Genomic DNA, 144,179 nt, shown 5'->3' on the forward strand with positions numbered 1-144,179 from the left:
TCTTCCAGGACTCCGTTTTCCATGAATTCAATGATTTTTCGAATGTCTTGATTTATTTCTTCATTGTAAGCTTTCTCTGCCTCATGAACCTTCCTACGGATAGATTTCCTTCCCCTTTTTTTTCTTTCCTGAGGCTGGTTTCCCTCCTCTCCATTGTTTGCTTGCCAGGGTCGGCCCTTACCTCTTTGTTCACGTGCTTTCCTTCTTCCGTCTATTCTGCCTCGTTTAACATTTTTACTGCTCTGTCCTTTTCCAAAAGTCTCCCTCAGGAAACCCTTGTCTTGGTTAATCTCCATGTCTTCAGAGCTTTCGACCTCAATTTTGATTCTTCTCCGCTCAAATTGTCTGTCTCTGTAATCTTCCCACTCTAACTGAACTTCTTTATCCCAGCTCGTTGCCATCTTGACTCGTTTAAGACGTTGGTTTTGATTCCTCTGCCAGGTCTCTCCTTTCCTGGCCCCCTTCTTCAACTTCTTGTTGTCTTTCATCCTTCTCTTGTTCTGCCTTATAGTTTTGTCACCACCTTTCTGTTTATGATGTATTTGTCCTCCACTTCCTTTCTCCCTTATAACTTGTATGATGCTCTCTTCGGTGTTTTCCGAGATTTGTTTTGGATTGCGTACCTTCTGCTCTGAATTATCATTAATTACTATGGTCAGGGGGGTATGGCCGTCGTCCTTCTGTCCTATCTTTGCTGCCGAATACGCCTGCCTTATCTTTCCGCTCAGGAGCTTCACGGTTTTTTGATTACAATTATGTTGTTTCATGGGTATCGTTATCTATGAGTTGTCTTAAACTATCCCATCTTGTCATCACCATTTTGTTTGTCCAACTGTCATCCACTTTCCCCATTAATTCCTTGCTTCCCCAATTGGCCAAGAAATCCACAGGCTTATTTCCTTCTCGCATAACATGAGAGGTGATCTTGTATTCAATATCTTTCAATGTTTCTTCAATTTGTTGGACTAAGCTCGCTGTTCTCCAAATTTTGGCGACCTGCTCCCATTGTTTCCCTTGTATTAGTTTTTTAATGGTGTTTATAACCAGGGCTAAGCCGGCTTCGATCTCAAGCTTTCTATATCCATTCCTTATTGCAATTTTGAGGCCCTGATAAGCCGCCATGAATTCCGCTTCGTTATTACTCATAGTTCCTCCATGTTCTGCATAAATCCATTCTATATCTCCTTGACTGTCTCTAAAGATTCCTCCATATCCTGCTGGACCTGGATTCCCCTTTGCCGCTCCGTCAAAGTTGAGCTTGATAAACCCTTCCTGTGGCCTTCGGAAGACTGCAAGACTTTGGGCAACGATAGGTTGTTGTTGCTTTGTTTTTTGTTGAAAGACCATCCCTTGTTCCAAGTTCAACCTTCTTAGGATTTCTGCTTCTTCCTCAGAGGTTTTCCAATCTTCCTCTGTCCATACTTCTGCAAGGATTGATTCCCTGATTTGTCTCAGGGTCCTTTGCTAGACTTCTTCCGGATTTGATATTTTCCCTTGGAAAATTCTTCCATTTCTTTCTTTCCAAATATTCCACACATTGAATCCTACCACAATGTTCTAGGCTCTTCTCACCACCAAGCTTTTAAATTTTCCTTCTCCCCAATTACACAGAGTTTGTATGATATCTTGTGGATTTTGTTCGATTGTTGAAAAGAGATCTTTAGTCTTATCCCATTGGTATTGAGCTATTCTGCAACCATTTAGTAAATGTTCCTGGTCTTCTCCGTCTTGGTTGCAGAGACAACATCTTGATGGGCCTGAGAATCCTCTTTTTTGGATTTGGTCCCAGGTTAGTATACATTTCCTCCCTACCAACCACACGAGCATCTTTATCTTCAGCCACCATTTATTTTTCCAAAGTTTCCTCCATTTTTGCTCCTCTTCCCTCTGCTCTTGCTGGACTTTTATGTTATATGCTTCCTTAATAGTGAAAGTTCCTTTAGTTTCTTTTCCCCATCGTAGAATATCATTGCCTCCTCTGTTTTTTGTTTTCCTGGACTCTAATTCCCTACTAAACAAGATTTTTTGTTCCTCCGTTGCATTCCTGTTCCAATCTTCTATTGTTTTCCATTCTCTCCATTCTTCATTTTCTCTTCCTTCTATCCAATAATCTTTGACCAAGATGAGTTCTTTGTCAATCCCTATTCTGTAGATATCCTGCATTCCCTGTAGATTCACCATTTTCTCCCTTTGCTGCCATGCTTCTTCCCAAAATCTCGCAGTCTGGCCCCCTCTGATTTCCCAAAATATATTTCCATCTACTAATTCTCTGCTTTGATTAGTCAGATTCCATATATCTGATCCTCTTGGTATTTCTTGTTTCCTTAAAATTTCTTCAGGAGTTGATGGCATATTATATTTTGCTGTCCATATTTCTTTCCAAAGGTCCTTTCCTCCTTGCATCCATCTCCATCTTAGTTTTGCTGCTAGAACTTGATTTAGTACAAATGGGTCACTTAGACCTAGTCCGCCTTTTTCTTTTGGTTTAGTTAGGCTATCCCAGGAGCAGAGTGCCCATTTCTTTTGTTGCTTAGGCCCTCCCCATAGGAATTTTCTGTATATCTCTATCATCTTGTTGCATATCCATTTTTGTGCTACCATTACTGATAATGGATATATCAGGATCGCTTGAATGGTTGATTTGAGTAATACAACTCTTGCAGCAAGATTCAGAGTACGGAAAGACCAATTTTCAAGTCTTTTCATGATCTTTTCCATAATGGATCTCCAGTTTCCTATTTTTAGGCATGATGAGTCTAGCATGGTTCCTAAATACTTTGTTGGGAGCTCCCCTTTTCTGTAGCCCAAGGTCCTGGTTAAGTGATTTTTGATGGGTTCCACTGTATTAAAAAAGAATGTTCTTGATTTTTCATTATTTATCTCCATACCTGAACCTTTCATAAACACCTCTAAAATTCTCATTATCCTTCTCACCTCATTCAGGGATACTTTACAGTATATCATGATGTCGTCCACGAACTGTTGGTGAGTAACTATAGTATGATTGCCCCATAACCTCAGACCCTGGATTTTCCTTTCTCTTAATTCTTTTTTGAAATATCTACCTAATCCTTCTGCTGCTATTATGAAGAGAAAGGGGGATAGGGTATCCCCCTGTCGAAGACATCTTGAAGCATTAAAAGTAGCATATGGGGCTCCATTTAGCAAGATGGAAAAATTTGGCGTGGAGATCATACTTAAGACCCATTTCACCCATCTGTCACAGAATCCGAAGGCTTGAAGGATGGCTTCTAAATATCTCCAATTTAATATGTCATAGGCTTTTGACAGATCTAATTTAATTAGCATTCCTTTTTCCTTTTTCACTTTTAAGGTATGGATTACTTCCTGAGCCACCACTAATCCGTCCAAAATCTGTCTTCCTTCTACGAACCCAGTTTGTTTTGGGGATATTATGTTCGGGAGGATGGATTTCAGCCTCTAGGCCACCACTGATGCGGCCACTATCTTGTAGATAAAATTACATAAAGCTATAGGGCGGAAGCCTTCAGCTTGATCCGCTTGGGCAGTTTTAGGAATGAGGGTTAACAAGGTTGAGTTTATACCTAGCCATATTATTTGATGAATTTGACCTTCCTCCACCACTTCTAGGACTTCTTCAGCAAGGAAGTGCCATCCTGCTTGGTAGAATTCTACCGTATACCCATCTGGCCTAGGGGCTTTGTTCCTTTTCATATTCCTGACTGTTTCCTCCACTTCTTCCATAGTAATTTTCCTCATCAACGCCAAATTCTGTTCTCTGGTTACTAGTTTAGGGATCTCCTTGCTTATCTTCGTTATAGCCTCTGTTCTATTATCTTGAGTTTCATTTAGAAGATTTTTGAAATGATTAACCAGTACTTTTTCTATTTCGTCATGCTGGAGAACACGCTGACCTTCTTGGTTCTTAATGGAGAAAATTCTATTTCTTTGTCTATGCTGTATCATTGCTTTATGGAAGAACTTAGTATTCCTTTCTCCTTCTCTAAGCCACTGAACCCTTGACTTCTGTCTCCTTAAGATCTCTTCTTGTTTCCTTCTCTCTTCTAGTTGATTTATTATAATTCCTTCTTCCTTTATTCTATCTTCCTGTAAACCTTCTAACATATCCATCTGTTGCATCTCTTTCATTATTTGCTCTAGTCGTTGTTTCTCCTTCAGTATATTTCCAAATTCTTCTTTATTCCACTTTTTTATTTTGTCTCTCAACTGCTTTAATTTGAGTTGGAAGGTATGCATTTTATTTTTCCCTTTTTGTTCGCTCTTCTTCCACCATTCTTCAAGTTTCTCTATCAGCCCCTCATTTCTGAGCCAAAATGCTTCAAATCTAAATGGTTTGTTATTAGGTCTTTGTTTGAGATCTATTTCCATCTTAATCAGCCAGTGATCTGACCCTGCAACCAGTAGAATTGTGGCTTCTATGAAAAACATCTTTCATCATTATTTGCTCAGAAATTAAGAACCTGTCAAGTCGTGATGCAATTTGATTAGCTCGCCCTCTTTGGTTGTTCCAAGTATGATTTCCATTTATAGTTTGAATATCAATCAGTCCCTGCTCCCTTATCATATCTCCTAACTGTTCCATAGCTGTATCCATTCTCCTTAGACCTCCTCTTTTCTCCTCTAAGATTTTAATCAAATTTAAATCCCCTCCTACTATCCACGGTTTTTTTGGGATTAGATTCCTCATTTCTTTTAGATTTTGCAGAAAGTTTTCCCGTTCTCTTTGGGTATGGGGTTCGTAAACACCTGTTATAATAACCTCCTCTGTTGTTCCTATAATCTTTTCATTTCCTATTAGAATTCTTGGGAAACTTATCCAATTGTCTAATTGTATTTATTCAGGGTTCCAAATTATTACCAAACCCCCCGCACTCCCAATCGCATCCTGCCCCATCATTTCATATCTATTCTTGTTTCTATTCAAAATATCTCTCATTTTCTTTGTACTTATTTTTGTTGCTTGTACTATCATTATGCTAGGCTTATCTTTTTTCAGTCTGTCATTTAAATACCTCTGCTTGCCTCTACTGGTGAGGCCTCTTATGTTCCAGCTTGTGATGATCATCGCAAAAGTTTCGGAGGGGTTTGAAATACCTCTGAGAGAGGTATAACTCTTCCTGAATTAACTAACATTTCTCCAACTTCTTGAATTGTTTCACTCATTGTTCTTCTACCTCTTTTTCTACCTCCTTTACCAGTATTGCTCATTCCTAGATTTTGGGTTTCCTGCATCTCCATTTTCCCAACTCTTTTGTCTTCAGTTATTCCTTTTTTCTCTTTGTATCTTTGAAAGGCTTCTTTGTACATTTGTTTCTATTCCTCTGGAATAAATCTTTCATCGAGTGTCTTCCATTCCTGCAAAAGCTTCGTCATTACTTGTTCTTCTTCCTCGCCTTTTCTTTTCTGTGGGTCTATTTCCATTCTTCATTGATCCTCTTGGTTTTGTATTGGTTCCTCTATACCCTCTTGACCTTTATCTACTTGATCTGCCCCTTTATCCATGTTTTCCTTTATGACCTCCATTCCTTCTATTTCCTCATCTTCGTTCTCCTCTGTTTCCACTTCTTCGTCTTGTAATACTTGGAATTTGTTTTGGGATTCTATAATATGGATTCCTTTTTGTTTGTCCGGCTGTGTCTTGTTGTTCCCTCTTTTTTTCTTTCTCTGCACTTCTCTGAAGTTCTCATCCTCCTGTCCTAATTTCTTTGCCGTGTTTCGCCTTTCATTATCTGCTTCCTTTTCCTTTTCTGATAACATGATAGGGAATTCTCGGTATAGGTGTCCATACTCATGGCATCTTCTACAACGAAAGGGGATATGCTCGTAATCAATTGGTTGGTGCCAGATCTCATCGTGGTATTCCAACTTTATTGTATCTAGAAGTGGCTTTGTTATGTTCATATACACGCATATTCTTACGTATGTTGTATATCTACCCCTCTTTGTTGATTCTGCCACTTTCACAAAAGATCCTATTGCGTTCCCTATACCCTCAAGGATTTCTGGGTCCCAGAATTCTATTGGTAAGCCAAAGAGTCTGATCCATACTGGAGCTGCTAACATTCTTTCCTTATCTGGGTTGTAACAGTCTACCCACTATCTCATAAATAATCCAGCATTGTTCATGAAGTAGGGTCCTTCCTCAAAGATCCTTTCCTTGCCTTCTAGATTGGAGAATATGACTGTAAAGAAGCCCTTCGCCCCCAACTTTATTTCCACATGTCCTTTTGGTTTCCACCTTTGTTGGATCTATCTGAGAAGATCTTTCTCTGCTGGCCAATATCCTACAAATTTATAGATTAAAGCATAATCCTTCATATAACTTCTATACTTCTCTAATCTGTTATTAGGTATTACGAACCTAGGTTTGTTCGTTGCCCTCGGCAAACATTTGCTTGTTGCTCCCATTTTCCTTTGTGTTCCTGCTGCTGAAGTCTCTCCTTCGCTTGTTTTGTCTCCTTCCTTCTGCCGTTCCTTCCGCGCTTCTCCTGTTATCACTTCTTTGTAGGAGGGGATCTCTCCCATCCCCTGTGCCATTTCCATTACTTTCTTTCAGATCTTGAACTTCTTTTTACCCCCCAGGCTTCTGGTTTTTTTTACTTTTCTTACTCTAGTTTCTGTACTTCTGGTTCTCGTGCCCGTGTTCTGCCCTTGTGCGCTGCTCCAGCGTTCGGCGCCCCTTCTACCCTACCTTCGACAAAACCCTATACTACAAAACCCTCATCGCAGAGTCCAGCTGACCATTATTAAACATTAACTTTGAGTGATAGGAGACTTCCATAATTAATCATATTGTAGAGATTTCTGGATAACACTGCGTAATATGTGTGATCTATTGAATGTTTCAGATGGTGACTCCATCCATCATCAATCACCACAGAGAGCCTTCAGAGTAAACAAGTGTGAGAGAGCTTTCTAATAGGAAAATTTTTGGATGTTGGATTAAAAGTCAAATTTTAATTGAATAAATCATAATTGACCAATTACACTTTTTAGACAATTTGACCAACCAATAATAATAATTAAATCAAGAGTTGTTAATTCCGTAATAGTGAAAATAGAAATTAAAATTTTTTATTTAATTTTTATTATACAATTGAAAAAGAAATTATTTTATTCATATAAGATATAGATGCGAATTCAAAAGTAATTTTTTTTATTAATTATTAGATATTAATAATTATTTGAAAATTTATGGATTGAAAAATTACTAACAAACATAGCCAGATTAATGATAGAAATAATTATCTATATCTTTTTGTAAATCCTAAATAGATGAAGCATATAGGAATTCAATTATATTAGATAAGTTAGGAATGCTCTAAGAAGACCAAAAATTCCAGATAAAGGGAAGGATAAAAAGGGTTAAAAAGAGGAAACTTGATGGGGGAATGGAAATCAAGGTTGCGACAAGAGTCAATGGGTGAGATGGTGGACGACTAGTTTCCAGAAATGGTTGTGTTTGTAACCATCCTCACTATTAAAGTTATTAGGGTTCATCTCTATTTCGAGGGCCTCTCGAATAATACAAGAGTTGTAGAATGGTGTAGAGGAAATGGTTTTTGATTGGTTGAAACAACTCAAGTGCTTGGATTTATATGAGTGCTCTACGATGAAAAACATTGAAAGATGGTTATGGTTGGTGTCAGCAATGTGCTCCTTGAGGCAAGCTTTGAAAGGACAACCTGGTTGACCAATATAAGATTTACCGCAAAAAAATGGAGTTTTATAAACTCGTGATCCTAGTATGGGGGATGATATGTCTTTGGGTTATCGAAATAATTGTTTGAGGGTTTTGTGGGGACTAAATACATTTTTCATGATTTTCTTAGCCAAAATATTAGGAATAAGATCAGTGGTCCCTTTGATATAAGGGATGGTGACAAGGCCACAAGAGGAAGAGGAGTTCGAAGTTTTGGGTTTAGGGTAACAAGTACGTCTAAGAAATGAAGGGATTTGTTGGTTTCAATTTCCATAGTAAAATGGATATAATGGGAAATGATATTAAGATGGGAATTGAAGGAATCCGGTGTAGGACGACCGGGTTTCCAAATGACAAAGGTGTCATGCACAAACATGAACCAACGTTTGAGTTTGAGATGCCAAGAATTGAGACCTCGGGATTTAAAGTGTTCCATAAGATATTAGCCACTACAGGAGATATTAGCCACTAAAGGAGATGTTAGCCACTACAGATCACACATATTACACAGTGTTATCCAAGAATCTCTACAACATTAACTTTATTAGTATTACTATTACTAAACATTAACTTTATTTATATTATTATTAATAAAATATTTTTAAACCTTGAAAATGAGTGAAAAAGATTGAACTTGGTTGATTAAGGCTCACCTTGATTAGCTTTGGTCAATCGTTGTTGATTGTAAATCAATATGGTCAAGTTACACTAATTCATGATGAATATGAGTGAATAATGTTAAGTATTATCAACTATGGTAAACATAAAGTTGACCAACTTTGATCATGGTCAACTATTAATAATATATTCAATCATATAATACTAATAATGTAGTCAAACTTATATTAATAACTACTAATATTGTTATCCAAATTTATCAATATTAATAATAATGTTATAGTGTTAACCAAGTTTGATCATTGTTAAATATTAATATTATGTTTAATAATAATTATAATAAGGTAGATAAGCTTAGTATTAATATTATTACTATTATTCTTATTATTATGATTATTAGTTAATTTTATTAATATTAATAATTATTATTAAATATTATTAAATATTGATTATGACCAGCCAAGGATGATGTTAATTGACTAAGATTTACAATGTTTAACTTTGGTCAACTAACTATAATTGAATTTAGTCGAGTTACACTGATTGACAACTATGAGAAAACAAGGTTGAGTACTTCTAAATATGGTAAATAGAGGGTTCATTAAGTTTTATCACAGTCAACTATATAGATTGATTTCTACAAATATGTTTAACTAATGTAATTGACTATGTTCGATTATTAATATTAATCAATAAATTAATAGGTGATTATGCTTGAACGAAGTTGAAGACTATTGACTATCAAACATAGTCAAGCATTGTCAACCACATTAGTAAATGTGCTTGACTAATGTTGTAACATCGCATTGTGATGTTGGATAAAATGTAATGTAATATTAAATTGCAAAAAAAAAAATCATATTGCACTGTTGGAAAGATTTTTATACCATTACGACATGACAACATGTTTGATTGTTAGTATTGATCAATAATATTAATAGGTGATTATGTTTGACGAAAGTTGAGGAGTGTTAACTATCAAACATAGTAAAAAATACTTGAACATAGTCAACCACATTATTAAATATGTTTGACTAATTTCATTGTGTCACATTACAACGTTGGATAACTTGTAATGCAATGTAAGATTGTGATAACTTTTGTCAAAATGCAACCTTGTATAGATTTCTATACCATTCCACCACCATAACATGTTTTTCACAATCTGGGGTTGACTTTTTTTGTCACATTACATGTTCATGCCATTTGATTTGCAATATAGTCAATATTAATAATAATGTTATACGGTTGACCAAGTTTGATCATGGTCAACCTAAGTCAACTATGGTGATTTAGGTTGACCATGTTTGACCATATTACCCATTTTTATCCATGTCGAGCATTGGTTGAGCATGCTTTTCAATGGTTTATTATGGTGACTATGGTTGACGAAAGATAACCACGATTGCCCATGGTTAAACATGCGTAACCATGGTTCATGATTATCAACCATGCTAACTAGAGTCAACTATTGTTGACAATGGGTGACAATGGCAACCGTAGTTAACTATAGTCAAATAATAGTTAAATATAGTCAACAATGGGGACAATAGTTGACGATAGTTCACCATGGCTAGAATATGGTTGACCATGTGTGACTATTGTTAAACATCTCTAACTATGTTTTGACTACATGGTTAACAATTTTTTGGCTATCGTTGACCATGTTTTTCCATGTTCATCCTATTTAAATATCACATACGATGTTTTGAATATGAATGACTATGTTTAACAATTTTTTTATTAAGCTTGATCACAATTCATGATAGTTGTCTATGTTCACCATGTTTAAACATTGTTGGCTATGTTTTGACTAGGAATGACTATGGTTAACGATTGTATGATTATGGTTGATCATGATTGACTATGGTTGAACATGGTTTGATTATGATTTACCATTGTTTTACCATAGTTTGAATATATTCAGCCACAGTTGATTATGATTGACTATATATGCTTCAAGGATTCCACAACTATATGTGTTATAGTTTACCATGGTTTGAATATAGTTTGACTATGGTTGACCATATTTTGACTATGGATTCTTTGTAGTTGACAATGATTTGACTATGGTTACCATTGCAATGGTAGTTGTTAATGGTTAAGCATGGTGTTACTATGGTTAACCCTAGCCATCCACAATAGGCCTCCATGGTCAACCATGGAAATACACTATGGTTCAATATTGCTCACCTACACATGGACCATTATGCATGTCGTAAATATGATTCATCATGGTATTCATGTTGATTATTGTTGGCTATGATGCCCATGTTCACTATAGTTGACTACGTTAATAATAGTCAAGCATAGTTAACATATGTTAATGTATAGATTAATCTATAGTTAAGACATTATTAATGTATAGATTGATATATTATTAATGTGTCATTATTGTTACCTTAAACTCTTATTGATGTTATTTAAATGTTATTAATGTTATACTAATGTTCTAATAATTTTATATATATGTCTTACTATTATATTGATGTCATAATTAAATATAAATAATATATTAAGTATTAAATATTAATATATTAATTATGTATAAGTATTTTTTTCCTAAGGAAATTACCCATAATTTTATTAATCAGAAGAGATAGAGAAAAAATTATTTTGTATATGCTGTAAGCATTTTGGAAATACACCTTAGGGGATTAAGCTAAAAAGGCAAAAAAAGATTAGTAAAAATCTTACAATATAAAATATTCAAAGTAAAGTGTGAAAATATTCACCTAAATTCTTTCTTTTTCATTTCCTTTTCTGCACTTTCTACCATCCTTCAGGGTTTTGTTCAACAAGAACCATTTCCAGATCTCTATTTGTTTCATTTGGTGAAGGTTCTTTGTTTCAGTCTGAGCTCTTATAAACATGTTCTCTTTTTGTGTCCCCCATCCATCAAATTCCAAAATATCATCTAATTCAACAACCTTCTCAATTAGGGTTACATTTTCATATTAAGTTCTGACATCCTCTTCCCTTCATGGAACATATTGAGTATGAGAATCCACTTTTGTTTGATATTGATGGTTCTCCATGGTATTTTTTACTTCTTCATCTCAGAGGTGTGGGATTGACACCTGCCATCCTTTTGGCCTTTCGGTCCACGTCTTTTTATTTTTGGGGTTCTTTTTAGAATAAGGGAAAGTGTTTAACAAATGTTATATTTGGAAAACATATTCAACATGTAAATGCAAATTTCTTGTAATATAATACTTGGGATCACTAAAAAAAATTATGTTTCAATATAATATGGTCAAGTAGACTTTTTCTATGTTGAAAAAAAGCAACAAGAAATTCTCAATTTGATTTTGCCTTGATTAAATTGAGAAAATTTGATTTTCCACATCAATAGACAACTTGGATGATGTTAAATTTTGTGATATGTCTTGTTTCATCCATTTTACTCATTAAATTTGAGTGGTAGGAGTTAGAGTTCAATTCTACAGGTGTGATTGCTAATTTATAGAAATGAAGGAAAGTTATCTCAGGTTGTTTTTAGTTAAACTAGTTCCAAGTTTTGGAGGAACTATTGGAAGGTGAGTCAAGCAGTGGAATTTCATTCAAACTCAATGACCATCCATTTAACTAATCAATCAACCCAAAACAACTAGTACGTGCAAAAAAAATCAAGTTACCTAGTTGAGGTGGAGATTCTAAGGCAGTATAACATGACTCACATAGAATAGTCTTGAGTGTACATGTGGTGAATGTAGTCAAATGATCAACCTAAGGAATGGTGAAATTCAAGTAGATTATTTTTCTAAATAATAAGGGCTAAGTTTTCAAGGAACAACAAAATGAAATAGGAGCTTAAGTCGAGGAAAACTTTGATTGAGTCAGGGTCAGAGGCCTTCGGTGCGTAGAGAGATAAGTTGTGCATGTGCAATGTGAGCTCAGTTGAGAAAATAACTTGTAATACATCTCTATTAATTTGATGAATGCAAGATGGATTGGGGTTTTTAGCATATTTCTTTCCCTATATTAAAATACTTGTTGCATGTGTTTTATTTCTTCTTGCACATCTGAGATTTTTGTTTTAAATTGTGAATTAATGTTTGTAGAGCAGTAGTGTAGGTTTGTGTCTTGTGATTTTGACTAAAATTTCATGAGAAGTTGCAAATATACATATTTCTACAAGGTATCAGAGGAAGATTTACATTACAGAAAGAAATTCGAAGTTGTTTCATAGAGGTTCGAATTTGAAGATCAATATAGCAAGATTTCTTCAGATCTCAAAAGATGGCCTTCAATGGACTCGGTCTAGAGTATGCCTTGGAAAGAACCTCAAATTTTTTTGCATGGAAGGATCACATGGAGGCGACATTGGATGATAATGGATTGATAGGATGCATCAAGAAAATTGTTTCAAAACCTTAAGCATCTCATGCCCAAAACCTATCTTAGTGGAAGAAATATGTAGGAAAGGTGAGGAGAATAATGTTGGAGGGAGTCCAAGATCATATTGTCTTGAATATCCATGGAAGAGAAACTTTGTTCGTGATGTGGGAAGCACTGACATAATTTTTCGAGAATAATAGTGACCACAAGAAGCTAGCGCATAAGGATAAACTTTGAAGTATTAAGATGTAGAAGAATGACACAATTTCACAGTATTTGAGAACGTTTATTATTGTGTTGTGATGAAATTGGTGAGCTCAGTGTTAATGTCCTTGAAGAATACTTGGTAACCCTAGTCCTTTTTGGCCTTGCTAAGAGCTGGCTTAAATATCAAGATTCGGTGAATGGGAGGGAGAAACTACTGAGTTGGGAGCACTTATGGTCCAATTTGGTATAGGAGGAAATAATGTGGAATACTAGAGATGGGACTTCATCCAAGGGTAAGGATGAAGAAAAAAATTCATTGCATGGAAATGAAAATAAGAGAAAGGGGAAGAAATCACAATCCATACTAGAATACAGTGAAGGGGGAAAGAAGAAAGATTTGTCAAAAATTAAATGCTTCCATTTTCATGAATTGGGCATTATGCCATGAAGTGTCCACACATGAATAAACACAATAAGACCTCAAGAGGAGTAGTAGGTGAATATTTGTCTTCACAGTGTGAGATTTACTTTACCGTCATTGCATGCATGTTTAAGACATTGATGGGGAGCATGTAATACTTGGACTCAGGTGCATCGTTCAACATGGCAGGAAATCAAGATTTTTTCAGTGACCTCGAGGAGAAATATTTGTAGATTCACATCAAGAAGGGAAATGATATAAAGTATAACACAACTGGTATTGGTACAATCACCTTTCAAAGGGAGTCGAGCCCCCTCCTCAGGCTCAAGGACGTCATGTTCGTTCTGGGAATAAAGAAAAATATTTTCTCTATTGTAGTTTTCGAAGACCATGGTTATCATGTGACATTTAGCAAAGGAAAGGATTTCATTATACACATAGCCATGGGATAGGTGAAGAAAATTGAGATTAATGTGAAGAACCTATACAAGCTAAATGTGGAGGATTGTGCTGCATTGAACACAAAGGTGGGGAAGATGTAAAGTCACGATGTCGGTGAAATTTGGAATAGAAGACTTGGCCATTTACATCATGGTGCTTTGAAGATCATGCAATAGATAACCACATGCCTTCGCAAATGAGCACTTGAGCAGTAGGATGTACACAAAGGATGTACTTTGTGGAAGTTTACAAAATCGACATTGCATGATCAGGACAACAAAGAACATACAGTCCTTGAAAGGATCCAATCTATTGCCTGATGACCTTTCTCCATAGCCTCCACTACCGGGAACAAATATTTTTCCATTTTTATTGATGACTTCTCACAGAATTGATGGATCTTCTTCATGCGGAGGAAGGATGAGACATTCTCTAAGTTCGTCGAATTCAAGGCACTAGTTGAGAAAGAAATGAGAAAGAAGGTGAAGGCTCTCAAGACCGATAATGGAGGTGATTACGTGTTGAATGATTTTAAAATTTATGTGCAGAAGAAGGCATTTGAAGAAAGGTGCAGCACCCCACAACCCATAGCAAAATGGGGTGGTTGAGAGAAAGAGACATAGCATTGTGGGAGCAGCAAGTATTATGTTGCATGATTAAGGCCTACCTATGCATTTGTTGTCTAAGGCATGCAACACAATAATCTATTTGCATAATTCGAGTCCTCACTGAATTTTGGCATGATTACACTGGAGGAGGCCTTCTCTGGGAGAAATTTGGATGTCTCACACTTCAGGACTTTTGGGGCCTCTGTTTAATACCACGTCTCCAAAGAATCAAGGAAGAAGCTAGAGGCAACAACAAAATTGGGGGTATGTGTCAGTTACATCGAAAATCCCTGCAACTACTGTGTGCACTTACCATACCTCAAATGACAGTTGTGTGAAGGGATGAAAATTTGATGAAGACAAGGTGATGTGGTGCTCTCTTGAGAGGGAGATTCATATCCTAGAAAAGTGGATTTTTTAGCTCCAAAGGAGGAACCTCAAGAATTTGTGGAGTAGCCACCAGTTGAGGAGTAGAGAGAGGAGATAACCACTCAAGTAGAATCATCCATAGAAGGTAGGAAAAGGACTAGGGAAGCTGAGAGACTTGTGTGGGATGTGAGGGAGAATGTGGGTGCTCTTTTCATAGGAAGAGAAGGGCACGAGATTTTTATAATGGCTACATGGCTCTAGTAACTTAGATTTTAGAGGTTGATCCATCATATTTTGAGGAAGAAGTAGAGAAACATGTATGGGTTGATGCAATGTTGGAGGAATACCAATCCATTGTAAAGAAGATTGTTTGGGAAGTGGTCCCAAGGCTAGGAGACAAATTAGTTGTGGGTTCAGGATGGATCTTCAAGGTAAAGCATGCAGTAGACAAAAGCATAGAAAAGTATAAGGCCAGATTTATGGCCAAGAGGTACTCTCAAGTTTAGGGATTGACTATGAGGAGACATTCTCTCTGGTAGCAAGGTACGCATACATTAAATAAATTCTTTCTCTGGATGGATAGATGGGGTGGAATATCCACCATATGGATGTGAAAACAACATTCCTCAATGGAGTTATTGAGGAGGAAGTGTACACTGAGCAACCAAAAGGCTTTGATACTTTTGATCGGGAGTGTCATGTATCCAGACTTAAGCAAGCATTGTACAGACTCAAGCAAGCACCTCATGCTTGGTACACCATGATCGATAGTTATCTCACTAGTTTGGGCTTCACAAAACTAAAGCAAATGCAAACATCCACCATATCTTGTTAGAAGGTAAATTGTTCATTATTGTCTTATATGTTGATGACTTGTTTTTAACTGGTCATGAGAAACTAATCAAATATTGTAAGGAGGACCTTCCAAGAGAGTTTTAAATGAAGTACATGGGTCTCATGCACTACTTGCTTGGATTGGAAATATGGCAAGGTGATGGGGAACTATTGGTCTCTCAGGGAAAGTATGCCAACGATATACTTCATATGTTCCACATGAGTAGTTGCTAACCGATGAGAGGAAATATAATTCAAGGACCATGCGAGGTGATCTCAATGAGAGAGATAATTTTTCACTATCTGGTCACATTATGGATCCAACTCTAATATACTATGATAATCATAGTTACATCATGCTCTTCAAAAATCCTATTTTCCAATATCGATCCAAGAATATATATATTTGGTAGCACCATTTATGGGACTGTATGTAGAGGAAGATAATGTTGTTACAGTACCTGCCGATAGAGGAAAAATATAATGTTATTTTGAAAAGGCCTTTTCAAGAGGGAAGTTTGAGTTCCCCATATGTGGGATAGTGGTGGTTAATAATCGCTTTGTTGCTGATAGGGAGTGTTGAAAAAATGCAGCAAGAAATTCTCAATTTGATTTTCCCTCGATTAAATTGAGAAAATTTGAATTTCCATATCAATAGAGAAATTAGATGATGTTAGCTTTTGTGACATGTACTTTTTCATCTAGTTTACTAATTAAAATCAAGTTGGAGGAGTTAAATTTCAGTTCTGCATATGTGATTACTAATTTATAGCAATCAAGGTCAACTATCTCAAGTTGTTTTCAGTTAAACTAGTTCCAACTTTTGGAGGAACTAATGGAAGGCCAGTTAATCAATGTGACTTCAATCAAACTCAGTGATCATCTAGTTAACTGGTCAACCAACCTAAAATAGCTAGTGCATGCAGATAATTTGATTTACCCAATTGAGGTCGAGATTCCAAGGCAAGGTAACATCGGTTGTAGACTAGTATTGATTGTACAAGTGTTACATGTAGTCATATAACCAGCCTAAGTAATTGTACGATTGAATTAGAGGAATTTCATAAATAATAAGGGCTAATTCTACAAGGAACAAAGAAAGGAAATAAGAGCTCAAGATGAGGAAAAAATTAACTAAGTTTGAGTTAGAGGCCTTCAGTGAGCAGAGAGATAAGTTGTGCACTTGTAGGGTGATATCAATTGAGAAAAGAAATTATAATGCATCTCTATTCATTTGATTAATACAAGAAAATGTTGGGGTTTTTAGCAGATTTCTTTCCCTAAATAAAAATACTTGTTTCATGTGTGTTATTTCTTCTTGCATGTCTGATATTTTGTTCTAAATTGTGAATTAATGTTTGGAGAGCAATAGTGTAGGTTTGTTCCTTGCGATTTTGATTAAAAATTCATCAACAATTGTAATTCGACAACCCAATTTCTACATGCTAAGGTTTATCTCTACAAAAATTTTGGAAAACATAAATAAACCTTTCTCTCTTCTTTCAAGGTCTATCTTCTTGAATTTACCCAATATCATTTAGGACCCATTGGTACCAAAAACGGAGAGGGAGATTTGGAAGTCTCACACAAACTGATATTGTAGAGACCAGCATATTTGTGGGATCAAAATATTGGAACCATGGGGTAATGATGAACAAAAATCTACCCTATATCCATGCCCATCATTCCAAGCATTCTATAAATCTTTTTTGTTTATCAAATTTAATAATTAAGAATTTTTGGAGCATAAATAAATGTCATAGTTTGGAGTCTAAGAAGAAAAATCCCACTGGTGCAATGCTTTATATTTAGGCCAGAAGACATTATACCTACAATTAATATCCTTGAAATGGACAACAGAGAACAATGAATTAACCTCAGAAAGTTTAGCTTCCATGGCTAGTACTTGTTCCATTTGTTCAGCAATGTATGGGTCTAAGTTATTTTGAATTTTATTTGCAGGGGTAGAAGTCTTCCCGATCAGTGCATCTATGAAAGAGACAAAACCACTAGGAGCTCCATCCTGTAGTGCCAGGTTCAAGACTATGGTTGAATTCATTGAAATGTAGTAATCTTTTAACTTGCTAGAGTCCTGGAGAAATTTCCCTTTACATATAAGGCCTTAAAGATAAGAAAATGTCAAGCCTCCAAAATTTCTTTCTTTTATATAGTTTATTCCATATATTTCACCCATTTTTCCACTTATCTTCATACCACCATACCTATATCTTGATTTAAAATCCATCAAAGAGATACAAACACAGTAGTAAGGTAAAAACCAATTATTTTCACCAATATTATATATGGTTTTCTTTATGAAATTTATTTGATTAAGGACAAGCTACAAAATCTTGAGTTTCGTAGCTCCAATAATATTTCGTAGCTAAATCAAAGGTTATATAAGATACCACAAGCTATAACTCAACCAGTGAATATAAGAAGTTTCCAAATGATGTCAATATTGTGATCCACCTATCAACAAAAGGTGGATGTCCATGCATCAACCACAACACTAAAGTCAAACTCACGGTAAAAAGAATACCTAGCACATCTTTAGAAGGCATAATATCAAGTGAGTGAGGTTCAAGTCAAGCAAGAAAGATCTCGCTATTGAAAGAAGGAATAATATATTAAAGATGATGATGTGTTCCTTTGATAATTCATTTATCCAATAGTGAATCATGAAAAGGAAAAACTATGATAAGAATAAATTACTGATATATTTCTTTATGTAACTAGTTTTTAGCCAATAGACTCTCATAAATTTTTATTTGAATAATTTTTGAATTGGTTCAATTCGAAGAGAATAGATAGTCTTAATAGTTTACTTGAATTCCAGACTTATTATTATTTTGCAACCTATGTGTATGCGCTTCCAGTAATATAATCTCTATTATGGTTTTTTTAAAGTGTTGGTGGTTTATTCAAGTTCTTGATCTGAAATTTACAACTACTCGTGCATCTCAGGTGGCCCCCTGCGAAAGTAAGAGCTAGATTAGTTTAGTTTCATTAAGAATTCACTTCATTTGTAATGCTTTGGTTTGTTTAAATATTTGGATTTAATGCTCCATTTCTTTAGTTAGTTTCGATTTGTATTTGATAAACATATTTTCTTTGTTTTCAATCTTACATTCACTCTTCTTAGAAATAGATGTTAAGTTTTCATATGAATGAACTCTAATTGATGTACACACGTTCACATGTCTTAATTTTTTTCTCAAATAGTCCATTGTCATTTTCAATTTCTCTTAGAGTAGAATTTTTGTTTCCTTTCTATTAAAATAGGATTTTAGTGCTTTCCTAGAAACATCGTTTTATTGCTTTCTAGAATAGAATTGCTAATTTAATTTCATAGAATAAAATTTATGGTTTCTATAGAATAGATTTGTTTTCATGTTCATTAGAATAGAATTTAGAATAGGAATTTAGAAAGCTTTGAAGAGATTTCATTACATAGGATTAATTCAATAAAAGCACATTTATTTTCCTAGAGTAGAATTGTGATTTCAATTCAATAGGTAAGAATTCCATTGCTTTAGTTCCATTGGAAGTTTTCTCTTGCTTTAGAAAGTGTTGTGTGTACTGATTTTAAATATCATTTCATAGATATGAATTTATTTTATGCTTTGAAATTCTTTTCAAAATAGATTATATTTATTTTAAACCAAAATTTCATTCCCTAGCATATATAGTGCAAGTATTCTTCACAAGGTTACGAACCCTAGATTGACATTTAATGCAAGTAATTTAGGATACAATTATATTACCCAACATTTTTGTGCCATTATCATGGAAGCATACATAGGTAATAACTTTCTTATATTTTTTTATCTATACAACTCTACTGAGGAGGAGCGGTAAGGCAACTTCTAAGAACATATGCATCACAATTGTGGGGTTCTTCCTAAATAGAGTTGTTCCAATTGCACCTCATTATTGTTGCATAAGTAAAAACTCATATTAAAATCATTTAGGACACATGTATAGAATGATATTCTATGGGTAGATTTGTTAGAGTACATAGTTCAAACTCATCAACACCAACCACCCCCACTAGACCATGTGGTGCTATAACAGCCGCACCACCTTCCATATCATGCATTCCATCTTTTTCAGGTAGAACAAGATTTTCTAGTGTACACATATAAGAAATTATACCAAGAGAAGAAGCAAATCAATCTACATAAGCAATCACAAAAGAAACTATAGCTAAAGGAGTCGTTTTCATTTCCTCATTAGGTGAACAACCTATTGGAAAAGAATTAAAAGTATGTAGTGATGAAGGAGAAAGAGGAAGAAGAGGAAATTTTTACAAAACAACCATTAGAGGAATCAGAGGAAGACAATCAAGTTGAGGAACTTTACATAAGCTCTGAAGAATCAACAATGGAAGAAGGAGAAGGAGATATAAATGATGAAAGCATTGGAGGAGAGAGTCACTCATTATTTTTAAGAGGAAAAACAAAATAACATCGTTCATTAATATAAAGAGGAGTTTCATACAACTTGGGAGGAAAATTTTCATTGTTCAAATATCAAAATAGGTGTGAAAAGACTACTACATATGGCACAACAAAAAACCAAAATTAGCGGCAACGTTCTCTGTGCAAATTGCAGTCCATAAAATCTTAACAGACTTCGAGTACAAGGAAATAAAAGAACAATAGTGGATAATTATAAGAAGGTGAAAAAATCCATGAAAAAACATTCTAAGTTAAAGATTAAAGGAGCCCACATCACTTATAGAGCTATCGTGCAATATTTGAAAATGTCCTTTGAAAATAGAGGGAAATCCTACATTTGGACACGACTTCCACTGCCATGTTTTGTTTGTGGTACACATGAATAAAAGATACATCACCGAAACAAGGAATGAGTTGTAGGATGTTTCCTATGCAGTGGTGAAGGAGGGAAAGTCAAGAGAATTCATTTGCTACAGCCACTCAATAATCAATTTTGAGTCCCCAACAATATTCATGGAGTCAATTGCAAGCCATTTTTCACGTTGTAGGATATCCCATAGTGCAACGATCTAGAAATTAGTCCCCTCTCCTCCATGCCAATATTAGTGGTATTCACGATTAAGGCATAGTTTGATGAGAACTCCACATACACATCTTCCTCTATTCGAGGCACCATCAAAGAATTATAATGGATAGGAATCTCCGAATTCCTTGAAAGGTACAAGGGATTGGGTGGTCTAAGGTATCCAACGCGCAATCTCTAGAAAATGGGCAACAATTTTAAAACATGTGGTAGGAGCATATGGATTTTTTCCCTTGAAAGAAGTTTCATTTCAGGTTCTCCAGATCCCCTAGAGCAAATATAGAGGGACACATTTGTAGGATTTGTGATTTGATGGTTAGTAAAAGCTTGTATGATGGTGATGCGTAATTCCTTTCGTGTTCAACATGGAATTAACACTATGTCCTTCTTAAAATAAAAATAAAATATTTTGTAGTAGAAAAAAAATGTTGGCTATAATAAAAAATAAAAATAAATATGCTATTCATATTTAGTTATTTTTACATATGACATAATATAATTTTGTGTAAAATAATTAAAAGTGAAAACAATGTATAGTCAGATCTCTAAACATTATTCAATTGGTTATTTGAAGATCTATGTTAACTAATTTATATCAATATGAAATCCATATATATCTATATATAAAGAAAAATGCTAAAATAAAATATTTTAATGTTTTATATAATAAACTATTCAAACTCCAAAGGAAAAAAGTAATTGAAAGCTAAAAGGTAAAAAAATAAATTAATTTATTAAGTGATATGTGTAATTCATCCAATTCTTAATATAAAATAATATAATATTCGACATTTGAAAATATTCATAATAACAAAAAAATATCAATGTGGGTTATCAATAAAATATTTTAATACTAACTAATCTTGTTATATACTTGAAAATATATTAATAACAAAAAAGACATTTTAATGTTGGATGATAAAATTTCTAAATATTCATAATAACAAAAAAATGTCAATGTGGCTTATCAATAAAATATTTTAATACTAACTAATCTTGTTATATACTTAAAAATATATTAATAACGAAAAAAACATATTAATGTTGGGTGATAAAATTTCTAGATGCACATGTTATGTAAAATATTTTAATGTCAACTATGTATATATTATATATTATATTAAAAATATTATGCATATATCACATAAAGCAACTGAAAAAATAAGCTTGTGTGGTTAAAAAGTTTGGAGTAGTTTGGTTTCTTTAGGTATATGTTGTTTAGTCAAAATCCAATAAAGATTTATTTTTAAACTTAATACAATTTAAACAATGAAAAATAATATATAGAGAGATAGAAACTACACATTCATTGAGATCTATTATGACATGAGAGGATGCATTTTTTTTAAATATTTTAAATGAAGTTCACACTCGGAAAAAAATTGATCTCTCTAGACTTTTGTTGGATCCCTAAAAATAAATCTACACGACTGTGTAACATAGAAACTTGCTTAATGTTTCTTATTATTTATTCAGATAAACTTGTTAGTACTTTTACTCCAAAATGTGGATCCCTAAAAATAAATCTACACGACTGTGTAACATAGAAACTTGCTTAATATTTCTTATTATTTATTCAGATAAATTTGTTAGTCCTTTCTCTCCAAAATGTTAGCTATTGGATATTCTTTGAAGTTAAAAGTGAATAAATGTTGTCGTCGTCATGTTTTCTTATAGGAGGAGTCTGAGCGTTCTAATCTCCAAACGAGCCCTTAGCGAGTGAGAAAATATAAAACCCTAGCGGTTGTATTAGTGCACAGGAGGACCTTGTCAGTGGTGTGGATATGTCCAAACGCAAACGGTGCAGAGATTAGTATCCAGAAGATCGACTAACTTCGCAGAAGAGATTTGCAAACAGATTCCTTAAAACCCTAATTGAATAAACCTAAAATATTCAGTGAAAGTAAGGTAACGAAGCAGAAAATTTTCTACAGCGTTGGGTATTCGATGATGTCCATTAATGGTGGGTACAGACTAAAAATATTTTAGGTCAAAAGGTGGATAAGCCCAGGGAAATAATAAGCGTAGTCGGTCGTGATGCGGATGCAGCACCGCAGATGACGCGTTTTGCTCGGGCGCAAAGCTTAGATAAAAAAAACAGAATATCAGACTAATTCGCTACACGGTAGAATAACACCGCTCAACCTTGGTAAGCGGACTCTTAAATATGGTAGATTTATGGATCTGGTTAGAGTGTATTGGTCGAAAAATTGTTCCAAGACAATGTAGTACAAAGAATAGAAGTTTTCTAGAGCAGGTTCACGATCCTGAGCGTGTTGAGCTGTGGGTATAGTTGGAAAGAATCAGAAATAAGCACAAAACGGGAATCGAGGTTTTTTAGAACACAAGTTTGCTGGAGCATGTGCCAGATCATGAGTGTGTCGAGCCGTCGGTATAGTTAGAAAGAATCTAAAACAAGCACAAAAGGGGAATTGAAGCTTTTTATTATACCAAAACTTGTAAAATTTTTCAAATCCTTTCTATTTTAATGGTAATTATTGATTTCTGATGTGAAAATTGAACCTGAGTGATGTTTGTACTACCATATTGAGATTTTTGGGTGGACCACCATTAATAAAGTTAAGCCCTTATCATTACATCAAAATTTATGTTTCCAATATAGTAGTTACGATAAGGAATTAATTTCCAATACAGGAATTAATTTCCAATAACCAGTATGACAATTACTCCAATTAAAAATCTTTCTCTTTCCCCTTACCTCAAAATCCATGTTTCCAATATGCCATTTTGGGTAAGTAATTAATTTCTAATAAAGTGAGGATCACAATGACTCCAATTAAAAAACTTAATGAAAAAACGATGTTACATTTATGAAAAGAGTTTCAAATCTAAGATTTTGATATTAAATGATGAAGTTTAATGAGTTAAAAAACAAAAATAATAGAGAAAAAGTGGTACATAGTAGTTAGTACCTAGTACTTGCTTAGTTTAAATATAGCCAATTGGAATATGAACTGCTTATTGGTTATAATGAAGCTTCATAACTTATTTTTTCGGCAGTGTTTGGTTCAAATAGATATGGAAAAACTTAGTTTCAAGTCAATGAGATGTCGTTTCCAAGAAACTTATTTTGCACAACCAATTGTCTCCTACAAAGTTCATGGGAATTGAAAGTGATTGATATAGGGTTGAATGCAATTGTGTTTGTGGTAGTGAAGATATGGGAATATGACACAAAACTTTTATTGTTATCACTCAAATCACATCTCTTTCTTTTGCAAAACAAAATTGAGTTGAGATGATCTATAATTTGTGATTTAGTATAAAATTGATTTTTAAATTAAATTATAAAAGCATGTTAATTAATATTTATGAATAATTCATAATAACAAATATCTTACTATTAATTTAACAACTAAATTATAACTAGCATAGCTATATAAATTAAATCACTACTAAGTCTAACCAAAACACTTACTTTCTAATCAAAACATTTGGTATCGTGAAAAAAAAAAAAAATCATTTAAAAATTTAAATATTAAAATAAATAAAATATATCATTATCCATTTTCAATTTTTTTCTAAATAATATACTTTTGTCTATTATTTTTGATTTAGTATTAAATTGATTGAATTTGATTTAGTATTAATTTAATTTTTAAATTAAATTATAAAGACATGTTAATTAATATTTATGAATAATTCATAATAACAAATGTCTTACTCTTAATTTAACTACTAAATTATAACTATCGTAGCTATATAAATTAAATCACTACTAACTATAGATGGACATCAAAACACTTACTTTCTAATCGAAATATTTAGTTTCTAAAACATTTCGTATCGTGGAAAAAAAATAATTTATAAATTATAAATATTAAAATAAATAAAATATATCATTATCCATTTTCAATTTTTTTCTAAATAGTATATTTTTGTCTAGTATTTGTGATTTAATACTAAATTGATTGAATTTGATTTAGTATTAAATTGATTTTTAAATTAAATTATAAAGACATGTTAATTAATATTTATGAATAATTCATAATAACAAATGTCTTACTATTAATTTAACAACTAAATTATAACTATCATAGTTATATAAATTAAATCAGTACTAACTATAGATGGACATCAAAACACTTACTTTCTAATCAAAATATTTAGTTCCTAGAACATTTGGTATCAAGAAAAAAAATCATTTAAAAAATATAAATATTAAAATAAATAAAATATATCATTATCCATTTTCATTTTTTTTCTAAATAACATACTTTTGTCTATTATTTGTGATTTAGTACTAAATTGATTGAATTTGATAGTCACTTTGAATAAAACCAAGAATAAAATTGCAGTAGATTAAACAGCTTTTAACAAAATTTACACATTAACTTTTTGCATGGTAACTAATACCAATCTTTTGTGTTCGATTCAAGGAAAGAAGATAATGCAACTTTAACAAACCAATTGAAACAGATGAGAAATTGAAGACTAACCTCCCAATAAATGCCGAATAATGTCCAACTACTTGAAATAAGATATAGATCATAGACACATTAAAGGAATTAATAATAATAATAATAATAATAAACTTCTTGTATTCGAAAAGTTTAACTTCTTGAGTTCTTGAATTCAATTTCTTGATTTTTTCAAAGTTAATAAAACAATAGTCATGTGATCTTAAACATGAACAACTATATCAATAAAATTTCCTAATAAAATTAGGAAAGAAATTCTAAATTCTAAAAACTAAGAATTAGTTATCATAATTGGTATTAATTAGAAACGTTATGTGGAAACAAGGAAAAAATTATGTTTATTGTAATTGGAATTTAAAATAGAGAAACTTATAGAAAAAGACAAAAATAAAAAATATAAGTCAAATTAAAAAGTAAGAAAAAAAAGATATTGGAAAAAGATTTTTTAATTATTTTTTCGTCTTTAAAATTTGTCATCTTAAAAAACACAGAGAAAAAGACAAAAAAAAATATAGGTCAAATTAAAAAAAAAATAAAAAAAATTAAGGTTTCTTAATTTATTCTATTCTCTTTACAATTTAAATTATTTTATTCAATTTGTAATTTTTCATCTTAAATTGAAAATATAAAAAAATAACTATAATATCTAAAAATGAAAATAATAGAAAAATGGGAAAAAAAAATAGAAAAGAAATCAAAATAAAAATAAAAATAAAAAATTAATAACTATTAGAAGTGGAAGTTACTAAAGAACTCATCATAAGACCTCAACCAATCATCTTACAAGTAAATAAACTTAAATAATGACAAAAAATAATAAAAAAATGGTTCCCCTATGTTAAACTATGGATAAGTGACATATATTTGGTCAAAGACAAACTAATACATAGTCAAATGAAAAACTGAATGCCTAATACCATGTCTTAGGTTAGATAGAACTTAATTAAACAAAAAAATAACAAAAAGAAATTCATCAAAAAAATAAAACAAATAATAAAATATTGTATTGTTGAATGCCATCAACAAAAATTAAGAATTATGATTAACAAATATTGTTTATATTAAGGTATATATTTTTGTGTGGGTTTTAATTTTATTATACCTACAAAACTCATGGTATAACACATTCAATTTTTCATTTGACTAGGTATTACTTTGTATTTCACAAAAGAGTTATAACGCTTATCCATAATTTAACATTAGGAATTCATTTTTTATTATTATTGAAATTTATTTGTTTGTAATGTTGAGGTATTAATATTGGTTGTTTAGTAATATTTGTTGTTTTATTTAATGTTTTTATTTTTTATTTTTCTTTTTTCTATTAATTCTATTTTCATGAACTATAATTTTTTCACACTATTTTTAATTTAAATTGACTTACTATTATATTAAAAACATATTTTAATAAATTTAATTATATGCAATTATACATATTAATAAAAATAAAAATATAAAACACATATATAGATATATATATTTTAATATAAAAAGTATTACTTAATCATATTTCTTAATATTTTGTGATTACATTAAACAAAATAATATTTTGCTACTTGTTTTATTTTTGTGATAAAATCTGTGTGTTTCTTATTTTTTTTGTTTCATTAAGTTATATTTAATCTATAATATATAATTGTTTAAAATTAAATAATATGTTTTTATTATAATAATAAGTCATTTTAAATTGAAAATATTGTGACAAAATTATAATTCATGCAAATAGAGATAATAAAAAAAAAATCAGAAAGTTAAATAAAAAAGAAATAAAATAAAAAACAAAAATTCAGCAACTAATAAAAATGGAAGTTACTAAACAATTCATAATAAAACCTCAACCAATCACCTTACAAATAAATAATTTTAAATAATAATAAAAAACAACAAAAATTAAATTCCTAATATTAAACTACACACAAATGTCATAGATTCTTGGTAAAAACAAACTATACCCAGTAAAAAGAAAAATAGATTGTACCATGCCTCACACCGTTATAATAAGAAAATGACAAAAATACAAAATTTAAAATAAATTGTTTAAATAGATTTTTTTAAAAATTACCAACAAAAAAAACTAACTGTCTAACTACTTGCTTGCAACTCACGAATGATATATCGAGATTTAGGAATGTGTATTCATTGAAAAGTAAATTGCAGGTGGGCATCTTTCTTGGTGAGTGAGCTCGGTCGGATAAACATTCATGATAAGTTTCTTTAACATTCATTATTATAAGTTTCTTACCGTAATGAGTAAGGCGAGACTCACCATTATAAACGTTATTATTATGATTTGATGGCAACGTGTTATGAACCAGTTTTACTATTAGTATAATATAAATCGCTAATCTGATCTGAATTGTTGATACACTACGTGCTATTAGATTAAGTGGTAAAACTTTTAAACGATATTTAGAGTTAATATAATGTTTATTACGTTCACTGCATATTGGGATGACTTGTGTTTGATATTTTATTCATGTTATTGCTTTCCTACTTTTCATTTTTTCCTAGCGAACGGCGAGATGCCAGGAGTATCCCTAATCTGACGATAGCAATTGCCACCTGTCGCTTTAGCCAGTATTAGTACTACTATTCTTAGTACCAGGAGTCGGCCACATGCAGGAAGAAATAAGAATCTACGGATGGACAAAACGATCAATCATCTTAACCTCCTTGTAGCTCTTCTCTTTTCGAATGATCTGACAGAAGCCCAATGAAGAAATTCTCACACTACGCGCTCTGGGTTTTATAACGAAGCATGACGTTTCTTCCAGAACCTGTTCAGATTTCGTTCTCTATATATTACCATTTAGGGCCAAATATGATAAAAATTTGTCCAATATGGACAATTTTTAATCTTGAGCATCTTTCTCGGAAGGGGAATATCTATAAAGCCCTGCTTGAAATGCTGTTGCGAATGATGGGAGAATTCTTTTTGTTGTGCTCAGTGGATAGGACCACAGCATATTGGAAGATCGATTTCTAGTGATCCATAGATCTCTTTATGTTCTGAGAATAAAGTTAAGCAGGGCTTCAACGAAAAGATAGCTTCCAAATGGCTTCAAACTTCTCCACTTCCCTGAAAAAGAACAATTTCTTCATATAGTGTCTAACTATGGAAGATACATTATAGTACTCTACTTGTAATCCAAACCCTCAAGCAACAAACAGGAAAGAGATACATATAAATTTTCCACTGTGACAATGTCAATATTATATTCACTCCTTAAACTTTAGACTGTTGAAGAGCACGACTGCGATGTAAAATCTAACGCTGCATCTATTAGGACTCTAAAATCGTGTATGGAAGAACAATTTTATTTTACTAGCTGTATACGTCTCCATGTGTCGGCTAAGCCTTGTCTGTTCCTCCCAGAAATAGTCTGCAGATATCTTCGCATATAATGATACATATGTTCCATCAAACATAATTTGAGCCTTTTCAAACGATTCGAAACCACAAATACACCACCGTTAAAGCAAAATTCCTCATAAATAATAATAAATTACATTTATTCTGTAAAGCCTCAACGATACGATAATTAACCTTATAAGAGAGGCCGTCTTACTAGATCTCAGAGACAAGCGTCTATAACATCTAGAATAGTTGGATTCCAACTTCGCTTTGGAGTTCGAAGAGACGAACATGTCTTCAAATTTCGGAAAGGATTTATATAGCAAAATGCAATTACAGAATGCCATCAAAGAGTGCTGTATGTGTGGAGATTTGGGCATGGAGAAAGAACTGTTTCAGTGCCAAAATTGTTTACGCCGCCTTCAGCATAGGTTGGATTTGCATTCTTCATATACATTTCACCGTCCTTTTGTCCAGCTCCTTCGACAATCATCAATCTATATTAGCTTAAATTTTAATTTTCATTAAAATACTCAATAGATTAGAAATTTTCAGTTGCATATTGACAATCGATGTCTCTGCTGCATGATGCAGATACTGCAGCAAACTGTATGCAGGAGAAGAATTAAACGAGCCTATCTGCGACTGGTGTCTAGATGAGCGAGACAAGAACGAACAAAACAAAAGACGGAGGATTGAGGAAGCCATTACAAGAGAGAAAGCTGTCATAGATCTACAACAATATCCAGGGAAAGCAAAATGTAAAGCAGGAAGCCCACCTCCAAACACTGAAAGTTCAAAAGAACTGCCGGAATCAGCAAATAAGAGGAGTGGAAATCCGGGGCAACATTCTTCTCAAGGGAAGCAAATTCTCGGAGAAAAGGATAAGCGTTTGAAGCAGCGATACAGATACAAGTCACTTGCCAAGCTCCTCTCACTAGCCCTGTAGATTTATTTTCATTCGCGACTGTTTACTCTATGCGAGCATAAAAATGCACACTCCGTTAACATGTTAGTACGATCAGGGTTTTATGGCTGTACGAACCGAATTGACATCTAGATGTAGGTTATTTGCGTAAATCACTTCCACTTATAATATCATTTCCACGTTTCAAACCTTGGTGTTGCTCTAATTGAGCTGAACACTAATAACAAATCGGTGCTGGTCACCCTAAAACTTTTCACAGGTCAGTCGTGGGAGTAAACGTTTTTAACTTTAATTTTGGAGCTATTAAGTTCATAAAGGGGAAAATTTTGTTGACCGTAATTTCTTCTGAATATTGTCTTTTAAATTTGGTTACACTTCTAAGTTCTGTATATTCTTAAAAGATTTGGATATTTAAGAGATTTAAAAGATTTGCATTTAAGCTGAATATAAAGGTGTTTTTATTTATATGGAGAGGGTAGTTTATATTATTTACTGTGATAGGATATAATGCTTACCCTTATTATATTATGTTACATTATATTCAATTTAATTTAAAAAAAAAATCAAGCCATGGAGTGCCATGGAGTGTGATATGCATGATTTTTTTCTATGTGAATTATGTGAATTATGATGTGAAGTACATAATTTTTTTTTAATTAAATTTATTAATTTAAAAATATTTTGGTTTATGGTAATGCAACAATGTTTATATATAAATTAAGAATCTTTATTAAATCTTAAATTTTTATGATTAAGAATTTTGTTATCAATTTTTAAAAATGTATACATATTTAATTTATATATTAATTCAGTTTATTCAAAGTATTTAAATTTATTTGTTAGTATAATTTTTATTCTCATTAGTGATTAGTGATAAAGATTGGGAACCCAATTAAAAAAAAAAGTTAAGGATGAGAATTATTTGTGGAATGTTGTTTATAGCTTTTTATATTAAAAGTTAAAGAAGTTACTTCAAAATTTTTAAATTAATCCATTTGTATGTGTTTTATTTTTAATTAAATCGAGAGACTTTTTGAAATCACTCTAAAAAATAAAACAAATATCTGCATTTTTTTTTTATAAAATGAATAAAATATTAAATTTCAAATTTATGTGGTTTTTGTTTAAAAGAGGATGATTAGGATTCTCCATAATATAGTTTGAATTTTTTAGATGTTTCAAATCTGAGCAAGGATCTATCTTGAGGAATGAATGAAAAAAAAATCAAACGACAAAAAAAAATCCCATCTTCAAAAAAAATAAAAAAACTACTAGATAAACAAAATTATTATTAACTTAACTTAACTGACAACAATTTTATATGATATAATATAAAAATAAAATAAAAATAAATAACTAACTAACGAATCCCTAGCGATTTTAGTACTCCAGCCAAAACTCACATTATATTTCGTACTAGGTCACTAGCAGGGATTATGTTGATGTGACTACAAACCAGGAAGGTAATCATTTGCTATATTTTATTTTAAATGATGCGGGTCTATCGGTAAGTAGATTTGGTTTTCAAGGTTATTATCGTCATCAAGGCATAGGAAACTGTGTGTCAAATGTTATTATCGTGATCAAATGATAAATTGTATTTCTTAAACTTTAATATATAGTAAAATATCAACAGATCAAGAAACTGGTAATTATCAACAAAGTTAAAACATGAAAATATATAACCATTTTTATGTGGGTACATTAATAAACTATTTATTAAACTTCAATATTTAAATAAAAATCAGCAGACGAGTGACCAGAGGATAAAGAAAATTGAAAAAAAAGTTAAAACATGAAAGTATATTAACCATTATTTTTGTGTGTATATTTAATTGTTTTGAAAAGCAATAAGCAATAGGAAATTATGTGTAATATGTGATTGTTATGACGATAATATTATTTAAAATTGGAAAATAAATATATTGGTGATTGAAATAATAATATTTTAATATTATAAATAACATACACTAAATCAAAGGTTAAAAGGTTAGCAATTTAAGTTATATTAAAATTTTATATAAATTTAGAATTTGATATACTAAAAATAAATAAATTATATTATATAGTATTAATGTAATATAATTAATATAATAATGTATAAATAAGTTAATAATAACACAGTTATATTAGTGAATGTGGTTGATATATATAGATCAATATAATTTTGATAAGCCAATTAGTGTATAAGAGGTAGAAAATAATGTTAATTGGTGTATATCAATCATATTTATTATATAGTTGTGCTCGATGTGTGTGGGGTGGATTTGTTGGTCATGGTTTACAATAGTTGAAGTGGTTGACGAGTTTGATCGTGATTGATGAGGTTGATCTTGGTTGAATATCACTGACCAAGGCTTAATTTGACCATGGGAAACTATTAACTTAACAATGTATCCACGTTACATCTATTTAACAATGTTACATTAATGTTGACCATAACTAAGGTCAAGCATGTTGAGCCATTCTAACCATGGTTTTCCATGTTGAGCATGTGTTGGCTATCATTATCCAAAGTTGACTATGGTTAACTATAGATGACCATGGTTGGTCATAGTTGATCATTGATGACTACTGTTGAAGATGGCTTATGGTGGCTAACTAAAGTTGATGGTTAAACATGGTTGACTATTGTCAACTATTGTGAACAGAGTCAACCATAGGTGATAATGGTTGACCATGTTAACCATAGCTACCTACAAGCTATAATAGTTGACTACAATTAATCATAGTAAAACATGATGACTTTAGCTAACTATAGTCACCTAATATAGTCAACCTTAAGATTAATATTATTATTGAATATTAAACTTTTTAATATTATTATTATTATTATTAATATTTTCAATCATATTGCAATAATAATATAGTATTAATAATATTTTAACATTATTAATAATCAATGTTATTAATATTAATATTATTATTATTAAACATTTTTAAATCTGGACTATGATCAATTAAACTTCAGTTTAGTTGATTAAGGTTAACATTGGTTAACCATGGTTGACTATAATTGAATATGGTCCAGTTATATTGACTAAAAAGGACTATGAGTGATGAAGGTTGAGTGATCAAGGTTGTGGTAAACATAGGGTTGACGAAATTAGATCATGGTAAACTATTAATAGCATATTAAATTATATAATAATAATCATAACAATCTAATCAACCTTAATTTTAATATTATTGTTATTAGTATTGATTTTCATAATGTTAATATTGTTATTATTAAACATTAAATACTAAACCTTATTCACAAATCCTATTATTATTATTAAATATTTAATATTAATCAAAAAGTCTAATATTGTTATTATTAGGCATGTGGATAAGGTTGGTCAATCCTATAATATTATTCTTATAAATTTGATTTTGACCATCATAGTGAACTATTGATAATATATTCATCTACATAATAATAATAATAATAATAATATATTTAAAATTATTGTTATTATTAATATTAAAAATCAATGTTTTTTTTTGCTGAAGCAAGAGACTTTCCTTCTATTTCAAAAAACCCAAAAGTATAGTTACAATAAGTTCAAAAGGCCTGCAGATTTGTGGGCCTATCAAACCATTGAGAACGAACAAAACAAAGATGTGACCCACTGAACCAACTCAAGGCCAAACAAACAAACACACTGTCTGCACGTCAACAAGGAGACTCAAGGTCAAATTCCGTGTCACCTCCCGTAAAAAACTCACAAAGAATGAACATATGCACTACCTCGCCAACTAGACCGATGAGAACTGACCGTCGATTTCCCCCGCCAGAAAAGGACGACGCAGAGAGATATCAGAGAGCTAAGAAGCAAGGTCTTTAAGGTGTGATCAAGGGATGTATTAAGACGCGCCCCCCCCCCCCCCCCCCCCCCCCCCCCCCCACGTGTAAAGAGCTAAGTGGAATCACTCTCAACGAGCCAAAACCACTTACCATTCGAGAGCCTTGCGATCAAAAGAAAACTACTGCTAGCCTGGTTTTCTGCGCCAAAAGAAAAAAAGTGAGGGAAAATCATAGAGGGAGCCAACCAGCCTATCAACCTGCTGAACCCGACAATAAAGCTAGCCGCCGAAACATTCTGAAACTGCAGAGGAAACCTTGTGTCGCCTCTCAAGGAACGAAGGAGATAAGGTCCCATACCCCTAAGGAAGTTATCACCTAAGCAGAGAAAGCCCTATTTCAAGGAATTGTTCACCGAAATGAGAAAAATAGGTGAAAAGAGCTTTAATCTTGGCCTGCCCCTCGTGCCCAACAATCGAAAATTTCTTTGTTCTCTGCGGCTTGAGCCTCGCAGAGAGCTTTTAGCTTGCTTGTAGGCATCTCCTACCATTTCATTTCTATTCTGCAATCTGGATTAGTCACTCCTAGGTTGGCCAGAAGATCTGCAAGTTTGTTGGCCTTCCTCTGAACATGATTGAAGCTAACTGTTCGTAGACTTTGGACATGTTTTTGGATTCTCTGGTACACTTTTATTAGTCTCCATTGTTTGGAGACTCTTTTAGGTGTTGTACCATAGCTGAGTTTCTTGACTGCATTTATAGAAATCTCGGAGTGTACTTTGATGAGAACATTTGATCTGTGATTGAGTTTAAGAAGCTCTAGACATTGTTCCAAAGCCATTAACTTAGCCATGCTATTGGTAGCTTAGCCTAAATGAGAGTGGAAAGTAAAAATTATTTTTCCATCTTCATCTCTTAACACACCTCCATAACCTGCAGTCCCTGGGTTGCTTTTTGAAGCCCCATCAATGTTGCATTTTAGATAACCTTTTGGTGGAGGATGCCAAAACTCCTTTTCCCTTTCCAACATTCTTTCTTTTTTCCTCAGACCATTAAGGATGATCTCATGCATTCCAAGCTGCTTGAGAGTTCTCAATTCAAGTGTTGTGGGAGGATTCGAGGGATAACTGTGCAGAGTGGTGGAAACAGTCTCCTTTATCTGCTTTAGGATCAATTCCATCAGACCAAGAGGGGTAGTTTTTTCATCCTTGAAAATTCTTTTATTCCTTTCTTTCCAAGCATTCCAGATAATGAAGCTTGGTGTAAAGGTCCAGGCCAAATTAAGGATCTCATTCTCTACAAAGTCTTTTCTCCACTCGTTTAGGGTGTTAATAAGGCTACCTTTGTCTCTGTCTATCTGCTGAAAAATGCTTTTGAAAGAATCCCACAACCAGGAGGTATAGGTGCAGCGATTGAGAATATGCTCCATAGTCTCCTCTTGAGCCTCACATAATTGCCATCTAGAAGGCCCCATCACCCCCCTCTTATGAATGTTATCCCAAGTTAGGATTTTCTTGTGACGAACTAACCACATAAACAGTTTGATCTTCATCCATCCTTGGTGACTCCAAAGCTTTTGCCGGGACCTAGCCAAAACGCAAGGCTCTAGGTTAAGAGAAATTCTTTTAGCTTCCTTGATATTAAAGATTCCTTCTTTGTTTTGGCCCCATCTTAACTGATCCTACCCATCTGTAACTAGGATCTTCCTTTGTTCCAATATGTTCATGAGTTCTTCTGTTTTTTCTTTTATGGGGTTGTCCGCTCTGCATTCTATTTTCCTCTAGCTTCTCCATTTCTCAGTGTCCTGAGGAAGATTCTAGAAATCCCTGCCTTTTATTAGCCCTTGGAGATCAGTTTCTTGCTTGATGCTCAGAATGTCCTCCCTTAACAACATCGGTTCTTGTTGCCATTTATCTTCCCAGAAGAGAGCCCGATCTCCTACTCTGATTTCCCAGAAGCTATTGTTTTGTACTAGGCCTTTGTTTTCCCAAGCTTTATTATAGTTTTGAGAGCCTTTTATGTTCCGTGACATTCTGATGAGCTCACTCGTTTGCCAGGAGCTTGCATATTTCTCTTTCCAGGTATCAGCCCATTGCACCCCTGATTCTTTAACCCATCTCCACCATAGTTTAGCTCCTAAAACATTACTTAGAATCTCCTGATCATCTAAGCCTAGGCCTCCATGACTTTTGTGCTTGCAAATTTTATCCCAAGACACAAGGGCCCATTTCTTTCTGGTTTCCTCCTTACCCCCGAGAATGTCTCTCTGAATGTTCCTGAATTGCTGTAAGACCCCATTGGGAGCTGGCAATGTTGATAAGAAGAAAACAGGGATAGATTGAAGAACTGCCTTCATTAAAATCAATCTGCCAGCAAGGTTCAACGCTCTATAAGTCCATCTTTTGATCTTGTCTTGCATCTTGTTGAGCACTGGTTCCCAGTTACTTTTGTGCATTGGTTTATCCGTCAGGGGGATACCCAAATATTTTGAAGGGAGGACCTCCCTTTGGAGCACTAGAATTCTAGATATGTTCCTTTGAATAGCAATGTTAGTGTTTAAGAAAAAAAATTTCATTTGGAGAGATTCACTTCCATAACTGAAGCCGAGGCAAAGTCATTTAAGATTTTCTTTTATGCTGTAGCTTCCTTGACTGTGGGGATGCCCTGCAGCATGGTGTCATCCACAAATTATTGATGATTCAAGGCTTGGCCGTTCTCCATTAAATGGAGACCCTTGATCTTCCATAAGACTTTCGTCTTTTTAATGGTTTGACCCAATCCTTCCATCATGAGTATAAAGAGGAAGGGAGAGAGTGGGTCACCCTACCTGAGGCCTCTGGAAGGTGTGAAGATCTCTGAGGGTGAGCCATTCACCAGAATTTAAATGCTGGGTGAAGTAACTAAAGCCATAACCCATATGATCTAGTCATGATCAAATCCAAAAGCAAAAAGAACCTTTCTGATGTAAGTCCAGTTCCCCTTGTCATACGCTTTTCCAATGTCTATTTGTATGATCATATCGACTTGCATTTTGCTAGTAAGAGAGTGAACAACCTCGTGGGCCTGAATAATATTATCCAGGATTTGCCTTCCTTCAACATAACTAGACTGTTCCCCAAAAATCAAAGTAGGAAGAAGAGGTTTGAGTCTTCTGGCCAAGATTTTGGAAATAATTTTGTAAACAACATTACATAAAGCAATGGGTCTGAACTTATCAGGAGTCAGGGTAGAGTCCTGTTTGGGGATCAGGGAGATGAGGGAGTTGTTGAGGGCTTTCAGAATGGATTTACTTCTTTTGGAGTCCTCTAGCACTTCCAAGATGTCCTGTTTGACCACATTCCAGCAAGCTTTGAAAAAATCAACATTGAAACCATCTAGACCTAGAGCTTTGCCATTCTGCATGTCTTTGATTACCATATTGACCTCTGCTTCGGTAACTAGTTTGTTCAAGTTAAAGTTATCTTCTTTTGACACCATCCTAGTAATATTCTTTATAATTTCTTTGATATGTTGGTCTTTGTCTGGATTATTTTCATTTGTGATGCCTCTGAAATATTGAACCAACACACCTTCAATATTCTTGTGAGAGGTCTGAAGCTCCCCATCTACATTCAAAATTGAGGAGATTCTATTGTGCATTCTATTGGCAATGGTGGAACGGTGGAAAACCTAGTGTTTTGCTCACATTCTTTGAGCCATTTCACTCTTGACTTTTGTCTCCAAAATATTTCTTCATGTTTGCATAAATTCTCCCAATCTAGTTTGAGTTTTTCAGCTTGCTCACTTTTGGTTTTATCAAAACCATATGTGATCATTGCTTGGTGTAGTTCTTGCAGTTTGATCTCTATTGTTTTTTTGTTCACAAAAATGTTACCAAAATCCTTCTTGTTCCATTCTTTGAGTTTGATTTTTATGTGCTTTAGTATTTTATGGAGGAGGGACATTTTGGAGCCCTGAACCTGAAGATCTTCGGACCACCATTTTTCAATGTTGGTGATGAAGTCTGGGTGAGAGAGCCAAATATTCTCAAATCTGAAGGGTCTATTTCTGGGAGCATCAATTCCCATGATTTCTAATTGAATCAGCCAGTGATCAGAACCTCCAAATGGGAGAATAATTATAGATATTTATGTATTTGTGAGCATCATCTTCTCGGAGATCAAAAATCTATCTAATTTGGAGGCAACCTGAGCATTTCCTCCTCTTTTGTTGTTCCAAGCAAAAAGATCATTATGCATTTCAAAGTCAACCATTTTCATGTCTTCTGTAAAAGAATGGAATCCTACTGAGTCTCTACTGAGGATTCTGGTGCCTCCTTTTTTTTCCGAAAGAGATTTAATCATATTAAAGTCTCCTCCAATGACCCAAGGGATTTCTTCATGTCTGCTTCTGAGATCTGCCAGGGAGTTCAAAAGTCTAAGCTAAGGACAGTATACATTCGTAACCAGGAAGGTCTCAGACATTCCCATAGGTTGAATGATAGCTGATAAGTAGTTTCTTGTCACCTCGGCATCTACAATGCTAACTTTTTGAAGGTTCCAGAGAGTGAGAATACCTCCCACTGTGTTCTCTGCTTTGACTTCTAGAAACTCAAATTTGCTAAGCCATTTGTTATGGAGTTGTTTTATTTTCTGAATTGAGCAATTTGTTTCTTGAATGAAGATTGTGTTTGGCATTTCTAGTTTCATTGTATTACTTAGCATTCTCTATTTTTTTTTAATACCTAGACCACTGATATTCCATGATATGAACTTCATAATTAAATATTTGTAAAGGAGTAACTAGTTAGATCTTTCATCTTACCCGAATCTATCATTAGCTTTCCACACTCCATCAGGAGCTCATGTTGCTTTTTTTCTGCTTCTCTTCTTGCTTGGATTTTTGGTGGCTAATCCTGGATTTAATTTCATTGTTTTCACCCCTCTGTGCTCCTGTTTGTGGTTGTTTGTAGATTTATCCAGTCCTCATTCTTGAGTCTTCCATAAAAACAACATATGTATCCTGTTGCATGCTTCTTGAGGTAGAGATTCTATTCTTCCTTTGGTTCCTTGCGCAGGAATCCTTCGAGATCCAAGTTTTCCTTGTCAAGGATTTCTTGTAGTTCATGATCTTCTAGATATCTTTCACTTTGAGTCATTTCCTGGTCCGTTTCCATTTCTGTTTCTCTTCTCATGTCTTCTTTCTGAGAGTCAATATCTGGCGAAAGATTTGTGTCCTCTTTTTCTTCTTTTTCCTTAGCATCTTCCTCCTGATGTTGCATCTCTCTTGTGTTTTCTTCAGGCTCTTCTAGCACATGAAACTTATTCTGACTACCCTTTCACCCCTCAGTGTGTTGTTGCTTTGGCCCTTTTTTTCCTCCCCTTCCTCTGCTAGCCACTTTCTAGAAGCTTTCAGTGTCCTTCATTGTACTAGTTTTTTCTTTGTTATCTTCTTTACTGAGAGGGCAGCCTCTTAGTAAATGCCCATGTTCATGGCATCTTCAGCATCTGAAGGGGATATGTTCGTAGTCCACCATCTACACCCACTCATCATCATGAACTTCCAGGATGACTTCATCCCGAAGTGCTCCTCATAGATCCATTTCCACACATATCCTAGCAAAGGAGGTGTATTTTCCTCTTCTTGTGGCTTCAGAAGATTTGACAAAGCGTCCTAGTTTATTTCCAATGGCAGCCAATGATTCAGTTTGCCAGTAGTCAAGAGGTTTACCCACACAGGAACCGAAGAGAAAGTCTCCCTCTCTGGGACAAAGTTCATCCTCCAAGGTCTCATAAAGAGACCTGTTGCAGCAAAAAATAGGGACCTCCTTCGAATATTTTGTCTTTATCTTCGATGTTTGAGAACACTACTGTGAAGAATCCTTTTGACCCTAGATGTAAGTCAATTCGTCCTTTGGGTTTCTAATGATACTTGATCCACGTTTGTAAAGCCTTTTCTGTGGGCCATAGTCCCATAAATTTACAGATATTGGCATAGGTTCCCATGTGTTCCCTATGCTCTTGCAGAGCATGATCATTTAATATTACTCGAGGAGTGATTTCTGCTTTTGGTTTGCAAGGTCCTTTTTGAGTTTTGTCTCTTGAGCCCAGACTTTTGTCTTCTTCCTCTTTGTCCTTTTTGCTGTTGTTTTCTTTTGCTCTTGTCCCATCTCTGTCTTTTTCAATGCCCCTGTTACTATTGTTCCTATTGCCTTTACTAGTTTTAGCTGGTGATTTACTTCTGTTGGCCACTACATTCGAGTTGAACCCTGCTTGCTATGGTCGCCCTAGTCACTGCGTTTCTCTCGCCTAGTTACTCCTATCTTAAAAATATTTTGGTAGTTGTTTTCATCATGTCTAATCGACACAATATTAAACATCAATGTTAACTTTAGCTTTAATAATAATATTATTATTAAATATTAACTTTATTAATATTACTATTATTAATCATTAAATTTATTCATATTATTATTATTATTAAATATTTTTAAACGTTGAGATTGAGTGATAAAAGTTGAACTTCTTTGATTATGGCTTACTTTTATTAGATTTGGTCAATCATGGTTCATTATAAATGAATATAGTTAATTTAAATTGATTCGAGATGAATATAAGTGAACATTGTTGGGTATTGTGACCTATGGTAAATATAAAGTTGACTAGCTCTGATCATGGTCAATTACTTTTTCTTTTTGAATAAGATAGTATATTTCTTGGTTAACTCATAGATTACAAAAAGGGTTGTGTGGGAAAGAACCCAACACAAGACTCAACCGAAAAGATAGTGTTGGTCATAGCATAGGCTATATTTATAGTACTACCTAGACAAAAGAGGGAACAAAGTATAAGAGTGGAGCAAAGAGGTACTCTCATTATAACAATTTGAAAAAATTTGAAAGTAGAAGTCGAGAAGGAAGAAGAATTACTTATGGTGGCCGACCATCCAGATATTATTGTCTTCCCCGACAGATAGAGTTTCGCGGAGATCGTTGTCAATTATTAATAACATATTCAATCATATAATAATAATAATATAGTCAATCTTATAATAATTATTATTATTGTTGTTCGTCAACTCCATTAATATTAATAATAATGTTATAGCGTTAGCCAAATTTGATCATTGTCAAATATTAATATTATATTTAACAATAATTATAATAATATAGATAATCTTAATATTAATATTATTACTATTATTATTATTATTAGTCAATTTTATTAATGTTAATATTTGTTATTATTAAATATCTCTAAATATTGATTGTGACCAAACAAGTATAATGTTAATTGACTAAGATTTACAAGGTTTGACTTTGGTCAAATGAATATAATTGAATCTAGTCGAGTTACATTGATTGAGGACAACTATAAGCGATCAAGGTTGACTACTTTAAAATATTTTAAACATAGGGTTGATCAAGTTTGATCATGGTCAACTATAGAGGTTGAATTTTATAACTATGTTTGACTATTGTAGTTGACTATGTTTGATTATTAATATTAATCAATAAATTAATAGGTGACTATGTTGGAGCAAAGTTGAACACTATTGTGTGTCAAACATAGTAAAATATTTTGCACTATATTAGTAAATGTGCTTGAGTAATGTTGTCATGTAGAATTGTGATGTTGGATAAATTGTAATGTAATGCAAAATTGCAAAAATTGTTTGTCATATTGTGATGTTGCATAGATTTTTATACCATTTCGACGTGACAACATATTTGATTATTAATGTTGATAAATAATATTAATAGGTGATTATGTTTCACAAAAGTCGAGGAGTGTTGACTATCAAACATAGTAAAAAATAGTTGAACATAGTCAACCACATTATTAAATGCATTTGAATAATTTCATAATGTCAGATTACAACGTTGGATAAATTGTAATGCAATGTTACATTGTGACAACTTTTGTCACAATGCAACCTTGGTTATATTTATATACCATTCCAACACCATAACATGTTTGTCACAATATGGGGTTGGCTTGTTTGTCACATTAGTTTATCTGCCACAATGTGATCTTAGCTATTTTTATCACATTGACAAAGCATTTATCTTCACAAAAATTTCTTTGAATCCTTCTTATACAACCACATTACGTTATTTTTCTATAATGTCACATTGCATGTTCATGCCATTTTATTTGCAATACAGTCAACATTAATAATAATGTTATACAATTGACCAAGTTTGATCATGGTCAACCTAGGCCAACTATAGATAGCTAGGTTGACCATATTTGACCATATTAGCAATTGTTAGCCATGTTGAGCATGGTTTGAGTATGGTTTTCAAAGGTTGATTATGGTGACTATGGTTGACAAAGATAACCATGATTTCCCATGGTTAAACATGACTAACCATGGTTGATGATTATCAACCATTCCGACTAGAGTAAACTATGGTTAATGATGGTTGACCGGGGTGACCATAGTTTACTATAGTCAAATACTAGTTAAGTATAGTGAAAGATGGTGACAATAGTTGATGATAGTCGACCTTGGCTAGAATATGGTTGACCATGCATGACTATTATTAAACATCACTAACTATGTTTATGGTTAATAATTTTTTGGCTATAGTTGACCATGGATTTCCATGTTCATCTTATTTAAATATCACATACTATGTTTTGAATATGAATACCTACACTTAACAATTTTTTTACTATGCTTGACCATAATTCACGATAGTTCTCCATGTTCAACATGTTTAAACATTGTTGACTATGTTTTGACTAGGAATCACTATGGTTAATGATTGTATGATTATGGTTGATCACGATTGACTATGGTTGAACATGGTTTGGTTATTATTAACCATTGGTTTAACATTGTTTGACTATATTCAACCACAATTGAACATGATTGACTATATATGCTTTGATATTTCTATAACTATATATGTTATAGTTTACCATGGTTTAAATATAGTTTGACTATGGTTGGCCATATCTTGACTATGGATTCTTTGTAGATGACCATGATTTCACTATGGTTACCATTCCAACAGTAGTTAACCATGGTATGACTATGATTAACCCTAACCATCTACTATAGGCCTCCATGGTCAACCATGGCCATGCACTATGGTTCAATATTTCTCACCTACAGATGCACCATGATGCCCATTGTAAATATGGTTCACCATGGTAGTCATCTTGATGATTGTTAACTATGATTCCCATGTTGACAATAGTTGACTATGTTAACAATAGCGAACCATAGTTAACATTAATGTATATATTAATATATAGTTAATACATTATAATTGTGTAGATTAATATATTATTAATGTCTCATTATTGTTACCTTGAACTCTTACTAATGCTATTGAAATGTTATAGTAATGTTATTAATGTTATACTAATGTGTTAATAATTTTATATTTATGCCTTACTATCATATTGATGTCATAATTAAATATAAATAATATATTAACAATGAAATATTAATATATTAATTATGTATAAGTATTTTTTTCTAAGAAAAAACTCGTAATTTTATTCATAGAAAAGATAGAACAAAATTATATTTTGTATATGTTGTAAGCATTTTGGAAATACACCTTAAGGGAATAAGCTAAAAAGGAAAAAAAAATAGTAAAAATCTTACAATATGAAATATTCGAAATTAAGTGTGAAAATATTCACTTAAATTCTTTCTTTTCCCTTTCCTCTTTTTCACTTTCTACTATCCTTTAGAGTTTGGTTCAACAAGAACCATTTCCTAATCTCCATTTGTTTCCTTTGGTGAAGGTTATTTGTTTGATTCTAATATCTTATATACATGGGCTCTTTATGTGCTCCTCATCCCATCAGATGCCAGAATCTCACCTAATTCGACACCCTTCTCAATTAAGGTTACAACATTGTATTAAGTTGTAACATCCTCTTCTACTCATGGAACATATTGAGTATGAGCACCCACTTTTGTTTGAGATGGATGGTCCTCGGTGGTATTTTTTACTTCTACTTCTAAGAGGTGTGAGACTGACACTTGCCATTATTTTTTTCTTTGGGCCAACCTCTTTTTCTTTTTGGGGTTCTTTTTACCCTAAGGGAAAGTGTTTTGCAAATTTTATATTTGGAAACCATACACAACATGTAAATTCCAAGTTCTTGTAATCTAATACTTGAGTCCACTAATTTTTTTTGTGTTTCAATATAATGTGGTCAGATATACTTTTTCTAAGGTTTATCTATGCAAAAATTTTGGAAAATGTAAATAGACCTTCCTCTCTTATTTTAAGGTCTATCTTCTCAGATTTACCCAAAGTATTTCCAATATCAATTAGGACCCTATGGTGTCAAAAATGGAGAGGGAGATTTAGAAGTCTCACCCAAACTGACATTATGGATACCACCATATTTGTGGGATCAAAATATTGGAACCATGGGGTAATGATGAGTAGAACTCTATCCTAGAACCATGGCTTATCATTCAAAATATTCTCCAAATGTTTCCGTGTATCAAATTTAATAATGAAGAATCCTTTGGAACATAAATAAATGTCATAGTTGGGAGTCGAAGAAGAAAAAACCGCTTGTTTAATGATTCATATTTATGCCATAAGCCATTAAGCCTACAATTAACATCCTTGGAATGGAGGGAAGAGAAGAGAGAATTCACCTCTGGAAGATTAGCTTCCATGGCTAGAACTTGTTCCATTTTTTCAACAATGTATGGGCCTAGGTTATTTTCAATTTTATTTACACGGGTAGAGGTCTTCCCATTCACTCCATCCTTGAAAGAGACAAATTCACACATTAGATTTTTGCATGGTAACTAATACCAATCTTTTGTGTTCGATTCAAGGAAAGAAGATAACACAACTTTAACAAACCAATTGAAATAGATGAGAAATTGAAGACTAACCTCCCAATAAATGCCGAATGATGTCCAACTACTTGAAATAAGATATGGATCATAGACACATTAAAGGAATTAATAATAATAATAATAATTAAAATAAACTTCTTGAATTCAAAAAGTTTAATTTCTTGAATTATTGAATTCAGTTTCTTGTTATAAGATCAATTTCTCGATTTTTTCAATGTTAATAAAACAATAGTCATTCGATCTTAAACATGAGTAACTATATCCATAAAAATTTCCTAATAAAATTAGGAAAGAAATTCTAAATTCTAAAAACTAAGAATTAATTATCATAATTGGTATTAATTAAAAACGTTATGTGTAAAGAAGAAAAAAAATTATGTTTATTGTAATTGGAATTTAAACTAGAGAAACTTATAGAAAAAGACAAAAAATAAAAAATATAAGTGGAATTAAAAAGTAAGAAAAAATATATATTGGAAAAAGATTTTTTAATCTTTTTTCCTCTTTAAAATTTGTCATCTTAAAAAAACACATAGACAAAAAAAATATACGTCAAATTAAAAAAAAAAAAAATGGGGTTTCTTAAATTATTTTATTCTCTTTACAATTTAAATAATTTTATTAAATTTGTAATTTTTCATCTTAAATTGAAAATATAAAAAAAATAACTATAATTTCTGAAAATGAAAATAATAGGAAAAATGAAAAAAAAAGAAAAGAAAAGAAATCTAAATAAAAATAAAAATAAAAAATTAATAACTAGAAGTGGATGTTACTAAATAACTCATAATAAAACCTCAACCAATCATCTTACAAATAAATAAATTTAGATAATAAATAAATAAATTTAGATAATGACAAAAAATAATAAAAGAATGATTCCCCTATGTTAAACTATGGATAAGTGACATATATTGGGTCAAAGACAAATTAATACACAGTCAAATGAAAAATTGAATGTCTAACACCATGTCTTAGGTTAAATAGAACTTAATTAAACAAAAAGAAATCATCAAAAAAATAAAACAAATAATGAAATATTGTATTGTTGAATGCCATCAACAAAAATTAAGAAACATGATTAACAAATATTGTTTATATTAAGGTATATATTTTTGTGTGGGTTTTAATTTTATTATACCTACAAAACTCATGGTATAACACATTCAATTTTTCATTTGACTGGGTATTACTTTGTATTTCACAAAAGAATTATAACGCTTATCCATAATTTAACATTAAGAATTTATTTTTTATTATTATTGAAATTTATTAGTTTGTAACGTTGAGGTATTAATATTGGTTGTTTAGTAATATTTGTTGTTTTATTTAATCTTTTTATTTTTTATTTTTATTTTTTCTATTAATTCTATTTTCATGAACTATAATTTTTTCACACTATTTTTAATTTAAGTTGACTTACTATTATATTAAAAACATATTTTAATAAATTTAATTATATGCAATTATACATATTAATAAAAATAAAAATATAAAACACATATATAGATATATATATTTTAATATAAAAAGTATTACTTAATCATATTTCTTAATATTTTGTGATTACATTAAACAAAATAATATTTTGCTACTTGTTTTATTTTTGTGATAAAATCTGTGTGTTTCTTATTTTTTTGTTTCATTAAGTTATATTTAATCTATAATATATAATTGTTTAAAATTAAATAATATGTTTTTATTATAATAATAAGTCATTTTAAATTGAAAATATTGTGAAAAAATTATAATTCATGCAAATAGAGATAATAAAAAAAAAAAAACAAAAAGTTAAATAGAAAAGAAATAAAATAAAAAACAAAAATTCAGCAACTAATAAAAATGGAAGTTACTAAACAATTCATAATAAAACCTCAACCAAACACCTTACAAATAAATAATTTTAAATAATAATAAAAAAACACAGAAAATTAAATTCCTAATATTAAACTACACACAAATGTCATAAATTCTTGCTAAAAACAAACTATACTCATTAAAAAGAAAAATAGATTGTACCATGCCTCACACCGTTATAATAAGAAAATGACAAAAATACAAAATTTAAAATAAATTGTTTAAATAGATTTTTAAAAAAATTACCAACCAAAAAAACTAACTGTCTAACTACTTGCTTGCAACTCACGAATGATATATCGAGATTTAGGAATGTGTATTCATTGAAAAGTAAATTGCAGGTGGGCATCTTTCTTGGTGAGTGAGCTCGGTCGGATAAACATTCATGATAAGTTTCTTTAACATTCATTATTATAAGTTTCTTACCGTAATGATTAAGGCGAGACTGACCATTATAAACGTTGTTATTATGATTCGATGGCAACGTGTTATGAACCAGTTTTACTATTAAGTGGTAATATTTTTAGGAGTTGTTTTTAGTGTGATTTTTTGGAGATTCTGATGTCGGAACCCTGCGGAAAAATTTGAGATGAAATCTTGTTTTGTGTTATTCAAACTGGTTTTTTAACTGCATATTTGGATTCAGCACTCTCAAAAACCCACAGGGCACTTTGATTGTGAAGGGATTACCCATCAAGCTTGTGATTTCAATAAATTGTTGCCAGATTTTAGAAAAATTTGATCAGAAAAACACACCAAAAAAACTTCCAAAAAATCACACAAAAGACAACTTCAAACTTTTAAACGATATTTAAAGTTAATATAATTTTTATTACGTTCACTGCATATTGGGATGACTTGTGTTTGATATTTTATTAATGTTATTGCTTTCCTACTTTTCATTTTTTCCTAGCGAGAGGTGAGATGGCAGGAGTATCCCTAATCTGACGATAGCAATTGCCACCTGTCGCTTTAGCCAGTATTAGTACTACTATTCTTAGTACCAGGAGTCGGCCACATGCAGGAAGAAATAATAATCTACAGATGGACAAAACGATCAATCATCTTAACCTCTTTGTAGCTCTTCTCTTTTCGAATGATCTGATAGAAGCCCAATGAAGAAATGCTCACACTACGCGCTCTGGGTTTTATAACGAAGCATGACGTTTCTTCGAGAACCTGTTCAGATTTCGTGAACCTGTTAAGATTTCGTTCTCTATATATTACCATTACGGCCAAATATGATAAAAATTTGTCCAATATGGACAATTTTTAATCTTGAGCATCTCTCTCGGAAGGGGAATATCTATAAAGCCCTGCTTGAAATGCTGTTGCGAATGATTGGAGAATTTTTTTTGTTGTGCTCAGTGGATAGGACCACAGCATATTGGAAGATCGATTTCTAGTGATCCATAGATCTCTTTATGTTCTGAGAATAAAGTTAAGCATGGCTTCAACGAAAAGATAGCTTCCAAATGGCTTCAAACTTCTCCACTTCCCTGAAAAAGAATAATTTCCTCATATAGTGTCTAACTATGGAAGATACATTATAGTACTCTACTTGTAATCCAAACCCTCAAGCAACAAACAGGAAAGAGATACATATAAATTTTCCACTCTGACAATGTCAAATATTATATTCACTCCTTAAACTTTAGACTGTTGAAGAGCACGACTGCGATGTAAAATCTAACGCTGCATCTATTAGGACTCTAAAATCGTGTATGGAAGAACAATTTTATTTTACTAGCTGTATACGTCTCCATGTGTCCGCTAAGCCTTGTCTGTTCCTCCCAGAAATAGTCTGCGGATATCTTCGCATATAATGATACATATGTCCCATCAAACATAATTTGAGCCTTTTCAAACGATTCGAACCCACAAATACACCACCGTTAAAGCAAAATTCCTCATAAATCATAATAAATTACATTTATTCTGTAAATCCTCAACGATACGATAATTAACCTTATAAGAGAGGCCGTCTTACCAGATCTCAGAGACAAGCGTCTATAACATCTAGAATAGTTCGATTCCAACTTCGCTTTGGAGTTCGAAGAGACGAAGATGTCTTCAAATTTCGGAAAGGATTTATATAGCAAAATGCAATTACAGAATGCTATCAAAGAGTGCTGCATGTGTGGAGATTTGGGCATGTAGAAAGAACTGTTTCAGTGCCAAAGTTGTTTACGCCGCCTTCAGCATAGGTTGGATTATACATTTCACCGTCCTTTTGTCCTCCTAATTCTAACATTTGTACTAAAATTTCCAGCTCCTTCGATAATTATCAATCTAGATTAGCTTAAATTTTAATTTTCATTAAAATACTCAATAGATTAGAAATTTTCATTTGCATATTGACAATCGATGTCTCTGCTGCATGATGCAGATACTGCAGCAAACTGTATGTACGAGAAGAATTAAACGAGCCTATCTGCGACTGGTGTCTAGATGAGCGAGACAAGAACGAACAAAACAAAAGACGGAGCATTGAGGAAGGCATTACAAGAGAGAAAGCTGTCATAGATCTACAGCGTTATCGAGAGAAAGCAAAATGTAAAGCGGGAAGCTCACCTCCAAACACTGAAAGTTCAAAAGAACTGCCGGAATCAGCAAATAAGAGGAGTGGAAATCCGCGGCAACATTCTTCTCAAGGGAAACAAATTCTCGGAGAAAAGGATAAGCGTTTGAAGCAGCGATACAGATACAAGTCACTTGCCAAGCTCCTCTCACTAGCCCTGTAGATTTATTTTCATTTGTGACTGTTTACGTAAATCACTTCCACTTATAATATCATTTCCACGTTTCAAACCTTGGTGTTGCTCTAATTGAACTGAACACTAACAACCTAATTATAAATCGGTGCTGGTCACCCTAAAACTTTTCACAGGTCAGTCGTGAGAGTAAACGTTTTTAACTTTAATTTAGGAGCTATTAAGTTCATAAAGGGGAAAATTTTGTTGAACGTAATTTCTTCTGAATATTGTCTTTTAAATTTGGTTACACTTCTAAGTTCTGTATATTCTTAAAAGATTTGGATATTTAAGAGATTTAAAAGATTCACATTTAGACTGAATATGAAGGTGTTTTTATTTATATGGAGAGGGTAGTTTATATTATTTACTGTGATAGGATATAATGCTTACCCTTATTATATTATGTTACATTATATTCAATTTAATTAAAAAAAAAATCGAGCCATGGAGTGTGATATGCATGTTTTTTTTTGCTATGTGAAGTACAATGTGAAGTCCGTAAATTTTTTTAATTAAATTTATTAAATTAAAAAATATTTTGATTTATGGTATTGCAACAAAGTCAATATATAGATTAAGAATTTTTATTAAATCTTAAATTTTTATGATTAAGAATCTTGTTATCATTTTTTAAAAATGTATACATATTTAATTTATATATTAATTCAGTTTATTTAAAGTATTTAGATTTATTTGTTAGTATAATTTTTATTCTCATTAGTGATTAGTGATAAAGGATTGGAAACCCAATAAAAAAAAGTTAAGGATGAGAATTATTTGTGGAATGTTGTTTATAACTTTTTATATTAAAAGTTAAAAAAGTTACTTGAAAATTTTAAATTAATCCATTTGTATGTGTTTTATTTTTAATTAAATTAAGCAACCTTTTGAAATCACTCTAAAAAATAAAACAAATATCTGCATTTTTTTATAAAATGAATAAAATATTAGATTTCAAATTTAGGTGGTTTTTGTTTAGAAGAGGATGATTAGGATTCTCCATAATATAGTTTGAATTTTTTTTGATGTTTCAAATCTGAGCAAGGATCCATTTCGAATTTTTTGGACTTTTCAAATCTTAGCAAGGATCCATCTTGAGGACAATGAATGAATGAAAAAAAATCAAACGACAAAAAAATCCCATTTTCAAAAAAAAAATAAAAAACTACTAAATAAACAAAATTATTATTATTAACTTAACTGACATTATTATTATTAACTTAACTGATAACAATTTTATATGATATAATATAAAAATAAAATAAAAATAAATAACTAACTAACGAATCCCTAGCGATTTTAGTACTCCAGCCAAAACTCACATTATATTTCGTATTATGTTGATGTGACTACAAACCAGGAACGTAATCATTTGCTATATTTTATTTTAAATGATGCGGGTCTATCGGTAAGTAGATTTGGTTTTCAAGGTTATTATCGTGATCAAGGCATAGGAAACTGTGTGTCAAATGTTATTATCGTGATCAAATGATAAATTGTATTTATTAAACTTTAATATATAGTAAAAGATCAACAGATCAAGAAACTGGTAATTATCAACAAAGTTAAAACATGAAAATATATAACCATTTTTATGTGGGTACATTAATAAACTATTTATTAAACTTCAATGTTTAAATAAAAATCAGCAGACGAGTGACCAGAGGATAAAGAAAATTGAAAAGAAAGTTAAAACATGAAAGTATATTAACCATTATTTTTGTGTGTATATTCAGTTGTTTTGAAAAGCAATAAGCAATAGGAAATTATGTGTAATATGTGATTGTTATGACGATAATATTATTTAAAATTGGAAAATAAATATATTGGTGATTGAAATAATAATATTTTAATACTATAAATAACATACATTAAATCAAAGGTTAAAAAGGTTAACAATTTAAGTTATATTAAAATTTTATATAAATTTAGAATTTATATACTAAAAATAAATAAATTATATTATATGGTATTAATGTAGTATAATTAATATAATAATGTATAAAGAAGTTAATAGTAACACAATTATATTAGTGAATGTGGTTGATATATATGGATCAATATAATTTTGATAAGCCAATTAGTGTATAAGAGGTAGAAAATAATGTTAATTGGTGTATATCAACCATATTTACTATATAGTTGTGCTAGATGTGTGTGGGGTGGATTTTTTGGTCATGGTTTACAATAGTTGGAGGGGTTGAGGAGTTTGATCATGGTTGATGAGGTTGATCTTGGTTGAATATCACTGACCAAGGCTTAATTTGACCGTGGGAAACTATTAACATAACAATGTATCCACGTTACATCCATTTAACAATGTTACATTAATGTTGACCATAACTAAGGTCAAGCATGTTGGGCCATTCTAACCATGGTTTTCCATGTTGAGCATGTGTTGGCTATCATTATCCAAAGTTGACTATGGTTAACTATAGATGACCATGGTTGGTCATACTTGATCATTGATGACTACTGTTGAAGATGGCTTATGGTGGCTAACTAAAGTTGATGGTTAAACATGGTTGACTATTGTCAACTATTGTGAAGAGAGTCAACCATAGGTGATAATGGTTGACCATGTTAACCATAGTTACCTACAAGCTATAATAGTTGACTACAATTAATCATAGTAAAACATGATGACTATAGCTAACTATAGTCACCTTATATAGTCAACCTTAAGATTAATATTATTATTATTACTCAACTTTATTTAATCTTATTCCATACCTTAATATTATTATTGAATATTAAACTTTATTTAGAAATTAATATTAGTGATAAACCTTTTTCATATTATTATTATTATTATTATTAATATTTTCAATCATATTGCAATATTAATATAGTATTAATAATATTTTAACATTATTAATAATCAATGTTATTAATATTAATATTATTATTATTAAACATTTTTGAATCTGGACTATGACCAATTAATGTTGAATTTAGTTGATTAAGGTTAACCTTGGTTGACATTGGTTAACCATGGTTGACTATAATTGAATATGGTCCACTTATATTGACTAAAAAGGACTATGAGTGATGAAGGTTGAGTGATCAAGGTTGTGGTAAACATAGGGTTGACGAAATTAGATCATGGTAAACTATTAATAGCATATTAAATTATACAATAATAATCATAACAATCTAATCAACCTTAATTTTAATATTATTATTATTATTATTATTATTGGTTTTCATAATGTTAATATTGTTATTATTAAACATTAAATACTAAACCTTATTCACAAATCCTATTATTATTATTAAATATTTAATATTAATCAAAAAGTCTAATATCATTATTATTAGGCATGTGAATAAGGTTGGTCAACCCTATAATATTATTCTTATAAAGTTGATTTTGACCATCATAGTCAACTATTGATAATATATTCATCTACATAATAATAATAATAATAATATATTTAAAATTATTGTTATTATTAATATTAAACATCAATGTTTTTTCTTGCTGAAGCAAGAGACTTTCCTTCTATTTCAAAACCCAAAAGTATAGTTACAATAAGTACACAAGGCCTGCAGATTTGTGGGCCTATCAAACCATTGAGAACGAACAAAACAAAGATGTGACCCACTGAACCAACTCAAGGCGAAACAAACAAACACACTGTCCCCACGTCAACAAGGAGACTCAAGGTCAAATTCCGCGTCACCTCTCGTACAAAACTCACAAAGAAGGAACATACGCGCTACCCCGCCAACTAGACCGATGAGAACTGACCACCGATTGGCCCCACCAGAAAAGGACGACGCGGAGAGATATCAGAGAGCTAAGAAGCAAGGTCTTTAAGGTGTGATCAAGGTCGGTATTAAGACCCCCCCCCCCCCCCCCCCCTCCACGTGTAAAGGGCTAAGTGGAATCGCTCTCAACGAGCCAAAACCACTTACCGTTCGAGGGCCTTGCGATCAAAAGAAAACTACTGCTGGCATGGTTTTCTGCGCCAAAAGAAAAAAAGTGAGGGAAAATCATAGATAGAGCCAACCAGCCTATCAACCTGCTGAACCCGACAATAAAGCTAGCTGCCGAAACATTCTAAAACTTCAGAGGAAACCTTGTGTCACCTCTTAAGGAACGAAGGAGATAAGGTCCCATACCCCTAAGGAAGTTATCACCTAAGCAGAGAAAGCCCTATTTCAAGGATTTGTTCACCGAAATGAGAAAAAACAGGCAAAAAGAGCTTTAATCTTGGCCTGCCCCTCGTGCCCAACAATCGAAAATTTCTTTGTCCTCTGCGGCTTGAGCCTCACAAAGAGCTTTTAGCTTGCTTGTAGGCATCTCCTGCCATTTCATTTCTATTCTGCAATCTAGATTAGTCACTCTTAGGTTGGCCAAAAGATCTGCAAGTTTGTTGGCCTTCCGCTGAACATGATTGAAGCTAACTGTTCATAGACTTTGGAGATGTTTTTGGATTCTCTGGTACACTTGTATTAGTCTCCATTGTTTGGAGACTCTTTCAGGTGTTGTACCATAGCTGATTTTCTTGACTGCATTTATAGAAATCTCGGAGTCTGCTTCAATGAGAACATTTGAGCTGTGATTGAGTTTAAGAAGCTCTAGACATTGTTCCAAAGCTGTTAACTCAGCCATGTTATTGGTAGCTTGGCCTAAATGACAGTGGGAAGTAAAAATTATTTTTCCATCTTCATCTCTTAACACACCTCCATAACCTGCAGTCCTTGGGTTGCTTTTTGAAGCCCCATCAATGTTGCATTTTAGATAACCTTTTGGTGGAGGATGCCAGAACTCCTTTTCCCTTTCCAACATTCTTTCTTTTTTCCTCAGACCATTAAGGATGATCTCATGCATTCCTTGCTGCTTGAGAGTTCTCAATTCAAGTGTTGTGGGAGGATTCGAGGGATAACTGTGTAGAGTGGTGGAAACAGTCTCCTTTATCTGCTTTAAGATCAATTCCATCAGACCAAGAGGGGTAGTTTTTTCATCCTTGAAAAATCTTTTATTCCTTTCTTTCCAAGCATTCCAGATAATGAAGCTTGGTGTAAAGGTCCAGGCCAAATTAAGGATCTCATTCTCTGCAAAGTCTTTTCTCCACTCGTTCAGGGTGTTAATAATGCTACCCTTGTCTCTGTCTATCTGCTGAAAAATGATTTTGAAAGAATCCCACAACTAGGAGGTATAGGTGCAGCTATTGAGAATATGCTCCATAGTCTCCTCTTGAGCCTCACATAATTGCCATCTAGAAGGCCCCATCACCCCCCTCTTCTGAATGTTATCCAAGTTAGGATTTTCTTGTGACAAACTAACCACATAAATAGTTTGATCTTCATCCATCCTTTGTGACTCCAAAGCTTTTGCCGGGACCTAGCCAAAACGCAGGGCTCTAGGTTAAGAGAAATTCTTTTAGCTTCCTTGATATTAAAGATTCCTTCTTTGTTTTGGCCCCATCTTAACTAATCCTGCCCATCTGTAACTAGGATCTTCCTCTGTTCCAATATGTTCATGAGTTCTTCTGTTTTTTCTTTTATGGGGCTGTCCGCTCTGAATTCTATTTTCCTCTAACTTCTCCATTTCTCAGTGTCCTGAGGAAGATTCCAGAAATCCTTGACTTTTATTAGCCCTTGGAGATCAGTTTCTTGCTTGATGCTCAGAAAGTCCTCCCTTAACAACATCGGTTCTTGTTCCCATTTATCTTCCCAGAAGAGAGCCTGATCTCCTGCTCTGATTTCCTAGAAGTTGTTGTTTTGTACCAAGCCTCTATTTTCCCAAGCTTTATTCCAGATGTGAGAGCCTTTTATGTTCCCTGACATTCTGATGAGCTCACTTGGTTGCCAAGAGCTTGCATATTTTCTTTCCAAGTATTAGCCCATTGCGCCCTTGGTTCTTTAACCCATCTCCACCATAGTTTAGCTCCTAAAACATTACTTAGAATCTCTTGATCATCTAAGCCTAGGCCTCCATGACTTTTGGGTTTGCAAATTTTATCCCAAGACACAAGGGCCCATTTCTTTCTGGTTTCCTCCTTGCCCCCGAGAAAGTCTCTCTGAATGTTCCTGAATTGCTGTAAGACCCCATTAGGAGCTGTCAATGTTGATAAGAAGAAAACAGGGATAGATTGAAGAACTGCCTTCGTTAAAATCAATCTTCCAGCAAGGTTCAACGCTCTATAAGTCCATATTTTGGTATTGTCTTGCATCTTGCTGAGCACTGGTTCCCAGATACTTTTGTGCATTGGTTTGTCCATCAGGGGGATACCCAAATATTTTGAAGGGAGGACCTCCCTTTGGAAGCCCAGAATTCTAGATATGTTCCTTTGAATAGCAATGTTACTGTTTAAGAAAAAAAATTTGATTTGGAGAGATTCACTTCCATACCTGAAGCCGAGGCAAAGTCATTTAAGATTTTATTTTATGCTGTAGCTTCCTTGACTGTGGGGATGCCCTGCAGCATGGTGTCATCCACAAATTACTGATGAGTCAAGGCTTGGTCGTTCTCCATTAAATGAAGACCCTTGATCTTCCCTAAGACTTTGGCCTTTTTAATGGTTTGGTCCAATCCTTCCATCATGAGTATAAAGAGGAAGGGAGAGAGTGGGTCACCCTACCTGAGGCCTCTGGAAGGTGTGAAGATCTCTGAGGGCGAGCCATTCACCAGAATTTAAAAGCTGGGTGAAGTAACCAAAGCCATAACCCATATGATCCAGTCATGATCAAATCCAAAAGCAAAAAGAACCTTTCTGATGTAAGTCCAGTTCACCTTGTCATATGCTTTTCCAATGTCTGGTTGTATGATCATACCAACTTGCATTTTGCTAGTGAGAGAGTGAACAACCTCATGGGTCTGAATAATATTATCCAGGATTTGCCTTCCTTCAACATTACCAAACTGTTCCCCAAAAATCAAAGTAGGAAGAAGAGGCTTGAGTCTTTTGGCCAAGATTTTGGAAATAATTTTGTAAACAACATTACATAAAGCAATGGGTCTAAACTTATCAGGAGTCAGGGCAGAGTCCTGTTTGGGGATAAGGGAGATGAGGGAGTTGTTGAGGGCTTTCAGAATGGATTTACTTCTTTTGGGGTCCTCTACCACTTCCAAGATGTCCTTTTTGACCACATTCCAGCAAGCTTTGAAAAACTCAGCATTGAAACCATCTGGACCTGGAGCTTTGCCATTCTGCATGTCTTTGATTACCATATTGACCTCTGCTTCAGTAACTAGTTTGTTCAAGTTAAAGTTATCTTCTTTTGACACCATCCTAGGAATATTCTTTATAATTTCCTTGATATGTTGGTCTCTGTCTGGATTATTTTCATTTGTGATGCCTATGAAATATTGAACCAACACACCTTCAATATTCTTGTGAGAGGTCTGAAGCTCCCCATCTACATTCAAAATTGAGGAGATTCTATTGTGCATTCTATTGGAAATGGTGGAACGATGGAAAACCTAATGTTTCGCTCACCTTCTTTGAGCCATTGCATTCTCGACTTTTGTCTCCAAAATATTTCCTCCTGTTTGCATAAATTCTCCCAATCTAGTTTGAGCTTTTCAGCTTGCTCACTTTTGGTTTTATCAAAACCATCTATGATCATTGCTTGGTGTAGTTCTTGCAGTTTGATCTCTACTGATCTTTTGTTCACAAAAATGTTACCAAAATCCTTCTTGTTCCATTCTTTGAGTTTGATTTTGATGTGCTTTAGTATTTTATGGAGGAGGAACATTTTGGAGCCCTAAACCTGAAGATCTTCGGACCGCCATTTTTCAATGTTGCTGATGAAGTCTGGGTGAGAGAGCCAAATATTCTCAAATTTGAAGGGTCTGTTTCTGGGAACATCAATTCCCATGATTTCTAATTGAATCGGCCAGTGATCAGAGCCTGCAAATGGGAGAATAATTGTATATATTTCTGTATTTTTGAGCATCATCTTCTCGGAGATCAAAAATCTATCTAATTTGGAGGCAACCTGAGCATTGCCTCCTCTTTTGTTGTTCCAAGTAAAAAGATCGTTATGCATTTCAAAGTGAACCATTTTCCTGTTTTCTGTAAAAGAATGGAATCCTACTGAGTCTCTTCTGAGGATTCTGGTGCCTCCTTTTTCTCCAAAAGAGATTTAATCATATTAAAGTCTTCTCCAATGACCCAAGGGATTTCTTCATGTCTGCTTCTGAGATCTGCCAGGGAGTTCAGAAATCTAAGCTTAGAGAAAGATTCTTCGGCGAAAATCACATGGAATCTCATTTGTCGACGCGTTTCGAACCAACTAGTGTGGTTCATCGTCAGGACAAGTTGAAGAAACAGATCTAGCTCATCATGTTAAATAGTCTGAGCGGAGCCTCCAACAGCTATCATCCCTAACGGCTAGCTGTTGGAGGCTCTGCTCAGACTATTTAGCATGATGAGCTAGATCTGTTTCTTCAACTTGTCCTGACGATGAACCACACTAGTTGGTTCGAAACACGTCGACAAATGAGATTCCATGTGATTTTCGCCGAAGAATATTTCTCTAACTTGATATGGATCACAGAAGCCTAAACTCTATTAAATCTAAGCTTCTCATCAATTTTCTGAGGACAGGTTACATTCATAACCAGGAAGGTCTCAGACATTCCCATAGGTTGAATGATAGCAGATAAGTAGTTTCTTGTCACCTCCGCATCTACAATGCTAACTTTTTGGGGGTTCCAAAGAGTGAGAATACCTCCCGCTATGTTCTCTGCTTTAACTTCTAGAAACTCAAATTTTCTAAGCCATTTGTTATGGATTTGTTTTATTTTCTGAATGGAGCATTTTGTTTCTTGAATGAAGATTATGTCTGGCATTGCTAGTTTCATTCTATTACTTAGCATTCTATGTTTTCTTTTACTACCTAGACCACTGATATTCCATGATATGAACTTCATAATTAAATATTTGTAAAGGAATAACTGGTTAGATATTTCATCTTACCCGAATCTATCATTAGCTTTCCACACTCCATCAGGAGCTCATGTTGCTTTTTTCTGCCTCTCTTCTTGCTTGGATTTCTGGTGGCTAATCCTAGATTTAATTTCATTGTTTTCACCCCTCTATGCTCCTGTTTGTGGTTGTTTGTACCTTTCTCCAGTCCTTGTTCCTGATTCTTCCATAAAAACGGCTGATGTATCTTGTTGCATTCTTCTTGAGGCAGAGATTCTATTCCTCGTTTGGTTCCTTGCCGCAGGAATCCTTTCAGATCCAGTTTTTCTTGTCAAGGATTTCTTGTAGTTCATGATCTTCTAGATCTGTTTCACTTTGGGTCATTTCCTGGTCCGTTTCCATTTTTGTTTCTCTTCTCCTGTCTTCTTTTTCAGAGTCAATATCTGGCGAAAGATTTGTGTCCTCTTTTTCTTCTTTTTCCTTAGCATCTTCCTCCTGATGTTGCATCTCTCTTGTGTTTTCTTCAGTCTCTTCTAGCACTTGAAGCTTATTCTGACTACCCTTTCGCCCCTCAGTGTGTTGTTGCTTTGGCCCCTTTTTTCCTCCCCTTTCTCTGCTAGCCACTTTCTGGAAGCTTTTAGTGTCCTTCATTGTATTAGTTTTTCCTTTGTTATCTTCTTTGCTGAGAGGGTAGTCTCTTAGTAAATGCCCATGTTCATGGCATCTTTGGCATCTGAAGGAGATATGTTCGTAGTCCACCATCTACACCCACTCCTCATCATGAACTTCCAGGATGACCTCGTCCGGAAGTGCTCCTGATAGATCCATTTCCACACATATCCTAGCAAAAGAGGTGTATTTTTCTCTTCTTGTGGCTTCAGAAGCTTTGACAAAGAATCCTAGTTTATTGCCAATGGCAGCCAGCGATTCAGTTTGCCAGTAGTCAAGAGGTAGAGAGTAGAGCCTTACCCACATAGGAACCGAAGAGAAACTCTCTCTCTCTGGGACAAAGTTCATCCTCCAAGGTCTCATATAGAGACCTGCTGCAGCAAAAAAATAGGGACCTCCTTCGAATATTTTGTCTTTATCTTCAATGTTTGAGAACACTACTGCGAAGAATCCTTTTGACCCTATATGTAAGTCAATGCTTCCTTTGGGCTTCCAATGATACTTGATCCACGTTTGTAAAGCCTTTTCTATGGGCCATAGTCCCATAAATTTACAGATAATGGCATAGGTTCCCATGTGTTCCCTGTGCTCCTGCAGAGCAGGATCATTTAATATTACTCGAGGAGTGATTTCTGCTTTTGGTTTGCAAGGTCCTTTCTGAGTTTTGTCTCTTGAGCCCAGACTTTTGTCTTCTTCCTCTTTGTCCTTTGTGTTGTTGTTTTCTTTTGCTCTGGTCCCATCTGTGTCCTTTTCAATGCCCCTATTACTATTGTTCCTATTGCCTTTACTAGTTTCAGCTGGTGATTTACTTCTGCTGGCCACTACATCTTTGTAGGAGTGAGCTGAGCTCCCTCCCCTGCCACCCTCCATTCGAGTTGAACCCTACTTGCTATGGTCGCTCTAGTCACTACGTTTCTCTCGCCTAGTCGCTCCTATCTTAAAAATCTTTCGGTAGTTGTTTTCATCATGTCTAATCGACTCAATATTAAACATCAATGTTAACTTTAGCTTTAATAATAATATTATTATTAAATATTAACTTTATTAATATTACTATTATTAAACATTAAATTTATTCATATTATTATTATTATTAAATATTTTTAAACCTTGAGATTGAGTGATAAAAGTTGAACTTCTTTTATTATGGCATACTTTTATTAGATTTGGTCAATCATGGTTCATTATAAATGAATATAGTTAATTTACATTGATTCAAGATGAATATAAGTGAACATTGTTGGGTATTATGACCCAACGTAAATATAAAGTTGACTAGCTCTGATCATGGTCAATTACTTTTTCTTTTTTAATAAGATAGTATATTTCTTGGTTAACTCATAGATTAGAAAAAGGGTTGTGTGGGAAAGAATCGAACATAAGACCCAACCGAAAAGATAGTGTTGGTCATAGCATAGGCTGTATTTATAGTACTTCCGAGACAAAAGAGGGAACAAAGTATAAGAGTGGAGCAAAGAGGTACTCTCATTACAACAATTTCAAAAATTGTGAAAGTAGAAGTCGAGAAGGAAGAAGAATGACTTATGGTGGCGGACCATCCAGATATTATTGTCTTCCCCGATAGACAGAGTTTTGCGGAGATCGTTGTCAATTATTAATAATATATTCAATCATATAATAATAATAATAAGATAGTCAACCTTATAATAATAATTATTATTGTTGTTCGTCAACTCCATTAATATTAATAATAATGTTATAGCATTAGCCAAATTTGATCATTGTCAAATATTAATATTATATTTAATAATAATTATAATAATATAGATAATCTTGCCCATGGGGCTTTGGATTGATGGTGAATGGGTGCGCTGTTAAGGCACTCCTTGCGATAGGTCACCGGTTCAAATCCCCATGGGTACTTAGGTTAGTCTTAAACTAGAAAAGAAAAATAATAATATAGATAATCTTAATATTAATATTATTACTATTATTATTATTATTATTATTAGTCAATTTTATTAATATTAATATTTGTTATTATTAAATATCTCTAAATATTGATTGTGACCAACCAAGTATGATGTTAATTGACTAAGATTTACAAGGTTTGACTTTGGTCAAATGAATATAATTGAATCTAGTCGAGTTACATTGATTGAGGACAACTATGAGCGATCAAGGTTGACTACTTTAAAATATTTTAAACATAGGGTTGATCAAGTTTGATCATGGTCAACTATAGAGGTTGAATTTTATAACTATGTTTGACTATTGTAGTTGACTATGTTTGATTATTAAAATTAATCAATAAATTAATAGGTGACTATGTTGGAGCGAAGTTTAAGACTATTGTGTGTCAAACATAGTCAAATATTTTGCACTATATTAGTAAATGTGCTTGAGTAATGTTGTCATGTAGAATTGTGATGTTGGATATAATGTAATGTAATGCAAAATTGCAAAAATTGTTTGTCATATTGTGATGTTGCATAGATTTTTATACCATTTTGACGTGACAACATGTTTGATTATTAATGTTGATAAATAATATTAATAGGTGATTATGTTTCACGAAAGTCGAGGAGTGTTGACTATCAAACATAGTAAAAAATAGTTGAACATAGTCAACCACATTATTAAATGCATTTGAATAATTTCATAATGTCACATTACAACGTTGGATAAATTGTAATGCAATGTTACATTGTGACAACTTTTGTCACAATGCAACCTTGGTTATATTTATATACCATTCCAACACCATAACATGTTTGTCACAATATGGGGTTGGCTTGTTTGTCACACTAGTTTATTTGTCACAATGTGATCTTAGCTATTTTTATCACATTGACAAAGCATTTATCTTCACAAAAATTTCTTTGAATCCTTCTTATACAACCACATTACGTTATTTTTTTCTATAATGTCACATTGCATGTTCATGCCATTTTATTTGCAATATAGTCAACATTAATAATAATGTTATACATTTGACCGAGTTTGATCATGGTCAACCTAGGTCAACTATAGATACCTAGGTTGACCATATTTGACCATATTAGTAATTGTTAGCCATGTTGAGCATGGTTTGAGCATGGTTTTCAAAGGTTGATTATGGTGACTATGGTTGACCAAAGATAACCATGATTTCCCATGGTTAAACATGACTAACCATGGTTGATGATTATCAACCATTCCGACGAGAGTCAACTATGGTTGATGATGGTTGACCGAGGTGACCATAGTTTACTATAGTTAAATACTAGTTAAGTATAGTAAAAGATGGTGACAATAGTTGATGATAGTCGACCCTGGCTAGAATATGGTTGACCATGCATGACTATTATTAAACATCACTAACTATGTTTATGGTTAATAATTTTTTGGCTATAGTTGACCATGGATTTCCATGTTCATCCTATTTAAATATCATATACTATGTTTTGAATATGAATACCTACACTTAAACAATTTTTTTACTATGCTTGACCATAATTCATGATAGTTGTCCATGTTCAACATGTTTAAACATTGCTGACTATGTTTTGACTAGGAATGACTATGGTTAATGATTGTATGATTATGGTTGATCATGACTAACTATGGTTGAACATGGTTTGGTTATTATTAACCATTGGTTTACCATGGTTTGACAATATTCAACCACATTTGAACATGATTGACTATATATGCTTTGATATTTCTATAACTATATATGTTATAGTTTACCATGGTTTGAATATAGTTTGACTATGGTTGGCCATATTTTGACTATGGCTTCTTTGTAGATGACCATGATTTCACTATGGTTACCATTCCAATAGTATTTAACCATGGTATGACTATGGTTAACCCTAACCATCTACCATAGGCCTCCATGGTCAACCATGGCCATGCACTATGGTTCAATATTTCTCACCTACAGATGGACCATGATGCCCATTGTAAATATGGTTCACCATGGTAGTCATCTTGATGATTGTTTACTATGATTCCCATGTTGACAATAGTTGACTATGTTAACAATAGCGAAGCATAGTTAACATATGTTAATGTATAGATTAATCTATAGTTAATACATTATAAGTGTGTATATTAATATATTATTAATGTCTCATTATTTTTACCTTGAACTCTTACTAATGCTATTTAAATGTTATAGTAATGTTATTAATGTTATACTAATGTGTTAATAATTTTATATTTATGCCTTACTATCATATTGATGTCATAATTAAACATAAATAATATATTAACAATTAAATATTAATATATTAATTATGTATAAGTATTTTTTTTCTAAGAAAAAAATCGTAAATTTATTCATAGAAAAGATAGAACAAAATTATATTTTGTATATGTTGTAAGCATTTTGGAAATACACCTTAAGGGAATAAGCTAAAAAGGAAATAAAAATAGTAAAAAGCTTACAATATGAAATATTCGAAATTAAGTGTGAAAATATTCACTTAAATTCTTTCTTTTGCCTTTCCTTTTTTGCACTTTCTACTATCCTTTAGAGTTTGGTTCAACAAGAACCATTTCCTGATCTCCATTTGTGTCCTTTGGTGAAGTTTCTTTGTTTGATTCTGATATCGTATATACATGGGCTCTTTATGTGCTCCTCATCCCATTAGATGCCAGAATCTCACCTAATTCAACACACTTCTCAATTAAGGTTACAAGATTGGATTAAGTTGTAACATCCTCTTCTACTCATGGAACATATTGAGTATGAGCACCCACTTCTGTTTGAGATGGATGGTCCTCAGTGGTATTTTTTACTTCTTCTTCTAAGAGGTGTGAGACTGACACTTGCCATCCTTTTTTTCTTTGGGCCAACCTCTTTTTCTTTTTGGGGTTCTTTTTAGCCTAAGGGAAATTGTTTTACAAATTTTATATTTGGAAACCATACTCAACATGTAAATTCCAAGTTCTTGTAATCTAATACTTCATTCCACCAATTTTTTTTGTGTTTCAATATAATGTGGTTAGGTAGACTTTTTCTAAGGTTTATCTATGCAAAATTTTTGGAAAATGTAAATAGACGTTCCTCTCTTATTTTAAGGTCTATCTTCTCAGATTTACCCAAAGTATTTCCAATATCAATTAGGACCCTATGGTGCCAAAAATGGAGAGGGATATTTAGAAGTCTCACCCAAACTGACATTATGGATACCACCATATTTGTGGGATCAAAATATTGGAACCATGGGGTAATGATGAGTAGAACTCTACCCTAGAACCATGGCTCATCATTCAAAATATTCTTCAAATGTTTCCGTGTATCAAATTTAATAATGAAGAATCCTTTGGAACATAAATAAATGTCATTGTTGGGACTCGAAGAAGAAAAAAACACTTGTTTAATGATTCATATTTATGCCTTAAGCCATTAAGCCTACAATTAACATCCTTGGAATGGAGGGAAGAGAAGAGAGAATTCACCTCAGGAAGATTAGCTTCCATGGCTAGAACTTGTTCCATTTGTTCAACAATGTATGGGCCTAGGTTATTTTCAATTTTATTTACAGGGGTAGAAGTCTTCCCATTCACTCCATCCTTGAAAGAGACAAATCCATTAGGAGCTCCATCGTGTAGTGCTAGATTCAAGACTATGGTTGAGTTCCTTGAAATGTGGTAATCTTTTAACTGGATTGAGTCTTGAAGCCATCTCCCTTTATATATAAGGCTTTGAAGATAAGAAGGTGTCAAGTCTCCAAAATCAATTTTCTTTTTGCAGTTTATAAAATATATTTCACTCGTTTTTCCACTTATCTTCATACCACCATACCCCTATTTTGAGGTAAAATCCATCAGAGAGATACAAATGCAAAAATAAGGTAAAACACCTTTATTTTCTCAAATATATATGGTTTTCTTTATGAAATTCATTTGATTAGGGATAAGCCACCAAATCTTTCATTTCGTAGCTCCACTAACATTTTGCAGTTGATTCGAAGGTTCTATAAGATCCCATAAGCTATAAATCAACCAAAGCATATATGAAGTTTCCAAATGATGTTGAGATCATGATCCATCTATCAACAACAAGTGGATGTCCATGAATCAAGCGCAATACTAAAGTAAAACTCTCGGTTAAAGCGGTACTTCCCACATCTTTAGAAGGAAGAATATCAAGCGAGTGAGATCCAAGTCAAGCAAGCAAGATTTGATGATTGGAAGAAGGCACACTATATTAAATTTTATGATGTGTTCCTTTCATAATTCACTTCTCTGATAGAAAATCATGAAAAGTAAGAACTATGATAAGAATAAATGATTGAGATGATGCTTTATGTAACTAGTTTTTAGCTAATAGACTCTCATAGATTTTCATTTGAATACTTTATAAAATGCTTCACTTGGAAGTGAATAGATCGTCTTAATAGTTTACTTGAATTCTATACTTATTGTTATTTTGCAAACTATGTGTATGCACTTACAGTAGTATAATCTCTATTATGGTTCTTTGATAAGTATTGGTGGTTGATTCAAGTTCTTGATCCGAACTTTACAACTACTCGTGCATCTTAGGAGGCCCCCTACAAAAGTACAAGCTAGATTAGTTTAGTTTCATTAAGAATTCACTTCACTTTTAATGCTCTATTTTATTTCATGATTTGGATTTAATGCTCCATTTCATTTAGTTATTTTCTTTTTGTCTTTCATTCACCTACTTCACTCATCTTTTTATAGGTCAAGCACTTGAGTAAAATTACAAAAACAAAAAATCTTTATTTTAAATATTGCATTCACCCTTCATAGAAATAGATGTTAAGTTTTCATATGAATGAACTCTAATTTATGTACTCATTCATAGGTCTTAATTTTTCCTCAAATAATTAATTGTCATTTTTTATTTCTCTTAGCATATAAGTTTTGATTCCTTTCTCTTAAAATAAGATTTTATGGCTTTCCTAGAAACATTGTTTTATTACTTTCCAGAATAGAATTGTCAATTGAATTTCATAGAATAAACTTTATGGTTTCTATAAAATAGATTTGCTTTCATGTTATTTAGAATAGCTTTTAGAATAAGATATATACTTAAGAACTTTAAATATCTTTCATTACATAGGATTAATTTCATAAAAGAACATACATTTTTCCTAGAATAGAACTATCATTTCAATTCAATAGGTAAGAATTCCATCACTTTCTACTTTAAATTTTACTTGTATAGTTCCATTGGAAGTTTTGTCTCGGCTTAGAAAGTGTTGTGTGTACTGATTTTAAATATCATTTCATAGATGGGACTTTATTTCATGCTTTGAAATTATTTTCAAAATAGATTATATTTCTTTTAAATCGAAATTTAATTCCCTAACATATACAGTGCAAGTCTGCTTCACAAGATTACGAACCCTGGATTGACATTTAATTCAAGTAACTAAGAGACAATTAAATTATCCAAGATTTTGGCACCATTGTCGGGAAGCATACACAGGTAATAACTTTTTTTTTATATACAACTTTGTCTAGGAGTGGTAAGGCAATAGCTAAGGACGTGCACATCACAATTATGGAGTTATTCCTAACTATAGTTGTTGCAATTTCATATCACTATTGTTACATTCATTCTTAGATGCATAATTAAAAACTCACATTAAAGTAATTTAGGACACATGTATAGGGAATGAGATTCTAGGGGTAGATTTGTTAGAGGACGTAGTTACATCTCATCAACACCAACCACCCCCACTAGACCACATGGTTCTATAAGAGTTACACCACCTTCCATATCACACATTGCACCTTTTGTAGGTAGAACAAGACTTCCTTAGGTACTCAGATAAAAAATTCTACCGAGAGAAGAAGCAGCTTCATCTACATAAGAAATGGTAAAAAAATGTATAGCTAAAGGAGTCATTTTCCTTTCTTTATTACGTGAACATCCTATTCGAAAATAATGAGAAGTATTCCGTGATGAAGGAGAAGAAGAGGAAGAAGAGGAAGAAGAAGAAACTTTGATTGAAAAATCATTGTTTGAGGAACTAGAGGAAGACAAACCAGTTAAGGAACCTTACATAAGCTACGAAGAATCAACAATGGAAGAAGGAGAAGGAGAGATACATGATGAAAACATTAGAGGAGGAGAAGCTCATCCTTTTTTTCAAGAGGAAAAAAATCCTAACATCCTTCATTAATATAAGGAGGAGTTTCATACAACTTGGGAGGAAAAAGTTTGTTGTTTAGATAACCAAATAGGTGTGAAAAAACTACTACATCCGGCAAAACAGAAAACCAAAATTAGCCAAACCTTTCTTTGTGCAACTTATAGTCTATAAAATATTAACATAAATCAAGTACAGGGAAATCAAAGAACAATAGCACATAACTGGCAGAAAGTAAAACATATCCATGAAGAAACCTTTGAGTTAAACATAGAAGGATCCCACCTCACTGATAGAGCCATTGTGCAACATTTAAAAACATTCCCTTCCAGAACAGAGGGAAATCCCATATTTTGATAGGCCATCCACCTCGAAGTTTTGTTTGTGGTACACATGAACAAAAGAGATATCACCAAAAGAAGGAAAGAGCAACATGATGTTTCCCATGCAGTGGTGAAGGAGGGGGATATCAAGGGAGTTCATACCATGCACTCACTCAATAATCGATTTTGAGTTCCCAACAATCTTGACAGAGTCAATTGCAAGTCATTTTGCACGTTGTAGTATACACCATAGTGCAACAATCTTGTCTTGGAAATCCTCTCTCCTCCATGCCAATCGAAGTGGTATTCACGATGAAGGCATAGTTTGATGAGAACTCCACATCCACATCTACCTCTATTTAAGGTGTCATCAAAGAATCCTAATGGATAGGAATCTCCTAATTCCTTGATAGATATAGGGTGTTTGGAGGTTTGAGGAATCTAGGTGCTAATCTCTAGAAAATGGCCAACAATTTTAAGACTTTGGCAGGAGCATATGGAATTCTACCCTCGAAAGTAGCTACATTTGGGGTTTTCCAAATCCCCCAAAGCACATACAGAGGGACAATTCTGTAGGGTATGTGCTTTGATGGCTAGTAAAACTTAGTTTGGTGGCAATGTGTAAATCTGGTTGTGTTGTATATGGAGTTGACACATGTGTCCCTCTTAAAATAAAATTAAATGGTCTCTAATAGAAAAGAAATGTTGGCTGTACTTAAAAATAAAAATAAATATGCTATGCATGTTTAGTTATTTTTCGATATGACATATTATAATTTTCTCTAAAGTAATTAGAAGTAAAAACAATGTATAGTAAGATATTTAAATCTTATACTATTTTAATATTTATATAATAAAATATTGAATGTCTAAAGAAAAAGGTAATTGAAAGTTAAAAAGTTAAAAAAAAATAAATTAAAAAAACCAAATTAATAAGGGATAAATGTAATTCATTCAATTCCTAATATAAAATAATATGTGACATTAAAAAATATTCATCATAACCAAAAAATGTCAATGTGTATTATCAATAAAATATTTTAACACTAACTAATATTGTTGTATACTTACAAATATATTAATAACAAAAAATAAAGAACATTTTAATGTTCGAGGATAAAATGTCTAGATACACATGTAAATATTTTGATGTCAACTATATATATATTACATATTGTTTTAAGAATATTATGTATATATCAGTCAATACACTTTGGCCCATTTTAGGTATATGTTTTTTTAGTTCAAATTCAATAAAGTTTTTTTGAACTTGATACAATTTAAACAATGAAAAATTATATAAATATATAGAGAGAAACTACACATTCATTGAGATCTATCATGAAATGAGAGAATGCAATTATTTTCAACTTTTATACTTTAAATGAATTCACACTTAAAAATATTTGATCCATCTAAACTTTTCTTGGATCAGATGTAACATAAAAAATAAAAATAAAAACTTGTACCCTTGCTTATTGCTTAATATTTCTTATTATTTATTATTTATTGACATATATTTGTTAGTCTTTTCTCTCCAAAAAGTAGCATAAAAAAACACTTGTATCTTTGCTTATTGCTTCATATTTCTTATTATTTATTGTAATATATTTGTTAGTGTTTTCTCTCCAAAATGTTCTAGTATTTTATATCCTTTGAAGTTAAAAGTGAACAAGTGATCTCGCCGCAATGTCTCCTTATAGCTGCACAAGAGAGAAAATATAAAACCCTAGCTGTTGTATTAGGATTAGTGCACGGGAGGACCTTTTCGGGGGTTATATGGATATGTCCAGATGCAAAAGGTGTGGAGATGAGTATCTATAATATCGACTAGCTTCCCAAAAGAGATTTACAAATAGCTTTCTTATAGTTTAAAGAATAACTTGGGCGTAAATTACATGTAGATAGACATTTGTCGACGCGTTTCGAACCAACTAGTGTGGTTCATCGTCAGGACAAGTTGAAGAAACAGATCCAGCTTAGCATGTTAAATACACTGAGCAGAGTCTCCAATGGCTAAATTCATCGTCAGGACAAGTTGAAGAAACAGATCCAGCTTAGCATGTTAAATAGTGTGAGCAGAGTCTCCAATGGCTAAATTGACTAGCAGCTAATTTTGACCTTAGGACCCAGGTAAAATTATTATTTATTAATTTAATATTATTATTATTATTTTTATTATTATTATTTATGGAAATAAGTTAAATTAGGTAAAAATACATAAATAAATAAAATAATTTTAATGATTGGTTTAAAAAAGAAATTGATTTATTTATTTAAATTAATTATTATACTCTGATTGTCCGGTCAAATGCATAATAAAACCTTAATTGAATTAACCTAAAATATTCAGTGAAACTAAGGTAGCGAAGCAGAAACATTTCTACAGCGTTGGGTATTCGATGATGTTCATTAATGGTGGTCGTAGACTAAAAAGCTTTTAGCTCAAAAGGTGGATGAGCCCATGGAAATAATAACCGTAGTCAACAGAGAGACGGATGCAACACCACAGACGACGCCTTTTGCTAGGGGGCATAGCTTAAATAAAAAGGCAGAATATTAGACTAATTCGCTACTCGAAAGAATAACAACGCTCAACCTTGATCTATGGATCTCGTTGGAGAGTATGGGTCGATAAATGATTCATAAGACAATGTAGTACAAATAACACAAGTTTGCTAGAGCAGGTGCCGGATCATGAGCGTGTCGAGTTGTCAGTATAGATAGAAAGAATCCAAAACAGGTAATTTAGGCTTTTTATTATACCAAAACTTTTAAATATTCAATTTCTTTCGGACTTGATTGTAATTATTGATTTCAGATGAGTAAATTGAATCCGAGTGAAGTTTGTAATACCATATTTAGATTTTTGGGTGGACAAACATGACTGAACTTGAGCCCTTTCCATTGCATCAAAATCTATGTTTCCAATATAGTAGTTGGTGTTGGAAACATCAATCTCTACTTAGACCGACCACAACCATATGTGTGTCATAGCTCAACTTCAGGTTACGATATACCTCAACCTTAGGTTGCGATTTGTTTGCAGGGTGAAGGACTCAAGTTCTGAGAAGAAGTTAGTAACTTTAGGTTGCGATTTGTTTGCAGGTTGAAGGACTCAACTTTTGAGAAGAAGTTAGTTTCAGTAGAGGGTGTAAGCCTGAGAGATAGAAAGGAGAAAATTGTGGAGCAAATATTGGTGGGCAGGTGAAAACTAGAGAGTTACTTTGGAACCCTTACGGAGTTTTATAGACAATTACTCTGGAACCCTGGTGAAGGGTAAATCACAGTAAGATATTTTTGTTTTACTTGGAGCAACAACTTTCGATTTATCATGTAATGTATTTACATATGTTTTGTAATATAATCCAAAGTAAGTTCTTACAGAGTTTTATAGAGAGTTACACTCAAGAGTAAGATCTTTTTGTTTTACTTGGAGCAACAACATCCAATTTATAATGCAAATGTATTTACACAGGTTTTTTAATATAATCCAAAGTTTGGTTTGTTGTGATATGGCTTTAAGATTTCACGTCTAGCTTTACCAAAACTAGTTTTTGCTTACTTTGTCCGTGAATAAATTTTTGTTTTTTCATTTAAGCCTCTGTCACGTTGTGATATTTGTGATTGTTCGCAGACGCAACCATTTTTTTCTTACTCTGTCTTGTTGTGAGTAAATTTATGTTTTTTATTTATTTGTGACTGTTTGCGGATGCAACCATTTTGTTCTTACTCTGTTTTGTCGTGAGTAAATTTATGTGTTTTATTCAAGCCTGTTGCAAATCCGAGCAGGTTAAACTTTGTTAGTGTAAAAATAAGTCTTTTTACTAGCAATTAAAATATATGTTTTGAAGGTATATTTTTGAAGTGTATACTTCAATTTAATGAGAAAAATTATGATTATTGGGCTATTACAATGAAGGCCTTGTTTTCTTCTCAAGACATTTGGGATTTGGTGGAGAATGGTTTTCAAGAACCAGTAGATGCAACATACAATGCCTTATCTCAAGTAGAAAGGGATTTGTTGAGGGACAAAAGGAAAAACTATGTAAAAGACCTCTTCTACATTTTTCAAGAAGTTAATGAAAGAATTTTCCTAAAGATTACGACAGAAACAAAGTCAAAGCAAGCATGAGACACCCTCCAGGAAACCTACCAAGGCATGGCAAAAGTCAAGACAACAAAACTGCAAATATTGAGAAGAGACTTTGAAACATTTTGTATCAAAGAGGTTGAGAATGTAGACTCATCTTTTACACATGTAATTGGACTTGTTACTCAAATTAGGTCTCATGGTGAGACACTTGTGGAAATGAGAATAGTTGAGAAAGTTTTGATGCCATTGTTGTGGCCATAGAAGAGACAAAGGGTCTCTCACAGTTCTTAGTGGATGAGCTTCATGCAGCACTGAATTCTCATGAACATAGACTAAATAGAGCAACAAGCTCCTCGTTGGAGCATGCATTCAAGACACAAGTTTCATTTGGTCAAGGTAGAGGGAGAGGAATATCATATTCTAGAGGAAGAGGAAGAAGCCCACATAGAGGTGGAAGAGGTAGCCCTTCAAGCTCAAGTGGAAGGGGCAGTAATCAAAAGCCAAGTCAAGGCCCAAGCCAAAATCAAGCACAAGGTGAAAGATATGATAAATCTGAAGTTCGATGTCATTACTGTAAGAAGTATTTACGTTATGCAGATGAATGTAGAGAGAAGGAATATGACATTAGTAACAAACCAAGTGTAAATTTTACAAAGGAAAGTTAGAACAATGATAGCATGTTTTTAGCTTGTAATGTAGCATCAGAAAGACAAAGTGATGTACAGTATTTAGATTCAGGGTGCAACAACCATATGTCAAGCAACATAGAAAATTTTCCAATCTAGATGAAACAGTGAAATATGAAGTGACATTACGGACTGATAGAAAAGTCTCTATCATGGGCAAAGGAAGAGTTAATATCCTAACAAAGAAGGGGGAGAATAAGTACATCTCAGATGTTTACATTTTCCCTAGTTTGAAGCACAACCTCATAAGCATTGAACAGCTCATGCAAAAGGGCTACAATGTATTTTTCAAAAATGATGAGTGCACAGTTTTGGATAAGCCTCCAACTAGATAGTTGATTGCAAAAGTTCAAATGACAAGCAATAGAATGTTTCCCTTAAGGATAAAATCATATTTGAAGGAAGAAGGTGCACAAGCACAAATGTCAATGAATTCACGAGGAGATGGAAGAAAAGTTGCAGTTGTCACTCAAGTAAACTATCAAGTAGAGGTCAAAGATGAAAATTGGTTATGACATTTGAGATTTGGTCAGCTCAAATTTAGAGGTTTAAATTTGTTGCATAGAAAAGACATGGTGAAGTGGTTTCCACTTATAAAAAAACCGGGCAACCTATGTGAAGCATGTATCTTAGGCAAGAAACATAAAGATACATTTCCAAAATGAAAGTTAGTAAGGGAAAAGGGACCTTTTGGAGATTGTCCACTAAGATTTATGTGGACCAATGCAAAACCCATCAATTGGTGGTGGCTACTATTTATTGACCTTCATAGATGACTATGCAAGGAAGACATGGGTCTACATCCTAAAACAAAAAAGTGAAGTGTTTGAGCAGTTTCACAAATACAAGGCTCTTGTTGAGAATTAAGGTGGACACTACATCAATGTCCTTAGGAATGAAAGAGGTGGAAAATACATCTCAAATGACTTCCTTCGATTTTGCAGGGGGCATGGGATTAAAAAATAATTTACAATGAGGTATAGACCTCAGCAAAATGTTGTCGTAGAAAGGAAGAATAGGACCATTAAGGAAATGACAAGGAGTATGTTGAAGGCAAGGCATTTGCCAAATGATTATTGGACTGAAGATATCTCTTGTGCAGTGTATATCATTAATAGGTTTCCAACCAAAAGTGTCAAGAACCTGAAGAGGTGTGGAGTGGAAGAAAGAATAGTGTCACTCACGTGAGAGTATTTGGATGTGTGGTATATGCACATGTCCCGAATGAGTTGAGTAATAAGTTGGATAGCAAGGGGGACAAATGCATATTTGTTGGATATAGTGATGAATCCAAGGCATACAAGCTCTACAATCCATTAACCAAGAAGGTCATAATCAACAGAAATGTGTAGTTGATAGAAGAGGAAGCATGGAATGGAAGTTTAGAGAAGACAATAAATGTGAAAGCATGTATACCACATGAGGACAAAGAGGAATTGACAACAAAAAGCAATTCCTCAATAGTGACTACCTCTACTCCTATTCAAGTGCAACAAAGTAGGCAACAAGTAACATTGTCAGAAAATAATAGGACAATGTCACGCAGTGAAACAAGTTCTTCTCCAAGCACTTCGCAAAGCGCAACACCAAGTGACATTTCAAGCCCATCTTGAGCAAGCACAAAAATACCAAAATTTAGAAATATAAATGAGAATTACAAGCAAGATGAACTTGATAGTATCGTTGGTCTAAATTCCTTATTTGCATTATTTTGTCATGTAGGTGACCCAATCCATTTTGAGGATGCAATCAAAGAAGAAAAAGGGGTTGCAGCAATGGAGGAAGAAATAGAAGCAATAGAAAATAATGACACATGGGATTTAGTGGACCTTCCGTAAGGAAAAAAAAGTTATAGGAGTGAAGTAGGTCTATAAGACCAAGAGAAATTTCAACGGTAAGATTGAAAGACATAAAGTGACGCTAGTTGTCAAAGGATACAAGTAGTAGCATGGAAAATATTATGCAGAGACATTTTCGCCAGACGCGAGGATGGAGACAGTGCATACAGTTGTGGTGATTGTCGTGCAACATAAATGGAAAGTATATCAAATGGACATAAAATCAATGGTCCTGAATGGAGTGATGAAAGAGGAAGTGTATGTTGCACAATCACCTAGTTATGAGGTAGAAGGCCAAGAAGACAAGGTGTATAGGTTGAGGAAAGCTCTTTATGGGTTGAAGAAAGCACCACATGCATGGTATAGGAGGATAGATGCTTACTTGTTTGACAATGGTTTCGACAAATGTGATGGTGAGTATACTCTCTACATCAAAGAGAGTGATGGTAAGCTTCTTATTGTTGTTTTATATGTAGATGATTTGATTTTTATAGGAAGTGATGATTTACTCATCACTGATTTCAAAGAAGTCATGAAGGGTGAATTTGAAATGACTGACTTGGGCTTGTTAAGGTATTTTTAGGGCACAGAATTGAAGCAAACAGAAAATTGTATTTTTATTTCCCAAGAAAAGTATGTAGCAGAAAATTTGGAGAGGTTTAATATGCAGAATAATAAGCCCGCACCAACTCCAAATTTCATGGCATTGAAGTTGAGCAAAGAAGATTGCAACAACAATATCAATCCAACATTATACAAAAGTATGGTGGGAAACTTGATGTATTTGACCACCACTATGCTGGATATAATGTATGTAGTGAGTTTGGTGTCGAGGTTCATGGAGACACCCAAGGAGACACATTGACAAGCAGCGTAAATGATTCTAAGGTAGGTCAATGGGACAAAGGAAAATGGTATTTTGTACGCCGCAACAAATGATTTCAGGCTAGTTGGTTATGCCGATAGTGATTGGGCAGGAAGTGTTGATGACAGAAAGAACACGTTAGGATATGTTTTTGATCCAGGTGGATGTTGGTGGCCACCCACCTATCCCATTTGGACCCCCACAACTGTCTCTTTCAGTTTTTCAGTTTCCTTAATTATAGCACAGTTTACTATTTTTAGTAGTTTTTCGGGTCCTAAGCTTCTGGAGCCGTTTTGAGGCCCTAAACGACGTTTTTTGGGAAATCCACCGCCAACAATTTTTATGATCATATTTTCCTTCGTAGTCCTCGGAGAGATCTTTCCAATGGGCTATCATGCGCATCAAACAGAGATATACGACCAATTCGCGACCCCGGGAAGTTGGTTGTCCAACTCAACCCAAAACGGGGCCCACAATTTGGCATTTCATCTTCTAGGGTTAGGTTTTGGAATGTGAAGGGTTTTCCCATTGTTTCTCAATAATAAATAGGCCTTCGAGCCTCATTGTAAAGACAGTTCGAAACAGTTCAGAGGCATGTAGACAACACATCTCTTCTCAGAGATAAGCTACCATCGCCCTAGCTAGGTTATTTCTATTTGTAAGCATATTCCAGTATTCTCCATTAATGAACTGAAGTATTATTTCCGCTGCATCTCTATTTTTATGGTTATCGCATCTCTGTATTTATGGTTATCTCTGTAATCTATTGCGTTCCTGCTGAAATCCGGATCAGTGGTATCAGAGCGGTCTGCTTTTTCTCTGTTTTTCTTTGCATGTCCCCAACGAGGCCGGGATATAAGGAGTTAGGGCTTGAATTGGTCGAACCTTTGCAAGACCAGCCTCGCAAATCTCGACGACCTCCCATGGCAGATGAGAAGAAAGACGAGGGGGCAGGAGATCTTATCAGAATCTTGCTCGAAGAAGCCCTCGAGCAGCAAAGGAACGCGATGATGGATAGCTTTGCGCAGATCCTTCAGCGGCTACCCAAAGGCGACGCATCGGCTTCCAACAGCTACTCTGGAAACGCCACACTGTTTAAGGTACAAGTTAATTTTGAAATCCCCATCTTCGAGGGTCAAATAGATGCAGATGCCGTAGATAAATGGTTAAATCCGTTAGATGGGTATTTTTCTGTTCATGAATTTTCAAGTCGGGAAAAGATTGTTTTCACTCTTCTCAAAGCAGCCCCCCACATCAAGGACTGGTGGGAAACATACTGCGAGCAGAAGGATGAAAGTACAGGCTCACTGTTTTCAGCCGCCCCCACTTGGAATGACTTCCGGGATGCCATCAAGGAGCAGTACTACCCTGTCAAAAGCTATGAGGACAAATACATCAAATGGACCACACTGCGGCAGGGACGAGACCAAGATGTACCAGAGTTCACAAATATTTTTCATACCCTTCGCACACAGTTGCGTATCAAATATTCTGAGCTGCATCTGGTACTCAAATACCGCGGCTGCCTACACAGATACATCCAGGAAGAGATGGAGTTCTTGAACATCTCCTCACTTGGCACAACATACCGATACGCTGTCAAAATCGAGCAAAAGTTCAAACAGAAGAAGCGAGACTTTGGATCTGCAAATCCGAAGCCCAAAGGACAAAGCCAAGGCGGGGTGACCCAAGACAACCCCTCTAAGCTGCAAGAAAAGAACAACACCACGAAGCCAAAGAAGGACACAGGAAAGTGGTGTGAGTTCCACAAGAGTCCCACTCATAACACAAGTGAGTGTCGGACCAAGCAGTCGCTGGTGGCCGAGTTGAAGGCTTCCGAATCGGATGCATGTTCTGACTCTGAGCCGTAACCCGACAATGGGGATGGCAAAGGGAAGCAAATCATTGATGTGGATCCTAGTGCCACTGTTGCTACTGCCAAGATCTAGAAGAATGAGCCCGAAGAGCCAGAGGAGGGGGAACGTCTTTTCCACTCACAGATGTGGGTGAAGGGTTCGGCGCTGCAATTCATTGTCGATAGTGGCAGCCAAAATAACCTCGTTTCAGTAGAGGTTGTGAAGCAGTTGGGCCTACTAACTACGCCACACCCACAACCGTACAGTATCGGGTGGCTTCACGAAGGACGAGATCTCAAAGTTCACCAGCAGTGCCGCCTTCCCTACAGCATCAAGCCCTTCACAGATGAGGTATTGTGTGAAGTTACACCTCTGGATGTTTGTGATGTACTATTAGGCCAGCCATACTTGTGGAGGCGACATGTTGTGTATGAGTCAAGGCCTCGCGCTGTCATTATTTCTTTGGATAATTCATTATACAAGATACCAGAGGTAGCTCCACCTACCACCACCTCTTTGATCACTGCTAAGAAAAGCAACAAGCTCATCTCACAGACTAGGAAATTTATTTTCTGTCTGGTTCGCTCCCAAGGTAAGGGGAAGATCGTTGCTACATCCATGACCCCCGTAAAGGGTTCCTCCACGCAGCAGCAGTAACATAGGGATACAGTCATGACAGAACATAGGAACAGCTTCTCCTTACCCAGAGGGGTACCACATAAGTTTCAGGTGGGCGAAAAAGTTTGGTTACATCTGCAGAGAGAACGCCTTACCAGAACCCATCAGAAACTCAGACCACTTCGACATGGTCCTTACACCAGTAACAAGGCTGTGGGAAATAATGCTTTGAAGCACAGCATTCCTCCATTCCTTCGCTTGCACCGATTGTTCAATGTGGACCATCGCCGACCATGCTTCCCACCATTTCTGGACACATCAGAGATTGCAGAACAACTCACTAGAGACCTAACTCAGCAGAAGCTTCCTCATCTCAGGGAGGAACTCAACGCAATGGGGACCATTGCTTCCTAAGGGGGGAGGAATGATCCAGGTGGATGTTGGTGGCCACCCACCTATCCCATTTGGACCCCCACAAGTGTCTCTTTCAGTTTTTCAGTTTCCTTAATTATAGCACAGTTTACTATTTTTAGCAGTTTTTCGGGTCCTAAACTTCCGGAGCCATTTTGAAGCCCTAAATGACATTTTTTGGGAAATCCACCGCAACGATTTTTTTAATAAAAATCGTCTTTTCCGTCGTAGTCCTCAGAGAGATCTTTCCAATGGGCTATCATGCGCGTCAAACGGAGATAATACAACCAATTCGCGACCCCGGGAAGTTGGTTGTCCAACTCAACCCAAAACGGGGCCCACAATTTGGCGTTTCATCTTCTAGGGTTAGGTTTTGGAATGTGAAGGGTTTTCCCATTGTTTCTCAATAATAAATAGGCCTTCAAGCCTCATTGTAAAGACAGTTCGAAACAGTTCAGAGGCATGTAGCCGACACATCTCTTCTCAGAGATAAGCTACCATCGCCCTAGCTGGGTTATTTCTATTTGTAAGCATATTTCAGTATTCTCCATTAATGAAATGAAGTATTATTTCCACTGCATCTCTGTTTTTATGGTTATCGCATCTCTGTATTTATGGTTATCTCTGTAATCTATTGCGTTCCTGCTGAAATCCGGATCAGTTTTTCATTTGGGTTCTGGAGCCATTTCATGGGCGTCTAAGAAGCAGCCGATAGTGTTATTGTCAACAATATAAGTTGAATATGTCGCCACAACAATAACAATGTATCCGGTAGTTTGGATGAGAAGGATATTGAGGGATCTATGCCACGACCAAGAGGGAACAACAACTATTTTCTGTGACAACACTTTTTCAATTGCATTGTCAAAGAATTTTGTTTTTTACAAGAGGATCAAGCACATTGATGTTAAATATCATTTTATTAGAGAGTTAATTAACAATGGTGAAATTGTGTTGCAGCACTACAAGTCACAGGAGAAATTTGTTTGTTGATATTTTCACAAAGCCATTGGCACGTGAAAGTTTTGTTTATCCCATAGAGTGTTTGGGAGTTTTTATTTGCAACAATTGTGATTAAGGGGGAGTGTTAGAAATATTAATCTCAACTACCGCAATTAATTAGATTGACAACAACCATATGTGTGGTACATCTCAACTTCAGAATATGATTTATTTGCAAGCTAAAGGACTGAAGTTCTCTGAAGTTCTCAGTAGAAGTACAATCCTGACCATTCCGCAGATAGTTAAAACACTTAATGAAGGGTTGGTCAATATGTATGGGCAAACATTTAGTGCGCAACTCTCTGTAAGCTCAGAAACTCACTTACCTATACATTCGCCCATCCCGTGCCTTAATGTTTTGACTTTCTCGTAAATTTATGTGTTTAAATGTATTTTGGATATACATGTGTAAATGTCTCATAGTTTCGGTGAGTGTGTAATTCTGAGAGGTAGAAAGGAGAAAATTGTCAACCAAATATTGGCAGTGGTGCGTGCAAACAAGTTGTTACAGAGTTTTACATACAGTTACTTCGCAACCCCATTGAAAGGTAAATCACAGTAAGATCTTTTTGTTTTACTTGGAGCTTCCAATTTATCATGCCAACGTATTTACATATGTTTTGTAATATAATCCAAAATTTGGCCTATTGTGATATGGCTTCAAACATTCAAATCTAACTTTATCACAATCATTTTGTTACTTTTGAGACAAACTCCTCTCCTCTGTCCTATAAAATTTCTAACAATTTAAATAATTAATTTCCAATAAAATGAATATGACAATTACTCTAACTAAAAAAACTTAATCCCTTCCCATTACCTCAAAATCACAATGACTCCTTAAAAAAACTTAAATGAAAAAATGATCTTAGATCTATGAAAAGAGCTTAAAGCCGAAGATTTTGATATTAAATGATGAAGCTTAATGAATTAAAAAGAAAAACAATAGGGAACAAGGAGGGCTGCGAGGCAGCTAGTCCCTGCCATAATCCATAGTTGAACGACCAGCTTGGATGCAATGGGCACGTGTCATATTCATGGGCACTTATGTTTATTGCGATGTCGTTTCCAGATGTTCCAGGCGGAACACAATTGCATTTGCCACAGCACTCCATGATTGCCCGTCGCACCGGTAGCTCCTGCACTTACCAAAGCTTGCCCCCATTGCAACGGCCACCGGCAGCTAATTAAGAGGAAGGAATTGCAGTTGAGCTTATTTCATGCTTGTATATCACAGGTTAGACTCTATATATAGGCGAGGGTAGCCAGCCAAAACTTGATCTTAGTTGCAGGGAAGTTAAATAAGTAAGAACAAATGAAAACTTGATTATATATTTTCTTTACAGCACTAAGATCATAACATCAAATGTTTGCTACTTCAAACAAACTCCGAGGACTGGTTGAATGAGCCTATTCCCGAGAAGGTTCTTAGAGAGCTATTAATAGCTATGGTGCCTGAGGATAAAAGAATAGATACAGCTAAATGGGAGGAAAAATTAGGTGAGACTGAAGCGTGTTACCATGCATATGTCGATACAGTGTGCGATAAAAAAATGGTGACGGGTTATGTTAATAAGTTGAATCGATTTCGTTCTGCTCTCAAGAGCTGGGAGTATCTCTACGTCAACATAAAGCTGCAAAGATACGACTCACAACAAAGCCTCATATAATAATACATTTAGATGGCAGAAGCATTTCATTCTTGTGAAGACGATGAGAAAATATGGTTTAGCCTCGACGCAGATTTTAAGCTTCCTGGTTTACAACATTGTGATACAAAATCTCATTGAAGGTGAGAAAATAATCTTGTATGGAATCCTGTATTTCCCTTGAACGAGACGGAAGAAGATTCGTGAGCCTAGCCATTTCATGGTTAAGCAAGAGGTAACTCATGATTTGATAAGCAGATGCAGAAGCATCTTGAGACGCCTTGGGAATCTCCATGGCTCGGATTGATTTCGCTGCTCCTCTCGGCCTTAATTCCATTGGTAAAGTTCACTGGCTCGGCAGGGACTTGCTGCTGTGCAGCCACCTTGTTTTATATTTGTAGCTCATTACTGTTTCATGAAACAGATGTATGTACGCTATGACTATCATGGGCATATACTCCTTTGTCACATGATATAAATACTTCTGTTGATTTATTCGTTTAGTAATTTGATTGTTTACATGTCAATCTCCATGTTAAGTTAATGAACGTGAAATTAATCACAAAAAATCAATTATATGTTACAATAACCCAATAATAATATCTTAAAGAACTCAGAGCGTTGCATACGATTCCAACCGTCGAAGAATTCCACGAAACGCGTTTGCAAGATATGATTAAAACTGAGTGTTTCCAACGATAGGTGTTGGAAGGAGAGGCACAGTGCCCATGCAAAGAACGAAGGCTTCTCTTAACTGAGTGTTTCCAACGACAGGTGTTGGAAGGAGAGGCACAGTGCCCATGCAGAGAATGAAGGCTTCTCTTTTCTTGTATTCGCGTGTCAGCAGCTCCCATGGCTTCTGCAAGCAAACTCTTTCTCATATGTCTTCTGATGATGGTATTTGTTCAGGTAATGACCATGTAGTTTGGCTCTTGGAAATCTTATTTTATATTTGTAGCTCATTACTGTTTCATGAAACAGATGTATGTGCAAGCTACCGAGAGTGGAGCTTCAACCACAATTCTAGTGTTTCCCCTAAGTCTACTGATCGCCATCAGAAAATTTACAAAGAAACAAGCCTTCCAGCTCCAGTGCCTACTAAGAATTTACCTTCCTTACAAAGGAGATCAAGGAGAAGTATGACTTCTGTCACTAAACTGCATTTTGATTTTGCATCTTTTGTTTTAGTATTTTTCACGTTCCTCCATTGCTTAGATTCAGGTGTTGAAAGATCTTTGAGTTCCCTTGAATCGCGAAACCAGTAGGATTTACATGGATTTGTCTATTCTTTTCATGTCCAGTTCTGATATGAAACTCTGTAACGGATAAGCTTTATTGGCAATGAGAATGTAACCGAATGCACAAAACTGATTGCTGAAGTTATCAATTCTTATCTCCCTCTAATTCATCTTGTTCATGCCATTGCAGTATATACTGAATCCTCGGAAGGTCCTGACAGGATCCAATATATGGGTATTGATCTCTTTTAGCCATTTCTAGTCTTTTTCTGGACATGTACATACGCATACCTTAAAGTCTGGTCGTGTAATAGTTCAAGAAATGACTGTACACCAATAGGTTATTTTGAATCCTTTGATCTGTGAAATATGTCACTGATAAAGATGGATAACGCCTGACAATGTTGTGGAATTTTGTTGCAGCTTGGTTAGGAAGAGATTGAAATCTGTCCATAATAGACCAGGGCCCAAATACCCAGGGTTAGTCACCCAATTTCTCAGACTCCTAGGTTTTATTCTTAGTTCATTAATTTCTAGCCATTTTCCACAATTAATTGCAAATTCCAGTAAAATTGTTAAATTAGTTGAATTCTCATTCTGTATTGCAAATGTTTCAGACTAAATTGCAAATTCATAAAAAACCATAGTCTATTATTTACTAATACTGCATATTTTGCAATGAAAAAATCATTTTTCTAGCAATCTAGATTTGTTATAGGTTAAATATTTCTAGATTCTGAAATGAAGATAAGAAAAACAAGAGTGAGATTACAAAAAATTCTGCAATCTAAATTTGTTATAGGTCAAATATTTTTAGATTCCGAAATAAAGATATAAATTTACTGCTGATTCATGTGCAGCTTGTCATCTGATACAAAAGCATCCACACAGAAGATGTCTAAAACAAGTGAGAATGAAAATGAGAGAAAGCATTACGTGGTATGTCTAAAAATTAATAGCTCACAAGCGTTCCATGGTTCTCAGCTGCTGTTGTTAGTTGATGAATGAATACTTCGGTTGTGAAGCTGATATATAACGAGTCAGTGCAGAGCGTAATGAGCCGGTACAGAGGCAGAGCAGGTTCATGACACCTGTCGGCATCCATGGACACCTGCAGCTTAACACCAAAACTTACGAAACCTTAGCATACCCCTGCAGATAATACGAATTAATGGAATTAATGTTAACATTAAAACCAGACCGTTGACGGTTAGGGATAATGCACTGGGCATAAAGGCAATTTAAGCTATGATCGAGCCTCTTCCGCCTCGGGAAGAGGCCAAATAAGATGGCGAAGCGTCAGGTGGAAATAAAACTTAGGTTATCTCGGCACATCGTCGCACAGGGCATTTGCAAACTTTATGATAAACAGCGAATAACACCGGGCTAAGAACTAAGAACTAATGCTAGCAAGGACCTGTTCGATTACTATAGTCCCTGCCGAATGCCAGATGGCAGGGACTAATAAGAGAATAAGGCAGAATACAAAGAACAGAACGGATTGTTTATACAGATTTAGAAAGGATTTACCAAATTTAAAAAAAAATAAGAAAAGGCTCAACTGTCTAACTACTTGCGCGCAACTAACGAATGATGATCGAGATTTAGGAATGTGTCTTCAATCAAAAGTGAAGTACATGTGGGCATCTTTCTTGCTGAGTGAGCTGCGATTGATAAACATTGATTATTATATGTTTCTTACTATAATGAGTAAGGTGGGACTGACCATTATGAACATTATTCATTATTATATGTTTCTTACTATAATCAGCAAGGTGGGACTGACCATTATTAACATTATTATTATGATTTGATAGCAACGTGTTATGAACCAGTTTTACAATTAATATAATATAAATCGCTAATATGATAAAAATGGTCCTACGCTAGTTTCTATTAGATTATGTCCTAAATAATGTTTATTACCTTCACTTCATATTGTGATGACTTGTGTTTGATATTTTATTCATGGAATTGCTTTCGTGCTTTTTATTTTTTCTAGCGAGCGACGACATGCCGGGAGTATCCCTAATGTGACGATAGCAATTGCCACCTGTCGCTTTAGCCATTATTAGTACTACTATTCTTAGTGCTAGGACCCGGCCATATGCAGGAAGGAATAAGAATATACGGACGTATAAAACGGTCATCTTTAACCTCTTTGTAGGTCTTCTCTTTTTGTCCCAGGGTATTTTGTCATGAAGTAATGTTTATAACCTGAAACATATCTTTCAAACATCTTGCCCACTCCGGTTTTAGCGTGCACCAAGATTCTCTAGTTGCAATTATAAAAGCTCACAACTTCAGCTTTTCGAATGATCTGACAGAAGCCAATGAAGATATGCTCACAAGACGTGCTTTGAGTTTTATAACGACTTATGAAGTTCCAGAACCTATTAGGATTTCGATCTCTATATATTACCATTTAGGGCCAAATCTGATAAAATATTGTCGAATATTGACGCTTTTTAATCTTGAGTATATTTCTCAGAAGGGGAATAACTATAAAGCCCTACTTGACATACCGTTAAGGGTGATGGGGGATTTTTTTCTGTTGTGCTCAGTGGATAGGACCACAGCATATGGGAAGATTGATTTCTAGTGACCAATAGATCTCTTTATGTTTTGAGAATAAAATTAAGCATGGATTCAACCAAAATATAGCTCCGCTTCAAACTACTCCACTGCCCGGAAAAAAACATATTCCTCATATAGTATCCGACTATGGAATCCAAAGCCTGGAAGATACATTAATTTACTATATTTGTAATCCAAACCTCAAGCAACAAACAGGAAAGAGATACATATAAATTTTCCCCTGTTACAGTGTCAAATATTATATTCACTTCTTAAACTTTCGACTGTTGAAGAGCACGACTGCAATGTAAAATTTAACGCTGCATCTATGGGGACTCTAAAATCGTAAATGGAAGAGCAATTTTATTTTATTAGTTGTTATGCGTCTCCTTGGCTCCGCTAAGTCTTACCTGTTCCTCTCACAAATAGTCTGCAGATAGCTTCGAATATAATGATACAGCTGTTCCGTCAAACAAAGTTTGAGCCTTTTTAAACCATTCGAACCCACAAATACACCACCTTTAAAGTAAAATTCCCCATAAATCATGATGGATTACATTTATTCTATAAATCGTCAATGATACGATAATTGACCTTATAAGAGAGGCCGTGCTACTAGATCTCAGTGACTAACGTGTATAACATCAACGATTGTTAGTTTACAACTTCGCTTCGGAGTTCGAAGTCACACATGTCCTCAAATTTCGAAAAGGATTTAGATAGCAAAATGCAACTGCAGATTGCCATCGAAGAGTGCTGTATGTGTGGAGATTTGGACATGGAGAAGGAACTGCCTTCAGCATAGGTTGGATTTGCACTATCTGTACTGAAATTTCTAGCTCCATCGACAATCCTCAATCTATATTAGCTTAAATTTTAATAAAACTACACTTACACAATAGATTATAAATTTTAATTTGCATATTGACAATCGATGTCTCTGCTGCATGATCCAGATACTGCAGCAAAGAGTATCCACGACAAGAATTAAACGACCCGATCTGCGACTGTTGTGTAGATGAGCGAGACAAGAACGAACAAAACAAAAGACGGAGCATTGAGGAAGCCATTACAAGAGAGAGGCCCTTCACTGATTTACAAAAATATTCAGGAAAAACAAACTGTAAAGTGGGAAGCTCAACTGGAAATAGGGAAAGTGTAAACTTGTTGGAAGTACTACACACCCACATGTGAACTATGAGTTAGAGCATGGGACCACATGCCCATGGGACCACATGCAAGATTCTTTTTGCATGATTTACTCCTTGATTTTCTCCTTCTCTAACTCCGCAACTAGTTAGTTCTTTTGCATGATTTACTTCCTGATTTGCTCCTTCCTTAACTCCGCAACTGGTTAGTTCTTCTGCAAGATTTACTCCCTGATTTTCTCCTTCTTTCACTCCGCAACTGGCTAGTTCTCTCTGGAACTTGTTGTAGGTGTTGAGTCTTCTCATTGATCACCACTATAATGCATTACCTTCGGATCTTCACCCAGTAAGGCTATATCATTAGCATTGTAACCTATTTTCTAATGAATCGTTCTTTTCTTCTTTCGATTTTCTTTTAGTGTTTTTTCTCTGCAAAGCTGTGTGTTCAACTTTTACTAGATAGATTCATCTGTGCAGGTTTTCTAACACATTTACATGGTATCAGAGCCCACAGGTTGCTAGATAAAATGCACACCAGTACTTTATTTTACAGGTATTACAGCTTGGAGATCAAAGATCGACAGAAAAATGGAGTTTCCCAATGCATCGATCCTAACACTGTACAACTATCACGAATGGAAGGAACAAATGGCTCGATACCTTCGTCATAAATGGTTGTATAGAATTACCATGGCTACAGAAGTGGAACCACTTCAGCCATAGAGAAATCCAAGTACCTCAACCGTATGGATGAGGCCCACGGATCCATATGCATGTGCATTTTTCTAGAGTTGCAGTTTCATCTATCTTCCTGCAATACTTCCAATGAGATTTGGAAAATGGTTGAAGATCTCTACGGGAAATAGGATGAGATGAAAGGACATCTGCTCAAAGTGGAGTTGCTGTCATTGGATCCACGGAACTATGACAGAATTCAAGACTTCTTCACCAAATATAATGATCTATTGCTGCAACTCAAGGGTTGTGGAATTGACAAATCCAAGGAGGAGAGTCGCCAAGTTCTCTCTATTATGTCAAAGCTCAGACAGGAATACTCCATGTTTGTGTCTACATTTCATTCAGTAAGGCTCGCAACAGGTAAATCCTACACTACGCCTTCTCTCAAAGAATTTATGGAATCCCTTATTTTTGAGCAAGATAAACTCATTGGCATAGGGAAAATCAAACCTCCAAAAGTGCATGCACTTGCTGTGCATGATGGCAGCCACAATAAAAATCATAGATCTAATTCAAATCAGAAAAATCAGCAGCAAAAAGACAAGGAAAAAGTGCATTCCCATCCAAAGAATGAAGGGTAAACCAAGCCCTTCACTGACTCCTCCGGCTCAAGAAATGAGAAAGGGAAGAAAGGAAATAGATGCACCTACTGTCAAAGAGGATTCCATCCAGAATCCTCTTGCATGAACAAACAAATTGACCAAATGGCAGAAATCTTTCAAAAGCACAACCTTGGGGACCACATCCCTCAGGGTGCCAAGAAGAAAACTGAGGATCCGCCACACGGGAAATGTAACAATTTTCATGCTTTAGTTGCAATTAATTCTTTTCCTGATGCATGGATTATAGATTCTCGTGCATCACATCATATGGCTGTAGCAAAGGAAGTCTATTCCTCTTTGGATGCATGCAAAGGACCTCCCATCCTCATGGGAGATGACTCACCTATTGAGGTCACCGGAAAAGGTAGAGTGGAACTTTTACATGGAAGCTTTGAAGATGTGCTTCATGTTCCAAAACTTTCGGTAAACTTGCTTTTAGTTTATCAGATCACTCATTCCGACATCGGAAAGAGAGTGGAATTCACTCTAGATGCAGTGAAAATATATGACCTACATAGCAGCTCCAAAATTGCAACCAGTGAGGTAAATAATGGAGCAAGACTGTATACATTTTCTGAATTTGTTGAATTTGAATCCTCTTTATTGCTTACACATGCTGATGATAGTAGTAGGCTTTGGCATGAGAGGTTTGGTCACTTAAATTATAGGTATATGCAGTAGCCAAGCAAGAATGAGATGGTGGAAGGCTTGCCAAATATCAGTTTCTCCAAAGGCGTTTGTGAAGGGTGTGTCATTGGCAAACATCCTAGAGAAAAGTTTGACACCAGCAAGACTCACAGAGCATCCTCTACTCTAGATCTGATCCTTCTATCAACAAAGCAAGGTATGTGCTTATATTTATTGATGATTTTTCACGGTATACTTGGGTGTATCTTCTTAGGGCCAAATCTGAAGTTTTTGGCCACTTTGAAGATTTCAAAGCACTAGTTGAGACACAGTCAGAGAGAAAGATCAAATCCCTTCGTACAGACAATGGGGGGGAATATGTTAACACAACACTTCGGAACCTTTGCCTTCAGTACAGTATATAGTTGCAGTACACAGTTTCATACACTTTGCAGCAGAACGGAGTTGCTGAGAGAAAGAACCGATCACTCAAAGAGATGGCTTCCTGCATGTTGCATGCTAAGTCACTGCCTCATAAGCTATGGGCTGAAGCACTTAATTGTGCTAACTACATCTAGAACATATCTCCTCATAGGTTTGTCAAGGATCAGCCCCACTTTGACGCTTGGAGCAGCACTAAACGAGAGGTCACCCACTTCCATGTTTTCGGCTCCCGAGCATGGGCCAGGATCCCCTCTGAAAAGAGGAAAGCTCTTGATCCATAGAGCATTGAGTGCATCTTTGTTGGTTACCCTGATGGTGTGAAGGGATACCGACTCCTGATTCCCTCTACGGACAAGCTCATCATTGAGCGAAGTGTCAAACTTGAAGAAAGTCTCTTGCATGCACCTTAATCGCTGCATGCAGACACCTTTTATCTACCTAATGTCCGAAATGATGACTCAGTACACTCAGATGCAGATATAGAGCATGCAGATGCCAAGGTAGAGCATGCAAATGCAGAGATAGAGTCTTCAGATACAAATCTAGTGTATGCAAATGATGATCCACATCCAAGCCCAGATCGGGCTTCTAGCAGTGAATCATATTCCCCTGTCATAAATCAGAGAACAAGGAGCTTACGTGAGATATATGCACAAGATCACCCAGCTGCTAGAAATGGTCTTGTGGGGGATAATTTTGATTTATAGAGGACTAGCTCAGAGTTTATTGAGCCTCCTCTTGTCCTCACTACCAGTGAACCATGGCCATCCTGGCATTGTCATTTGGTTCAGTCTTCTTATCCACAATCTTATGCTGAGGCCGCTGGGCATCCATCTTAGGAGTCTGCCATGGAGGAGGAGTATAACTCCCTCCTCAAGAACCAAACCAGGGATCTGGTCCCCCTTCCTTCAGGAAGGAAACTTGTCTGATGCAAATGGGTCTACAGGACCAAGAGTGCTGCAGATGGGCAAATCACCAGACGGAAAGCAAAGCTAGTAGCCAAAGGCTTCCAACAAGTGCATGGCATTGATTATGACGAGACCTTTGCTCCAATAGCAAATATGGATTCCATACGCCCTACACTTGCCATTGCGCTTGCCTAGGGGTGGGAAGTACATCAGATGGATGTGAAGAATGCCTGTCTTCACGAAGACCTATCTGAGGAGATCTACATGGAGCAGCCACATGGCTTCATTCAGGATTCATATTTGGATTGCAGACTAAAGAAATCTCTCTACTACTGTAAGCAAGCCCCAAGAGCTTGGTATGCAAAGATGGATTCTTTTCTCTTATCACAAAACTTTGAAAGATGTAAGTCTAATCCGAATGTTTACATGCTTAGGACACATGATTCTCTTCTTATCTTAGTTTTGTATGTGGATGATCTCCTAATCACTGGCAGCTCGGCTTCAGCGATTAATACAGTCAAGCGGACCTTGAATGATAGGTTCTTGATGACGGACCTAGGTCCATTACACTTCTTTCTTGGTCTTGAGATCAACTAGGATGCCATAGGCATCAAACTCTCTCAGGCTGAGTATGCACGAGATCTCCTCGAGAGATTTCGCATGACTGACTGCAAGCTAGCACCGACTCCTTTTCTGTCTGGGATTTGCATTGAGGATGGAGGTGAAACTCCATTAGTTGACAACACTCTCTACCAACACCTAGTGGGGAGCTTATTGTACCTCACCCACTTGAGACCATATCTCTCATATGCAATAGGGGCAGTTTCCAGATACATGCAGGAGCCGCATGAGCTACACTGGAATGCTTCCAAGCGCATCCTCCGATATGTGCAGGGCACCATCGCCTTCGGGATTCACTATGAAGCAAGCACTACATTAAATCTCCTTGGCTTCACAGATTCTGATTGGGTGGGAGACAACATTGATCACAAGTCCACCTCTGGATATTCACTCAGTCTAGGATCTGGCCCTATATGTTGGTCGAACAAGAAGCAGGCTGCTATTGCTCTCTCTTCAGCTGAGGCCGAGTACATAGGAGTAGTCAACATCACCATTCAGGCTCTGTGGCTACAGCACTTTCTCACTGAGTTGGGCATCTACTTCCACCAACCCATTGTCATCTGGTGTGACAACCAAAGCACTCTCAAATTTTGCAAGGATCCAGTACAACGGCAGCGGACGAATCACATAGAGATCCATATGCACTACATCAGAGACCTAGTACATGATTGGGTCATTGATTTGCAGTTCTATCCTTCAGAAGAACAGACTGCAGACATCTTCACCGAGACATTCACTGAGCAAAAGTTTCGCTCTCTGCATGATCGTCTTGGAATGAAGGGCACAGTTGCTTAGCAATTGTCTTTTCTTCCTCTTTTCTTTTGATTACATTGTATTTTGAGGGGGGGTTTTCCCACGAGGTTTTCCCTCTTTCCTCAATTTTAGTATAAGTTGCACTGTATTTTGGGTGACCTTTGGCCTTAGTTGCTAGGGCCCATTTTCTATTTTTCCGCATAGTGGTGTTTAGGGGGGCTACTGGAACTACTACACACCTACATGCGAACTATGAGTTAGAGCATGGGACCACATGCAAGATTCCTTTTGCATGAATTACTCTTTGATTTGCTCCTTCTTTAACTCCGCAACTGGTTAGTTCTTCTGCATGATTTACTCCTTGATTTGCTCCTTCTTTAACTCTGCAACTAGTTAGTTCTTCTGCATGATTTACTCCCTGATTTTCTCCTTCTTTCACTCCGCTACTAGCTAGTCCTTTACGGAACTTGTTGTAGGTGTTGAGTCTTCTCATTGATCACCACTATAATGCATTACCTTGGGATCTTCACCGAGTAAGGCTATATCATGAGCATTGTAACCTATTTTCTAATGAATTATTGTTTTCTTCTTTCGATTTTCTTTTAGTGTTTTTTCTCTGCAAAGCTGTGTCTTCAACCTTTACTAGCTAGATTCATCTGTGCATGTTTTCTAACACATTTACAAAATGAACTGACAGAATCAAAAGGTAACGAGACTGGAAATCCGCTACAGGATTCATTTCAAGGGAAACAAAGTGTTCGTTTCAAGGGAAACAAAGTGTCGGCGGAAAAGATAGGGGTTTAAAGGAGCGATACCGATATAAGTCACTAGCCAAGCTCCTATCAGTAGCCCTCTAATTTCCTTAGCGACAATTTAGTCTAGCTCAGTATATTAATGCGTACTCTGTGAACAGGGTCGTAGGTTCAGGGTTTTGGGACCGTATGGAACGCACCGATGACATCGAGATGTAGGTTATTTGCGTAATCATTTCCCCATATAATATGATTTGCGCGTTTACATCCTTGTTGCTCAAATTGATGGAGCATTAACAACCTGATTATAATTTGGTACTGTTAACCTTCGTATTTTTTTAATTTCACATCTGTATTCTTGAAAGATCGAGAGATTTACAATTAAAGTGAGTATAAAAAAGTTTTTATTTATACTGAAAGGGTAGTTTATATTATGTGAGGAAATAATGGTTACCTATATTATTATTATAATAATATTATGTCATATTAGATTACAATATCACATAAAAAATTTTCTGGCTATCTCAACTATGGAGTTTCATTTAGTTGGTGTGCGATATATGCATAATCCTTGTTCGCTCTGGTTAACCACAAATTGAAATACAATTTGAAATAGGCAAAATGATTGTTAAACAATAGACTTCTCCATCGTTTGCTTATTAACATGAATTTTCTTTAGAGATAATAAGTACTAATGAATTTCCAATTCAAGTACCAACTCAGCTCAGGCTTCCTTATATGGCATCAATACGAGATAGGTAGACTTACGAACTCAAAACTGTCAAAGCATAATAGACACTTTTTCAACATAAATTCAATATCATGAAAGGATATCTCTGCTTCTGATTAGTTTCAATGCTATGCATGTTTACCTATAATGCTGTGATCAATCACTAATTATGAAGAAATATCCAGCCGATAATTCTATTGTGCCCAATCTATTCTTTACAATTGTGTAATGCCAAAGAGAAACAAATCGCGTTATGTTAAATTAACCTTCAAACCCAGCAGGCTAGTTTTATCAGGTCAGCAAAAGTAACATACTTAGTTTACTTGAAATATTTATATGCAGAGCCTTTATCAACACACTCAATACACCCATTCTAAACTCAAGAATAGAGAAAAATTCAGACCATTACCGCTAATGAATCACTGCAAGGGGAAATCAATTAGTTGGCATTTTCATATATTTGCATCTACGATTTGATATAACTTATGTGAAACCTAGGTATTATAGTATTGTATGGGATGGTTTAAACTATTATATTAATTACCATGTTCATATAAATTAAATGATTTTTAAAATGTATATTAATACATGATAATTAAAATAGTATTTATTTATATATATAATCATGTAATTTATTTAATATTTTTGGTTGCAATATTATGATAATGAGTTATGGGCTAATATCATGACTTATTAATATCACATCCCTATTATAACTTATTAACATAAAAAAAATAATTAGTTGATTTGAGATAAATTTAATAAAAGAACATAATTAACTTTCACATAAATTTTAACCTTTGTCACTAGTATGATTATATTAATACCCATGCCTATTTAGAAATAGGGCATCTATAATTCTAATTTAATTATCAATAATTATTAAGTGAATCATAAAGATTTAAACTCTATATAATATTCTAGAATATTCTTAATAGTATAAAGAAATCAAATGTTAAGATTCATTTGCAAATTAGTTATATTTTTCTCTTTTAATTAAATTTATTAATTAAAAAAATCTGTATCATATGAAATGCTTTATAGTTTTTTTAACATAATAAGCTATTGTATTGTCTTATGGTATTGTAGCAAAGTCTATATATCTCCATTGGATCTCTATGATTTCTCTATATATATACTTACTTTATCTTTAACAATAATTGTTATTATTTTAAATAAATTATAATTTAACTAACTTTTATATATATATTTTTTAATTTTAGCCATTTGAAATGAATGAGGAAGGTTTTTATGTTTATCATGGATTAATGAAAATTATTTGTAAAAGGTTGTGTACAACTTGTATATTAAAAGCCAAAGGTTAAGTTACTTGACAATTTCAAATTAATTGGTTTCTATATGTTTTATTTTTAACTACAGCCTAAAGCTTTTCTATATGTTTTATTTTAACCCATTAGATCCACTTTCTCCTCCATTTACGCTTAACTACCTAAGTAACCCAATAAGCCCCATACAAACCTCTCTTTCACCTAGCTATGAAATACCACCTTCTCTCATGTCTCTATCAGATTGCAAACTACGGTGGCTGTAACCTGCAACATTAGGGATCAAGTAATTCCACGGCATGAAGGAGTTTTCGATCGGGTCATTTCGACTAGCAGAGCGCTGATACAATTGAGGTTAAATGTACTGTGCATACTTTCACGAATTACATCAAACTGGACAGCGTAGGCTTCAAAGATCAAAGATCGGGATCGGGGAGCTTAAGTCGATTGCAGATTTCCTGAATATTTGGAAATCTTACAGAGATGAACTTCTCTGTACGCAGCGAATTTTTTTTCAGTAGCTTTCAGTACAATGCCGCAACTGGAGGGTTCACTCCCGAAAACGTGGCCGTGTAACTCAGCAAGATCTGTTGTGAAAATTTTGCTTCTATTTTCGTCTTCCGACTTCGAAGACGTGTTCTTTAATGAAATGTCTTCTGTCTGTTTGTTTCTTTCAGTGAAATGCGATACAACTTTGACGTTTTAATGGCTCAATGCGAAGCCCTGAAGGATTGGTAGCTTATGAATCCATTTTATCTTCTATTTAATTTGGTAGGTTATGAATCCTTTCTTTTTTCTATTTAATTTTCTGCGGAAATTTTACTGTCACGATAAACAGTGGTAGGTTATGAATCCTTTCTTTTTCTATTTGATTTTCTGCAGAAATTTTACTGTCACAATGAACAGTGATCTCACGATACAACTTCATGCTATTTTTCATGAGTTGTTAAATCCAACATTGAACGTGATTGAAAAGTGAGACATTGCAACCTTCATTAAAGAGTAATAGTTGCGGAGACACCACCCTTCTGATGGTTTACTATACTAGCTAATATCGACTTCATTCATCGTATGCGCTGTTCAATTAATTTTCATAGAGACTCGCTCATGATCGGAAGCATCCGAAGGCTCGAGTGGAAGCATTTTGTCGAGGGGAGGACAAGAGTAATTCTCAAAATCTCTCCAGCAGAAGACTCGGAAATTGGAATTGATACAATATTTCATTGAATTCTTCATCATATCCTGGCATATAAACTTTTACTTTCTTCAGTGGTTTATGAGAAGAATTCAGGTGCCACTTTTATTATTTGCTATTTGTATATTCTCTAAAATATTTTGAAATTTTGATAGATATAAACTGATTTTATATCCATCAAATTTCCAAAATATTTTAAATCTTACTGAACCACACAACTCCACAATTATAAATGTAATCTTTAAATACCAAATACTCTTACATTAACTTGATTTTATTAGGTCGATTTTGAAGAAAGTTAATGTCCTCACAAAGATATTCACAACATTTAATCCACTGGCCATGGAAAGAAAATCTCACAATGATTAAGTACATACATAAAATTCTATATTTTACACCTTTAACTACTAGTGGGTAGTGCACATCCAGTACCGTGGTCAATCTCCTACAAATTAATTAAAAAAATCAACTCTTTACATCGTGTGCTTTCGGAAAATGCTAATTAGTCCCTTCTGTTAACTGCATTGAATCTGGAGGTTTGGAACCATCTAAACCCAATCCTATATTTGCATTGCAGCAGATGAAAGTTTAAACTCAAACTCTAAAGTCAATCTGATATTACTATTTCGCTATTTAGCAATTTGGAGCAAATAAAATTGGAAATCTAATGAATCTGATATTACTATTTCGCTTGGAGAAAGGAAAATTGGAAAGCTAATATTCATAGTGAGTAAAAAATATTATAATATAAAATTATTTTATAATAAGAATCACTAAGATTAAACTTTCTTCCTTTAAATTTTCTATTGACATGCAATGCCACTACATAAGACAGCATTTGAATGTATATGAAAATCAAGCATTTAGGTGTATATGGGTATCAATTTATTGACATGTCATGGCACTGCATAAGCCAGCATTTGAGTGTATATGAAGATCCCTATATCAGTTGCGCAAGCTACAGCAACCGTGTTCTTTTTCATTTTCCTCAGAGGAATTTTAATATTGTGACACAGACCAATTTCATTAAAATATATATGTATTTTGTTAAATAAAGCCGCTGGACTTACCTTCATTCCCACCGCCTTAGCTAGATATTTGATGTCGTGAACCTCGGACTGTTTTTAGTTACCGCATGATCTTCTGCTCGATCTACACGAAAGAGTGGTCATCAGAGAGCAAGTAGAAGAATGAACGTGCGAACCAACTTGAAGGCGATAAATCTTGAAGCAGGCAGAAACTTACATTTGCTTGGGAAGGGAAACTAATTACTGGAGCGTACTGAATTTGAGGGATGGCTCTCCCACTGGCTTCTCCTGCCGCTGTTAATACTGGAACTCGATGGATAGATCTGGATCCTTCACAAAAAGAGCAAAAGGCGCCGCTATTTATATTCGAACTCGATCGATGGATATGGATCCTTCACTGAAGGACCAAAAAGCAGTAGTAGCGATGGGTCCCCCGATTGAGTTGTCTCATGCTCATCGGTTGCGAAAAACCTTATTTATTCTGCATGAAAGTCTACCTGTCACTTCATGTTCCCAACAGAATTTGTTCATAATGGACTGTGGACACTCGTTATTAACGTAATAACTGGGTGTGGGAAAGTAAATTTTGTGACAGCTTTTGTTCTCGAAACTACGATTGTGGTTACCGAAGTCGGTAGATGGTTCTCAAAGCTACTAGCTGAATTTGGGGTTTAAATGGTTTTGGAAGTTGGCGAACCCTAATCGACGAATGCAATATTCATGACGCCGTGACAGGTAAATTGATGATATTGTTGCAGCACGATCGTGTAGCGGAGCCGGGGGGTACACATCTCCTGTTTCAACAGTGAGGGAGAGCACAGCGAAAGGCGGATTCCTGTCACGGCGTCAAGCTCGTGACGGTTATTGCATTCTGGTATGATGCCTTGCTTTATGGGTATCAGGGCCCTGCCGCTCGCTGCATATATCTCGCCGAAGCTAAAGAGTTTATTAATGTAATTGAGAGGATTTGTCCAGACTCCTGGTTGTGGAATTACCCACATATTATGGAGGAGGTTCAGAATGTGGACACGGTTTATTCGAAATACTTCATATTAATATTGTGGAATGCTATAAACGCATCTTAATACCATGCAAGCTATGCCATGGAAGGTTCCTAACGAGATGTGTCGTTAATTTTTCAGGATTGACAGACATGTTGCTGCATTTTCCCCTAGTTATTTAACTTATTAGTTGTTAATGTAGATTATGGTGTCGAAAGTTTAGAAGAAGAGTTAATTAATAAATTTAATTTTAGAATTTAAAAAAAATATACAAGTAATAGTTTAGAGGAAAGTTAATTGATAAATTTAATTTTGGAATTAAAAAATAAAAATAAATAAATAAAAAAATAAAATAAAAAATATTATTTTATTTCTCAAAAATTAAGTTTACTTTACAACATATTATTTCAAAAAAATCAAAATAATTTTTTTTTTTTATTTTTTTATTTTTTAATTCAATTTTAATATTTGTCTTTGTTTTAAGTTTTGCGCCGTGAAATATTCCACATTAATTTGAATCATTGATATTTTAATTTCAAAACTCCCAAAGCAACTAACTACTCATCTTTCCTAATTTTTTTTTTTTAAGGATAAAATTATATATAGATATATATGAATTTTTTCTTAAAATTTTGTGAATGTTTTATTTTTTTTTGTCTATTAAGTTATGCTAGTCATGAGATTGAGATAACTGGTTTTTGATATTATATTTAATTGTTTTACTTTTCATTTGTTAACTTATATGAGTTATGAGATGATTGACATGCTTAATTTGTGGGCATTTAAGTTATCAATTTCATGAAAGTCACATAGATATTATATTATGTTTAGACCACACTAACACTTAGCATGGCTAAATTTTTACCCAAAAATTTCAAACAGATATTTTTTACATTTATAAAACATTTTATCACTACCCAGAAAATAATATATTTATTGTTTAAATCTTTATTATGTAAGTGTCTAGATTATAAAAGAATGTGTTTAAATAAAAAACGTATTTTATTATCATATTGAGACATTAATAATATTTCAGCGTACAATTTTTAAGTTATCTTTTTGAAAATTTTAATAAAAATTTTGGTAGAGTGGCTACTTATCATTAGAGATAGAAGTAAACTATTAAAAAAAGATAATAAGTTATTAAATTTAATAAGTAAAATATTTTTTTATAAATTTACATATAACAATATTTAAAATCGTAATTGATCATTTATTAGGTGGTGTAATTGACGAACACAATGAAAACAAAGTAACAAGTACAAAGAAATTTGAAGTTCAAATGAAAGCCCAAACTTGACACCCAATCAACCAAATTACTAATTCCTCTGCTTAAAAAAAACATTATTTAAAATTATAAATATAAATAATTAATTTTCAATAAAATATTCTTAAAATTTTATATAATATATCACTCTTAAAAAATATAATGGAATCTCCTTCAATTTTATACCTACATTACTTCAATTCATTAAGTAAAACATTTTTTAAGGTTAATATTTTGATTTGAATATCATTAGATTCCATTTTATATCTATATGGTTGGATTTTTTTTAATGAAGTTAATATATTTTTTAATTTTTATATTTTGATTATAATAGGTAATTGCATGTTATACATGGTTGGGATTTTTTAAATGAAGTTAATATATTTTTTAATGTCGTGGGCGGTCTGAAAGCGCTGATTGATTCGCAGATGGCACCTGAAAACTCTGCATTGGGGTTTGTATGCATCCTCTTTGACCTTGCATACAGCGACAGCCAATATTTGAAAATTTCGAGTATGGTTTTAAGAATTTACTGCGGACTGGTTGATCACTGCATTAATTATCTTGTTACAGGCAGGAAGAATTAATTTTTTTATATGCTCCATCTCGCTCTCCATGTGTTAGATAACCGAGAGAGTACGAGTGACATAGTGAATAAAGACCTCTACAATGGAATGGCAATCCTCAAAGCTGCCTGGATCAACAATATCGGTGCCTTTTATTTTATAGAGTACGTGGATGCCTCTATAGGGTAGTAACCATATGTGTTTCCGTGTCCAAGATCTGCATGTTTATCAACCCATTTCTTGTGCTAGCAGGCATGAATATGCCCTCCATAGGGCTAACAGCAGTACCAGCAGGGATGAAGATGATAATGGAGAGACGGAAAATAATGTTCATCTAGTTAGTATGACACTTGAGCATGGAATCTTGATTTATTTTCTGATAGCCACTGGCAATAGTGACAAACGTATGGCTCTTCGGGTAAGGAGAGGCTGCGGAATCTGTGTACAGCAAAACAAATTACCGGAATCGGGGGACTTCTCCACGTAGATAACCAGTTCTTCCAGTCTTTCCAGTCATCACATTTGGAGTTTGGACTAAAATTCAGGGCCGCTCTCGGATGATGGAAAGATATACTTATTGGATAGAGAAGATACTAAATAGTTCACATGTGGGAGATTCTCATAGAAACCAGCGTGTGGATGAATATGGTAGCATGAAAAATAATTGGTTAAGACATTGTGTGTTTATATTTTTGTTATTAACATCATTTAACTTTATATTACAGGGTAACTTCTTATTTTTTATATCAAATTTTTTTAAATTTTTATTTTTTTAATGAAATTGTACTTGCTCCTTGGAATAGGAATATTATTTCCTTAAGAATTAGATGGTTAACATTGGTTAATATTTATTAAATCGTTAACAGTATTAATTTTTATGTAATATTTATTTTATTACGCTTTCATTTCATTAAATATGTAAGTACATATTTTATTATATTTTTATTTTAATAAATACTTTATTACCTCTTAAAAATAAAATATATTGAAATATTTTTCTTTATTTATACTATATAAAAGTTATTAAATTGAAAATCATACTTATAATTTATATTTTATTTATTTTGAAAATAGTTTAAAATAATGTAATATTTTTTTTTCCTAATTTGATTATTTTCTTTTTTATTTAAATTTAAAATATCTTTCTATAAAGTTGCTAATCGTATATAATATATTAATGCATTTTTTGTCGTATATAATATATTAATGCATTTTTTGTTGGTTTGTTTATGGTTTCTTCTTTCAATTTATTTCATTGATATAGTATTAAACTTTTTATTGATAATGGAATATCATATATACAAATTAATAATAACAAAACATGCAAAAATAAGAAAGAGATGGAATCTAATGTGTTTATTAATAGTTATGAGTTTTTTTAACAGCCCAAAATAAATATTTAATTAACTTATTAACATTAACTTAAATCAGAGTGGCTCTTACCTAGCCAAATAAACATGTGATTAATAAAACTAAATTCAACTATGAATAGTGCTTATCTGTGGTAGAAGTAGGCTTACCGCAACAAGGTTTTGGGGACGACTCTCCACCCAACTGTAGGCTCAATTGTGCAAGGATTCTGCTACAACTGGCCACCCCCGAGCCCTCAATCAACGTACTACTGCCAGTGACTCCTAAGTCTTAGTATGCCATTCTCCCAAGAGAATGAAAGATAGAATCACGGAATGGTAGAATGCAATAATGCCTCTCATCTTCCTCGCCATCTATTAAATAGAACAAACATTGGAAGAGGAACCACATGCACACACTCCATGTGTCTCATGCAACTTTCTTTGATTTCTTTCTTTTTGATAGTTTCCTTTTCTTGTTTTATTTCCTTCTTTTTGATAGTTTCCTTTTCTTGTTTTATTTCCTTTTTTTTATAGTTTTCTTGTTTTATTTCTATTTATTCTTATTTAGAGTTTTAGTATGGTTATTACTATTTTTATTTATTTCCTTGTATATTTTTAAATATCATTTATTATTTAACATTTATGATTTATTATTTTTATTATTTATTATTAAGTGATTTGTTATTATTTATATTATTATTTTTTGTTATTATTTATTATTTATTATTAAGGGGAGGGATATTACAGCTTTGGTTTGGGAATGATTCTTTTAGAATTTTTGGAAAAAATAAATAAACTTATATGATTTATATTCTATTTTATTTAGAAGGTCCTTTACCAAACAATGCTTTGGGATGATTCATTTTAAAATTTACAAAGTTTTGTGATGTTCAATTTTGAATTTTTCGTTCCTTATTATGTACAATAACGTCATAACTATTTTTTGGGTTTGTCATGTGGTTTGAGTTTATTAGAGATTACATCAAGTTAGATATGTGCTTTGAGAAGTCGCAATCCAGGGGCATCCAAGCCATCAAAATCACCTGGGGATCACACCTGGCTTGAACCACACCAACTCTTAACATGACTAGGTTTTCTCCCATGAAGTTTTGAATCGGTGACCTTCACATCAAGCCATCACTATTGGTTACATGCAATATTTCCAATTCCATCTAGCTATTTGTGACTTCAACAATTATATATTAGAGAAATTTCATCAATATAAGTGAACTGCATCAATTTGAATTAGATGTTGCATCCAAGTTTGACAAAAATGCATTGGACATAACGCCTTATATTAACTGTTCATGAGAAAAATCATACTATGCTTGGTCCTTGGTCCTTGAAGGCTCTTAGTAGGTAGTTGGGAAATTGAAAATTGTAGTTAGAAAAATGACAATACATTGTGCATACTAGAAGTAGACACTATAATCTAAAAGTACATACTACATGCAATGTTACTGGAAGTGGGTAAACTTGTTCACGTTGAACAGAAAGTAACTGGATTAGTTTGTGGGTTCCTGGTTTGGGACACTTCCAATCTGAGTCGGCCTTCAGCTAGCTGTTAGATTTTCTTTGCATGTGTGAAAGAATTACTCTAGAAGCGACAAAAAATCCTTTGGATCCTTTCCTTAAGCACAACATTGAACTAGTGGTCATGACCATATTATTATTGCGAAGGATATATGATCTTACAGATGGGATGAAAGAAGCCTGCTTTTGTTGCTTGTTAGAAAATTAAAAATTGTCATGTTGATAGATTATAATGCAATATATGAGCTTGGGAATGGGGAGATATATCATGCGGATACAAATTATTTTTTTCATAATATCTCCCTCACCCCCTTTGTAAATGCTTGTGCTAATATAATATACCCTACTTAATAGATATTTAATTACAGTAATGTTGACAAGAAGAAATAATAAAGGTTTTGGTTGAGCTCGAGATAGGCTATAACAAGGAGAACAAAAATTATAGGAAGAATTAAATTGGCATATGTATCATTGTGGTTTAATTTCGGTATATCATAGTGAAACCATAGCACTCAATGGACTGAAGGAAAAAACTAATTTTTCATTCGCTCCTCCGTTCGATGATAGGAGTACTCGTTTAATTAACCATTGTAGAGTGTTGTAGCAATCCTAATGGTAACATTAATTGTGACGCAAGGCATAACCTTGATCTGAGGCAGGAAAATCACATCACCATACATAAAACACAAGATCCCCATTATCAAAGAAACAAAAGAGTGTGAAGACGAGTTTTCCACTAGACAAGGTATTCACATAGAGAAATTAACGTGGCATGGAAATTATTTACATCATACACAGTAGTGTAAGTAAGTGGATGCATATATTAACTTAGGTAACAATTTAGTTTTATTGAGGGTTTGGAACTAAGGATTAAGATTATGAAATTGTGTACCACATGCTCATGTCAATGATAAGATTTCGGGAAATTAGGTTTGTAGGATGAACCTTGAGACTAGAGAATGATTTTCCTTTTAAATAACTGATGAATAATGAAAATATGATACAAGAAGGGAAGAAGAGAAGCCTACTGGGGGAGGGGTGAAGATTCTATGAAATTTTAGTGATTTAATGTTAATAATGATTGAAAATGGCCTAGAGGTATCAAGTCTTATAAGTTCCCTAGGGTCTGTAAGGTAAGGACCTTTTTTTGCATTTTCAACACTTTCATCATTCAAGGGTTCATTAGGAACTTGTAATTGTTATGTTGAGTTGTATTTTAGAATTCAAATTTCCTTACAAGATGCATGGAAATGTTGTCATGACTAAAATTAAATTTATGATTTGAATATCTTGCTTTCAACTGCAATCATCTATTTTTCATGTTGTGTTTCAGAGCTATAATTCATGCACTCTTTCTTACATTTAAGTTGTTGATTGGAGATATTATAAAAAATGGAACATGTTGTTGGTCATTGTCTCATTCTTGCTTCATGTAGATTGTTATGTTTGGCAATAAGAAGCAACAATAAGAAGCCAAAATACCATTTATCTAAATTAACTTTATAATGATTCCCATTTTGACACATGACAAAAGATGTTGATGCACAATTATCATCATAAGTTTGAATTAATTTAGGGGTAACTTAAGTTAAGAGCTGCAGGGGATCATTAGCCTTGATATCATCCAGGTAGGAGAAAATAATGGATTTTGGTTGTATCATGTGAATAGAGTCTTCCACTAAAGTTTTCTATTTGTTGCTTATGATGTCTAGAGGAGATTTTTGTTTTAAATTATCACTAAGATTGTACAATGTTGAAATGTCATTTAATCAGATAATATTTCATATTGCAGTATAGAAGGTTGTTACAAAAAGAGATATATCATAGTTAATGGGGCTTCTGTAGAGGGAAGGTGATATTGCTAAGATCATAAGAGAATTTAAAGATATATTCCTTGATACATCTAAACATTCTATAGATTTTGTTCTCTGCTAGATTTTATTTGCATTTGTGAAGGAATTATTGTAGACGTGGCAACAGATCCTTTGGATCCTTGATTTCAACACAGCTTGAACTAGTGGATGTGACCATATTATTTTTTTAAAGTATATATGAACTTACAGATGGGATGAACGAACCTTTCTTTTGTTGCTTGTTAGAAAATTAAAAATTGTCATGTTGATAGATTTATAATGCAATATATGAGGTTGGGGGTGCGGGGAGATATTATGCAACATATAAATATTTTTTTTGCATAATATCTCCCCCACCCCCTTTGTAAATGCTTGTGAAAATATATTAGACACTGCTAAGTAGATATTTTATTTGAGAAATGCTAATAGGAAGAAAGAATCAAGGCTTTGGTTGAGCTTGAGATGGGTCATAACAGGGAGAACAAAATTATAGGAAGACTTAAATTTGGGTATGTATCACTGTGGTTTAATTTGGGTATATGATAGTGCAACCAGAGCACTCATGGATTGAAGGCAAAAACTAATTTTTCATTAGATCCCCCCTTCGATGATAGACGTACCAATTTAATTAGGAAGCATTGTAGAATGTTAGAGCAGTCCTAACTGTAACACTTATCATGACACAAGACATAACATTGATCTCAGTATTGTGTAAGAGGAATTTGGTAGGAAAATCACTTCACCATTCTTAGAAGACAAGATCCCCATTATATCAAAGAAAAAGAAGATGTTGAAGAGGAGTTATCCACCGAACAAGGTGTTCACATAGAGCATTCACCATGGCCTAGTAATTATTTACATCATACACAATAGTGTATGTATATTAACTCAGATAATAGTTTAGTTGCATTAAGAGTTTGGAACGAGGGATTAGGATTATGAATCTGTATAGCAAATGCTCACGTCAATGCTATGATTTTGACAACTTAGGTTTGTAGGATGAACCTTGAGACCAAACAATGATTTTTTTTTAAATAACTGATGAATGATGAAAATATGATACAAGCAAGGAAGAAGAGGAGCCTATTGGGGAAGGGGAAAAGATTCTGTGAAATTTTAGTGATTTGATGTGAGTAATGTATTAACTTACGACGTTTCCTTTGCAACATTTGGTGCAAGTGCTAGTTTATATCCCACTAGAGTCACTTGAAAAAATAAAAATAAAGAATGAAATACTCCAATAACTTTTAATTTAACTATTTAATCTACCAATAGCTTAAACAACAAAATTATAGATATATATATATATATATATATATATATATATATATATATATATGTCATCCTTTTTTTGGTTGGGTATATATTTACATATATTTGCGAGGGTGGTTGTAGGTGCCAAAACTCACACTATATTTTGTATTAATCCCTTGGCCTTATAATATTAATAATGCCTTGGATTTATAACAGTAATAATCTTTTGGATTTTTATTTTTTTGCGGATTAAACAATTCAACTTATATTACCATGTTGAAAACAATTACATACTTAGTTTCATCAATTCACCCTGCCTCATTCCATTCGAGTTTGTTGGCGATGAGAGTTGGACTATAAAGCAACAGATTTAGCAGTCTACAACTTATTTCTAGAGGGCTACAAATCCATATTAACTAAAAAACTAATGAAATAAGAAAACAACTTATCAAAGACATTTCAAGGTGGTAGCACAGATGATGCATGTTTACCATAGCTAGCTAACCTTGTTGCTCATGCATATAGATTTTTATATGTTCTGATCGAGCCTCTAGCTCTTGCAGGTGTTCATTTGTTTACCACTTGCTTCTACAAACATCCTCAAGTTGTTTTAGAGCTTTATATTGAGAGAAATGAATGTCATTCCAATATGCCACCATTTTGTTGCAATCCTCGTACCTATAATCATGAAGGATATCTAGGTTGTCTTGGATTCCTTACAATTGATCAGCAATTGATTCCACAGATGGAGCCTTCACCACACGACCAGGAGAAGGAAAAAGGTTATGTGTTATCTCTTCTTCTCTATCTAGATGGACTAATCATTCCTCACTAAAGTAAGAGGCTCCACCTACACTATTGAAGGGGTGCCCATGATGTCCTCCTCCTTTGCAGGGTCGACCCCTCTACGACGACATACCTGCATACAATGGGAATTCATCGAAAAAAGCAGGATTCCAAAATAACAAACTCACTCGGCCACCACTATATTACAAAACTCCAATTACCCATCGCAAGACACTATGACAACATGGAGGAAAAATACTGGATCCACCATCATAGAAATAAATGCCCCCAGACTCCCCAACACGAAAAGGGTAAACTAACTCTAGGAGTGGACGCATACCCATGACAGTAACACTAAAAATGTCATTGAACAACATCAAGACCCTCCTAGACCACTGGAAACTAGCCCAACTAGTCGAATGAGCTTTATGAACCATGGGGACAAACTCCCACTTGCAACCCAAAACCCACCCAACCATGACTCTAATACAAACAAGGGCCTTAGACATAAGGATATAATGTAATTGATCATGACTCTGTAAATTAAAACTCAGGTTACTCCTCACAGGGGCCCTAGGAACCTAGATAAGGGCAGAAGTAACCTCAACCATAGGACCCCACTAACACAATCAAACAGTTCTGCACCCTTAAGCCAAAGATGAACCAACCATGCCACCTTATCTCTAGGGCGACAACTACACTGCAACTACCAAGAAGAGAATGAGACATTAACAAAAAGAACCAACTTAGGAGGAAAGACGTTACGCACACTCACAAACCTGGGTGATGCCACAAACTCTATAAGAGGGATATTGATTGAAGGAGGGGTAACCGTGCGAAAGGAAGTCTAACACCCATCGACGAATAAACACCAAAAAACTCCTATCTTGGGTCCTAAACGAAATCTTGTGCATAATATCATCGATAGGGGTAAAATTCAAAACTTACCTCCTCAACTCCTTGGTTGCTTGGATTTTACATAGGCCTTAACCGCTACTGCAACCGTCATTAGGATGCACAACACCCCGTTTCATTTCCGTCCATGTCCGTAAACAATCATTTCTAGGCCAGAGCATAATAGATATGAAAACATTCCCCAAAACCATCTTACATCAGGAAAAGTGCCCACTACCTTCCCGCTTTACCAATTACATGGAAAACATATGGCTAGGGGTAGGGATCCCGAGACGTCCTCATCCAAGGTACAGTCACCCCCATCAGGGGAATCTCTTGCGTTTATAATATTAATCCCAACGGTTTATCAATCCCTTATGTTTATAATATTAATAATCCATTGTGTTTGTTAATCCCTTGGAGTTATGATATTAATCCCATGGGTTTATAATATTAATTCCTTTGGTCTGTCAATCCATTGAGTTTATAATGTTAATTCCTTTGATTTATCAATCCGTTAGGTTTATAATGTTAATCACTTTAGTTTATAATATTGATCCCTCGGAGTTATTAATCCATTGGGTTTATTAATTACTTGTGTTTATAATATTAATCCCTTGGGTTTACAACATTTATCTATTGTGTTTATTAATCACATGGGTTTATAAAATTAATCCCTTGGGTTAATAAATAACACGATTTTATAATATTAATCCCTTAGGCCTATTAATCATTTTGGTTTATAATATTAATAATTTCTTAGGTTTATTAATCCTTTTGTGTTTATAATATCTATAATACTTTGTCTTTATTAATCCCCATTTATAATTTATTCTTTGATTTTTTAATATTAATTTCTTGGGTTTATAGTATTAATCTCTTGGGCCTATAATTTTAACCACATGGGTTTATTAACCACTTTGGCTTATAATATTAATGCAAGAGTTTATTAATCCCTTCGGTTTATAGTATTAATAATCCTTTGGTTTATAATAAAAATGACTTGGGTTTGTAATATTAATCCTTGAGATTACAATATTAATAATCCATTGATTTGTAATATTAATGCCTTGTGTTTATTGCACGAAGGGGTGCTTTAGAACCCAATACACGAGGGAGATGTTGTCAAATGTTACATTAGAAAATTAATATATGTGTGTGTGAGAGCTAATTACGTCTAGAGTTGCTCTACAACCCTCTACAACCCAATACATGTGGAAGATGTAAGATGTTGTCACTTAATGTTACATTAAAAAAAATATGTGTGTGTCCGCTAACATATGTATATGAGGGAGATTTTGTGGATAATGTTACTTAAAAAAAAGCAAATAATATGTATGTGTCAGCTAATATATGTATATGAGAAAGATTTTGTGAATAATGTTACTTTAAAAAAATAAATACGTTACATTAAAAAAAATAATAAAAATAAATATATATTGGCTCATACTAAATATTTCAAATTGGAAAAATACATATATACAATGTGATACTAGCTTTACTTGTATATTCAGACGAAAAAAATATTAAGTATTAGGTTTCCTAAATAAAAGGTAGGCGAGGTTAACAAAGTTTGTTCTATTCAATTACTCTGTAATAAGCAGAGTAAGTTTACATTTTGCAACATTTAGGTTTTAGTTCATTTATAGCTATTTGGTTTCTCTTTAATTTTAAAATTCCATTTACCTTTTAATTCTACTCATTACTTACTATGTTTTAAATGGTAACTAATCTCTTTAAAGATGAAAAGAAAATGAAAAGAGATTAAACATTAATATCAAAGTCAATCAATATGGGAACTTGAAAATAGAAAGAGATTAAACATAATCCATTATAGATCCATATTTTTGAATAGAAATCCCTCTCAAAATCATTATTCCATGTTATACACAATTTAAATTTTCTCCCACAGAGATTAAATTAACTCAAATACATACAACCAAATAAATTATCATAAATCCATATAACATATAATACCTTAATACAAATATTTACCACCAAATTTTCATAGCCTTGCAACTTAACTCAAATTATTTAGTAAATTTATGATAATAAATCTTATTCCAATATAAATTACACGGGGTATTAATTATTTCATAGATTTTGTGCCATTTAACAGATCTAAAGATTTAATAGAAATCTATAATATATAATTTCCCCATCTATTTTTTCATTTAAGAATTACAGGTGGTCTTAACCATTTCATAAATTTTATATTGAATTTATTAGACCTGCAGATTTAATAGAAATCTATAATATATATAATCTCGAGATCTATTTTTTCATTTAAAATTTTCTTTCCATAAAATTTATATACCATTTTTCATTAAAATTCAGCTTTGAATCTCTCTAGATAGATCTATGTTAAATTTAGGTATGTGAGTTAACACTGATCCACTACCACTAGGTCTTGTATTTGCCTCAATAATCTGAAACATTTACACATGTTGACCATTTGGATCTGAAACATTTACACATCTTGACCATTCCAACAAAGTAAAATGAGCAAATGAGCACCTTCAAAGGACACTAGCTCTGAAGAGATGATTTCTTAGTAACTTTTCTGGTAATTCATAAATAAACAAAAAAAACCGACTACTAATGTACACATGACGTCATGATATTTTTTTGGGGATTGAGTTGTTGGTTTATGGTTAGATTATTGTTATTTAAATAAATAAAAAAATGATTAGAATATAAGTAAGACTATTGTAAATTGATTTTAAATATTAAAATTTCGAAAGTCAGAGTTGGTAAAGAAATTTGCAAGATTAATGAAACTTGCTTTTATATTATTTGTATCTTTATACACTACAAACATATAGACGACCCCTCCATAAAGTTGAACACAAGTAAAATAAGTATAACAACCATATAAATCATTATACAAATTAAAAATACACCTGACATCGTGTTCTTTTTTGTTTGAGACTGAACTGTTAGTTTAGCGTTAGATTATAATTATTTAAATTTTTAAAACAATAAGAAAATAAATTAAATTAACCTAAATATATACCACTAGATAAATTCTCATAGATCTATATAATAAAAGAATTACCGCCAAATTTCCGTAACCTTGCAGCTTAACTCATAAATTATTTGATAGATCTATTCTATTAAATCTTATCACATTGCAAAATTACACGCGATATTAATGGTTTCATAAATTTTATATGGAAATTAATACATCCGGAAATTTATAATATATATAATCTGGATCTATTTTTTTCAATTAAAAATTACTTGTGGTATTAACAGTTTCATAGATCATACATGAGATTTAATAGATTTGGAGATTTACTAGAAATCTATAGTATATAAAATATTTAGATCGATGTTTTTCATTTAAAAATCTTTCTCCCAACTATTTAGATTTTATAGGTCATTTTCATTTAAATTCGGCATTAAATCTCTGTCAAGATGGATCTATGGGAAGCGTAGGTGTGTGAGTTAAGACGTATCCACTTCAACTAGGGCAGTTTTTTTTTCCTCGATAACCCGAAACATTTAGGCAGGTTGACCATTCTAACAAAGTAAAATGAGTACCTTCAAACCACATCGGCTCCTAATAGATGTTCTCTCGGTAACTTTTATCATGATTCTTAAGTAAACAAATAACGAACACTAATGTAAACGTCACATCATGCTATTAGTTTAGGGTTAGATTATCATTATTTATGTTTCTAAAGTAATAAAAAAATAGATTGGAACTATAAATATAACAGAAATATAAATTATTGCGAAAAATAAGAAATGCACTTGTGGCGTTATGCTTTTCTTTGTTTTGGATTCCACGGTTGGTTTAGGGTTATATTGTCACTATTTAAGTTTACAAATGGAAAAAAAAAAATAGATTAGAGGGATATCAGCCGTATAAATTATTTTGAAAATTAAAAAAGGTAAATATAAAATAATCAATTTATATAATTATTGTAAAAATAAAAAATAAGGATAAGATTTAATTATTAACCTATCGTATAAATATTTATATTTTCTATAAAAATGAATGTGTATACATATAAGTTACTGGTACAATGAAATGTTTCTAATCTCATGTAAATATTTTTAGTTAAAATGAATGTGTATATATGTTATTAGTATAATAAAATGTTTCTAATTGAGTTAATTTATTGCATTGATTTTAGTAAATATTATTGGATATATTAGTTGAAATGTAATTAAATTAATTGTTGTGAAGCTAAATACACGAGTTTAATTTATCACTGGGAAAAAACAAAAAAGCATCATATTAATAATTAGAAAAAAAAATGTTAAAAAATATAATATTTAAAATCAAAAGGAAAACTCTTAGTTCATTTTTTGAGCTACATATTTTTCCAATGCTATTATATTTTTCAAAAAAAATTGTACCAAAAAATAAAATATTTTATAATATATAATTTGTTTATTAAAAAATAAATTTTATTAATTAATATATGGTTGTAATTCAAATGCTATTATATTTTTTTGAAAATTATGATGAAAATTTTAAGTATTTTATAATATATAACTTGTAAATTAAACCTGAAATTTTATTAATTAATATAATTTAGGCATGCAAGATAAATGGTGGCTATTTTGAAATTGAATATTATTACATGAGTAGGATCGAATTACTTTATTGCATTGGTTTCAATAAATACTATGGGATTGCATTACTTTAAGTGTGACTGAATTAGTTGATTACATTGATTTGAGTGAATATTATTGGATGCATTAGTTTAAGTGTGAATAGATTAATTATTTGCAATGATTCCAGTGATTATTATCAGATTCTTTTGATTTGAATATATATCAATCGATCTACATTCAATTATGGGAGAGATGTTGTCACTTAATTTTACATTTAAAAATATTAAAACAATACTTTAAATTAACAAATTAAAAATAGTATAACATAATAAATTAAGGTCAGTCATAATTAAAATACTTAAATTTGTAGTATAATTTTACATAACTTTATTTAGAGATATAAAGTAACCAAAAGTAAAAGAAATAATTTACTTTTTAGTATGAGAATTTCTTCACTACTTAATATGGAGATGAGTAAAAAAAATTACTTTACTTTTAGGTATATAAAGATGACAAAAAATAGTATTATGTATATTAAATGATGTGTAATTCACTCTATGTTTATTTTTTTGTGATATTTAGAACTTAAATATATTAATACCAAAAAATATTTTACTCTAAACCATAAGTGCAATAGTTCAATGTCCATATATTAAATAACATAGTTTTATATTTACTTTATATGGAGAACAATAAAGTAATTTAAATTAAAATATTTCTAATATTTTCACTTCCAATAACTAGGGAGATGTGTAATTTATTTCATTTTTAATATGAATTTGATACACAAAATTTTTAAAATATATATAAAAAAGAAAAGCTTAATATGGGTTGTAAATAAAATATTTCAATAAGCAGGTTGACTAAAACATTTTAACATGAAACATATACATACATATATATATGAGAGAGAGATATTTCTTATTCCATTAATAGTTGCTTTTTTAATTCAATGTATGAGGGAAATTTTTAATTCTTTCAATTCTTAATATTGATTTGATATGTAATAATAATAATTAAACGTATACATATAAGAAAAAATATGGGGGTATGTTTTAAAAATTTTATGTGAAGAATGTGAATTATAATTTTTTATTTATTTATTTAAACTAAATATATATTATACCATCCTAGATCCATCCTAACTCCAAATCTGTGGATGAGAGAGACCAAATCTCTTTTCACTCTAAAAGAGGATTGCATCTCATGAAATCTTATTGAAAATTTTGATTTCATTATTTTTCATCATTTTACTTATTAAGACACTCTATTTCCTTAATATACTAAGGCAACTAATCCAGCTTAAACTAAATGATCATATTATCAAACGCCAAGAGGGATAAAACCTCTCGAGGTGCAAACATTTCCTCAAATTTTTCTATCAAAAAAGAAGTTTCTCAGAACTTCATAGATCCATAGCTAAGATGAATTTGCATTGGTCTTATTAATCCCTTAAATTTATAATAACCATAAAATTAATTTATTGTAATAATATTGACTTTATGATATATATATATATATATATATATATATATATATATATATATATATAATAATTCCCCATAAAATAATGCTTAATAATAACTAAATGTTATTATTATTTTACATGTTAATTATATTATAGTTTCAAATATAACTATTTATATATTAGTATAATATTACATTAAGCTATAATATAATATTAATATAATAGCTATAAATATATAAATGTACAATAATATAGTTGTTATTATTTATATAGTTATTAGTAATTAGAAATAATTAGGCTTTAACAAGATACATTTTGTAATTATTAATTTGATTGATATATATTTATTACTCTATATCAATCACATTTATTAATAATAAGGTTGTAGATTTAATTAAATTGATAAATATAATTGTGCTAGTAATTAAGATAGTTATATAAATTAAATCATTGTGAAAAATATCTATTATCTATTTCATAATCGCTAATAATTAAATTGGAATCTTAAATAAAAATTAATTAAATTATTTAAGGTATCTAAATTTATTTATTAGTAAATTTTTGTAGTCATTAATGATAAAGGGTTGGGAAACAAATAAAAAAAAGTTAAGGAAGAGAATTAAGTTAAGGAAGAGAATTATTTGCTAAAGATAAAAGGTTGTTTATAGCTTTTACAATTTTAAATTAATTTTTTTTATAGGTTTTATTTTTAATTTAAGTTTAACAAATAGTTATAAAAATACCAATAAACAATTGCAAATTTTTATAAAAAAGAATGAAAAACTCCACTAAATTTTAATATAACTATTCAATCTATCAATACCGTACACACATATATATATAACCCTTTTTTCGGGCGGGGTATATATCTATATATATTTGCGAGGATGCAAGAAGGTGATCGTTTGCTATCTTTTGTTTTAAATTATGTGGGTGAATTTGTAAGTAGTTTTGGTTTTCAAGTCAACTTCTAAAGCAACCAGGAATGTGTGGCACGCTGTTATTATAGTGATTAAGGGAGAGGCAGCTGAATGCTATTATCATATCAAACGATAAATCTATTCATTAAAGTTTAGCATACAATAAAACTTCAAAAAATAACAATTAGAGATAACTGCCAACAAGGTTAAATTTTAGGGTGTACATTAAAAAATTATTTATTAAATTTCATTGTTTAATAAAAAATCAACGAACGAGCGACCGGAGGCTAAAGATAAATGAAAAGAATGTTAAAACAAAAAATATATTAACCATTAATTTTTTTGGGTGTATATTTAGTTATTTTCAAAAGTAAGAAGTAATAGGCACTTATGTGTAATATGTGATTGTTATGATGGAAATATTATTTAAAATTGAAAAATAAAGATATTGGTGTTTGAAATAACAATACATCGATAATACAAAGATAATTCAAGAAAAACTATATAAAATATAGCTATTTAGGTTACATAAAATTATAAGGTTATATATAAAACATAAAAAAAATTATGTTATTGATATTAATAAAATATAATTATTATAATAACATATAAATTATTTAATAATAAAATAATTGTATTAATAAATGTGGTTGAAATATATTAATAGACATTATTTTGATACACCAATTAGCATACAAGAAGTAGACAATGATATCAATCATATCTACTAAAGTGGTTATGCTAGTTGATGTGTGGGGTGAATTTGCTGACCATGGTTGACATGGTTGAAGAGGGTTGAAGAGGGTTGAGGAGTTTGACCATTGTTGATGAGGTTGAAAAACATTGAATATAATTGATAAATACTTAATTTGACCATGGTCAACCATTAATGTAACAACTTATTAATGTTACATATTTTTAACAAGGTTACATTAATTTTGACCATTTTTAACTAAGGTCGAGCATGCTTGACCATTCTACCCATGGTTGACCATGGGTTGGCTATTGTTATCCAAGGTTGACTATTGTTAACTAGAGACGACTATGGTTGGCCATAGTTGATCATCGTTGACCACTCTTGATCATGGCTTATGATGGCTAACTAAAGCTTACGGTTAAACATGGTTGACATTTGTCAATCATTGTTAACAGAGTCAAAAATAGTTGATGATGGTTGACCATGTTGACCATAATTACCTATAAGGTTGACCATGTTGACCATAGTTACCTATAAGCTACAATAGTTGAATATGGTTAACCATAGTAAAACATGATCACCATAACTAACTATGGTCATCTTATATAGTGAACCTTAATATTAATATTGGTATTATTATTATTATTAATACTCAACTTTATTTACCCTTATTCACATACCCTTATATTATTATTAAATATTAAATTTTATTGACAAACACTAATATTAATATTATTGATAAACGTTTTTAATTTTATTATTACTAATTTTAACTTATAAATATTAAATATTAATAGTATTAATATTAGTATTAATAATAACATATTTTCGAGGGTTTCATGGGTTTGCCCCTAGCAAGCCTGCAACAGTGACAGAGGGTAGGTGAGACCACAGAAGATTGGGTCAAGGAAGCATTGTCACGGGTCATAGAGCAAGACTGACTGGGGCAGGTGCAGACTGACGGAAGAATGATGAGCCTGGCAGGGGGGGAGTGATCCCCTCCTACAAGAATGTGACGGCGAGAGAAGCAAGCAGAAACGAGACTACGGGAAGTCAGGGAAAAAGGGGCAAGGATGCACCTGTCATGGGAGCATGCTGGCAAGCCGATCTAGGAGGAAAATGCCTATTTAGAGCAGCAAAAAAACCAAGGTTTGTCATCCCCAACAACAAACTAGAGGAATATAGAGGGTTTATGAAAGATCATGTGCTGATCTGTAAATTCATAGGGGCTTGGCCTACAGAGAAGGAATTGGTTAAATGGATACAACAGCATTGGCAACCGAAAGGTCACATAGATTTGAAACTAGAAGTGATCCAAATCGGCTCCACAAACGACTGTCATAGAACCATGACTGTATAGGGATGAAACAAATCTCAAATGAAATCCAAAACAACAATCAAAAACACCCTGAATCAGTGACAATGGCAGCTGGCATGGAATGACGAGGACCTCAGTCAAAGTGCGCTAACTGAGGCCCATGGAGACTGCGCAAGAGGTCGATGTAGCCCCTGGGAGCCCTGGAATGGGAAAAGGAGCTGATTTTCGATGCGCGATTAGTGCTTCGCTCGGTGAACAAGGCCGAAATGGTAGAGCCTTAAGCACTCAGTCACGTTGGGAGCAAGAGGACCGTGGGCGGAGAAATGAAAAGCGCCATCATACGAAGGTGGGACCCACAACTTGGAAACCGACGGTTTGATTGGGGTGCCCTTGAATGGTAAGAGGTTTTAGAGAAAGCAGAGCGATCACACTCAGCGATCGACACGTGGCAGCGGAGGTGAGAGAAAAACCGTCATGATCGTGTGTTATCAATCGAGCAAGTCAACTGCGCTCGACGTGTGTATGATGTTGGAGCTGGAGGAGCCCAGATCGGATGGCTGAGATTGCACCCGATAGACAGAAGCAGAATCGATAGGGAATTAAGCTGTGATTTAAGGGGATTTGGAATCCGTTGACCGCCACAGTGGAGAAAGAACGTATCCATGACATAACCAAAGAAATGAATCGACGAACAGGCTGGCGCTGTTCCAATGAGGACACGTGGCTACTTCCTGAGCATTCATGCTGATGCCGAACAGGGAACTCCAAGCACGCAGGCGGCAGGCGAATCGACGTAGGTAGGAGAGGAACCGAACAGGCATGGAGGTCGAATGGCTAAAGCCATGAATAGAGACAGCTGAATGGGGATTCAGAGAGAGAGAGAGTGAAGAATCCAAGCGACCAAGAAAGACAGTGAATAGTGAACCCTAAGAGGACTAAGCACAGAGAGCAGTAAATCCAAGCAGAGGAGATAGATGGCTGGGCTAACCACAGGCAGCATCAAGCACTAGAGAGCTTGAAGAATCAAGCCTTCCCATAGAGGAATCTGTCTAGATTGGGCATCAAAGTTGGCTCTTTCCACTGTAGACCAAGGTTCACAGAGCTGGTAGGAAGAACAAGAGTTTGTGTACTCCGAGTGGCTTGGGGAATCCAAGAACCACCCTGCCAAGCAAAACATGCTTCAGGAGAACTCATATTGAGTCCCTGTATTGTAATTTCTCTGCTGAAAGACACAATAAAATAAGGCCACCATTGAAGCTGGACCAGAGATGTGGCCCTAGAGAATAGGGTGAAATCCTTATTAAAAAATGTTTGTGTCTTTGTGTTGCTTATTGTATTTCTCTGCTATCTTTCCACTTATTTTCTGTGTATTGGCAATCTGATCGATCTGTTGTTTCAATAACACAGAGCACACACCATCACATGAGTCTGTAATACCTTTTTGTTTAATAAATCTTTCACTGAGGTCACTCATAGGGTGATTATCAGATCAAGTGGTATCAGAGCTCTAGGATGTAAGGTTGGACAAGCTTGTGTTGGTTTAGATGTGAATGCTCACTAGATCAAAGCTTAAATTAGGAGAAGGAGAGTTGGTGGAAACTAATCGTGAAATTGGGAGAGTCTATTCTTGGAAGACAATGTTAGAAGAAGGTTCTATGGTAGAAGAAATGTATAGGGACTTTAGAAAGCATAAGGGTGAAGATTCATCAGGCTCTAAGCAAGATAAAAAGAAGATGAATCTCATTCCCATGACCACTCCAAAGGAAAGGGAAAAGAAGAAAGCTTCCCTACACCTCCTAGTAGCCATGTGCATAATAAGAAAGCATATTTGATTAAGTTAGATGTTAAATTTGATTTGCCTATATATGATGGAGAGCTAAATGCTGAAAAGTTGGACAATTGGATTAGACAAATTGATGTGTATTACAGAGTACAAAATATAGACTCAAACAAGACCAAGATTTAGCTGGCAAGCCTTCGCCTAGTGGGCACTACCTTGGTTTGGTGGGAAGGAAGAACCCAAGCTGATATGAGGAAGCATGGTAAGACCATCTCTGTCTAGAGTGAATTTGTTACTGTAATCAAAAAGCAGTTCTATCCATTGGCCTACATGCAACAAGCCATGATGTGTTGGCAAACTCTTCACCAGTTGAAAGGGAAAAGTGTACAAGGGTATACTCAAGAGTTCCGAAAGAGAGAATTGATGTTGGGTATTTCATTAGACTCACCAGAAACTCTTTTGAAGTACATTGGTGGTCTACACAGCTACCTGAGGCATACCATCCTCATGTTTAATCCCACTAGTATAGATGAGGTAGTTGTACAAGCTACTCATCTAGAAGATGGAGGAAAGAATGGAAATCCAGAAGTTGGGGGACTATCCCAACCCACTGTAAGCAAGAGCAAGGAGAAAAGAAAGCAGAAGTGGAAAGTAAGGAAGGCTAACACTACACAGAAAGGAAAATCCTCATGCACTCACTGTAAAAAGGAGGGTCATGATGATGAGCATTGTTGGATTCTCCATCCAGATCTAAGACCTAAGAAGTCCAAGGGCAAGAAGAAGAAGATTGTTGCAGCTATTTAGAAAGATTTGGGGTCAGACTCGGGAGATGAAACAATCATTGCATCCACAGGTATAAAAGGTAAGAATATTGAAGCATCTACTAGTAATTCTGCTCAATCTATTGTTGATGAAGAACATGAGAGAAAAAGGCATGAGCTTTTCCATATTCGAGTTGTTTCCAAAAATCAAAAGATTGATACTTTGTTTGATAGTGGCTCACAAGTAAATCTGATTTTTGAAGAAATTGTAAAGAAATTGGGATTAGAAACTACACCTCATAAGAAGCCATACCCATTAGGATGGTTGAATGATAAAGCACAACTACAAGTGACTAGATAGTGCAAACTCAAGTTTTCTTTTCGGTCAACATTTGTAGATGAGGTTGAGTTAGATGTAATTCCTTTGGATATATGTGGAATTGTTTTAGGAAGTCCTTACTTGTATGATAGAAAGGATATTTTCTATAGAGCCGAGAACAAGTATCTACTTGTTAAACATAGAATCGAATAATTTGTAAGAGCTCATAAGCGCAAGAATAATTATACTCTCATAAACTCAGGACAGATGAAAAGAATGATAAATTCATGCAAATAGTTCTTATTGATGGTTGTAAAGGAAAAGAAAACTGATAAAACCAATGTATTTGAGGGCTGTAATTCTGATCAGCAAGTTGATATAGAAAAGATTGTTTCTGAGTATGATGTCTTATTTCAAGAACCTCAAGCTCTGCCACCCAAAAACGGAATAGTACATGATATTATTTTGCAGCAAGATGTTCCTTTGCCTAACATTGGGATGTACAGGTTATCTTTTTTAGAGAATTCTGAAATCAAGAAGCAGGTGCAGGAGTTACTCCAGAAAGGGTTCATCAGGCCTAGCACATCACCATGTGGGTCACCAATCGTTTTGGTGAGAAAGAAAGATGGCTCGTTGAGAATGTGCATTGATTACTGAGCACTGAATAAGATAACAATCAAAAATAATTATCCCCTTCCTCGCATAGATGACCTTTTAGATCAATTGAAGGAAGTTGTTTATTTCACCAAGTAGGATTTTCACAGTGGATACCATCAGCTCAAAGTTGCAAAGCAAGATGCATGGAAGACTGCTTTCAAAGCAAAGTAGGGATTGTATGAATGGTTGCTTATGCCTTTTGTCTTGACCAATGCCCCTGCTACTTTCATGAGATTAATGAATGATGTACTCAGACCCTTTCTTGATAATTTTGTTATTGTGTATCTAGATGACATTTTGATTTTTAGTAAAATGTGGGAAGAACATTTAAAGCATGTTAAGCAGACATTAGATGTTTTGAAAAGAGAAAACCTTTATGTTAAACTCTCCAAATGTGAATTTGGAAAAACCTCTCTAAACTATTTGGGTCATATAGTAGGGGGAGGTGAATTGAAAATAGATCCCTCTAAAGTGGCAGTCATTGAAACTGGCCTAAACCCAAGTCTGCTACAGAAGTGAGAAGCTTCTTAGGAGTAGCACAGTATTGGAGGAAGTTCATTTCAAATTTTTCCTCAATTGCAACTCCCTTACATGCTTTGACAGGATTGAATAAGGTGTTTCAGTGGGGAGGCAAATAGCATAAAGCCTTTGACACCTTGAAAGAAAAAATTAGTACAACACCTATACTAGTACAACACCTGTACTAGCACTTCCAGATCTACAAAGACCATTTGAGATCCAAACTGATGCCAGTGACTATGCCATGGGAACAGTGTTGACATAGCATGGTAAACCCATATGTTATCATTCTAAGACTTAATCCTGTAGTAGTCAACTATCCTACATATGATAAGGAATTGTATGCATTAGTTCAGAGTCTGAAAAAGTGGAAACATTACTTAATGGGCAAAGAAACAGTAATACATACTGATAACCAGCCACTTGAATACCTACACTCCCAAACTAAGTTGCAACAATCAAGACATTATAGATGGATGGGTTTTCTACAACAATTTCATTTAGTCATCAGATATAAAAAGGGCATATATAACAAGGTTGCAGACATGTTATCTAGACCCATTATAAATGCATCTACCATACTTAAGCATAATTCTTTGCTGCATGAAAGCTACATAGAATAGTATGCTCAGGATATGGACTTTAAAGATGTATATGCAACTTTGAGTCAAGGCAAAAGAGTAGAAGAATTGGACTATCATGTGAAGGACCGACTCTTATATCATTGTGCGAAACTCTGCATTCCACAAACAGAGAGAGAAAAGATAATTAGGGAAGCACACACTTCTCTGATATCAGGTCACTTTGGGGTAAGTAAAACAGTTGCACAGCTGCAAAGGTTCTACTATTGGCCAAGAATGAGTGAGACAGTTTCTAGATATGTAAAGGGGTGTGCTATGTGTGCTAAAAGCAAGCCCAACAACAGAAAACTATGCTTGTACACTCCATTGCGAGTTCCTTCTCACCCTTGGGAAAGAATTTCCATGGATTTTGTTGGAGGACTGCCTAAATCTAGGAAGGGTCATGATTATCTATATGTTGTTGTGGATAGGTTCAACAAAATGTGTATTTTGATACCCTGTAGTAAACAGACTACAGCTGAACAAACTACAAAATTATTCTTTGAACATGTATGAGTTCATTTTGGATTACCCACTTCTATTATATCTGATCTAGACACCTGATTTGTGGGAAAGTTTTGGTCTAGTCTGTGGGAACTAATGGACACCAAATTGAAGAAGAGCAAAGCTTTTCATCCACAAACAGATGGCCAGATAGAAGTGGTTAACAGGACAGTGATCCAGTGACTGAGAGGATATTGCAGCAAACACCCTAAGCTTCGGGATGAACACTTTTGTTATGTGCAGCATGCTTACAATAGAGCCAAACAATCTTCTACCCAGAGATCTCCTTTCGAGACTTGCTTTGGTTTCATACCAAGGTCTCCCTTGGATTTTGTCTTTGGTAAAGATACCATGGTTGATGGAGACAGTGATGTGGACTGGGCAACTAGGTTCATTAAACAGATCCAGGAGATCCACCAGGTAGTACAGGAACAACTGGAAAAGAGCCAGGCCAAGTACAAGGCTAGGCATGATAAGCATCGGATGGAGCATAGTTTTCAAGTTGGAGACCAAGTCTAGCTGTATATTAGAAAGGACCGGATGCAAGGTGAAGGCAAGAAGCTAAAAACTATCAGGTATGGACCCTTCAGAATACTTGAGAAGATTGGTGAAAATGCTTTTCGCCTTGATCTAGCAGACTACATGCACATCTACTCAGTCGTGAACGCAGATTGCTTGAGGTTGTTTGAAGCTTCAATGATTGAGGACCCTGAAGAGCAGAGTCAATTGCCTTCTGTTGATGACCTGCTACCTGAATATCTTAATGAGTTGCAGGAAGATACAGTGCTGGACAGGAAGTTAAGGACGACGTGTAGTGGATAGGTGGAATACCTTAGGATTGGGCTTAAAGGTTTGAAGCTGAGCAGTGTGAAGTGGATTGAGATTGGACAAGTGAGACAACAATTTCCTCACATAGTCGATGCTTGAAGAAAAACCAACTTTTGGTGGTCCAAAAGCTTTTTAGTAGGGAGGCCGTGATCCAAATCGGATCCATAAACGACTATCATAGAACCATGACTGTATCGAGATGAAACAAATCTCGAATGAAATTCAAAACAGTAATCGAAAACACCCTGAACTAGTGGCCGTGGCAGCCGTCGTGGAACGACGAGGACCTTGGTCAAAGCGCGCTAACCGAGGCCCATGGAGACTGCGTAGGAGGTCGATGTAGCCCATGGGAGTGCCAGAATGGGAAAAGGAGCTGATTTTTGATGCGCGATTAGTGCTTGGCACTAATCGCGCATCGTTGGGTGAACAGGGCTGAAATGGTAGAGCCTTAAGCACTCGGTCACGTTGGGAGCTAGAGGACCATGGGTGGAGAAATGAAAAGTGCCATCGTATGAATGTGGGACCCATTACTTGGAAACCAACGGTTTGATCGGGGCGCCCTTGAATGGTAAGAGATTTTAGAGAAAGCGGAGAGATCACACTCAGTGATCGATGCGTGGCAGCCAAGGTGAGAGAAAAACTACCATGATCGTGCGTTATCGGTCAAGCAAGTCAACTACGCTCGACGTGCGTATGACGTTGGATTTGGAGGAGCCCAGATCAAATGGCTGAGATTGCACCTGATAGACAAAAGCAAAATCAACAGGGAATTTATTTACGATTTAAGGGGATTTGGAATCCATTGACTGCCACGGTGGAGAAAGAACGTATCCACGACATAACCGAAGAAATGAATCGATGAACAGGCTAGCATTGTTCCAATGAGGACACGTGGATACTTCCTAAGCGTTTATGCTGATGTCGAACGGGGAACTCCAAGCACGCAAGCGGAAGGCGAATCGACGCAGGCGAGAGAGGAACTGAACAGGCATGGAGGTCGAATGGCTAAATCCATGAATAGAGACAGCCGAATGGGGATTTAGAGAGAGAGAGAGCGAAGAGTCCAAGCGACCAAGAAAGATAGTGAACAATGAACCCTGAGAGGACTGAGCACAGAGAGCATTAAAGCCAAGCATAGGAGACAAAGGGTCGGGCTGACCACAGGCAGCATCAAGCACTAGAGAGCTTGAAGAATCAAGCCTTCCCATAGAGGAATCTATCTAGATTGAGCATCAAAGTTGGCTCTTTCCACTGTAGACCAAGGGTCACAGAGCTGGTAGGAAGAACAAGAGTTTGTGTACTTCGAGTGGCTTGGGGAATCCAAGAACCACCCTGCCAAGCAAAACATGCTTCAGGAGAACTCATATTGAGTCCCTGTATTGTAATTTCTCTATGGAAAGACACGATAAAACAAGGCCACCACTGAAGCTGGATTGGAGACGTAGCCCTGGAGAATAGGGTGAACTCCTTATTAAAAACTGTTTGTGTCTTTGTGTTGCTTACTGTATTTCTCTGTTGTCTTTCCACTTATTTTCTGTGTATTGGAAATCTGATCAATCCGTTGTTTCAATAACACAAACACACACCACCACATGAGTCTGTAATACCTTTCTGTTTAATAAATCTTTCACTGAGGTCACTCATAGGGTGATTATCAGATCAAGAAGTGAAAGGATTCTTTTCAGTCATATTCTCTAACGTAGAAGACAAAGATAAGATATTTGAAGATGCCCCATATTTCTTCAATAATGTTGGTTTATTTATGCACCACTGGGAAGAATGTTACAACCCGGATTAGGAAAAAATGCTGGCTGCGCCAATCTGGGTTCACCTTTTTGGCCTCCCAATGGATTTCTGGGACCCGAAAATCCTGGAAGGAATAGGTAACTCGATTGGGACCTTCGTCAAGGTGGTCGACACAACAAGAAAAGGAAGGTACACTTCTTATGCTCGGATCTGTGTTTATATGAACATTACAGAACCTCTCCCTCATTGCATAGAAGTAGAATATCATGATGAAATCTAGCAACAAACTCTAGATTATGAACACATACCCTTCAGGCATAGGAGATGCCATGAATATGGGCATCTATTCAGATTCTGTCGTTAGAGCCTTTCAAAGCCCACTCAAGCAAGCAAGAAGGAAGAAGGATCTAGTAAGGAAGCGAAAGGGGGATTTCAAGAGGTCCACAAGAGGAAAAGGACCCAAAAACCAACGAGTAACCATAAGAACCCACAGAAAGAGAAGGAACAAACAAATCAGAACAAATTCATTGTGCTACAGGAAGAGGAAATGGAAGAGATCAATGAGGAAAGCAGTGAGGAACCAATAGAGCCAATACAGAAAGATAAAGGGAAAAAGAAAGAACAGATCAAAATAGTGGAAGAAAATGAAGGGGAAGTAAATAAAATGCAGATGGAGCAAAGCCAGATGGAGATAGACCCACAGAAAGAAAATTTTAGCGAAGAGGAACAAGTGATGAAGAGATTACTACAGGAATGGAGACACCTAGATGAGAGGTTCATTCCAGAAGACCAAAAGTAGCTATACAAAGAAGTGTTTCAACAATATAAAATGAAACTAGGAACGATCATGGTAAGTCAACCAGAGCATCTAGGATCACAGGGGGGATAGGGTCAAGAATCAGGAGTACCAGGCAAAGGAGGGAAAAAAAGGGGAAGAAGACCCATGAGTGAATCCATCCAAATGGTGGGAGAAATGCTTGTTAACTCAGGAAGAGTGGTGCCATTATCAGAGGTATTCCACCAACCAACCAAACTGTTGAAATGATAATCATGACCTGGAACATAAGAGGTCTGAATAGTAAAGGGAAACAAAGATATCTCAAAGAAAGACTGCGGAAAGATAAACCTAGTGTGATGTTACTTCAAGAAACCAAGATCAGTGAACTAAAATTGAAGGAGATCATGGGAAACTTCAAGCCCAGGTACAAGATAGTAGGACAGGATGCTATAGGAAGTGCAGGCGGTTTGGCCATACTATGGAACCCTGAAGAGGTAAGATTCGAAGAATGGGTAAGTATGCCAAGAATCCTCTCTGGCAAATTTAGAAACATTGGCTCCAAAGAATGGGTTCTCCTTTCAGGGGTCTACGGTCCTCATATCCCAGGAGAAAGAAGGAATTTCATCTGAAACTTAGTAAATGTGTGAGGTATGTACCAAGATACGTCATGGATTATAGGAGGGGATTTTAACATGATTACATCCTTGAAGGAAAAAAGAGGAGGTGTGAGAAGAATAGATGCAGATATGGATTTGTTTGCGGACACCATAAATGACCAAAGGCTAGTGGATATCCCAACTAATAATGGGATACACACCTGGAATAACAGAAGAGGAGGGAAGCATCAAATTTCCTCAAGGTTAGATAGGTTCCTAATATCTGAGCAGATTATGAGTAGAGACATTTTTGTGGAAGCGACGATATTACCTGGGATGGGATCGGACCACTAGCTGGTCAGATTAGAGATTGATCTCAAAGCCAGTCCTAAAAATCATCCATTCTGATTTGAGGCTTTCTAGCTTGGAGACCCTAAGTTTATAAACAAAGTAGAGGATTGGTGGAAGAAAAGTGAACAAAGGGGAAGAAACAGAATGCAAACGTTCCAGCTTAAGTTGAAGGAAATGAAGCAAAAAATCAAGAAGTGGAACAAAGAAGAATTTGGAAACATAATACAGGACCAACAGTAGTTAAATCAAAGGATGATGGAAATCCAACAAGAAATTATAAGGGAAGGGCAAAGTGAAGAATTAGCAGTAGAAGAAGGCAGACTGGTCAGCCAAATAGAGGAAAGAAGGAAACAAGAGGAAATCTTATGGCGGCAAAAGTCAAGAGTGAACTGGTTAAGGGAGGGAGAGAGGAACACCAAATTTTTCCACAAGGCGATGGTACAACATAGACAGAGAAACATAATATTTTCTCTGAAAAATGAAGAAGGAGTCCGACAAACTCAGCATGAGGATATGGAGGAAACCCTGGTTAGACATTTCAAAGATCTTCTAATAGAACCACAGGAGGAAAGGCAAGAAGCAGTTCACAGAATCTGCAACCAGATCCCCAATATGATCACCAGAGATCAAAACCTTGCTTTAATGAGAGTAGCTACGATAGAGGAAGTCGAGGAAGTAGTGAAAGGACTGAAGAAAATAAGGCCCCAGGACCGGATGGCTTTACAGCGGAATTCTATCAAGCTGCATGGAAGTTCATAGGCACTAACATCCTGGAAGTGGTGGAAGAATCTAGAAGAAATCAAAAGGTATGTCTAGGTTTAAATGCCACCCTCCTCTCTCTCATTCCTAAAACCTCCAAGTCAGATGACCCACAGGGCTTTAGACCTATTGCCTTATGTAATGTTATCTATAAAATTATTTCCACTTTGATAGTTAAAAGATTGAAACCGATTCTGCCTAGTATTATATCCCCGGAGCAAACAGGGTTTGTGGAGGGTAGACAGATCTTAGATGGATTGATAGCATCCCAAGAAGTGGTGCACTCGCTGAGAACAAAAAAGGTGGCTGGAATGATGATCAAATTGGATCTATCCAAAGCCTATGATAGATTAAATTGGGAGTACCTGAGGAAAGTTTTGGAGGCCTTTGGTTTCTGTAACAGATGGATAGAATGGATCTCGGTGATGATATCCACCCCGGTCTTCTCAATCCTCTTAAATGGAACCCTGTCATCCACCTTCAATGCCACTAGAGGTCTCAGGCAAGGGGATCCCCTATCCCCCTTCCTCTTCATTATTGTTGCAGATGGGCTAGGACGGTACATCAAAAAGGAAGCGTAGGAGGATAGAATTAAAGGGATAAGGGTCTGGGGGAATGATCTCCTGATAACCCACCAGCAGTTCGTGGATGATATCATGCTCTTCTGTGTTGTATCTCTCAGGGAAGTTAAGAGGATGAAAGACATCCTAGATCTATTCATGGAAGCTTCGGGCACTCAAATTAATAAGGAGAAATCCTGCGCTTACTTCTTCAACACAACTGGTAATGTAAAAACTTACCTTGCAAGAATTTTGGGATTCAGGGTAGGAGAGCTACCCACCAAGTATCTAGGAATCCCCTTGGCAATCAATTCTCTCAAGATGGCAAATTGGCAGCAGACTATCCAGAAGATCCTAGGAAGACTGGCCAACTAGTCTTTCAGATATCTAAACCTTGCAGGAAGAGTAGTCCTGGTGAAAGCAGTCCTGCAATCAATACTGATTTACCAATTATCTGGAATGGCAGCCCCGAAAGGGGCATGTTCCAAAATGGTGGAAATATTTAAAAAATTCCTATGGGGAGGGCCTCAACAGCAGAAAAAATGGGCTTTGATATCCTGGCAAGGATTGACCAGAAAAAAGGAGGATGGGGGCCTAGGACTGAGAGATCCCTACATCATCAATCAAATTATGGGAGCCAATTTGTGTTGGAGATGGATGGCTGGAGGAGGAGACCTTTGGAAATGAATATGGACAAGGAAGTATAACATGCCAGGGAGAGTAGAGGATATATTACGGTATGCAAACCCACCAAGAGGATCTACCATTTGGAACCTGGCAAGCCAGAACAGGGACATAATCACAAACCATGCCTTTTGGGAAATACGAAATGGTAAAACAACAAAGTTCTGGGAAGAGGCTTGGCAACAATGAGAAAAATTAAGTGGAAAGCAAGAACTCAGAAATTTTCTACAGTTCTCAAAAGATGTAGGCCTAAATTGAGTAGATGAGTTCTGGAAAGAAGACCACAATGAGGAGAATTGGAGAGTTTGGAAAAACCCAGAAGAATGGGGTCAAAATATAGAAGAAGAACAGAGAGAGTTCTATGTAAAAGAAATGGGAACAAGAAAGATATCCATCAGAATAGGACCTGATATCTTGAGATGGGGACACTCTATGAAAGGGACTTTTACGATCAAAGAAGCATATGGTTTAAAAACTGAGCAGGAATAGGAAGGACTCCAACATCTATGGAAACAAATCTAGCATAGAAAATGGTGGCCAAAAGTCGCTCACTTCCTCTGGCTAACATGCAAAGGCCGAATATTGACATGGGACCAACTTCAGAAAAGAGGGATGCAAGGGCCATCCCTATGTGGTCTATGTAAGCAGGACAATGAAAATATAGAACACTTAATGAATTCATGCCAGTTTGCACAACAACAGTGGGAAGCTATCTATGATGTCTTCGAGAGGACAGATAGGAATCAACAGAGCATAAGGGAGATAATCCAACACTGGGGACAAGGTCACTTTACCAACCCTGTTTTAAATAGAGTTTGGGGGTTAGTAGTAGGATTTAATCTTTGGATGATATGGAAGGATCGAAACCAGCGAATTTTCAAAAATAAGGAATCCACTCAAGAGAAGGTATGGAGAGGAGTAATAGAACATATCAAGGAAACCATCCTAGCAGAAGAATGGCGCCAAGAGGACTGGGAGACCTCGCCATCGGAAGCAAGAATCCTAAAAAAGCTAAACCTAGCCAAAGAAATGGTGGGAGTGCATACATGGAAAGCAACAAGGAAGAGCAGGGAATCCCCCCAGAATTTCACTAGACCAGCAGAAGGATTCATTAAATTGAACTTTGATGGAGCCTCCAAAGGGAACCCGGGTATTGCAAGGATAGGTGGCATCTTCAGAGATTGCCAAGGCAGGGTTAGATTGTTGTATTTGGCACATTGTGGCATGATGAGTAACAATGAAGCAGAACTCATGGCAGTTCGATAAGGTATGAGAATAGTTGTCAGGCTCGGGTATAAACAAATTGAAGTTGAAGGGGGTTCATTACTAGTAATCAACATTATGAGAAAACTTTACAATGAAAAGGCATGGGACAAGCTGAGCCAAAGCTAGAGAACAACAAACCGCATCCAATAGCTGGGACAAATAATGAAATGGTTTGATTATCTGATAATCAGTCACATAAAAAGAGAAGGGAATAAAGCTGTCAATTTCCTGGCGAACTGGTGGTGTAACCAACAAGGAGGATGCATGGAAAGATCATGGCCTATACAACTAGGGGATACAAGAATGGACCCGCTAAGACATATATTAGCCCAAGATGCTTATCATTACCAGACGCAATGATAATGATCACAGCAAACCCCCGATCGGGGTGATGAAGTGGGTAATTAATGTAATAATGGAAGTTAGGGGCCAAGAGGTGAGAGGACTGCCTACCACTACCCACATGCTTATATCGCAGGGCATGGTGGTGTCCCGCATGTCTGTAGTGACATCAAAAGGGAGAAGTGGCATTTGGTACGCAGGTAAGAGAAGAGGTGGTAAGGATGGCTGCGTAAGGTGGATGGGATGACAGGTAGGTAAGTCAAAGTATGAGAGGGAGCGTAGAGAAGGGAGGATGGATAGATTGCAGGGTAGCAGGAGAACGAGAGTAGAGAACCAACCATACTCACATTCAGCAAGCAGGCATAGCAACCATGGGTACGCTAACTATTTTCTTTCTGTAATTAGTAAAGGAAAGTCCAGCATGCCAGGTGGGGGAAGAGAATTGTGCCCTGTCGGGAAGGAAATACCATGGGGAGAGATTACGCTGAGCAGAAAGAGCAGAAACAGTGAGGAAGAGTGGCCCTTTAACTCTTCGTTATTGCTGGTCAGGCTTGAGGGCATAGAAGCTAATAGGGAGTGGCACATTTTTCTCAGGGAAAAGGCTAGCGAGGCTAGAGAGGATTTTATCCAAGTGGAATGGAGGATTGAGGGTTTGGCAAAGTTCTTCAGGCTGAATTTCTGGGTAGATATGGGGAGATATGGCAACAAAGAAGAGCAAGCTTGGGAAGGGTAGTTGGGCAGGAAGCTAAGAAAGGAATGGGTGGCATGTAGAGGTAGTAGCGCTGCGAGGGTAGGGAGTGGTGATGGCATGCAAGGGGGGTGGCTCTGATCATTATAGATATGCCAGACTTCAAAAATGACCTGCAAACTATCCACTTCCACCTCTGCAAGCAGGAGATTAGACTGGATTGTATCTAGTGACACATTCCATGTATTATCCAAATGACACCAACACTTGGAGATTCAGTTGAAGATCTAGCGACAGTTGAGTCAGAACCAAAAGACCTCAAAGAATAGTTGAGCACAATGATAAAGCTCAAGTTCTTTTGTTTTTTAGTGGCTAGCTTTCTTTTACATGCATGCTTATGGTATCTAAGACTATAGACTGGTCGTTAAATAGTTATGTATATATTGCTTGCGTAGAAAGACTGATAACTTATCATTTCTGGATGGCTTACAATATGCATTGGTGGCCAACAGACTTGGTTTCCCATTGGGCAAGTTGAGGCCACCTATTAGTTTATTTGGTTTTAGTTTGTTTATATATAAATAGAAAGGAAGGATCTACCTTAGCTTACAAAAAAAAAAAATAATAACATATTTTCATATAACAATAATAATATAGCCAACCTTAATATTAATAATATTATTAGCATTATTAACATTATTAATTGCCAACTTTAGTAATATTATATTATTATTATAAGATATCTTTAAATTTGGACTATGACCAATTAAGGTTGACCTTGGTTTACTAAGGCTAACATTGGTTAACGATGGTTGACTATAACTGAATATGGTCTAGTTATGTTGACTAAAAGACTACGAATGAACAATGTTTTAGATCATGGTAAACTATCAATAACATATTCAATCATATAATAAGAATAATAACAATATAATCAACATTAATATTAATATTATGTTATTAATATCATTATTATTAGTGGTAAACGTTTTTAATATTAATATTATTATTATTTTTGATATCCTTTTTTGGGATTCAACTGCGTTAAGTAAGTCATTCATCTATGACCATTTCCATGAGAGGTAGTCATAATTGACTAATTTCTCATGATTTTTGAATAGTCCACTTAGCACTTATTGCATTGGGTGATGCTCACCCCTATGATCATCACTCGATGCAATAAGTGCTAAGTTGACTATTAAAAAATCATGAGAAATTAGTGAGTTACAACTACCTCTCTTAGAAATGGTCATAGATGAATGACTTACTTTACGCAGTTGAACCCCAAAAAAATGATATCTAATATAATGCAGTGAAAAAACCCCTCAATACTTAGATTATTATTATTAAACATTAAATACTAAACCTTATCCACAAACCTATTATTATTAAATATTAGACCTTAATTACAAACTATAATATCATTTTTAGTAGGCTTGTGAATAACGCTGGTTGGCACTATAATAATATTATTATAGAATTAACCAAGTTTGGTCAGCTATTAATAATGTATTCAATCATAATATAATAATAATAGTAACATATTCAAAGTTATTGTTGTTCAATGTTAACTATAAATTTATCGATATTATTAATATAAAACATTAACTTTATTAGTATTACTATTATTAAACATTAATTTATTAATATTATTATTATTAAATATTTTAAACATTTACAATGAGCAATAAATATTGAACTTGGTTGATTACGAGAAACCTTAATTAACTTTGGTTAACCATGGTTGACCATAGTTTAATATGGTCAAGATACATTGATTCACGATGACTATGAATGAACAATGTTAAGTATTATCAACTATTGTAAACATATAGTTGAGCAACTTTGATCATGGTCAAATATTAATATTATATTCAATCATATAATAATAATAATAATAATAATAATAATAATAATAATAATAATATTGTAGTCAATCTTGTAATAATAAATACAATTATTATTAGTCAAATTTATTAATATTAATAATAATGTTATAGGGTGGCCAAGAGAACTGGTTTCCTTCTGGCACGTTGAGGCCACTAGACATATATTTTGTAACCTGCCTTACATATGATCAATAGAAAAGAAATTACAAAAAAATTAATAATGTTATAGGGTTAACCAAGTTTGATAATTGTCAAATATTAATATTATATTTAATAATAATTAAAATAATATATAACCTTAATATTAGTATTAATACTATTATTCTTATTATCATTAGTCAATTTTATCATGTTTATTATTATTATTATTATTATTATTACTATTATTATTATTATTATTTATAATAATAAGAATAATTATTTCTAAATATTTATTTTGACCAACCAAGGATGATGTTAATTGACTAAGAATGTTTGACTTTGGTCAACCATGGTTGACTATAATTTAATCTAGTTGAGTTACATTGATTGGTGACAACCATTAGAGAAGAACGTTGATTATTGTTAAATATGGTAAACATAGAGTTGATCAAGTTTGATAATGGTCAACTATAAAGGTTGAGTTTTCTTACCTATCTTTGACTATTGTGGTTGACTATGTTTGATTATTAATATTAATCAATAGATTAATAGGTGATTATGTTTGAAAAATGTTTAAGAGTGTTGAATGTCAAGCATAGTCAAACATTGTCAACCACATTTGCAAATATGGTTTACTAATATTGTAATGTCACATTGTGATGTTGGATAAATTTCAAAACAATGTAACATTGCAAAAATGTTTTTCAGCTTGTGACAATGCATATATTTTTGTACCATTTTGACATTAAAACATTATAATTTATTATTAATATTATTTAATAGGTGATTATATTTCAGCAAATTTGACGAGCGTTTACTATCAAACATAGTAAAAAATAGTTGAACATAGTCAACCACACCATTAAATGTTGTTGACTAATTTTATAATGTCACATTACAACATTGGATAAATTGCAATGCAATATAACATTGTGACAATTTTTGTCACAATGCAACATTGGATAGATTTCTATACCATTCCAATGCCACAACATATTTATTGCAAGGTGGGGTTGGCCTGTTTGTTACATTAGGTCATTTGTCACAATGTAATGCTAGTTTTTTTCATCAAATTATCAAAGTATATATCTTAACAAAAAATTCTCTGAATCCTTTTTGTTTAACCACATTATGTTTCTTTTCCATAATGTCACATTGCATGGTTATATCATTTTATTTGTAGTATAGTCAATATTAATAATAATGTTATAGAGTTGACCAAGTTTGATCATGGGCAACCTAAGTCAACTATGGTAACTTACATGACCATGTTTGAGCATGTTTACGATTGTTGGCCATGTTGAGCATGGGTTGACCATCATTTTCAAAGGTTGATAATGGTGACTATGCTTGACCAAATATGACTGTGATTTCCCATGGTTAAACATGACTATCCATGGTTGATGATGGTAAAACATGCTGACTACAGTCAATTATGGTTGACAATGGTTGATTATGGTAACCATAGTTTAGAATGGTCAAATCAAGTTAAGCATAGTCAACAATAGTGATGATAGTTCATGATGGTTGGCCATGGTTAGATTATGGTTAACCATGTGTGACTATTATTCAACATCACTAATTATTTTTTGACTATGGTTGACCATGGATTTCCATTTTCAGCGTATTTAAATATCACATACTATGTTTTGACTATGTTTGGCAATTCTTTTATTATTTTTTACCACAATTCACAATAATTGTTGATGTTCACCATTCTTAAACATTGTTGATTGCTTTTTTACTATGAATGACTATGGTTAATGATTGTATGACTATGGTTGATCATGATGGACTATGGTTGAACATGGTTTGATTATGATTCACCATTAGTTTACCTTGGTTTGACTATGTTCAACCATAATTGAACATGCTTGACTCTATATGCTTCGATATTTCCACAACTATATATTTTACAGTTTACCATGGTTTGAATATAGTTTGACTATGGTTGGCCATATTTTAACTATGATTTCTTTGAAGTTAACCTTGATTTTACTATGGATACCATTGCAATGGTGGTTGTTGATGGTTAACCATGGTTTGACTACAGTTAACACTAGCCCTCCACTATAGGTCTCCATGGTCAACCATGGCCATCCACTATGGCTCAATATAGCTCACTATGATATACTATAGCTCACCTACAAATGGACCATGAAGCATGTGGTAAATATGGTTCACCATGGTAGTCATGTTGATTATTGATGACTATGATACCCATGCTGATTATCATTGACCATGTCAACAATAGTAAAATATATTTAACATGTGTTAATATATAGATTAATTTATAGTTAAGACATTATAAATGTGTATATTAATATATTATTAATGTGGCATTAATATTGTCTTAAACTCTTACTAATGCTATTTAAATGTTATAGTAATGTTACTAATGTTATATTAATGCATTAATAATATATATATATATATATATATATATATATATATATATATATATATATATATATATATGTCTTACTATTATATTAATTTCATAATTAAATCCAAATAATATATTAAATATTAAATATTAAATTATTGATTATGTATTAGGTATTTATTTCCTAAGAAAATGCACCCATAATTTTATTCATCAGAAAGGATAGAACAAAATTGCAATTTTTATATGTTGTAAGAATATTGGAAATACGCCTTAGGTAAATAAGCTAAAAAGGAAAAAAAAATAATGAAAATCCTACAATATGAAATATTCAAAGTCAAGTGTGAAAATGTTCACTTAATTTATTTATTTTTTCATTTCTTTTTTTTCACTTTCTACCATCATTCATAGTTTGTTTCAACAAGAACCATTGTTAGGTATTTATCCATGTCTTTGTCTAAGTATGAACTCTTATATACATGTTCTTTTTCTGTGGCCCCAGTCCCATTAGATGCCATAATGTCACCTAATTCAACACCCCTCTCAATTAAGGTTACAATTTTAGAATAAATCGTGACATCATCTTTCGTTTGTGGACCATGTTGAATCTAAGTGCCCACTTTCATTTAAGATGGATGGTTCTCCATGGTATCTTTTACTTCTTCTTCTTAGAGGTGTGGGATTGACACCTGCCATCCTTTTGGCCTATGAGCCAACCTCTTTTTTTTTGTTCTTTTAGCACGAGGAAGAGTTTTCTACAAATTTTCTCTTTGGAAAAAATATTCAACATGTAAATGCCATATATTTGTAATCTAATACTTGGGTCCACTAAAATTATTTGTGTTTCAATATAAAGTGGTCAGGTAGAATTTTTCTAATTTATATCTGTACATGGGTTCTAGCATAGGTAAATAGACCTTTCTCTCTCTTTCAAGGTCTATCTTCTTGAACTTACCCAAATTATTTACAATATCATTTAGGACCCTGTGGTACCAAAAAGGGAGAGGGAGATTTTGAAGTCTCACCCAAACCAACATTATTTGTGGGATCAAAATATGAGAACCATAGGGTAATTAAGATTGTAGCTCTACCTTAAAACCATGACCCATCATTCAAAATATTCTCAAAATATTTCTATGTATCAAATTTAATAATGAAGAATCATTTCAAATAGAATCAAATGTCATAGTTGGGAGTCCCAAAAGAAAAAACCCACTGGTGTAATGCTTCAGATTTAGGACATAAGCCATTAAACCTAAAAATAATATCCTTTGAATTAAGGGAAGAGAAGAGGGAATTTACCTCAGTAATGTACGAGATTAGATTACTTTGAATCTGATCTACAGGGGTAGAATTCTTCCCATTCACTGCATCCTTGAAAGATACAAAACCATTAGGAGCTCCATCATGTAATCTTATATTCAATACTATGGTTGAGTTCCTTGAAATCTAGTAATCTTTTAACTAGTAGGTGTTTGAATAAATCCCCCTTTATATAAAAGGCTTTGAAGATAAGAAATTGTCGAACCTTTGAAAATGTTTTCTTTTTTACAGTTTATTCCATATATTTTGACTCATTTTTCGACCCATCGTCATACCACCATACCTCTATTTTGGGTTAAAATCTACCAGAGTGATACAAATGCAATAGTAAGGTAAAAGTACATTATTTTCTCAAATTTATACGCTTTTCTTTATGAAATTGATTTCATTAGGGATAAGCTACTAAATGTTGCATATTTTGTAGTTCCAATAACATTTTGCAGCTAATTCGAAGGTTGTATAAGATACCACATGCTATAAATCACCTGAATCATATAGGAAGTTACCAAATGATGCTAAGATGGAGACATATGTGGAATTACATGGATCAATTGTAGCGCTAAAGTCAAACTCTCGTTAAATAAATACCTAGCACATCTTTAGAAGGAAAATTATCAAGTAAGTGAGATTCATGTCAAGTGAGAAAGATCTGATTATTTGAAGGGCATACAATATATTGAAGCTGATGATGTGTTCCTTTCACAATTCACTTCTCTGATAGAGAATATGAAAATGAAGAACTAAGATTGGAATAAATAACTGAGATGTCACTTTATGCAAATATTTTTTACACAATAGACTCTCAGAAAAAATTATTTGAATACTTCATAAATTGCTTCACTTGGAATTGAATAAACAATAGTTTATTCGAATTTCAGACTTATTGTTATTTTGCAAACTCTATGTACATTCTTCCAGTAACATAATCTCTATCATGGTTCTTTTATAAGTGTTGGTGGTTTCTTTCAGTTGTTGATCTAAATTTTACAACTAATCATGCATCTTAGGAGGCTCCCCTGCAAAACTATGACTTAGATTACTTTAGTTTTCATTTAGAATTCATTTGATTTTCAATGCTTTATTTTATTTCAATATTTGGATATAATGTTATGCTTCATTTAGTTAGTTCCGCTCTATATTTTACTAACATTCTTCTCTCATCTTTCTATAGGTCAAGCACTTGAGTAAAATTACAAAAACATAAAAATATTTTCTTTGTTTTCAATATTGCATTCACTTTCCATGGAAATAGATGTTTAGTTTGCATATGAATGAAATTTGATTGATGTTCACACATACACAGGCTTTAATGATTTTATCAAATAGTTAATTGTCATTTTCAATTGCTCGTACAATAGAATTTTTGTTGCCTTTCTCTTAATATATAATTTTACTGTTTTCCTAGAAACAAAGTTTTATTGCTTTCTAGAATAGAATAGTCAATTGAATTTCATAGAATAAACTTTATGCTTTTTACAGAATCGATTTGTTTTCATATTCATTGGAATAGAATTTAGAATAAGTATTTATATTTAATAACTTTAAAGAGCTTTCATTGCATAGAATTAGTTTCATAAAAACACATTTTTTTCCTAGAATAGAATTTTCATTTCAATTCAATAGTTTAAGAATTGCATTTATTTCTAGTTCAAAATGTACTACTTTCCATAGATTAAATTCTATTGGAAGTTTTATCTTTCTTGATAAAGTGTTTTGTGTACTAATTCTAGATATCATTTCATAGATAATACTTTATTTTAAACTTTATAATTCTTTTCAAAATTGGTTAAATTTCTTTTAAATCAAAACTTAAATCCATAGCATACAGTGCAAGTGTGCTTCAAAAGAATACAAACCCTAGATTGACATTTAATGCAAGTAATTTAAGAGACAATTAAATTAACAAACATTTTGGTGTCGTTGTCACGGAAGCATACATAGGTAATAAATTTTTGATATTTTTTTATTTGTACAACTCTATTTAGGACTAGTGGCAAGATGAGAGGTAAGAACCTGTACATCATGATTGCAATGTTCTTCCTTAATAGATCTATTGCAATTGCATATTTAAAAACTCACATCAAAATCATTTAGGATGCATGTACATGGAATGAGATTCTAGGGATATATTTTTAATAGGACATAGTTCAATCCCATCATTGCCAAACACCCCCATTAGACCACATGGTGCTATAAGAACCTGTACATCATGATTGCAGTGTTCTTCCTTAATAGATCTATTGCAATTGCATATTTAAAAACTCACATCAAAATCATTTAGGATGCATGTACAGGGAATGAGATTCTAGGGGTATATTTTTAATAGGACATAGTTCAATCCCATCATCGCCAAACACCCCCATTAGACCGCCTGGTGCTATAAGAGCCACACCACCTTCCATGTCACGCATTGTATCTTTTATAGGTAGAACAAGACTTGCTGAGGTACGTTGATAAAACATTCTACCTAGATAAGAACCAACTTCATCTATACAAGAAATGGCAGAAGAAAATATAGCTAAAAGATTCACCTTCCTTGTTTCAATCACTACTACATTTGGGCCGAAATTCTGATGACGAAATCCAACAAAATTGCTAAAATCAGAAAAAGTGTTAGGAGTTAAATGATTTTTTTTGTTTTTTTGTTTTTCTCTAAAATCCTAACTACCAACGAATATATGATGTCAATTCTTTACTAGTAGAATATTCGATGGAATACCCTATCCTACCAATTATTGGATATTTTTTCATAATCCCTCATGTCGTCAAATAACTCACAATAGTTATTTTCCCGTCAGATTTTTGACGATATATCCAACATGAAAATGTGTTGTCTAATTTCCTACAAATGGTAAAAAATTGTTGCATAATATTCAATTCCACCATTAATGGCTTTTTGAGATGACAACGTCTAATATGGGACTACTTTTGATGAGTTTGACTAATTAAAATAAATATAACATTAATATTATAATTAAATATAATATATATATTCATATTAATATATAATATATAAATATAAATATTGATTTTATATTATATAATTATAATATAAATTATATATATAAAGTTATTAAATATATTATTATAATTACAATATATGTGTGTGTGTTCAGAGGCCTGAACATCATATAAATTTGACATAGTTTCTATATATATTAGTTGTGATTGTTTTCAAAGGTTGTAGGCTTATTTTGAGGTTACTTTCTAAACAAAATCATCACTGAAAGTTTGATGACAAAAAATGTCACATAAGATTCATCAAGGAGACCAAGGATGTGTGGGATCGACATCGAGGGCTTCCGAGGATGGAAAATGTTATTCATTAGAGGAAACTTTTGCATGGAATTACCCATGAAATTTTCATTTAATTTCCATGTGATAATATATAAACCAATAAAAAATCGTTTTAAATTTAAAAAGAGGTAAATGTAAATATTTTGGAAGGAAAAGAAGAAAAACAACTTTTTTTAATTGTATTTTTTACTTATCTCATATGTTTACTCAAATTTCAAGTGTAGACACTCGATAGATGCGGAATTAAGTTCCACATCCAACGAGTACCCATTATGCATACTTTTGATAAGACCCACATTGATAAAAATTGAAGATACACTAAAAAATGTGTTCAACGCATTTTTTTAATGTAACTTCAATTTTATCAATGTGGGTCTTCTCAAAAGTATGCATAGTGGGTGCTCGTTGGATGTGGAATTTAATTCCACATCCAACGATTGTTTACACTTGAAATTTGAGTAAAGCTATAAGGAGATAAGCCAAAAATACAATAAAAAAATAGTTTTCTTCTTTTCCCAACGAAATTCATAACTCTTATTTTATTATTTTAACTATTATTTTATTATTTTTCCTGAGGAGACTACTTTTAGACTAAAATTTTCTCTAACAATCCTTGTAGAAATATTGCAGGGGCTTTAGGCTAAGGAGAGTTCTAATAACATCAGCAAAAATGCATTGTAGAGACTATGGACACGCTGAAGGTCAACATGAATATCATCCATTTGTAAGTTATTTATTATATGTCTTTGTATTGTATATTCTTTTCTGTATATAAATATAAATATATATATATATATATATATATATATATATATATATATATATATATATATATATATATATATATATATATATATATATATATATATATATATATATATATATATATATATATATATATATATATATATATATATATATATATGTATTGTATTTTAGATTGTATGTCTTTGAACTACAAATTGTATTATCTTTCTGTTGTAAACGTATTTTATAATATTGTTTTGGGAGGTGTTCAAACTATGTTGTCATATTGATGTGGCCTAGAAATATTATTTGATTATTTTCGTTAGGGTTGATTAAGGGGTTAGCTCAAGCTGTGGATTAATTAGTTGATGTGCTTAGGGATAAGGGGTTATTGTTTAATGGTTTAGGGGTTAGGGGTTAAGGGTTTAAGGGGTTAGGGGAATGTTGTTAAGGTGTTAAGGGGTTAATGTATACATTTTAGGGGGTTAATTTGGACCTAGAGGAATTAGACGTTAATCATGGGATTTTATGGAAAATTATTAATAATTTTTAAAGTATATTACATAAAATATGGCATTAAGAAAGAATATGAAATTACGACGATGAATGCAAAATAAGATCAATATGTTTTTTATTATGGTCATGAGTATATATCTTAGAAAGTGTCTCACTTTGAGAAAACTAGTCTCCTATGCATTGATGATGGTGATATCCTTCTCTTTAATGCCTGGGCACCCCTGGGGGCATCATGAGTTGGGCACACCAAGACGTCTGCCTGGTAGGGGTGCCAATGCAATGAGTTGTTGGGTCCATCCTAATTAGCAAGGGGTTCCCGCATAAAATAAGTAAGGTCAACCCATGACTACCCATGAACAGCGTTCCCACTGAGGGGTCTCATAATGCCTTTTAGAAAATTGACTAAAGTAATGTTTGGGTGTTAAAATTCATTTTATAAATGATTGATTATGCAAAATCGTAGTAACAAATCATAAAATTTTTGTGCCATTGATGAGCGAATGAAGGCGGGTGCTCAAGAACCCATGTGGGAATTGCGTGATTGGTACACTAGGGCATCTAATGCCCATGGGAGCGTTGCATGCTCAACATGCCACGGTGCCCACTTTACAGGGCTGCCTATGCGACGAGTTTGTGGGTCAACCCGACTTGGAAATGGGCGCTCTTACAAAATAAGTAATGTCGGCTGATGACTTCCATCAACAAATTTATCACAAGGGGGTCTCATAAATAATATTTTTAGAAAATTAAATAAATTAATAATTAGGTGATAAAAGTCAATTTATAATTGAATATTGACCCTGCAACATGGAAATAAAAAACGATATTTTTTTGTTTTCATTGATGATCTAATGATTTTCCTTCCCTAATTTACACAAGTGGGTGAACGTCCATTCCCTGGGCGCACTCGCAAGAAGGATAGGTGCTTGAGCGCCCATGGGGGCATCGTGTGTTGGGCATGCCAGGGTGCCAGATGCCCATGGGGGCGTCACATGTTGGGAACGCCTAGGTGCTTTCATGGCAGGGGTGTCCATGTGACGATTTGGTGGGTTGACCGGACTTGGCAAGAGGTGTCTACATAAAAGATGTAAGGTTAGCCCATGACTGCTCGTGATGAGAGTTCCCACCAAGGGGTCTGATAAAGATTTTTAGAAAATTCACTAATGTTATGTTTGGGAATCAAAATTTAGTTTACAATTGATTGATTATGCAACATGGTATTAAAAATTATAATTATTTTTTCATTGATGAGTGAATAAAGGCGGGGTACCCGGGTGCCCATCGGATCGTCACGTGTCGGGCATACCAGGGTGCTTGGCGCCCATTGGGTCGTTGTTCATTGGGCACACTAGAATTCCCACCTGGTAGGGGTGCCCTTGGGATAAGTTGGTTGGTCGACCCGAATTGGGAAGGGGTTCCTGCATAAAAGAAGCAAGGTCAACCCATGAATTTCCATGAACAGAGTTTCCACCAAGAGGTTTCATAATGATTTTTATAAAATTAACTAAAGTAATTTTTGGGTGTTAAAAATTGTTTTATAACTCATCGTTTACACAACATGTTACTAACAAATTGTAATATTTTGTTCTCATTGATAATCGAACGAAGGCGAGGCACTCGGGCCCCAATAGGGACATCGCGTGCTGCGCACGCTAAGGCACCCGATGCCCATGTGGCCATCGTGTATAGGGCATGGTAGGGCACTTGATTCCCATGGGGGTGTGACATTATGGGCATGTTATGGTGCCCAATACCCATTGGGGCCTCACCTGCTAGGCACACTAGGGTGCGCACCTAACAAGGGTACCTGTCTGATGAGTTCTTGGGTCAACATGACTTGGAAAGGGGCACTCACACAAAATAAGTAATGGCGGTCGATGACTACCCACGAAAAAAGTTCCCATAATGGGGACCCATAAATATGATTTCTAAAAAATTAAGTAAATTAATGTTTAAGTGTTAAAAGTTGGTTTATAATTGAATATTGATCATGGAGCATGGAAATAACGAATGGTAATATATTATTTTCATTGATGATATAATGATTTGGGTTCAATGATTTGCACAGCAAGGTGAATTCCCATGCCATAAATACGCCCACATGAAGGGGGGTGCCTGTGTTCCCATGGGGGCTATGCATGCTGGGCACACCAGGGTGCCCAATGCTCATGTCGGCATGGTGTTTCGGGCATGCCAAGGTGCCCGTGGGATGAGTTGGTGGGTCAAACTGGCATGGCAAAGGGTGCTCGCACAATACAAGTAATTTCAGCCGATGATTGTCCATGAACAAAGTTCCCACGAAAGGGTGTCATAATGATTTTTAGAAAATTCAGTAAAGTAATTTTTAGGTGTTAAAATTTGGTTTACAATCAATTTATTATGCATCATAGTACTAACAAATTATAATATGTTATTGTCTTTGATGAGAGAATGAAGGTTGGGTTTCAGGCGCACGTTGGGGCATTGTGTGCTCGGCATGTTATGGTGCCCAATGCCCATGTGGGTGTCACGTGTTAGGCACGCCAAACCACCTGCCTGGCAAAGTAGCCCATGCAACAACTTGGTCAATCAGCCAAACTTGGAAAAGGGCACCCACAGAAAAGAAATAATGTTGGCACATGAACATAGTTCCCATAAGTGGATCTCAAAATTATTTTTAGAAAATTAAGTAAATTAATGTTTAGGTGCCAAAATCTGATTTATAATTGAATATTGATCATGGAGTATGGAAATAGAAATGATAATATTTTGTTTTCATTAATGAGACAATAATTTGTGTTCAATTATTCTCATATTAGGGTGAATGCTCGTGCCATGGGCATGCTCGCACGAAGGTGAGGTGCCTAGTTCCCGTGGGGGCATCACATGCTGGGCTGAAAGGGAAAAACATATTGAAAAATTGGAATGTGAAATTGTTTGTCTTAGAAAGGAGATTGAGAAAGAAAAAGCTATTAATCTTAAATTTGTTAAAGGATCTGAAACTCTGGATGAGATTATCAATGTGCAGCGTTCTCCACTAATCAAGACAGGTCTGGGATATAATGGAGAAACATCTCAAGCTTCTACCTCCAAAAGTCTTCTTGATGCAGCAAAGAAGAGCGAGCAAAGTCCTAATAGAAATCATTAGGTAAATCAGGAACAGTTTACCTCAAGAACGAATAAATACTATCAAGAAAATCGGGGACAAGCTACCTTAAGGACAAATAGAAGCTACAATCAGCCACAGGTAAAATCTTCCCAATTTGCCTCAAGAATGGATGTCAGTAGAAACTACGATCGATTGGATGATAGATTTGATAATCGCAGGAGTTTCTTCAATGACCAATGTTTCTCTTGCCATAATTTTGGTCACAAAGCAGCTCAATGTGTTGCCTATAAGACAATCATGACTAGAGAAGCTCAAAAACAAAGGAATATGAATGGAATCACGAAAATGACTTATAACAACTTTTCGACCCTTGAAAATGTAGTTGAATGTTCTATTTGTAATAACTTTGGTCATGAAGATTCTGAATGCAGGAGCAGGTTTTGGAAGACAACTCAGAAGGAACATACCTCAAGTGCCAGAACATGGAGAATGAAGGAACCACAACCAGAAAGATGTGGGATAGCCTTCTATGCAGAAGGACAGGAAAATATATGTTATATCGACAACGGATGTTCAAAGCATATGACAGGGGATAAATAAAAACTTGAATCGTATACTCTAGTAGAAAAGGGGAAGAAGGTGTCTTTTGGAAATGATACCCCTGTAGCCATAAAAGGAAAAGGCACTGCTCAGTTGAAAGAACAGGTCAAAGTTGGAAATGTTTTGTATGTTGATGGCTTGAATCATAATCTACTAAGTGTTAGTCAGATGTGCGATCAAGGAACCGAGGTAATATTTCGATCAAATGAATGTAGTGTTCGTGATCTTGATACAGGAGAAACAGTGATCAAAGGCAGAAGAACTCCAAATAATCTATACATATTTGAAGAAGGACAACAACCATGCTATTTAAGCAAGGATGATGAACACTGGTTATGGCACTAGAGGTTGGGGCATCTAAGCTTTTCACAAATAAGGAAAGCTTGCAAATACCAAGAAGTTCGTGGTCTTCCAGATATCAAAATTCCAGACAACACCATATGCAAATCATGTCAATTTGGTAAGAAAACCAGAACTAACTTTCCTGAGAAGGAAGGATCAGCTAGCAGGCCTCTTGAGCTAGTCCATACAGATGTATGTGGTCCATTTAGGACAAGGTCACCTGGAGGAGAAGAATACCTTATACTATTCATTGATGACTTCTCCAGGTTTGTTTGGTTAGGACTTATGAAACGCAAAGACGAAGCATTCAAAAAATTCAAATCCTTCAAAGCCTTGGCTGAAAATGAATCAGATTACAAAATTAAGTGCCTCAGGTCCGACAGAGGTGGGGAATTTACCTCAAATGAATTTTTTGATTTATGTGAAGAACATGGAATAAGAAGGGAATTCTCTACAGCTAGGACTCCTCAGCAAAATGGAGTGGCGGAAAGGATGAACAGAACATTCCAACAAATGGCTCGTGTTATGCTTGATGAGTCTGGAACTCCCGCAACCTTCTGGGGTGAAGCTGCATACACAGCAGTTGTTATTCTCAACAAAACAAATGTTCGAGTGAACAACACTCAAATTCCTCATGAGCTCTGGTATGGTGAAACTCCTTCGGTAAAGCATTTCAAAATGTTTGGGAGCAAATGCTATATTAAGAATACTGATGAGCAGCTTGGCAAACTTGAACCTACAGCAGATGAAGGCATTCTCCTTGGTTATTCTCCCTACAGCAAAGCATATAAGTGTTACAATAAAAGGCTTGGAAGAATTGTTGACAGCATTGATGTAGTGGTTGATGAAAAAGGATACATCCCTAGGGAAGTGAATCATGAAAATATCAATGAGGATGAAGACTACTCTCTGAATCAGACAGATGATGAAGAAGAAACCCAAGAGGCACCAGAGGAACAGATAAGGATAGAAGAAAAGACTCCATCCAGGTACGTTCAGAAGAATCATCCAGAATCTCAAATTTTGGGGCAGAAAGAAGCAGGTATACAAACAAGAAGAACAATAGCAGAAGCTTCAAGCTATTTGGCGTTGCTCTCTTCCACTGAACCGCAAAATGTAAAAGAAGCATGCAAAGATGAGTGTTGGGTTAAGACAATGGATGAAGAGCTTGAGCAGATCGAAAAGAATAACACTTAGGAGTTGGTTCCTAGACCAAAAGACAAAAATGTCATAGGAACAAAATGGATGTTCAAAAATAAGTTGAATGAAAATGGGGACGTGATTAGAAACAAGGCCAGACTTGTTTGCAAAGGGTATGCTCAACAGGAAGGAATAGACTTTGAAGAAACTTTTGCTCCTGTTGCTAAACTTGAGGCCATCAGAATGTTCCTTGCTCTCTCTAGCTTCCAGAAGTTCAAAGTATTTCAAATGGACGTAAAATCAGCCTTTCTGAATGGAGACTTAGACGAAGAAGTGTACATAGAGCAACCAGATGGCTTTATCCTTGGGAATGATCCAAATCTTGTATGCAGACTTAAAAAGGCTTTCTATGGGCTTAAACAAGCTCCAAGGGCTTGGTACTATCGTTTGGATAAATATCTTCATCAACAAGGTTTTTCAAAAGGATCAGCAGATAACAATCTCTATATAAAAATTGAAAATAACAAATTGCTAATACTTGTTGTGTATGTAGATGATATTATCTTTGGAAGCAATGAAGAAGCTATGAGTCAAAGCTTTGCCTTGGTGATGCAGAAAGAATTCAAAATGTCCTTGCTTGGAGAACTGACATACTTTCTTGGATTGCAAATCCAACAAAATGAAGGGGGTATCTTCTTGTCTCAAACCAAGTACCTCAAGCAGATTCTGAAGAAGTATGGCATGGAAGATTCAAAACCAGTATGTACCCCCATGGTTACAGGATGTAGCCTTAGTGCAAATGATGAATCGGCAGCAGTGCATCAACCAACCTATAGATCTATGATTCGAAGTCTTCTTTATTTGACAGATACCTAACCAGACATCATGCATGCAATGGGAATAGTTGGAAGATTTCAGGCAAATCCAAAGGAAACTCATCTTCAGGCAGTCAAGAGAATCTTCAAAACTATGGCTTATGGTACCCTAGAGATACAGATCTCACACTTCATGCTTACGCAGATGCAGATTGGGCCGGAAGCGTGGATGATAGGAAGAGCACAAGTGGTGGTGCATTCTTTATGGGTTCCAGATTAGTATCTTGGTTCAGCAAGAAACAAAGTTCGATTGCTTTATCTATAGCTGAAGCGGAATATGTGGTTGTTGCATCTTGTTGCACTCAACTTCTTTGGATGATGCAAACCTTGCAGGATTTTCAAATCACATGTACTCCACCTGTCTCTATCTTATGTGATAATACAAGTGCAATAAGCATTTCAAAGAATCATGTCATGCATTCA

This window comes from Pinus tabuliformis, chromosome 6, assembly GCF_031772625.1.
Source record: "Pinus tabuliformis cultivar Carrire ecotype Pingquan chromosome 6, CPIR1, whole genome shotgun sequence".
In the NCBI taxonomy this organism is placed as follows: Eukaryota; Viridiplantae; Streptophyta; class Pinopsida; order Pinales; family Pinaceae; genus Pinus; species Pinus tabuliformis.